The sequence below is a fragment of the Peromyscus californicus genome, unplaced genomic scaffold (genome assembly GCF_007827085.1).
Source record: "Peromyscus californicus insignis strain IS unplaced genomic scaffold, ASM782708v3 Scaffold_4__1_contigs__length_199733344, whole genome shotgun sequence".
Lineage (NCBI taxonomy): Eukaryota > Metazoa > Chordata > Mammalia > Rodentia > Cricetidae > Peromyscus > Peromyscus californicus.
In genome coordinates this window covers 197,630,447-197,760,512 of record NW_026294562.1, presented here as the reverse complement: position 1 = coordinate 197,760,512, position 130,066 = coordinate 197,630,447, and the positions used below count along the sequence as shown (strand labels likewise).

Sequence of the window (130,066 nt, the reverse complement as noted above, 5' to 3'; positions counted from 1 at the left end):
TGCCTATTCTCCTCTTTGCTTGAATTAGTCACTTTTTTTTATTTATTTAAATTTTTATTGGTTTTTCTTGTGGATTTCATAGAATGCATCTCAATCCCACTCTTTCCCCATTCCTTTATATCTAACCTCTGACCTTGAAACCCCTCAAGATATAACAAAATTAAATTTTGAGAGAAAAGAAAATCTCATAATGGAAGCTGTAGTGTGACACAGTGAATCACACAATATACCCTTTAGTTTGTATGACTTAATTGCAAATTTTAATTAAAATGAGTCATTGGTCTGGTTTGGGGCCTCTGGTTTCTGATACAGTATTGATTCTGCGCCTTCACTGAGACTCTTTTTGTATATCCTGTTATTGTCCTGTGCCATGGATTTCCTGCAACTTTAGGTCTGCCTAACTTCCCCCTTTGAGTGCTCTGGCAGATCATAGATGGGGTGGATGTTGTGATGGGTCAACTCATAGCTCTTGTTCTGGACCTGGATGTTTGCTGGGTTGTTCAGCCCACCATCTCTCCCTCATCCTCAATACCAGGTTGAGTTCTCCAGCACATCCCCAACAAGTTCACCATATGCAGAAAGCAGCAATGGGTGGGGCTGGTTCTTCTTCTCTAATACCTTCCCTTGGAGCTCAGCCATACCTATACCACTAGGGTCAGTTCTATCATTTTGCCAAGGGGAGGTACAAGGCCTACTCCCCTGAGTGCTGCCATCAGTGAGGTACTTGGCCAGCTTACCAGTTCTCCTTATATCAGGGTCAGCTCTCATTACCTGTCAGGGGTGGTGGGGGAAGGACAGGGGAGGGCATCTCCCTTTCATTCAGGCCACCATATGACAGATGAGGAGCAGGGTCAATTCTCCCTAGTGCTGTAGCCAGTGAGGGGCAGGGCCAACTCAGTGCAGACCTATCCTCTCTGCCTTTGGTGATAACAGAAGCCACTGACATCAACACAGACTATAGCTAAGTCAAGGCCCTGGGTGCCGATATGGCCCTTGGAAGGAGCCCAGGCCCAGAGATCACCAGAGGTGGCAAGCATGCCATCCATCTCAACCCACTCCTCACTGACTTCACCTCTTTGGATCTGTCTTTCTCCACATGACATGAATCATTTTGTTTCTCTCTCTTCCATACTCCACCCTATATTTGCTCACCTTAATAGACCGTGATGGTGCCAGGTAGGTCAGTGGTGTCTCCATCAGGACCAGGGCAGAGAACCCCAGGCAGGCATGTAGGTCTTTGTCTCCCACACAGTCTTCATGGCACTGGGCAGGCTCCCCTTCTTTACTCTCAGCCTACGGTGGAAAGCCCTGGGCAGGTATCTAATTTTTGAAATTTTAAAGTGGTTTATAATATAATTTTATCTTGTCCTTTAATCCATTAAGGTAAACACTTCAAGAGATATATTTATAGATATTAATTTTATTATATATTCACTTTTCAATACACAAGATTTGCACATGAATATCAACTGGTTTATAAAGCCCTCAAGATATTTTACTAAGTTATCATTTTTCATTTGTAGTAATGTACTTGTAGAATCTGAGTGTTCACATCTTTAAAAGTAGCAGGAACACAAGACAGACAATTGAAAATACACAGTGCTGTTAATATCAAATGCCTTCCCAGTGCTTTCTCCAGGAAGGACGCCCTATCCAATCCTCCCTAAACAGCAGGAACTAGTGAGCAACAAGTGTTCAAATTCCTGAGGCAATGGGGGATATTTCACATTCAAATCAACACATCTTCCATATAACAAACAGTGACCATGCACAGAACCATTTTCTATATTTGTAACTTATTAAAGTAAATTATTTAAATTCAGAGAGTTCTGGCAACTGAAGGCCCACAGGTGAATCAGAAAGGAAGTTGTCTTGTGAGGACTTTACAGTTCTCATATCTCTGTTGTTCTTAAACACTCAAAGAAGGATTTTTCCTAGCCAGAAGGCAAATGTTAAGCCTCTAACTTCTCTTTTTCTTCACTAATTGCAAAATATTAATGTTCCTAATTTTTCATCAAAATTGATGGTGTATTGTTCTAGTTGCACCAGGTGACTGTATATTGAAATTGTAGCCTTGTATTATGTACTATTTAAAGAACCCAGTTGATTTCATTTCTGGAAAACAGTTCCATGTAAATTCTTTGATAAGTGGGCTGTGCTTAGTGTTTCTGTCATTGCTATGGTGATATTTATAGTTTTTCCTAGCATATTTCCTTATCATAATTCCATTTAATTTATAAGTGTATTTATAAAGATTGCAAGATTGCAATCATTTTTGTTCAGATTATGACATTGTGTTTTTCATAATACAGACACTTGAGTGTACATCCCTGGATTTCTGTCTATTATTGGGCAAGTGTGATTGCATTGGGCAACATTGAAATCTGATCATAGATAATCAACTTCACTTTGTGGATAAGAATACAGAGAAGGATGGAGGGGAGTAAGACACACAAATCTCTTTGCAACATTCCCACACATGAGACCTTCATATTCTCTGGGTCCTGCTGTGGGATGGTCTGTATGTCAAGTGTGTTGCTGATTGGTCAATAAATAAATTACTGATTGGCCAGTGGCCAGGCAGGAAGGATAGGCGGGACAAGGAGGAGACTAAAGCTGGGAAGTGGAAGGCTGAGTCAGAGACACTGCCAGCCGCCATGATGACAAGCAGCATGTGAAGATGTCGGTAAGCCAAGAGACACATGGCAAGGTATAGATTTATAGAAATGGATTAATTTAAGCTGTAAGAACAGTTAGCAAGAAGCCTGCCACGGCCATACAGTTTGTAAGCAATATAAGTCTCTATGTTTACTTGGTTGGGTCTGAGCGGCTGTGGGACTGGCAGGTGAGAGAGATTTGTCCTGACTGTGGGCCAGGCAGGAAAACTCTAGCTACAGGGTCCTCTGTTGCTATTGTCCTTCAGGGATCATGAGAATTTTAAGAGCCTCTCCAAACACTGTCTCTTTAGAGACACTGAAAAGAATTTCATGATCAGCTGTGGTATTTACCTATCAAATAAAGTTTGTGAAAAATTGTTGACTCCCAAAGCAAGACCTGTCATTGCCTCTGTAGGTGAAATGAAAACTGCAGTTCAGAAGGGACATGAGGTCACAGGCACAGACTTTATTTCGCAGTTAAGATGCTTCCCTCTCCTTGATGCTGAATTTCAGAAATTTCAAGGTTGTTATGAAGTGTACGTTGACCAAAAATCTCTGCTCAGAGAATCAGACAGGTGAGTAGTTTGCATTTAGTCTGGAGAACAAATACAGCTGCTAAGGAAAATGTTGTGAAGTGATTATATCTGGAAAGTTGATTCAGAAATGGGTAATACATGCAGTGCAATTTTAGACTTTAGATTCTATGGCTATCTTGTAGTTAAGTGTGTTTCCAAAATCTTAATTTATTACCATATGTTTGACTTAAGGGATTAGTAAATATAAACATTCAAATATTAATTAATTATAATTTAATTTCTTCTCTGTGTATGAGTGCATTTGTATCAGCATGTGGATAGGGATACATGTGTTCAGGAGCATATTGTGTATGTGTCTGTCCGTGTGTGTGTCTGTGTCTGTGTGTGAATATGTTCAGAAAACAACCTCAGTTTTTCTTCTTCTGACACATTTTGTATTTTAAATATATCATTATAATATTCTTAAACAACAGGCTTTAACTGGACTACAACACTCTGAATGTTTTAACCTGGATGGTCAGTGAGCCCCAATGATCTTCATCATTTTCCATTCCAGTAAGTGGGTGACAGATGTGTACTATCACAACTATATTTTTATTGATGTGTGGAGCCTGAACTCAGGCCCTCACATATCCAAGGCAAAGAGTTACTTTATTGAACCATCTCCCTAATCAAGAAATAACTTAACCTTTAGGCTACTCTATTCCATGTAATATTAGTTCTCCAGTATAATATATAAGAATCAATGTATTATCTAAGAGTTAATGCCAGGAATCCAGAGTCTGAGGCAAGAGGATTGCAGAAAGATATAGTCAAACCACATTATAAAATGAGAGCCTGTGTGAAGTCAGTTACCAAAGAAATAGAAATACAGCATTTCCAATATGCTTTGTCACAACCCTACATCATGTCACTGATAATGCTGTCCTGTTGTGTTACTTTTCCATGCTGGATTATGGGACATATCCTATCAATGTTAAGCTATAAGAGACAGGATCAGTCTTGATGTGTTTTGCTTTTCCTAAATATATTTGTAAGTTATGAACTTTTGCTCTTTCTTTGTATTTGTTTCTTGTAAATTTCTTCATCTTTCTTTTACACTGCTTCAGAGCACAGAATCATCTGAGTATCAGCTGAGGCTGTGTACTATTAGAGGACATGTGGGTAAGTCTAACATTCAAAGCTGAAATATACTTCATAATTGTGACTTTGGCAAAATCCCAAGAATGGAATGACTGATGTGAAGTTTTATATTCCTTCTATTGTACCCAACTTCTCAGATTCCATAATGCTTTCTTCAATGTGAACACCTATTTTCTGTGTGGGAGATGAATGCTGTATTGATTATCTCAAAGAAGGAAGGAGGAGGATAACTGACCTAATCATCATGGCCCAATTAATTAAAACAAGCAATTAATTAAAGCAACTCTTTTTTATTTGTGTATTTAGACTACCTCATCCTGAGACATGATTAGGCAATATTGGAGACTTGCCCAGACTTATACACATTTATGGGTTGGGTCATTATTGTAAAATTACCTATGTAACTTTCTAAGTATTAACCATGTGTTATAAGATTTAAGTCAAATTTTTTTACAGATTTTACATATTTTAACTCTGTATGATAAACTTATAAATTCTGACGTACAGAAACCTCATATAATAGCCTTATAAATTTTGGGATGAGGTTTACATCTAAGGACAATTTAGGCAGATAAATAAAACCAATATTCTAGTTCTTAGCTGCTCTGCTTTCCTTGTTTTCTGCCACAAAGTCAGGTGGCTATAAAAACCTGTCTTTCTCACATTCAAAGGTGAACTCTCAAAACCCAACTAATGGGGAGGCAGCCTGTATGCATGAAACAAAATCTTGGTTTATTTAATTGCTTGCTTTCATAAATTTGGCCATGATGATTTGGACCAGTGGTCCTTCTCTTTTCATCTTTGAGATTAGATGTATACCAAAACATGGGGAGAGCTGGTGTTTCCTAAATGTCCATAACCTCACAATGACACCAGACATTGTCTCTTATTAACAAAATTGGACATTCTTCAACTGTTAATTCCTGATCATTTTCTTCCTGATTTCCATTAAAGTGATTCAATTACTTTCATTCTGTTGTCCACTTAAAAGTTTGCCACACAATATTTCCTGGGTCTCTTTACTCCACAGTTCCTTATCTGTGCAAAAAGTATGCCTGTCTATGTCTGTGTCTGTTTTTATAAAACTTGATGATACATAGCTCTTTGCATAATTGTGTTTTCATTGTATAATAAACATTCTATTATGTAAGAATAAAAATATCCTCATTGTTATGGAGATACATATTCATTTTATGTTTAAATTTCAGATGAGATGTGCATGGGTTTCCTTCATGCTGTTGCAAGAGTGGTTAAAGTCATTTTGTCTTCAGTATGACTTGTAATTAGAAGTTCCTTTTAAAATTTAGACCCAAACATCCCTTCCATATGTACTCACTGGTCATTGTTTCTGCAACAGCAACTTGGAATTACTGTTAATATTGACATTAGCAAAGTTCTGCAATTTCTTTCAATAAATATGTACAATTAAAGACAACAGCAGTTTAACTGAAAAAAAATATTTTTTTTACAAATATTGTTGACAAAATCGTTTTGTGAGTCATAGTTCTGTTTTGTTGCCCACAATAGCTTTACAATGTTGAAAACATACGATTTTCCCACACCAACAACCACGTCTAAAAATTTCAAGCCACCATTTTGCTCAGAGAAGTGATTTTTGGAACTGTTTAAGGAAAAAGTTTTAAATGACAGAATGGACCACAAGGATTTGACAATAGGAATAGTGTTCTTACTTCAGAGTTCAGTTGGAATTGTTGGGAATTTCTCTATTCTTTCCTGCTACCTCATCCATTACTATACTGAACAGGCATTAAAGACCACAAATTTGATTCTTACACACATGCTCACTGCCAACTCCTTGATCATTCTCTCTAAAGGATTACTCTATATAATGAGAGCTTTTGGGATGGAAGGGTTCATCAATGATTTTGGTTGCAACTTACTTTTGTATATTGAAAGACTAGGCAGGGGCATGTCCATAGTGACAACCTGCTTCTTGAGTGTTTTCCAGGCCATCACCATCAGCAGTGGGAACTCCTTTTGGCTGGTTCTCAAAAATCAAAGCTTCAAAGCATATAGGTCTCTTCACTTCCCTCTGCTGGATTCACTTCATGTCAGTAAATATGGTTTTCCCTGTGTATATGTATACCAAGGGGAATAGCAATAATCTGACACATAGAAGTAGCATGAAATACTGCTCCACATCAGGTCATGATGACCTTGCAAGCTCATTATATACAGCATTTTTTGTTCTTCCTGAAATTTTATTTTCTTTCATCATTGTTTGGTCCAGCACCTCCATGATTATCATTCTGTATAGGCACAAACAACAAGTTCAGCATATCCACAGCACCAGTGTTTCCTCCAGAACATCCCCTGAGTCCAAAGCCACCTACCGCATAATTGCCCTGGTGTCCACATTTATATGTTTTTATGCCCTCTCTTCCATCTTGCAAGGTTTCATTGCTCTCATATATACCCCTGGTTGGTGGCTGATGAACGTTAATGCAATCATTTCAATGCGTTTTCCTACTTTGGGGCCTTTTGTTATGAGCTGTGACTCCACAGTGCCAAGGTTGTGCTTTTCCTGAGAAAGGAATTCCAAAACCCATAATCTCACCACAGATATAAATATTATATGGTCTCTTTCCAAAAACATATAAACTTTAAGATTCACTTTTTATATAAAACATCAACATACAACTAATATTATACCCTCTTGTCTTTCTAAGGGAAACTGTACTCTGAGTTTGGGTTTTAATCTTGTTGAAACTTGGACCTGTAATATCATAGCAGAGGTGAATGAAACAGGTTGTTCTTTTGTGAGAAAACAGTACTGTTTTCAGAAATATTTCTTCATATAATATTCATTTTATTCCACAAGTTACAAATTTTGTACCTTTTCTCATTCAAATTTATTTCATGTGCACTAAAACAGAAATATGTCTGAATTTATTGACAATTGACACATAAGGTTCAACTTTTATAGATTCGTCTATAGATATATTTCATAAACTGAAGAAGGAAATGATTAACTTACTGACAATCTCTTCTTCACCCTCACCAAGTCTAGTTTATTCCCATCCTAATTCCAAAGAAAAGTAACCTGACCATTCTACACTGATAGTAGTGGACAAAGCATTATGGCCCATCTGAGGAACTACGAGAAAAGTACAGGGAATTCCCTGCACCTGGTGTTTAAGATTTCCATAAAATAGACTCAGGAATGGCTGCAAAGAAGATGTGTGACCTAAACTACATCATAAAACTCAGATGGGTTCCTGGGTAAAGGCCTCTGTCTACACAAAATCTGAGCCTTTGTCTACCTACTGTGTTTCCAGCCAGCAAGTATTGACAATGGCTAAGTAAGGTTCCTTGGCTGATTAACTCAACCCAACTGCATGATTAGACCTCTCACTGCTGAGCCATGATAGAAGCAGTTAGGTTCCATATTGTTAATTCTTTATGCATTAGAAATATGATGATCACTAATTCTAAATTTCCGTATTTTTAGATAAAAAGAAACAGCAAATGATCCAACAATCAACAACCTATTACAAATTATGACTCTAATTATATTATAACTATATTCATTAAATTTATGTTTTATTTTTAATCTATTTTTATTATTAATTGATTCATTTTTTTCTATCCTGATCATAGTCTCTGAAAGGTTTACAACAGGCCCCCATGGTCAGGTGTGTTCGCATATGCCCGACAGACACTTCCACCTAGCCAGTTCCAGGTCAGGATAGCCATTTCCGGGTCAGGGCATCTCGCGTGACCAAGATCCATGACATTCCATTGGCTACGTAGGCGCGCAATGTGACCATGTGATCTATGTGCTTGCGTGTAGTAGTGACGTTGATCTGTCCACACCCAGCCTTTAAAATCCGGCGCCATGTTCCCAGTTCCTTCTTCTTCTTCTTCTTCCTTCTTCTCCACACACGTGCTTCCCACAGGCCTGTTCACTCTCTGTCCCTTTATCTTTAATAAAACTCTTATTAGCGGATTCTGTCGTGTTTCATGACATTTCCGTGCAGGGTAAGAACACAGCACAGCCGAAAAACTAACAATCTCCACATCCACCATCCTCTTCTTCCAGTCCCTCTCCCTAACTTCCCATCTTCCCACACCTCGAATCAACTCCTTCTCCTTTCTCTTTATAGTAGGGCAGCCTTCACAAGTATTACAGCCAGTCATGCTATAGCAAGTTGCAGTAAGACCAGGCACCTCCTCTCCTATTGAGGCAGGTGAGACAACCCAGTGCCATGAACATTTGTCTTTCTAAGGGAAACTATACTCTGATTTGGGGTTTTAATCTTGTTGAAATTAGTACCTGTAAGAGCATAGCAGAGGTGAATACAACAGGTTGTTCTTTTGTGAGAAAAGAGTGCTCCGTTTAGAAAACTTTAGCACACTTTCTTAAATCACATTGAATCAGTTGGACCTCGGGTCTTTAATGTCAGTTTCCAGAGACTATGTTACCATATAATTTACTCAGTGGAGAATATTTCCAGAAGGAAACACAGTGAAGAATAATGTTGAATGTTGCTGTGAGATAATATTTTAAATGAATATGTTTATTACTTTTTCACAATTTTCATGGCTATTGTCTTCATGATTTTTATAAACAAATTCATTAGAAGACTGATTCATTGCTAATTTCTAAAGTGGAGATAAAAATTCTTCTGCAGTTCAATGAAATAAAGCTCACAATTCCCTCTATGACAATGATAGTATGGTAATAATGTTGCTGTTAGTTATCCTTATGAGTTTGATATTTTTTGAAGATCCTCAAGTGAAGGGTAATCTCAATTCCTTATACCCATTACAAAGATTAAAAATAGTGATGAACAAAATAGTCACCATCAGAGTGCATATGTTTCTGGGATTTCCCTGAGTAGTAAACACCTTTATTTATCTTGCAAGCATTTTATGCTCCCAGCTCATGTATGCTGATGACTTGAGGAATAATCTCAAAAGTTCCATGGACTTTGAAAATAATTACAGCTATTATTCATTAAAAGGTCAGTAGATAAATCTCTATATCTCTAAAAAGTTGAAGTTAATACTCTCTAGGTCCCAGTCAGTTCAGTGTTTAGTCTAGGCTGTCATCAAGAGAAAATAAGTTCATGTGTATCACCATGTAGAATGTTCTAGTTATTTGGAGAACTGAAATTCTGACAGGTTAAGTATTTTGGTTATTGGCATAAACTTCTGTGAAATTTAGCATGTAAAGGAGGTATAGTTGGTATTTTAAAGGAAAATATTCATGTGTTGAATCTTGAAAATCCTATGCTGTTTTATAAACAGTAGATTTTTAAACAAAGAATCTTTTCTTTAACTTAGATGTTAACATAGATATAAAAAAGAATAGCCCTTGTGGTTGGAAGGTTTTTTCAATCCAGCCCAGCCACACAATCCTGCAACTGCTTATAAAATAACCACTCAGAGGCTTAATATTATTTACAAACTGTATGGTCTATAGCAGGCCTCTTGCTGGCTAGCTCTTATAACTTAAATTAACCCATTTCTATTAATCTATGTTTTGCCACATGTTTTGTGGCTTTACTGGTCTGCTGGCACCTTGCTTCTCCTTTGGTGGGGGCTGGCATCTCTTTAGACTCTGCCTTTTTCCTTTTTTTTTTTTTGAAAAACTTTTTATTCATTTTACATACCAATCAAAGATCCCCCTCTTCCATACTCCCTCCCCTCCAACCTACTCCTCCCAACCCACACCCCATTACCTCCTACAAGAACGTCAGGCCTCTCATGGGGAGGTATATTTAGTAGAGGCAGGTTCAAGCCTCTCCCCCTGCCTCAAGGCTGTGGAAGGTGTCCCATCACAAGTAGTGGGCCTCCAAAAACTAATGCCCCAGGGATGGATTCTGATCCTACTGCCAGGGGCCCCTTAAGAAGACCACAGCTTAGACTACTAGCAATAGTGGAGAGGGTGCCTGATATGGCTTACCCCAGTATTCAAATGAGTGAATACCCTGTCATCATAGAGCCTTTCTCCAATAACTAATGGAAGCAGATGAAGAGATTCACAGCCAAGCCGAGCTCCAGGAGTCCAGTCGAAGAGAGAGGAGAGGGATTAGATGAGCAAAGGTGTGGTGGTATTGTGTTCCCCAAAATATTGTGCACCCTAATAAACTTATCTGGGGTCAGAGACAGAACAGCCACTAGATACAAAGGCTAGAAAATGGTGGCACTCACACCTTTAATCCTAGCACTCCAGAGGTAGAAATCCCTCTGGATCTCTGTGAGTTCAAGGCCACATTGGAAATGGCCAGGCATGGTGACACACACCTTTAATCCCAGGGAGTGGTGGTAGAAAGCCAAAAGGTTTATAAGGCGTGAGGACCAGAAACTAGCAGCATTTGGCTGGTTAAGCTTTCAGGCTTTCTAGCAGCAGTTCAGCTGAGTTTCATTCTGGATGAGGACTCAAAGGCTTCCAGTCTGAGGAAACAGGATCAGCTGAGGAACTGGCAAGGTGAGGTAGCTGTGGCCCGTTTTTGTCTCTCTAATCTTCCAGCTTCACCCCAATACTTGGCTCTGGGTTTGTTTTATTAATAAGACTCTCTAAGATTCCTGCTACACAAGGGCATCAAGATCATGATGGGGAAACCTACAGAGACAACCAAACCAAACTAGGGGGAACTCATATTTAGATCAACAACTGTGGAGCCTGTATGAGACTGAACTAGGCCCTCTGCATAGCAAAACAGTTGTGTAGCTTAACTCTGCCTTTTTCTCTTCTATCTCTCTCCTTGGATTTTCTATCTGCCTCCAAGCTGCCTTGCCATAGGCCAAAGCAGCTTATTTATTAGCCAGTCAGAGCAATATATATTTATAGCATACAGAAAGATATCCCACAGCACTTCCCCTTTTCTGTCTAATCAAAAAGGAAGGCTTTAACTTTAACATAGTAAAATTACATATAATAGAACAGTTATCAAGCAATAGTTGCTGTTACAATATCTAGTCTATTTGTATCTGGTAAAATTAAAGAAAATATTTTATCATGTATCCTATATTTGTGAGTCTAAAGTTTCATATTTAATTTATCTTTTATCATAACCCAGGATAATTATACCTATAACTATTCAGTCTTCAACCACATCAAAGACCCCAGAAGGATATATTACCTAAGTAAACAGGAAGTGTAAGCAACTTACAAAAGTCTAGAATGACAGAGACAGCTGCCTGCCTGGACAGTCATCCAAATTTCCTCTGCAATGTTGGGGGATCCATCTTCAGCCTATAGGCCTAGAGTCTCTCAGTTGCTTTTCCCTGTGTCCTGCAGAATGTCTGGCAGTCTCCTCTGCAAAGCAGGAAACTGAAAGATCATCACTCTTTGTTTTGGCAAATTTAGTGGTCATTTATTCATGGGTCCTGCATGTCCAGTCAATACAACTTTTTGTCAAGCAGTTCAGGCAAGAACAGTTTCTTGCCCAAATGGCTAACTTCTGCCATGAGGAAAGTAAACTCCATAGGGAGTTTTTTTCAATTCCCATCATCTTTTCTGAAGTAGATTGGTGCTGCCAGGAGCAGACATGTCTCAATGTCCAGAAAAGTCAAAGTTCTCAAAACCTCTATTAAATGTCATAAGTTGTAGGTCTTTGAAGTGTTTGAAGATTACCTACCTAATCGAAATATATCTATATATACATTGAAAACTTAACTAACAGGATTATAAATTTGATTATCATGGATGACTAATTATTAATTTGTATTTCTTAATTATACATTATAATTTCAAATGAGCTGCACAAACATAATACCTTAAACAAGAGTAGAAATATACATACATTATAACATTATTAACTTTAAATTTGTATCAATAAATTAACATCAATAGCAATGTAAACATTTTAAACAAGTTCTTGTTGCTCTTTAAAAGTAGATTCAATCATCTACCCTTCTATCCTGTTATATCTATAAGCCCTAGCATGAGTGAAGTGATCAAAGTGGTCACATGGGGATAAAATGTCTGTTTTATAAACAATGGATTTTTAAACAAAGAGTCTTCTCTATGATGACAACATAGATATGAAAAAGAGGAGCACTTGCATGAGTAAAGTGATCAAAGTAGTACATAGGGATAAAATTTCTATAATTTCACAGTGGGAAAGAATTCAGCATACCCTTCTCATCAATTTAGAATATGAACACAGTGCATGCGTGAAACTGAGGGTGCAGAGAGACCATGCATGTACTATGTTTATACCTGCGCACAAATAAGTAGCTTTTAGAAAGTGTGTAAGTTAGCCATGTAAGAGATTAACACAGGCAACTGGTGACAGTACAGAAGGATGATGACATACAGAAACAAAGGTTATGGAAGTATAAACTACATCTAGAATTTTGCATTCAGCAGAAGATATCCACAGGCAGCAGGCCACATCCCCAATATGGCTCTGATGTGGTCTCAGGTCTATATGGCTGTGCACTGACTTCCTATATCTGGACCCATTATTAGGATCTGGCTAGAGACCAAAGACATCCTCCACCTGAGCAATCAATGGAAGCTACATCCACAAGCAAGCTGTGACATTTTATATTAACCAATCCCACCCCAAGTCGTCTGCTATAAGATGCCAGAAGCAAGCATTTCAAATGGAAACTGCAGAAAATCAACCCCTTAGCAGGCACTAAAAGACTCAAAATTGTTGGCAATACTACCAAAGCCATCATTCTGGGAGGCAGGAGAAAATAATTTTCATGTTCTCTGTTCTTCCCATAACTTGGTTTGTGCAAATGATGATATTAACAATATCTGAAGACAATCCCTGACAATCATTGTACAATTAGATGTTCACAGCCATAACACAGGGTAGCTGGGGGAGGTCAGAGTGACAATTCAGCTCAGGGAGTCAGGGAAGAGGAGGCTTGAGGTGATGTGCAGTGTCTGAACCATAAGTTAAAAGTGGTCAAATGAAAAGAGAAAATGATATGAAGGGGGAAGCATTTTACATGTTCTCAAGGAGTTCAACATGACACACGTTTAAACGGGGAACATAGTGAAGAACTGGAAAAATGGTAATAAAAAGAGTCACAGACACAAGGGTGATAATGTCCTGCCCCTCAGTTGAGTTTTCAAAGTGAGTGAAGTGTTAGGGTGAGGGATAAATTTTTTGATGTAGTGTAAAGGAATCCAGAAATGCAGAAAGAAATCAAATGAGTCAACTCACTCTCAGGATTTAATGGAAGTTTCTATAAAGCTAAACGAGGTTAATGTTCTTAAGAGACCTTTATGGTAAGCAAATGTTTGTCTCTAGCCTTTCTTTCACTAACCTAAGCTTCTGAGGAGTAAGACCCTTGGACTGACAGCTGTCAAGCAGTTGTCTTATTCCACACAGTTCTGAGGTGCTGTCATCAACAGAATCCCTGTCTATAGGAGGGACTGTCATTGTGGGTACTGTGTGCTTCACAGTATCCACAATTAAATCCACAGTATTAAATATGGGGCCTGTTCCCCATATTTAATCTCTCCTGTTTTACCTCTCTCTACCAAATTTCCACAGACTCTCTACATAATGCCACCAACTGGGAACAAATGGTTAAAAAAAAAAAGTGAGTCAGTTTGGGATTATTTCATCTCCAAATTGTATCAGGAAAAAATGAGAGTTATTCAGAAATGATAGATGTAGAAAAGGATGGTAAGTGCTCACAGAAAGATAAAATGAACAGAGAGACTAATGAACATAGGTGGGCTAAAGGGCCCCGTGTGAAAATCTGTGACTACTGAGTCATGAGATGTGGGTAAGTATTCACAGGCTAGTCGGCAGAGGCACTCATTATTTCCACAAAGGTTTTGAAAATGCCTGAAAATTCAGCATCATGGCTTTTGAGGTTGTTGGTCATTTTAAATCTATAGGACTGTTAAAAGCCATGATAATTTATTTTGGGATAGCTGCAGGGCAAGGAGAAGGGAAACACAGTTGATGGTTGATAACGTTTGTAGAAGTAACTGAACATGAGAAGGGTGCAGACTGAAGCCCTTGAGATAAAGAAAATGAATGCACACCTCAGAAGATTGAGAGGTAGGTGAGTACAACACACACTAGAAGGGTTGGATTTCAGTCAAGAAAGATGGGTTCATTTTAAACATAATAATCATGTGACTCGGGAGATAGAAGATGTGTTCAATTGAATGCTTCTCTCCTCCTGAACCTGTACTCCACAGTACAAGACACACACCCAGGGTGCTGATGTGGATTTGGTTGGTGTAGAACCTAATGGGATGCTATCTGGGCTGGTGATCTGACAAACATATGCTTGGGGTTATGCACCACTGGCCTTGCAAACTGTGCTTCTCATCTTTTCACAGCTGTCCTTTGCACGGTCCTGGAGACATAAAAGAACCTCTGTGACATTCCAAAAGTATTTGAAAAACAAAAATACAGCAGAGGGAAACCACAGCTATGAAGTGTGTTTCATTCCCCCATATTTAAAGGCAAATCGAGGAGAGCATCACTAAAAGCATGGAATAAAAATCTACAGTGTGGTAAAAGACATTCAGATAGAATAACAAAAGAACAGAGGAAAGCAAATGGCTCTAGGGTGTTGGGAGCAGATTTGACACCTTTGAATAAGATTAGAAACATTTGTGTCGTTTTGATAATTTCATGATCAATCTTTAGTGCTTAGTTTTTCTTCAACTAAGCTGCTGGGAAATTTAACTGTTTAATTGTATTCTATCAGATTGTTTCCTTATGACCTTCCTCACTGACAAGCTGTCACAAAAAAAGAAAGAGAAATAAACAAGAAAAATAAAAAAATCCAGACCTTTGTATACTATAGGGACAGTCATTGTGGTATTATTGATACCTTAAGGATTTCACAAAAATCCTGAAGAACTTCAGTCCAGCTTCAAAGCACATTGCCATTATATCTGCTGGTGAAGCCACAGAATTTCCCTTCAGGAGGCCTTGATCTGGGCATAACTGTCCTGGCCAGAGGAACTGTGAGAAACTTCCCTACAGTCATACCTTCTAATAACACATCTTGCTGCTGCTCTTGCAAACTTTAACAGCTTCTATGCATCTTGTCATAGCTGTCCTGTATATTATCTATGTGAAAGAAGTTTTGATCAACAATAGATAGACCTTTATTAGTGTCATGATGAGTTTTTATGTAAAGATTGTAATTGGGCCATGAATAAGATTTGGAAGCCATGTGTATTCAGGTATACAGTTGGAGAAACATAATTTGTGTGTACCAATCTATATCTTAATGCCAGATAAACAGGCTGTTCCCCATGGTTTGGGGCTAATCTGAAACCCTTCTCTACTATGTCTGATGAGTCTCATCTTACCATTTTGAAAGAGAGTTTTCCTGTGTTAAAGGCCAGGATCTACCTTCAAGGACACACTCCTGACCCATATCCCATTACTTCAAGTTAGCTCCCACCTCAGAAGTTCCTAAAATCTCCACACAAAGTGGCATCAACTTTGTACCCAGAGTCAAAAACTTGAGCCTATGGAGGGGACATTTGACCTTTAAACTGTATTAGTAAAGTTATAAGTCTTGTTGGGATATTTAGAAATAGAGAGAAAGAAGAAAAAAAGAGAACAGGAAAATGACGGGCAGTAGGGAGAACAAGAAGTAGAAGAAGATTAAAAGAGGCTGGGGAAATATCAGGAACTCTAGAGCCATGCATAAGGAGTCACGGACTGGGTCTCAGGCAAGCATTAAAGTCATGTGCAATTGAAAATGCCTGAAAGTTGAGCACGGTTATATCCTAGGTTTTCAATCCAAGAAGACACAGTGGGTGGGATAAGATATTTAGGCTGAGAGCAGATACAGAGCAAGGAGAAGCCAATTAAAATTGGCAATGACGGAATTAATGGGAGGGACTGAACAAGATGCATCCCAGAAGGACAACATGATGGAAGGTGCATCATAGACTTGAAAGTCTGTGTGGAAGTCACAGCTGTTGAGGTTTCTGAATTTCATTTTGTTGTTGTTGTTTGTTTTTCGAGACAGGTAGCCTTGGAGCCTATCCTGGATCTCACTCTGTAGACCAGGCTGGCCTCAAACTCAGAGAGATCCACCTGTCTCTGCCTCTTGAGTGCTAGGGCTAAAGGCATGCACCGCCACCACTCGGCTGGGGTGTCTGAATTTCTAAAGGTCACAGGACTTGGGTGATGGAGGATAAGGAAGGTTTCTCTAATCATAATGTCTACATCAGGTCTATGAACCCCAAACTGACCTGGCTGCATAACTGTTCTGGACATGGTCATCAGCAAGAACCCATTACACTAGGTTGTGCAACATCTCCTGAGATTCAAGCCTGGCATCTGCTTTCTACAGATGGAGTACTGAGTGGTGAAATCTCAGGGTTTTTATTTTACTGGATACCTGTTTGTTGAGGTTGTGACAAGAAAGGCTCAGCTTGCTGCTAGAAACAGTCCATTCAGTACAGCACAAAATAGCACATCCATTATTTCAAGTCAACATAATTTAATAAAAATGCTCAAAATCATCATAATTTTGTCAAATCCCTCATTTGTAATCATGTTGCAAGACATTCTGGAAGGAATGGAGAGATGAAGGAAGTCAAGATATATTGTATACATGTAGGAAATTTTCTAAGAATAAATAAAAATATTATTTTTAAAAGTTCAACAATCAAGTTCACAACTAATCATATAGGACACAGAATGTTTCAAATGGCCAATGTAGTTTGACAGCAAGTAGCTGTGGTTGACATATAGGTTACTTGATTCATCCTTGGGAAGTCCAAAGGGACCACTGCAGTTCATCAAGCTGCTTGGTAGATAATTCAGAAGCCAGTCTGGAAAGAAATAAGAGATTCAAATTACCCCAGTCTGTAACATCTCATAATAATAGCTCACAATAACAGCTTATTATTAATATATATTGCAGGTGGGCCATATAAAGAAGTATTTTTAAAATGTCTAATCTTACCACAGTACCCTATGGCTTTGTGGACCTCTTCTAATATTCAGTAATCTGAAGGAAGCCATACTTCTGGGTGCCCTTAACACTATGCACCCAGTGTAGAGGCTACATCCCACACCACAGACTGCACCCCATGCTTAATCTATAATACTGGATGCACTCAGTGAAAGCCAGTAAACAGAGTTTGCCATCTTCCCTTTCAAAGCTAGCTAGAGCCACACCACAGGGAAGATGTTGTAGCTCTTGGTAGTAAATAGCTGGATCTGATGTCTAACATACTCATGTAAGGTTAAAGAATTCCTGGGAGAATTCCTGCTAACACCTTCAGAAATTATGGTCAAGGGTTAGCCACAGGCTTGAATTAGAACAATGACAGTCATCCTGGTTCATTTTTTCAGTTGTCCAACTAAGCAATAGGCTGCATGTTTCTAAAGTTATGCCTCAAAAGTCCTGGGAGACTTCAGTGATGATGGGGTCTCCTTGAAGCACTCTATTTCATTAATTTGCTATGGCCTGCAGTGCTGATAGTATTTAAGTTATCCTTCTGTGTCATTTTCAGTACATGCAGCCATGGTGGCATAGGATGTGGCAGTCGGAGATGCAGTTGACAATTAAGGCTTAAAAGCAGTCAGGCAATGTATCTTGTTTACATATAGTTTATTCTAAATGGATGGGGGTGATGATGTGTGGAAAGTGGAACATCTGTTTATGGATAGTGGCCAAGAAAACTTGTATAAATGTTGTAGGAATCAATTTGGAGGGTCCTCAAACATCTGAAAGTTGATTAATCATAAGACCAAGCTATATCACTCTTGGCCGTATAACCAAAGCATCCTACATCTTACTATAGATATTTTTTCTATGCTAAACAATGTCAAAGGAAAAAAACACTCACATTTCAGACAATTTTCAATATTCCATGAAAGCCCTATAAGCACCTACCTATGAACATAAAACTTTCAATTTTTCTGGGGCCTTTGAAGCCACAAAGGACTCCTGTGATACGCTGATTCCCTCTGTCTTTGTTCATTCATCTTCCCTTGAATGCCAATCATCCTCTCTTAGGGCCCATTTCTTAAACTTACACAGAATGAAAATTCCCCAAAACACAAACGTCTAAAACGTTGGAGTGTCACTGTCTTAGGATGCAACGGAAACATCAGAGAGTAGGATGTAATCAGAAGAAGTGGATCATGGCTGACTCCTGGCAGGTGAGACTCTAGGTTCCTAACTCCTATCAGAATTCTGGAACTTTCAAAGTAACTCTTGAATAGTATCAACTCTTTGCCATGTCTTCTGCCAATGTCTCAAGACCCTGTTGTTCACGGTCACTCCTTATCTTCATCCACCTTCAGGCAACTACTGGTGTTACCACTGACATGGTTGAAACTCTGGAATGATGCTGGAAACTCCACATACGTGTCTACTCTTTTGTTTTGTTTTGTTTTGTTTTGTTTTTTGAGACAGGGTTTCTCTGTGTAGCTTTGCACCTTTCCTGGAACTCGCTTTGGAGACCAGGCTGGCCTCGAACTCACAGAGATCCACCTGCCTCTGCCTCCCAAGTGCTGGGATTAAAGGCGTGCGCCACCACGCCGGGCACGTGTCTACTCTTTATGCAACCAGTTCAGCCTTTTCTGCCCATAATAAAGACCAAAAGGAGGAAGAATCTTCCACTGAATCAAATGTCACACCATTGCAGGTGGAGGAACATAGGAGAAAAGCATTCCTAATTCACCAAAAAAAAAAAAACTGTTGAGTACATTGCTGCATACATAGAAGAAAAGCATGACTGGCTTGCACTGTTATTCTAAATCTCCAATAACAGCTCTGTGACAGTGTCTTTACTCTTCCTCAACCATATGTTTTTACTTAGTCCCAAGAAAGGTGCGATTCCAACTTTCATATAGGGTAGATTGTAACTCCAACCAGGCTCAGGGTAGACTGTGGCTTGTACCTCTGAAGCAACTTCAGGCAAAGTGATCAGGAGCTTATCCATAAAAGGAGTTTGGGCCACTGAGGTGCTGGAACAGATGTGAACTGAGCAAGGCATTCTGTGTTGAAAGTTCATGGCTTAAATAGTAGCTGTAATTGTAGAGTCTTGTGGCTATAGAATTTAGCTTCCGTAGAATATATATTAAGAGAGCATCCCAGATATTTTGTATCAGTCTACCTGATGACAAAAGTAAGGATAATTTCTTGAAAACCTATTAAGCATACTCCTCAAGGCAGTCTGGACTAAAGAAAGGTTGTGAAATGTGTCCAATAAAAGGGAAAAAAAGGCTTGGGTTCCAAGAGTTTTCCTAGAATTGGATGAAGTTCTGCCAGCAAAAGAAACCTGAATAATCCTTAAGGTTTACATTATACAGACAAATGTCTTCCTCAAAGAATTTTTTTGTATTGTTTCATTTTTCAAAATTTGGATTCTGAAAAAGCGTGCAATTTAAATAGTTATAATAACATTAGAGGATGCTGTATATTTTATCCAAAGAAAGCAGAGTCTAAAGAGAGGGGAGGATTGACTCATAAGTACAAAGGGGCTCAAAGAGGGAAAGCAGAAAGTTGTAATGATTGTGATATTCATCAGCCACCAATTTTGAGAATATAATAGATCATTGCAACAATGTGAGATGGTAGAGATGGTATAAAAGGCCAGAAAGGTGAACAGTAAGACAAGGACGTTCTTAGTGGCTCTTGCCTCAGGGGAGCTGCCATGGAAATCATGAGTACTGCGGATGTGTTGAAGTAGCTGTTTGTACCTATGCAAAATGACAGTCATTGAGCTGCTAGAACAGATGATTAGGGCAGAAAATAAAAGTTCAGGAAGCACAAAGAAAGCTATATATAAGTAGACTGTGATTTTGTCATGACCTACAACTGCATACTGTTGAAAATCTGTCTCTTTTGTTATGTTTTTCCCTCATAATTTTATGGACATGTACAAAGGGAAAAGAACATTTAGCATGACATACAAGAACCAGCAGAGAGAAATGTAGACACCAATGTCGTTGAGAGATTTGACTCTAAGATTCTTCCAAAAGGAGTTCCTAGGGCTGATCATGACGGCCTGGAAGACACTCAAGAGACAGATGGTGGCAATGGACATGATCCTGAAAACCCTTAGAACATACATAAAAAGTTGGTAGCTCCAATCATTGAAGAAAAGTTTCAACACAAAAATGATCATTGCGTTGCCCATTCCTTTAGAGAGAATGATCAAACAGTTAACCATGACCAGATGTATGAGAATTAAATCCAAGGGCTTTACTTTGTGTTTTTTGTAATAAATAACTAGGTAGTAGGAAAGAAGAGAAACATTTCCAAGAATTCCAACTGTATTTTCTATCAAGAATATTATTCCTATCCCAAAATTCCTGGAGTCCATTTTGTTACAAAGCAAAATTTACTTCAAAATATGCCAATAGTCACTTCTCAGTGAAAAATTTTGTAGTTTTATATCTAAGATGGTCCTTTGGACCTGATGTCACAAATGCACAAGAATCACATTAGCTGAAGACTGAAAATCCAAGGAGGTCAGCACAACACGATCCTATCCACACCATCTCTCACAGTTATTTTAACACCAAAGACAACAATCAGTAAGAACTGCTGAAGTCTCCAAATATACATGTTTATGGAGCAAATTCCCATTATATTTCTCACAAAACTCAGCACTAAGAATAGGGCAAAATTATCCTGGTAGAAGCAATGACCAGTGAGTTCAAAATGAAAGTATGTTCAATTTTACAAGTCCTCCCATATGGAGAAAAAGTTTTCTTTTGTACTCTTCTCCAAGGAAGAAATCCATTGTGAATGCCTTTCTTATATCAATATTAACATTAAAATTGAAAATATTACAACAGGAGCGAGAATGTTTTTCTATTCATTGGTAATTATGTTTATTACATAGCATGTGCCATTAGGTGAAAATGATGAATTAAATAATGTTACATTAAGAGATAACTTCTTAAATTCCACCCCCACATACACACATGTAAGAATGGTGGTGCAAAGTTAAGATGAGAAGAGAGAGGAGAAGAGACACATTCTGCATAAAGAATTGTTATCTGATACACTGGAGATAAAACAGGGGAATGATTCCAACAGAAATTAGTTAGAAGGAAGCAGTACTCTATAAATAATATATATGGGAAGAATGTCTAGTGTTCCTATCTGATCTATTATCTGATGCTTCACTCTGCAGTAGAAATATGAAGCAGAAGTCATAGAAAACTTAGTCTTGGTAAGCATGTGGATGAAACAAGAATCCTGGCTATGGTGTTCATGTTACTTCACACAATTTCCCAAATGAGAGACTGAGAGTATGCATAACAGATGTACACCTTCATGTAGAAAACCTAGCTTTTACAGACTAAATGAGCCTTAATAGGTAATGCTCAAAACCTAGATCCAATGATTGTCTTGAAGGCAAATAAATTCAAACCTGTACTTTAGCAGTAAAGTGATTCACTGATGTTTATGCAATGCCATCCTATGCAACAATGTAAATGCAATCAGGGGTGCATTGACAGCACTCACATGCACTGAAATCCACTTCAAAAATGTAGGCGATCTTGCTCTAAAACTCAAATTATGCAAAGAGCAAGACACAAAAGCAGTGTTCTAGTCTTTTGAAGCTTAGCAAAGACATGAACTTACCTCTAATAATTTCCATTCCTGCCATAACCCAATAGATCTCTAGTTTTGATATGATGACTGAAATCCAAAGGAAACTAGTTAATGAAATCTTTTTCCATTTGGTTGCATGTGTTTTCAGATAGGGTCTTCTTCAGTAATGGAGGCTGTCCTAAAATGTACAATAATCCTCCTGCTTCAATTCAGGGATTCCTGGGATTAACATCAAACCAATGTTCAGTTTCTTGATCTGTGTGTGACATAATGAGGTGCCTTTCATTTGTGATCTGTGAAGATATGAACAAATACACAAATCAAGGACTTATCAGTTTTAACACAAGAGATGCCAACATCTTGAAGACACCTTGAAGACAATGTGCAGCAGTGGAATGCACCCTGCATATGAGAATCTTATGTAAAGTCAGAACCCCCAGTCACTGAAGAGAAAGAAGAGATGATGCCAAGAAGGAAGAAAACATCCAGGATTTCATCTTCCCCATAAGACCGGAAGTGGTCAATGGAGATAGTTAAGCCGTTACAGTCCTTGATTTAGTAGAATGAGGACCTGAGTTCAGTCTCCAAAATTCACATAAAAATCTGGAAGTAGGTGCCTTCATTTACAAATCACACAGCAGAGAAGGGGCAGAGTCAGTTATATCTCTGCATTTGGCTGACAAGAAAGCATAATATTCCCTGAGAATTTCAGGTGAGTGAGGCCCTGATTCAAAAAGAACAAGATTTTAAAAAAAAGTCTGAGGAAATACAACTGAAGTGTTACTATGACTCCACACTCTCACATTAGTTTATGGCCACCTGAACACAGGAGAGGTCCTGCACACAGACACAGGGACATATGAACACAGAAAGACATTATTAGATAATAACTAATTTCTTTTAAAACCTTTATTTACTAATGCCTTTGTCAAGTCAAATTATTAGTAATGAATCAAGACTTATGAGCAACTTCTAAACAAAAACATAAACAGATAAAATTTGTAAAATACGAAATCTTATGAACTGCATAAATAGAAGGCCAAGGGGTAAATATAGTCTGGGCTGTGGATGTAACCTAAATTTAAACTCTTGCCTGATATGAATGAGGCTCTAACTGCTGGACTCTTCAGCAATGAAAGGGGGAACCTTTCCTGAGATTGCAGTGTCCTCAGAATATCACTATATAAGGGGAAATGCCAGAAACTCTATGTGTGCTAGACCAGAATTTTGCAAGACTCACACTAACCTTGCCACCTTTGCTTTATTTACCACAGTGTTTCCAAATTCAAGACAATATGCCTATCGGGGCAAGGATATTTTCTGCATAAAGCACAAATTATTTTCCATGATTCTTGGGTATATGCTACTACTCAACTCATTTTGAGAATTATCCTTTTCCTATATTAATCATAGCAGTTTTCTGTGTTCCTGACTTATTTCTGTGACTTACTGAAGCACAGACAGATCTACAAACAAAAGGCTTTCAGGTGGTCTGGTGTGGATTTTATCTCTATCATTTCTTGGTTGGCCTAAAGTCCTCAAAGAGAGACGGTTAGTGGACAGATGGTAAATTTGCAACTTTTAATTTTTATGTTCCTTCATTAATTGATGAAAAAGGAATACTCCATTTTTCAGTAAAATAAAATTAACTGTAGCTTTCTCTGGTTTCTATTCAGTGGTTTTAGGAGAAGGTAGCATTGAGTCATATGACGTGTAATGGATATTAAAGGTTATATCATTTTTGAGGAATGATTAAATATATAGATTCCAGTAGTATAGTACTCTGTTCAGACTTCTAGTCACTGCTGGGCTTATAACTGCAACATTTCCCAGCATATTTACATATCAATATTTATAGTTAATTTGCCCTCAGTTTGTAAAGAAAGAAAAAAGTAGACAAGATTTCTAGTGTGGATTACAATGTCATATGTTTAAATTTACTAGTGCTTCAGTAGAAATCCAAGAACACATGACTGACTGCATTCCAAGGGATGCTCTAAAAGGTGGCAGTGCTGGGATCCAAGTTAAGAACTGTTTATATATAGAAACTAGAATAGATCAGCCCCATTCAAGGAGACACACAATCCTCCTTGCTATGCTCTCACACAAGAAACTTTGTTATTCCCTGCACCTCCCTCCTAGTCTGCCATCAGGGATCATGAAAATATAAGAGCCTCTCCAAACACGTTGTCCCATTGGAGACACTCACAAGAAACTCATCAATGTCTTTAGTAATCAGAAGTGGTAAAGGTTTCAGAAAAGTTCTTTGCTCTCAAAGCAAGTGTTATCATCGCCCCTGTGAGATGAAGATTGCAGTTCTGAAGGGAGTTGAGGTCACAGATCTATGAACATTTACCTCACGGTTGGGCAGCATCCCACTTCAATAGTGTTGGCGGTCATGTCAGGTGCTGCACACCGAGCTGAAGGTTCTGCAAAGAGAAGGATTCGTGTAAGTATTTCTTTTTCACTCTTGAAGGCAGAGAAAGCAAAACAGAGAGTTCTGGTAAGTGCCCTACATCTGGAAAGGTGATTCTGGGTAGAAACAGTACAGTGGGGATTCAGTCGAGGGCTAGGAAGACTTTCTGAGTTGTAAGGAGAATTGCTAAGAAGAACAGTGCCCCCAACCTTTTACTAATTCTTGATGCAGCGAAACATATCAAAATCTTCTCTGAGCCTGCCTATCAAACGCTGTGACTCTTAATGAAATCTGATGTTGCAGTTTCATCAGGAATGTAGTATTTATGCCATTTAGATTTCTATTCCTTATCATTTACATGAAACATCAACTAATTTTATAGTACAACAACCATAGAATCTGCTATAAAGGCTCAATGTTTATGATAAATATTATAACATAACTATGAAAATAATTTAATCATGGGAGAGGAAAATACTAGGTTATGAACCTGCTTCTGAAGTAGAACACATTCTTAGGTAGCATTACATGTGTGACTGGAGTAGGAACAAGTCTGTCCTAAAAAGTCAACAGTGCCCACTGTTGAGACTATTTTTCCTGTTTAACATGGGTACATGATGTTCAAGTGGAAATGACATTGTTATTGTTAGTTTTAAACAATCCTGGTCTAGGACAAATCTATCTTCTGTCATTTCTCTTTGCTTAGTGATATTCTGATCTCGCTAAAATCTCAAGATGGGTTTTCCAATTTCCATTGCTGATGTTGTTGGAACATAGAGCCTTGTGCATGTCAGGCAGGTGCATAAACTTTAGGGTGCATTTACAGCCCATATTTACCGTTTTACATTCAATATACACAATTTGTTGAATTCCATCTTCTTCAGATTCAATGTATATGTTTTAAGTGTCATTCATAAGTCTTGATTTATTACTAAGTTTGTCTTGACCTAATAAATAATATACAAAACTTCTAAGCTGAAATTAGTTATACTCTAGCATCTTTTCTATGTACCTGTGCTCCTGTGTTTGCATGCAGGCTTTCCCTCCTGTTTGGGTAGATATGAACTTGCATCAGAAATCTTCATTTGTAGTTCCGAAGACACATTTTATCTTCTTTTTTGAGACAGGGCCTTTTACTTATCTGGGATTCTAAGGGTATGATAAGCTTTCTAGCCAACCTGCCCCTGGTGTCTTACACTGCCTTCCATCATTCCCATGTTATAATCATGTATAAGTTTGGCCAAGGTTTTTATGTGAATTCTGGAGACTGAACTCAGCTCCTCCTGTTGATAAGGAATGAACAGTAAGAGCTTAACCATCTCTTTGATTTTTAATACTGTAATTTCTAGGCCGAGCAATTTTTATATATTAACTTTCATGTCTTATAGCAGAGAGTAAAAGTAACATTCATCAATAACTCATTTGATAGATAGCACCATATTTTATCTCCTGGAATAATAAAAATATAACTGATGAAAATACATATTGTGTCTCTATTATACTCACCAAATACAAGTGGGACAAAGGAAGTTTTTGTAAGATTATATCACAGTTTGGGGACAGACCTGTATATATCACCAGCAGTTGAGAATACATGGGTAAGTTACGAAAAGTAACAGATTATAGGTTGAGCATTGAATAATATGACTGACATAGCATGGCTTAGTACAAAGTTTCTTTTCAGGCTTGCCATGTTCTATTTCTCGAGTTTCCACATTGCCCATAATGGCCTTATAAACTGATTTTTTTTTTACATGTGCTCTGAAACCTTGTGATTGAAATTAAGAGAATTTCATTTTCTACATCAAACTGTTTTTCATTCCGTGGGAAGCACAAAATGAACAGCACTATAACAGTGATTCACAGAATGTCATCTCTATGCAGTTTTCAATTTAACTGTGGAAAGCTCTTAACATAATTAAAACTTAAGAACTTATCTCTTACAACTTGATATGGTACAACTAGCCCTACTGTGTGTTCTTGCGAATAGTCCCTTGGCTCTGAGGACAAATATCAATCACTGGAAAGCAGTACAATGCCCCTAGGGATGACAGACCAGAAGTGGTTGACAGGTCTCACAGTAAAGGTGAAATCATCACCTCTTTTTTTTTCTTCACTGAGGGTTCAGGTCCTTATGTCTGATTCTCAAACACTGGGTGTCTTCAACTGCTCCACATTGTCTTCAAAGTGGCTCAAAGGCCTTGCCACTGCTTATGTTAAATCAAATATCCATGAATTTGAGCATTTCTTTCTATATTCACAGATTTTTAATGAAAATTATCTCACAATGTATCTCATAGATCAAGAAACAGAAGAGTGGCTTGTTGTGGCAGTTACAGGAATCCTAGTACTGAGGCAGGAGGATTTCAGATTGTGCCAGGCCAACCTGAATTACAGCGAAAGATTCTGAACACTGCTGCCCTCCCAATAGAAAAAAGATCTAGCCAACTAACTTTCTTTCAATTTAAAGTCATCACATCAGTAATGGAGTATTATTGGGTTACTTGCAGGAGTAAAATTGGTTAGACATATGTTCATATTTATACAGACCTTTAAGAGGCCAACGCACTGCTTCATATGAGGTTGTTTTCACTAATTGAATCTTAAGTCAGAAATCATATACTTTCCAGGTGTTTTGCAGTGAATCTGAGATTTATGAACAAACTGATAGTTTCATTTATATTAATGCATAGAATGGCATTGTATTGACATATGTCAATAACTACTGCTAAAGTCATGTATATGTGCATGTCTTTGCTTTCAAACTGTTACTTGTGTGTAAATTCTGAGCAGTGCCTATGAAGATTCATTTAAAAATGTGAGTTTATCAACCTGAAATGATATACCTATTCCACCTACACACAGACTTTCATTTGGTAACTGTATGAAGCAATGTGAACACCATCACTAGTACCTGAAATTCTAGGTTATCCCTATCCTTACCAAGAGCGTTTCTATTTCATACAATTTTTACTTTATATTCAACTGATTGATGATACCAGACATTGCATTTAAAAATAACAGTGGACATTTTTTCCTAATTATTTTTTTATTGAATACAGTCTTTAATAAATTTCTGTTGTGCCGGGCGGTGGTGGCGCACGCCTTTAATCCCAGCACTCGGGAGGCAGAGCCAGGCGGATCTCTGTGAGTTCGAGGCCAGCCTGGTCTACAGAGTGAGATCCAGGAAAGGCGCAAAGCTACACAGAGAAACCCTGTCTCGAAAAACCAAAAAATAAATAAATAAATAAATAAATAAATAAATAAATAAATAAATAAATAAATAAATTTCTGTTGCAATGTTTGAAACACTTCCATTCAATTTGGGCATTGTTATCAATCTCTACAGAGGACTCATCATTTCCCCACATTCTCTAAATCCTAACTCTGTGTGAGCACTCAGATGTGTGTGAGAATATGTGTGTTTGTGAAGTGTGAAGAGACTTCCTTCTTAATATAACATCTAACCTATAATTTGCTAACTACTATTTAATCAATGTTCTTATGTATGATATAGAAACATTCTTTTTCTGGTTGTACCATTATTATTTTTTGTTTAAAATTGACACAAAAATGCATTCACAGTGGATTTCTTCTATGGAGAAGATGGGGACAGAATACTATTTTTCTTTAATATTGGTGGACGTGTAGAATTGAGTGTTCTTTCCATTGGTAACTCACTGGTCATTCCTTCTCCCAGGATAACTTTGCCCTATTCTTAATGCTGACTTTTATAAGAAGTATAATGGTGCCGGGCAGTGGTGGCTCACGCCTTTAATCCCAGCACTCGGGAGGCAGAGCCAGGCAGATCTCTGTGAGTTCGAGGCCAGTCTGGTCTACAGAGTGAGATCCAGGAAAGGCACAAAGCTACACAGAGAAACCCTGTCTCGAAAAAAAAAAAAAAAAGTATAATGGCAATCTTTTCCATAATGACATGCATTTGAAGACATCAGCAGTTACATTGGAAATTGTCATTCATTTCAAAATAACTTTGAGTTGGACTATGGAAGGGTCTTGCTTGGCAGCCCACACTAAGTTTCTGGTATTGAGCAATTCTGACAACCTTGACTTGGTGTACACCACTACCCAATGTGCAAAAAAAGCCTACTATTTTACTCTGATAAGTGATTGTTGGCATAATTTGAAGTAAAAGTTGTTCAATAACAAAATGAACTCCGGGAATTTGACAATAGGATTATTATTCTTATCAGAGAGTACAATGGGAATATTGGGAAACTTTTCTCTTCTTTTTAACTATCTGGTCTTTTACCAAAAGAAGAAGAAGTTAAAGCCCATGGATTTGATTCTCATGCACCTAATCATGGTCAACTCCTTAATCATTCTCTTTAAAGGATTGCCCAACACAGTGGCAGCTTTTGGTTTGAAACAGTTCTTCAATTATTGGAACTATCAGTTTTTTCTGTATGTTCTTAGAGTTTTCAGGAGCATGTCCATTGTTACCACCTGCCTCTTGAGTGTCTTCCAGGCCATCACCATCAGCCCTAGAAACTCCTGCTGGAAGAACCTTAAAGTCAAGTCTTCAAGGGACATTGGTCTCTACATTTCTGTTTGCTGGGTCTTTTACATCATGGTAAATGTCATTTTCCCAGTGTATGTATCCATAAAATTTAATAGGAAAAACCTAACAAAAGAGACAGAATTTGAACACCATATTTCTGTAGGTCATGACAAAGTCACAGTCTCCTCTTATATAACTTTCTTCGTGTTTCCAGAACTTCTGTTTTCTGTCCTTATCACTTGGTCCAGCAGCTCAATGATTGTCAATCTGTACAGCCACAAGCAGCGAGTACAATACATCCACAGCACTCATGTTTCCCACAGAAGATCCATGGAGTCCAGAGCAACCCAGAGCATCCTGGCCCTAGTGTCTACCTTTCTGGTTTTTTATGCCTTCTCTGCAATCTTGCATGGCTGTACTGCTCTATTATATAGTAACAATTCATGGTTGGTGAACATCACAGCAATCATAACTCTGTGTTTTCCCACATTGAGCCCCTTCATTCTTAAGAGTCAGGACTCTACTGTGTCCAGGCCCTGCTTTATCTGGATAAAGGATGCAAAATTCCCAATTTCATTATAACTATGTAAAATGCAGACTTTTTCACAAAATCAAATTTTGAAAATAACACAGAATGCTTTGAGGGTGAAGTCACTTGTCTTTCTAAGGTAAATATTAAAAGATTTTCAGAGAGCTTCAAATGCCAAAATGTGCATTCAACAATACCTAAACTGTTGGGATCTAGACTTTTGATCCTTTATTTCCCACTTTTCTGAGCCTTTTTGTGACATGAAGTCTTGAGGAAAAGTCGCTCAATATTTTGTCATCAAAATATGCCCTCTTTTGGCATCATGTGGACTGATACATAATATCCTGTGCATTGCATCCTGTACATATACATCCTCTATATGTATGGAATATTACAGTTGATGTAGATATTTCATAGACATCCTAAGGAAGTTATACTCCACAGGCATAAAACTCCGCAATCACAGCTGCTGGTGAAGCCATAACCTTTCACACAGGAAGCCTTGCTTAGCTCATCCATGCTCCTGGACACCAATGCCCCAACTCAGTTTCTTTCATAAAGTCCTAATCACTTTGCCTGTAGCCGTTCCAAAGCTACCAGACCCAGTCAGTTCTGAGCCTGGACATAGCTACACTCAACAAGGAATGAAAGAAGGAAAAACTCCTCTCACATATATTCAGTGAAACACATGATTGAGAAAGAGTAAGCGTATCTAAACAAGGCATATGTTTACAGATTTACAATCTGAATATAAGCATACCATACCCCTCTTCTAGGTATGAAAAAATCTATCCAGTACTCTTTTTCAGTGAGTCAGAAAAACTTTTTTCCTGTATTCCTCCATCATCAATGATGTAACATTCCACTAAGCAGAAGATGCTGCCTCTTTTTGTTCTTTATTACGGAAAGAGAAGGCTGAGCTGGTAGCAAGAAGAACAGTCAAGTCCGTGGAGCTTCCATCAGCATCCATATCCCCAGCAGTGTTTCTGACAACAGAAGCAAAATCCTGAAGTTGGCAGAAGATAAGTGTGAAAATGTATGGCAGATACTTGGGGTCTGGAAATATAAGACACTGCAAAGAACCAAAACGGTATTCACAGGTTACTGTAAGAGTTCAGAGATCTGACAAGAGTTAGGAGCCAAGAATCTAACCTGAAAGGATCAGAACAGGACCCACTTTTTTTTAACTCTTTCACAACTGAGACTTTATTGGTTGAGTACACAGACATTTCAGTTCTTAAAACATGAACCCAAACTCTAAGAGTCATACACTGTGTTCACATACCCAAAAGAGCCACGTGTTGTTTCTCTATGAACTTACTCCAGTGATGTTCCATCCTAAGCTTGTCAAATTTTCCCTAAGACTTCACATAACAATTAAATGCTCACAATCCTTAATTCCACTGACTCACAATTTTATGCCACATACAGTACATATTCAAAATTTCAATCTTTCACAGCACATTATCACAATTGTTAGGAAAATGGACTGCCATGACCAGAGACAGTTCTGACAGGGCAAGGACCGAGGAGTGGTTTTTTAGGATACAGTTCTACTAGAAACATGAGACCAGAAATAACTGAAAATAGTCCAGACACAAATGCACAAGACTCCAATTACCATGTTTTGTGTTGTAGGATATAAAAATAGCCCCCTCTATGGAATGTTGGGGTGACCACCGAGAAAGTCACAGCCTCTCCTGATTCAGTATCGTGCTATTTTCTGGTTGTACCAAAAAAATAAACAACCAGCAAGTGATTTAACCTCTTAAAAAAATCATTTACACTTAAAAAATGGGATGAGGTGGGACTTCCTCCCACCTTTTAAAAACGTTTCTAGAGCTACTAAAAAACTCGCATTTACAAAATAGTTGATAAAAATATTCCTCTGGATTGTGTAAGAAGGGAGGCGGGACACCGACAGACACTATGGATGGTTAGTTCGACTTGGCTTCTTTCTCTTCTACTTCAGAGGCTGGACTCTGGTTTTCAGTCTCTCCATTTTCTGCAGGCACATCTGTAGTTTGCTGGTCAGCCATGTCAGCCTGTTTGCCCTTTGCTCCACTCTTCCCTTTTGTTAGCACTTTTTTGTCTGATGATTTATCCTTTCCATGGCCTTCTTCCACTTCGCATCCACCTTGGCAGGGGTGGGCTTGGCCGACAGCCTCCGGGAGCATAGCTTGGGCTCCGCCTTAACCTTCCTCTTGGGCATCGTATTGGCACTGGATGGGAGGCACATGCAATACTGAACCTGTCACAGAGCTATACTCCATGACCCACTTCTAATTGCATCTTTCTTCTTTATGTTTCTATTACATACTAAAATATTGTCATCTCAACATTCAAGATGTTTCTTTTGGAGAATAATCATATGCAAACCACATCATTCAAAGAAGAGAGTCTATGAGAAGATGGTGGACAAGTAATTTAAGAATAGTAAACACAAAAAGACTGAATCAGGGTAGGACAGAGGGACTGAGTGTGTGAAACGGAAGACATCTTGGGCCACAGGTAGATATTTATGTTGGTTTTATTGCAGATTTCAAATGTCTGAAAACTTATGAAAGCACCATTATATTTCATCCATGTCTTTCTTTCTTTCTTTCTGCTCTGCATCTATACATATGTAATATAAGTGTTTTTGCTCAGTTCCTCTTTTCTCTATGCCTAGCATCCTCTAAATACAAGTCATAAAGCCTATGCAAAAACCTACTATTATTGGTCTGATAAATGTACATACTGTTAAATTGACTAAAGATTAATTATTATTATACTCATGAATTAGTGCATTTCTCAGTTCTCAACAGAGAATCTTCGTTTTACAGTAGATAGCAATTAACACACAGACTCGTCAACAGTCAAGGCACACAGAATAAGAGACTAAGAATATGTAGCCCTAAATGCTACATCTACATCATAGCCTCTACTACCAATGCTCAGAGCGTATTTGCAAAGATGGCAGAGAAAGTATATTAGAGCCAGAGGTGGTAAATTACTATCACAAATCAACATTTACCAGATACAGAAGGGCAGTTGCATACATGAACTCACAAATGTTGTGACATCATACAAAAAAAAAACATGCAATCTCAAGCCACACAAAATTCTAGAATGGAATGTGGTGGTAGGCATGGCACCTCATGCCTATGTCAGAAGATATTGGTAATTTATAACTTCTGGGAGAGGGAGGGTACATTCTCATTAATATTGTAGCCCCTGGTAGGTTGCCAACACTATAGTTGAAAGTCACACATTCAAGAATATATGGGTATCACAAAAAAGAGAGGAGAAAATATAATTAAAATTCACTTAATTAGATTATCAAAAATTAGCAAAATTATCCAAAACTATTCAGATCATGCAAAAGAAAAATAAAGCTACAGGGTAAGAATATTGAGGAATGAACAGACTGATATGATGTCAGTAACACTTATTGGGCTCTGGAATCATCTTTCATCCAGGAACCTGACTATTGCACATATCATCACAAAGTCTACAGTAGTGAAATCCCAATGTCTACAAACTATTCCAATAGCATTCCAAGTATGAGTCCATATACTGATGAGAATGTGCTGCCAATATCACCAGGGATATGGATCCAAAATCTCTGTGACATAACACCTGTGTTTATCGAAGCACATAGCCATTTAAAAATGCCCACCAACAGAAAATCCCATTATATCACACAATGCATGTATTCCAACAAAATTGTTTGAAGCTGAGTGATGTATACTGGCTATATCTCTGTTTCTGGGTAAAAATGTGAGATAATGCATATGAACACAAGATATGTAGCCATACTGCTTTTGATCCTGTGCTGTTATCTCAGTCTCACACTGCCCATCTATAGAACCCTTAGCTGCATGTGCTGGGGCTTGATGCAGGAGGGTGACTTAAACACTATCAGAACAAGAGGCAATAATAACACGATGAATATAGATTGCTGGAAGAAGATACAATCATTGTTGAGATCTCCCTAAATCTACCCAAGTATAAAATTAGGAAGCCACAACTGTTCAGTTGGGAATTTGAAAAATGATAACCCAGGCAAGACACCATTTTCCCATCTCAACCTTTTGGCCAACCCTGTGACAGTACCTTCTGAAGACACTAGCAATGTCTCTGTACCTGTAGCTTCTGTTTCTCACAATTTGTTAGGTCTCAGATACAGTTAGTTATCAGCTACCAAGAACTATAATATTTCTTTCCTGAAGCCCAACTCTTTCTGCCTTTGAAGGGGAAGATGTCCATCCATGTTATACTACAAATACTACAAATTTTCACTAGTATCTTGAATTAAAGATGAAGCTTGGAGTACAGGCAAGTGTGTGAGAAACATGGTCTGCTCTGGGTGTGCAGGGATAAATATATCAACAAATGTGGATTCCTTGAGAGGTTCTGGGAAAGACTAGAAGGATTCTCCTCTTAATGGGGTACTGTAACAAGTGTCAGGCATGTGGAAGTACTGCTCAATGTATTCTACAAACTGTTAATGTCATGCATAAACGTTTATTGTAAGCTCTTCCTCTAAATAAGGTAATATCTTGCAGACTGGGTTGATTTGACTCTATTTTCTCCACTGACTGTGGTTAGATTAAGCAGCCTGATAGTTAAGCAGCCTGATAAACTACACTGGCCATTTTGAACATAAAACAAATGTCTTACGTAAGCTACACCGGTGCGTGCTGTCAAGACTGCATTGGACATTTTAAACATCCCAGATACTATGTACTATTCATATTTGTGAACTAACCAAGATCTGGCATCATCTAGGAAATAAGCCTTCCAGCATCCCTGTGAGAGGTTTTCTTTGTAGCCTCTGATTGTGCCTGTGAAATATTACATTGGTTATACAAATTAAGTAGAAAATCCAATCCCATAAATTATTAAGATACAGTGTTGAACTTTTAAAAACAATATTTTTATTTATTATTTGAAAATTTCATATATGTGTATAATGCATTTTGGGCATATATTTACCTCCCACTCTTCGCAAAAGGTCCCACAATCCATCTCCTTCCTAATTTCATTTTCATTTCTGTTTGTTTATGACCAATCTTTTAAACTCACTGAATCCAATAGATGATGCCCATATAATTATGAATATGGGATCATCCACTGTGGCTTAAGTAACCAATTAGCATCACCAAGTAGAAATAATAGTGACTGTCCCTATCAGAGAAGTCACTATCTTCCCATTTTTCCTCAGCTAGGCATGAGGTCTTGGGAGACTGTTACCCATTCATGTTTGAATTGTTAAGTAACTTGATATTATCCAAGTTTTATGCAATAACCACAGATGCTATGCATTCATTTGCTCAACAGTCATTTGACCAGCAGACAACATTTCACAGAGTTCTTTCCCATCCCCTAGTTCTTTCAGTTTTTCTACATCTTCTATGACATGTAGATGTAACCAACCATCTTATTAAATAAGAAACACAGAACCAATGCAAAGAAGAAAGCCAAGAGGTCAGAGCTAAGAGCTAAAACCTTACCCTTCCTCCTGCAGTGGTCCTACCTCTCCAAGCAGAGCTACTTCCTGTGTTAAAGTCTTTATATAGAGTTTCTGTTCTGCCTTCTCATTGGTTGTAAACCCAACCACATGACCGCCTCGTCACGGCCTGTCTGTATAGACCTCCAGGTCTTCTATGATTGGTATTGAGATTAAAGGCATGTGTATCCAATACTGGCTGTATCCCTGAACACACAGAGATCTACCTAGCTCTGCGTACCAAGTGCTGGGATTACAAGCATACGCCACCACTGCCCTGCTTTCCTATGGCTTGCTAATAGCTCTGACCCCCCGGGCAACTTTATTTATTAACATACAAATAGCATTTTAATACAAACAAAATATCACCATAATGACATTCCCTGAGGCTTGAAAAGCAGAGGGGAGAGCACTCATAATGCTCCCAATGGCCATTAATTCTCAGCATGTTGAACAGTCTCTGTCCTAATCACTGCCCACTACATTAACAATCTTCAAAGTTTAGCACAGCACAAATCTCTGGATAGAGATTTAGAAGTTTTTGGCAAGCTATTAGAGTCATGAAAATTCATGAAAGGCCCTTGGGGTTGAACTGAATACTATTTCTCCCTCTGGTGGCTGTTTTCACTTTCAGGCCTCTTGGAAAGTGATGGTTTTCAAGTAGGACACATATCACTGGTTAAGGAGTTTGGAGTAGGGAAAGTTAAAATGATTCAAGACTTACTCATAGCTCTGAGGAATGAACTGAAAACTTTGAGTTTTAGTATAGGGCTTCCTGACATCCAACAAAGGCTGACAACCCAGGCTGAGACATCACACAAATATGAGGTATACCCCTCCACAGTATTTTAATGAACTGTGATTTAAGTTACTTGTGCTCTACCTGTGGTTTGGTAGACAATTTAATGGGCAAAAACCACTTTCACATTAATTTTGATTGGTACGTTATTTTACCTGCCCTATTGAATTATTAGTTACTATTATTCTCTTACTGCTGTGGGATGGTCTGTATGTCACGTGTGTTGCTGATTGGTCAATAAATAAATCACTGATTGGCCAGTGGCCAGGCAGGAAGTATAGGCGGGACAAGGAGGAGAATAAAGCTGGGAAGTGGAAGGCTGAGTGAGAGACACTGCCAGCCACCACCAGGACAAGCAGCATGTGAAGATGCTGGTAAGCCATGAGCCACATGGGAAGGTATAGATTTATAGAAATGGATTAATTTAAGCTATAAGAACAGTTAGCAAGAAGCCTGCCACGGCCATACAGTTTGTAACCAATATAAGTCTCTGTGTTTACTTGGTTGGGTCTGAGCGGCTGTGGGACTGGCAGGTGAGAGAGATTTGTCCTGACTGTGGGCAAGGCAGGAAAACTCTAGCTACATCTTACCTGATATGTAAATTAAAATCTAATAAGGGTGTAGCTATATATGTCTAAAAAAATATAGTATGAATAGAGTTTGGTATTATCTGTGATATCACATGTATATTGGGGTCCTGAAACATTCTCCTGGGAGGAGGATGGCCTCTTCAATTATACTTCCCCACAGTCCATAACTGATTCCTACTTTGCAAGGCTAAATAGAATGTTGTCATATTCTCTGAGTTCCTTGCCCATCCTCCCTTTTCAATTACCATTACTTTTTCACATAAAAAATATACCCCTAGAAAAATTTATTTGTTTCATATACAACCCAGGCATTAGCTGAGCCTATTTACACCTTTGGAAATAATTCTTTGACTACTGTATCAGTTACTTTTTCATCACAGTGACAAATACCTCACAAAACAGCTTTAGAGGAGAACAGATTCATTTTCTTTCATTTTTAATTTTTGAGAACTTAATTACAACAGTTCTCCTTTTAATTCACTCCAAGACCTCCCATATACCCCTCCTTACTCTGTTTCAAATTCATGGCCTTTTTAATAATTAATTGTTATTACACACACATATATATATGTTCTTAAATATGACTTATGACCTGCTCAGCCAGTGTGCAATGTTTATACACACAATATATATATATGCATACATATATATGTACATTCTGTATCTTAAAATATAGATATAGATATAGATATGTGCACACAGATGTTCTCGCAACATGTGTGGTGGTTAGAGGAAAACAAGAATTGATTCTCTCCTTCCACCATATAGGCACCAAAAATCAAACTCAAGTCATCAGACTTGGAGCAACTGCCTTTACATACTGACTCATCTCAATGGCCCATGTTCTCTTTTTGCTTTAGGAGAGAAACTCAGCCTAGGATATCTAGTCAGTCATATTTAAGGTCAGTCTTGCATCCTCAGCTAAACCTCTCTGGCTGCACCCTCACAGACATATGCATATTTGTGTCTCCTGTTAATTCTGAATCCTGTCAAGTTGATAGTCAAGACTAATGAACAAAAGCCCATCCTTGGGCCAGTAAGACGACCCAGCAGGCAAAGGCACTTGCTGCTGAGTCTGACAACTTGAGTTTGGATCCTCAAACCCACATGATAGAAGGAGAGAATCACTATTTCAGGTTTTCCATTGACCTCAACATGAATGCCATACCACTCACTCCCCTCCTCATATATATATATAAACAAACACATATGCAAACATGCACGCACACACACATACACACTCAACTCATGCACATGTTTGCTCACACAGATATACAATAAGTAAATGTAAAACTAATTAAAGTCTTTCCTTTCTCAACTTGACATGCAAATATACTCATTTTATGTATAACAATACATCAAGGTCCTCAGGGACTCGTGAGCATATCATAATGAAAAACAAATTTTGTTCACCTGGAACAGTCTCAAATCTTTAAGTTCTAGCATTGTTTAAAATAACAAACTCCAAAGTCTCTTCTGAAAGTGGAGGCAACATCTCAACTGAGAGCTATTATTAGGTGAAAATCTAGTTACACATTTCCAGTATACAATGGAACACAGTGAACTTTCCTGTTCCAAAAGGTAGGAGTAGAGGCTAACAAGGGTCACTTGGAAGAACCAGACTAAAATTCCTCAGAGCAGACAACAACTTCTGCAACATCTAGAGTTCTTTGTGGCATCATTTGGCCTCAAATACCTTTGTGTAACATCTGCTGCAGTTTTGTCTTGGAGAACAGAAAACTTCTCACCTGGGTTGGCTCCTCTTCAAGGCTATAGATTTCTTTCATGACTATCCCAGGACCTTGGCATTGCCCATACACCAACGTCTCTATTTCAAAAGAGATTTCGTCTCCAGAGTTTCAAACAATGGACTCTTAAGATTTTGTTTCAACATATATGATCCTGTACTTGTTGCCTGGTTTTGTCAGACTTTTAAAACCTTGATGTCAGCCAGTGTGACCCTATATGCACATTGGAAGTCTTCAAAACCAGAACCATGAAAATGATATGCCCAAGTTGTGCTGATACATCAATATGTGCTCTGCCCTCTTCTGCCACAGTTACAGTGGTCTCTGAGAGCTAAAACAACTGAAGCTGAAAAATAATTTCCTACACAGTTGTTTTTCAGCAGGAAACTACTTCAGCATCATTTTCAACTCAGGGGCTTCCTTTAAATAAAATTATATTTTCAAAAATTGGAGGATTGAGGTAGTAGACTCTTGCATAAGTATATCTGCCCCATTGTCCAGAGCAGAATATGGTGCTTCTCTTTAATGGAACTAATCTCTTCAACCTCAACCTGTGTTCTCTGTGCTCATGTGGTCTACATCTTCAAACACATATCCCTTTACTCACCAAACTGCACATTTTTTCTGTACTTATTCTCTTATCTGTAAAGCTGACTTTCAACACTTCAAAACAAAATCATTCATTTTCTTTGAAGAAACACTAAGCAAGGTATTTGTTAACAAAACATCATAACTATGGGTAAGAACACACAGCTTTATTGACTTCTATTCTCACATAGTCAAGACATTCAACTAAGTGAAGAATTATGTACCAAATAAGGTACACACAAAAGAAGTTTGGACTTAGAATGACAGATAATATCCTCCATAAATCTGTATTGATATGTTGAAAGCAAAGAATAATTAAAAGTTAGATACTATGTAAAACCACATAAGTTACATACTTCTGGTAAGTTTAGGGAACTTGGTTATTCTTTCTTTTGCATTCTAGACAAAGCAGGACCAGAACACAGAGGAGCTATGAGGCATAGGGACAAGGGAGTACATGGTGGGAAAACACATAAAGGTTAAAGCGGTGATGTTCATCAGCCACCAGTTTGAATTAACAAAATGAGCAATATAGGCATCCAAGAATGTGAAGATGGTATAAAATGCTAGAAAGCTGGATATTAGGCCCAGGATGCTCTGGGTGGCTCTAGACTCATGGAAGATTCTTGTGAAAATGAGTTCTGTGGATGTGTTGAACCTGCTTCTTGTGCCTGTATAGAGTGACAGCCATGGAGATGCTAGAACACGGAGAACAGAGAATAAAACTTCAGAGAACACCAATAATACTGTTTACACTGACTGTATGATTTTACCATGGTGTATAGTGGAGCAGATTATAAAAATCTATCTTGTGCCAGGTGGTGGTGGTGCACACCTTTAATCCCAGCACTCGGGAGGCAGAGGCAGACAGATCTCTGTGAGTTTGAGGCCAGCCTGGTCTCCAAAGCGAGTTCCAGGAAAGGCACAAAGCTACACAGAGAAACCCTGTCTCAAAAAAACAAACAAAAAAATCTATCTTGTATGTCATGGTTTTGCTTTCCCACATATTATAGTTATAAACAAAGAAAAATACATTTATCTTTATATATAAGACCCAAAAGGTGGACCTGGAAAGGCCAATGTATTTTGTAGCTTTAACTTTAAGATTGTTTCAACAAAAGCCACTTGGGCTGATGGTGATGGCCTTGAAGACACTCAAGAGGCAAGTGGTACTGATGGACATACTCTTGCCAACTCTCCTAAAATACAAAATAAGTCTGCATTCAAAGTCATTGAAGAACCCTTTCAACCCAAAGGCTGCCATTATCTGGAGTACTATTTAGAGAGTTGGCCATGATCAGATGTGTGAAAATCAAGTCTGTGTTCTTTAATGTGCATTCGCTGTAGTAAATGAGAAGATAATAGGAAAGGAGACAGTCATTTCCCACAATTCAAACTCCAGCCTGTGTAAAGAGCACTGTTCCTATTGCCAGTTCCCAGTAGTCCAGTCTAACAACTAACCACATTTCCTTTCATATTATAGTTGTGATCATTCCTCTTATAAAAGTAAAACATTCATTTTGTCTCTATGTGGTTCACCTAAAATTGTAGAAGCTGTTTGTTAAACTAAAAGCTTAGGGTTTCTTTTTAAAATGTATTTTTGGCAGTTTTGAAGTGGAGAATTCCAAAATGTGTCATTAGAAAGGTATCATTAAGGAATAGCTAATGATGGTTTGGTAGAAACAGAGAAAGTGAGAGTAAAGTCAACTGAAGCACCATCTAACATTCATAGGTCAAACTGACCTTAGCTCATCATGTGGAGAAAGGGACAAACTCACCACCCAGAGATAACCAATATAGTTCTCAGTGGATCTATCAATCACAAGATCTAATATTTAAAGACAAGCAATGAACACATTTAATAACAAATATGTGTCTATTATCTTAAAATGCTTTGTTTTCTTTTTATTGTATGAGAATTTCATGCATGCAAATAATACATTTTGGTCAACTACATCTGCATCTCCTCCCTTACACTTTACTAAAAATATTCTTTAACTCTAAATTTCAGAGTCTTTCTGCTCCTCCTTTAGACTAAAATCCCTGAACCTTTTAGAGGAAATGTGATGATCTACCATTTAGAGCTAAGTATGTCACACTCTTTCATTATCTACATATTGGGAGGTTTCAGGTCTGTATATAAATCATATACTGTCAAAAAAAAAGCTTCTCTGCTGAGGGTTGAGAAATACAATAATCTATGGTTATAAATATAGTAATTCATGAGGTAATTAATAGCACATTCATTTAATATAATTACAGTACTAGCTTATCCTTGGAGCCTATGACCTAGCCTACCACAAGCTTTTATTCCAGTTAAAGGTACTAGGCATGAGTTCCACCTTTGGGGATAGGACTTAAATCCAAACAGAAAGTCATTGTTTATTCCTATAATATTCATAGCACTGCTGTATCAGTGAGTATACCTCATCAGGCCAGGTATTATTATATCTTAAGGGATTCATTTTTTGAGTAATGTTGGTGGATTCTTCTTTTTTATTGAAGTGCATCACACCTTCCAGAACTATGGAAGTGAATGAGAAGGGACAAAGTTTCCAAACAGGGACCAGTTTTATATTCCCCTATCATTGACTGCATTATGTAGTCTCTTGAGAAGGAGAACCTTAACTTTATGCTTTGAAAGGAAACCAAGAGCAACAGCAATAGACTAAGAGCTGTCAAGAACTTTTGTACACTTTTAAAAGAGCTAAATAAGAAGTAGGCATAAACTTTGAGATCTTTGGCAGCAGTTAGCTCTGCAGCTCACACACAATTGAACCTGTATGATAATGAGTATTCAGAGATGGGTAATGCCTGAGGGGCGCTCACCAACCTAAGACAGAGTGCCTGTGTGGCCTGGGCAGGCATCTCCATGATGGGTAAGATGACGTGCTGTGGGATGGTCTGTATGTCAAGTGTGTTGCTGATTGGTCAATAAATGAATCACTGATTGGCCAGTGGCCAGGCAGGAAGTATAGGCAGAACAAGGAGGAGAATAAAGCTGGGAAGTGGAAGGCTGAGTCATAGACACTGCCAGCCGCCACAATGAGAAACAGCATGTGAAGATGCTGGTAAGCCACGAGCCATGTGGCAAGGTATAGATTTATAGAAATGGATTAATTTAAGCTGTAAGAAAAGCTGGCAAGAAGCCTGCCATGGTCATACAGTTTGTAACCAATATAAGTCTCTGTGTTTACTTGGTCGGGTCTGAACGGCTGTGGGACTGGCAGGTGAGAGAGATTTGTCCTGACTGTGGGCCAGGCAGGAAAACTCTAGCTACAGTAGCCATGCCTGGATATACTCATTTGTAGTAATTCTAGGTTCATTTTTTAGTAAAAGGGGGACCTGTAGGATCCTGGCCCCTGTTTTGGGTAACTGTTGCCTTGATTGCTGCCCTTGACCTTGATATCCTCCCTATGCTAATTCCCTGCCAGGTTCGACCCTCCTGAATGCTTAAGGGAAGTTCCTTGTCTGTGTATCCTGCATAATGGGTGTTAACAGCTCAGATGCAAGACTGTAAAACATTGGTAGCGAACTTCTGCCCTTTGGGGTTCTCCCATTGTGCTGTAAGCCTGTATTTAATACCTCCTCCCTCCTTCAATTAAAAAAAAAAGAATTTGTCATTTTCTAAATAATGACACTGGTAGAAAATTTAAGGAAGTAATAAAATTGTAGGGGATGTGTTAAAAAATAAAAAAGAAGTAGGCATAAGTACCTACTTAAGAACTTCACTTATGGGCCAAGGTCTACACTCAGGGAATTGAAGTAGAAGACAATGTGAAATAGAAAATGACCAGCATTCCATCATAATGTGAGCCATGTGGGCTGTTCTTTAATCCAAGTCCTTAAGAGTCACTCTGCCAGGTTCTGATAAGCAACAATTGTTCTATCCAGGAACACGACATATGGCTTGTCACATAACTGAAATCCAAAGTTCTTGCAAGTATAGTCATAACAGAATCCACAGAGTAAACTGTGAAATCTGTGAGTCATAATGAGAGGTTGTGAATCAGTGTTATTAGTGTCTTCTTTGATTTTCATGACAAACGTGGAAAGTCGAGTTATCTTTATTATGAAGGTAGATAATACAAATACATAGAACGACTGTCTGAATTCATAACACAGAGACAGGGTGAAAAGATAGGAACCTGGATAGATCTAGTTTGGTGCAAAAGCCATCACCTAACCTCTGTGATCTTCAAAGCATTCAGTCTAATGATGCGACACTCCACACACAGGCTGCCTATTTTCATAAGTCATTATTACATTACTAGCATTTTACTGAATAGTTTTTACTGTAAGTGGTTCTCATTTTAATGTTTAAATTTCTGAACCCACTGTCAAATACAAATTGAAACTTAAAGCAAGAAACATGATAATAGAGTCTGTTGAAATGAAATCTTATGCATTATATAAGTTTAAAAACAAGTGGGAAATGAGTCTGCAACTTTATCTCATGGTGGGGTCCTCTCTCACAATTCTCTGGGCTGTAGGTTAGACTAACACCACCAAGAACTAATTAGGAAAGTCATGACATCAGATTGAGTCTAGCATTAGAATATTGCTAACCAAAACAAACCACACAAATTAGATTTGGTTATGATCATCATTGTCCAGTATTCCTATTACACTTCCACTTCAACCAAGTTTGAAAGGAGAATGAGAGGACCCACAATTAATACACCAGTGACTGTTAAGCCACACTCACTTTCTGTCTCCATATCTGTACCACAATGTAGCATTACATAAGAACAATTTTATTACAGATGCCGAATTGCACATCCAGGATGATATGATTCATATCATTCAATTCCTAAGACTCTTGCTGACATTAATCCTTGAAATACACACACACTAATACTGATGAAATCAGTCTACATTTCATGTTAAAAGTAACATGAGCATCAAATTGATTGATTACTTAAAACTTTGACCTCATTTAATTGGGATCATTCACCCAGAGTCATTATCAATTAATTATATTATGTTGGGGCCTACAAAGATTTGTATAAGGTCAATGATACCTTTATAATGCATTCAGCTCTTGGCCAAGGATTTGATTTTCTCCCTCATCTCCCTTTTACCTCAGTTACTTCTCATCCCAGAGTAATTCTTCCAGATCTAAGACATCTCTTCTTACTTTCTCTGCCTTTGAGACTAAGGTCCCAAATCCTCACCTGACTCAATCTGTAGGATGGTAGGCTTAGTGTGCAGATCAGACATCATGACAGCCAGCACTATGGCACAGGGATTCAGTACAATCCTGAGGTAAAAGTTCATGGCTCTGTGACCTCATCTCTCTTCTGAATTGCAATTTTCAATTCATCTTCAGGGACAATGACAACACTGACTTTGGGAGTCAAGAACTTTTCCAAAACTTTTTCAGTTACTAATCAGCAAAGCCACTTATGAGTTTCCTGTGAGTGTCTCCAACAGACAAAGTTGTTACTGTGGTTTCTTAACTTTTTATTATTGACCAGCAGGGATAAAACATGCAAAGAATTCTGAGATCTGTTTCAGGAGAGAATTGTAACAGGTTGTGTGTTCCACTGGTTTGCAGATCTCACTGAATTCTTCTATGTCAAATGAAGTTGAGATGTGGAGGACTGATGAGGAATTATGGATTGGGAAGCCCATCAAGTTACTATTTGACAAAGGAAGGTGGAGTCAATTGTTAGATGCCTCACTAGAGATGTCCAGAAACAGATACTGGATTAAATATATCTTGAAGTCTTGAAGGACACTCTGCACAGAGAGGAAATGGACAGCAGGATAATTTTTCATGGAATGACCTAATGACACTATGTGGAAAGAACCAGAAGAGTTTCAGGGACCTAGCCATGAGACACTCCACTTTCAAAGACATCAGTGAGTTTTTACCATAAGCTTTGTGCTTTCCTGTCTTTTAAACAATACAAAACAGCCACTGAAATTCTCTCATAGGGGCCATTCCCTACAACCCAAGGGGAAAAAACACATAGGTTCTTTAAGATGAAATTTGGAACTCCAGACAAAAGAGAGAAAGAAAGAGACAGACAGAGACAGAGACACAGAGAAAGACACAGAGAGAGGGGAGAAAAATCAATGAAATGGTTCCTAATTATATCCTGCTATACTCTTAGATTTGTGCTTTGTCCAGTAATTAGCAGATAGGCTTCCTCCATCAGCAAATGAAGCAGATGTAGAGTCCCACATGTAGCCATTATACAGAGAGAGTTTACATTGGAGGTCTCTATCAGTTCCCTTCCCTCAGAACTTAAGGAACACTGAGGAAGAGGGGCAGAAAAATTGTAGGAATCACAACTCACTTCAAAATTGATCAAAGGTCATAAACTGCCTGTATTCCATTACAAATTTGATTTTGGGAAGATCTGGGCATTAGAAAGCACCCATGGGTCTTGGCAGAAAGTGTTAAGTTTGGCATTGGGATAAATAGAGCCAGGAGTCAGTTAAATGCTGCATTTCTTCCAACAACCTGTCAGGGGTTGACCATGGTCAAAGTTGTAGACTATGGGGTCAAACATTTAGGATAGAAAGCTGTAAGGAATGTTACTTTTAAATCATCCACATTTTTCACAGAAGGATCTCTGGTTCTCTATTGAGTTTTTTCAAAGAAAGAAATGAAGTAAGTTACTAGAGTGTACTAGGGACCTGTGTTTGGAAATACATTGGCCACAGAGCTTACAAGGAGACCATTAGAAGTCATTGTGTGAAGCAGTGAAGGTGAGGGCTGAGTCGCATTGGAGACCCAAGAAAGTGGATATTGCCAGAGCCCTGAGACATCTGCAGAGAAAAGTTGCCTACAGGGTTTGAAATGAATTGGAAAGGATATGTATGTTTCAGGCACAGAACTGGATTGGTTGTGACATGTAAGCCCATAAAATGAAGCCCCAGTTAGCAGACATGGAGCTCTATAGTATATGATATTGAGCCTGCTGGCTTTCTATCTCCATTTGGTCCAGTGTTTCTTCACTATTTGGGGATGGATATGTATATTCTGTACCATTTCATACTAGATATAACTAATTTATATTTTGATTCTTCGAAGGCTCAAAGCTAAGGGAGTACCTTGAAGCTTAGAAGAGATTGTGGACATTTGACTTTGCAACAGTGTACACACTGTTAAATATCATGAGGAATTTTTAAGTTGGCCTAAATGGATTTTACACCATGAAATGTGCATAAATTGCCAAAACAGAAGCAAAATGTTGTTATGTATATGAAAAATGTCATCTAGAATATCTTGGTATTTGTCTCCTGCTTTTTTGCACTCCTTGGGGCTATTAAAGATCTCTTAGTTGGTTGAGATTTCCTTGATGGATGAAATACATCACTGCAGACAGGCCTTGTGAATTATATAGCCTCGTCCTAATAACCTCTATTTTTATGCTTCCTGTGTGTTGATTTAAATGTGATCAGCTGGCTTTCTGCTCCTGCCTCCTTGCTTTTCCTAACTCTCACAGCAACTCCCCAGTGATGATGGATTCTTTCCCTCTGAAACCATACTCTGAAATAAGTGCTTACCCTTCTGTCGCTTTCCATGATAATATTCTATAACAGTGAAGCAATAACTAATACAACATCCTATTGCAAGTCCTTACTGCATCTGTGCCAGAGCAGAGGACTGACTGCAGTCTCAGTAGCTTCTACACAGGGTAACTTCACAAGTGCATCATTGGTGAGTATGGAGTCAGGCTCCAGTCTGGGAGAAGGACACAGACCTCCATATGGTCAACCTCTCTAGATGTAAACTGTTAAAAGTTCCAATACTCACATCATGCATGACTTTCATGTAGCCCTTCTAGTTTTCTCTGCACCCTCTATTCTGTCACCTTTCTGGGGAAGTTATCTCTATTCCAAACACATCAGTCTTACCGCTCTTTATCTTCAGCCACTCCTGTAAGCACCACCAACCAACATCTGTCTGCCTTCTTCTTGACGTATACCAAGCCCCAATGTTAGGCCATTCCTTGTATGATCTTGGCCTAACAAACTTGAATGTCACAGTACACAACTTCTAGTCATCACTTAACTCTGAGTGAACATAATGCACACCTCTGACCCCAACTCATATTCCATATCTATATAGTCATTGACATTTCCCATAGTCCCCATTAATTCACTCTTCCTTATAGTCATCCTTGACTCCTTAAATTATCTCTGCTCACATTTCTTCAGTCCCCATTTCAATCTCTCAAATGTGTTTGTTTATTCTTATTGTAGTTGGTCTTAATGTCAACTTGCCCCAAATTAGATCATTTGAGCAGAAAGTTGCAACTCAAGAATTGTCTTGATTGCTTTAGTTGATGTGTGAAGACCCAGCAGGAGTGTGGGCAACAGCTTCTCTTAGAAGCCTAGATATAAGAAGCAGAGCAGATGGAAGATTAATTACTTGGCCTTTTCCTTTGACAGCAAGTGATATACCTTGATACTGGTGCTGACAGTCCCTTCACTGGTATCCTATCCTTTTCCCAGGCTTCCACCATGGTCCAAAGACCAGAAATTCCCCAGGGTTTTCCAGGGTTTGGGAACCAAACTGGGGAAGATAAGGAACACAGATCAAAGAATTGAACAACTACCATGATGTTGACCTCTGCAAGGTGAGACAAGCATTGTGGTATTATTCCAACTGCAGAGACACCCAACATCAGGCATCAGTGTGTCGGCAGTAATTAAATTTTAGCATAAACTGATTTAATAAATTATTTAATATTTATAAGGTACATATAGGCATTCATCATATTGGTCCTATTCTTCAGGAGAACGCTGAAAACTATAATTACGAAGAAAATGAAAGAAAACATAAATCCTTTCATGGCACCATTATCCTGTCTACAACTATTCCAGTCTCAGTTATGCAGGGACTGGAGCAGAAACATACATTTGAGTCCATCTTTTAACTGAAAATATGTGAGGAAAATAAGTCTTACAAAAATTACTAGCAAAATTGCCAAAATAATAGGTTGCTTTCCACAAACTAACAGCAAGACATCATTGCTGAAGACAACACCCACCACACTCTGAACATGAAGAGGTAGAGCTGTTGCTGCATAGAACCTTCACCCCTATGTCCAAGTATTTTTGTTATGAGAAGGGACCCTGCTGGCTACCAAAACAGAAATGTAAACACCAGCCAGAGACTAGACAGCCCATAGACCTAGGACAAAACCAAACACTACCTGTCTAAAAAAAAAAAAGGAAAAAAAATTGCTCCTAGTGATATTCTACCACACTCTTATATACTTATTGAGCCATCATCAGAGAAGCTTCCTCCAGAAGCTTACGGAAACAGAGACCCATAGCCAGACATTACACAGCAAGAGAAACCTTGGAACACATAGCTCTAAATGGGATGTCTCCATCAAATCCCTCCCCTCAGAGATCAGGGAACCCTGAGGTAAAAAGGTGGAAAGAGTAAAGAGCCAGAGGGGCTAGAAGACACCAAGAGCACAAGACCCTTTAAATCAACAGAGCAAAGTTCATATGAAATCACAGAGACAACAAGCATAGGGCCAACATGGATCTGCACCTGAGCCTCTGCATATATATTATCGTTTAAGTTTAGTATTTTTATGGGAATCTTGAGTGTGTGAGTGAGTGGGTCTCTGATTCTTATGGCTTCTCTTGGGATTCTTTGTCTTCTGTTGTTTTTTTCTTTTCCAAATTCAATGGGATAGTTTTTGTTTTATTTTATTATATTTTATTTTATTACATTTTGTTGTCTCTTAGAAGCCCATTCTTTTCTAATTAAAGATAGGAAGGAAGTGTAACCATATAGGAAAGGAGGTGGAGAGGAACTTGGAGGAGTAGAGGGAAGGTAAACTGTGATCAAGGTATATTTTATGAGAAAAAAAAATGTATGTTTAATAAAAGAGAAAATTAAGAGGGTATCTCAAATACTGATGATAGTGGACATTCTGCTGTAATATTTTGTAAAATAAGAATCTTGTGTAACTGGATTACACAAAAGCCTACACATCAATCATGCACTTATGTCTTTGCATTCAAAGACAAAGTTCCGAATTTGTATGGAAGTGATAGATTCAAACCAATGACCACTACCATTATGTGCCTACTAACATCACACTGACTCAATTCACATTCACACAGCATCGTCCTGGGCAGCAGTGTTAACAAAACTAGCAATACATCACAAAATCAAAGTCACTGAAAAACACCAGGAAGTGATCCAGTCCCTTAAAGGTTAATACACAGAGAAAACTAGGTCCTAAAACCGCCAATCCCACCAAAAACTAAATAGAACTCTGTTATTGGTGAAATGACTTAGAATTATCACAGCGCTAGTTAAAAATTCTCATTTTGAGGGGTTATTTCAGTCAAGAGATCACTCTGCAATCCAGGCTGATCAGGAACATTCAGTAATCCTCCTGCTTCATATTCTGGTTCCCTGGGACTGTTATATCCAGCCAATATGTTGCTTCTTGATATTCTATACAAATTTCAGTAATTTTACCAGCTGAGCTGTGGGCCCACAACTTCAAAATGTTTATTTCATTGAAACTTATATATCACAAAACAGACTGTGAGTTCTTGAAATGGTTCATTGAAAGTGTTTGAGCTATTGCTGGTTAATTGTAGGAACACCTGAACACATGTGAATATTAATGAGAATGCATACTGAGAGCTCTTTATGAGGTTCTTTAGGAAACTGACTTGAATATTTGTTTTATGGGACACTTGTGAATCACATACAGAGAAACACTAACATCTATCAGGGTATACATGATAAAACTGAGAACCCCCTGCACTCAGAATTTTTTACAGTTTATCCCACCTGGAGTTCTATGTTGACTGAGATGGCTTGACATACTCAAAGCAATGAGCAATCATGTTAATAAAAACAACTGGCCATAGCTAGGATAAAAAAAATACATTAGTAATTTCTTCAACCTAAGAATGGATAAGATCCAAGAGACACCCTCAGATATGATGGCTAAGAAGTGGAATGCACTTCGTGTTACAAAATTGAGGGTAATGGTTTCATCCATCCTTCATTTTAGACAAGAAACTGATGAATCAAAGGAGAGAGAAAACACCCAAATTCCTGCAGCACACAGAGATGTGTGAACCACTCCAATTTCTCAATCTGGAAGTCACTTTGAAAACTTCCATTGACTGACATTTTTCTTCTGAATGGCATGATTCTGCACAGGAGCACACAGTTTGGCTGCACTTACCACATCAACCATACTGTACTTTCACTGATGCATATGTACAGTTCCATCATGTTAAGAAGCTTTGTAAAACTAAATTGAAAACTGCAAACCAATGTGACAGTCTAAGAATTGTTGTTATAATCCTGCTATAACCCTGTTCTTGTACCTTCTGTAACTTGTATAAATGTTTGATGTAGACAATGGCATTCTGTTCATTGCCAAGAAAAGACCTTAGGGAACTTTTGGAAAATGACTGTTCAGGTTTAAAAGGCTTTTGTGGGCAGTTAAGAGACTTGAAACATATGAACATCAGGCTGTGTGCAAAGACAGTCACCTACATTTGAGCTTAAAAATGCTGTCAGCCACAATGTTAAACACTCAACTTCCATTCAGGTTTTCTCATAAAATGGCATGGTATACCAATTTAACATCATAATGTAAAAAGGCAATGTTAAAATATTTGTCTCATCCCACAGGCAAGTGTCCCAGTACAAGGTCAGTTTGAATCAAATATATTTATTTGTTATGATTCCAGGAAAGGAAACACAGCCATAACTATGAAATTACTTAGTATCCTTTGACCTTCATATATACAAAATGAAAACTAATTTGTAGTGAGATAGTATGGCATAGAAACTAAGTCACTGCTGGGTTGATGGGTGCCTGCATAAGAAAGCTGTGAACTAAGAATGGGGCAGAGTGCACAAAGTTCTCACAAGGTATACTTTTAGAAAAAAAAATTACATGAACTATGGTAAGTGGATGGAGTTTAAATCAAGAACTTAAAGGGAATGCCCTGACATGTCCATATTTTCTCTGTGGGAAATGTGGAAACCAGGGAGGAATATTCTTGGCTCTTTCTCACAACCAAAGATAATAAGACAACACCAGGTGTATTCCCTCACTGCACTTGTTTTGTTTAGGCTAAATGTAATATCACTTCCTTGAGTAAAAGACAGTCAGCTGGTTCCTTCCTCTGAGACTCATCTACAGAACATCACTGTACCACAGGCAGCACTTGGAGGAAGGGTGAAACCTGGGACAAAGGTCTGTGGCTCTGTGATTTCAGGTCCCTTCAGAAAAGCAATTTTGCTTTCACTTGCCATGGCAGTGTCTCCACTGGCATTAGTAGCTGAAAAGTTTTCTGAAACTTTGACTGATAATTACCAAAAGCAATTATGAGTTTCTTCTGAGAGTCTCCACAAAAACAATATGCTTAACAAAGCTCTTACTGTTTCATTATCCCCAGAGGCTGACAACATCTCGTATGGAAGTTGTAGAAAGTATCAGTCTGTCATATGAGAGACTTGTGTAGGAGTCTGTGTGTCTCACTAGACTCCAGTCCTCACGAAGTTTTTCTACTAAACAATTAAGTTAATAACTTTCTCACATCTAAGTTTTGGCACTTTAACACACCCAGCAGAAGAGCAGAATCCCATTTGGGGAATTATTAGATATCCAATGAAGTATCAGTAAAAGGAAAAGCACAATGTCATAATCTGCACTAGAAATCATTGCATTCTTTATATAACAAAATACCATATAACTAGAAGTGCTGATATGGAAACATGCTATATATTATAGTAATTGTACCTGCAATGACAGAAAGTCTGAACAGAGCCCACTTCTATAATAATCCATTTATTTATATATGTGTGTGTCATTTCTTAAAAACTAAGCCAACATTTAGTGTCACACAACCTAGTGCTACCTTCTCAGTCTAAAAGTCCAGAATGTATAAAATCAAATTCCATAATTAAATTTAATGAGGAAAATGAAGATTATTCATTGTTCAGCAATTAATGAAGAAGCATAAAAATTACAGGTTTAGCATTTGCCTTCTGTCCACAAAGTATCCACCTTAGGGAGGTTTAGACAAACAGAAAAGTGTGAAGTACCATCACTTCTGACACACCTATAAGTCATTGGTTCTCAGACTTCTCTGAAAGCCAATAATTCATTAGAATAAGTTGGAAACACAGAGAGCTATTGAGTTTGGGTCATGGCTCATTATAAGGAAAGGATAGTGGTTAAACTCAGCCAAGGGATAAAGTAGATGGGTCAAGAAGCAGAAAATGTTCTGGCTCTAATTAGTATGTACTCAGCCACTGATTCACACTTCAGCTAAAACCACTGAATATGAACACATAACATACTGATTCATTGGGAGAGTGAATTTAAAACCTCTTCAGTAATTATGGAAGCATGCCAGGAAGGGACCACACATAGTTGCTCCTGCAAGAAACAGAACCATGGAGAGCAGCTTGTGGAAGGCAAGCCATGTCCTCCATGACCAAAAACCTTGAAACCAGTGGTTGTTTCAGGCGTGTTCAACTTCTTGCAAAACTAATAAATATATAACACATATAGCCCCCTACCTCTGACCCTTGATGCATGCCTCATGACCCTATAGTAACTGCCTTTTACCCTGATCATCTTAGACCATTGACTGGTCTGACTTGAGGCCCAAGCCACGAGAAAGGAGCCCATGCCCAACACTGCTTGCATGGCATGGATCCAGAGGCTGCTAGAGTAGAACCAAACAGATTGACAAGGGGGGAAAAAAGTAAAGGAAATGATTTCTAATGATATTCTGCTATACTCATAGACCAGTGCCTAGCCAATCATCATCAGAGAGGCTTTTTCCAGCAGCTAATAGGAGCAGATACAGAGACCCAGAGCAAAATATTAGTCAGAGCTCGAGGAACCCCACAGAAGAGGGGCAGGAAGGAGTCTAAGAGGCAGAGAGGTCAAGACGGTAGGAGAACACAGCCCACAGAATTAACTAAACAGGGCTCATATGGGCTCGGAGAGACTTAAGTGGCAACCAGAAAGCCTGCAGGGGTCTGTGCTAGCCCCTCTGCATACATGCTGTGCTTGTTCATCTTGAGGTTTTTCGTGAACTCCTAACAATAGGAGTGGTGGTGTCTCTGACTTCTCCTCCAACTGGGTTGCCTGGTCCAGTCTTGATATGAAGGTTTATGCATAGTCTTGTTGCATCTTTTTATGACATGTTCAGTTGATATCACTGGGAGGCCAGCCTTTTTCTGAATGGAAATGGAGGAGCAGGGGATCTGTGGGAAAGAGACGGTGAGAGGAGGACTAAGAGGAGGGAAGGGAGGAGAGGTTGCGTTCAAGGTGTTTTATATGCAAGAAGAATAAAGAAAAAGAAGAAAAATGAATATCGACTCTGTCTTATACTCATCAATTCAAAATTAAACATGAACACTTACATGTACATTCACAGTAAACATAGATTACATTTTTCTATGATGACAGCAATTTAGAACACAAATTTTCATGGCAAGCAATGAAATAAACTGTAAATACTTTGAATGTTTAAAAATGTGGCCTTCAGAGCACTGTTGAGCACAAACTGATGAAGGTCTCTTTACTCCTAGCTCTAAGAAGTTAACATTTCTCAAGTCTCCACATTCCAATAATGGCCTTCCAAATTCAGATAGCCATTTACCATAACATTCAGCGCTCTCTTGTCACTGAGTTCTTTAAAAGTGATACAACGCAAGAAGGTGCTAGGAAAACTGGACTGTAGCAGTGACTCATCAATGGAAACCTGTCTTTACACTTTCCAATGTTCTCCAGGAAGTCGCTGAACATAATGAAACATTAAGTAAGTAATCATCAGTGTAAATACTGGATTTCAGTAGATGTGACAAATGCAGCCACTTAAGTGTTCTGTGCAATAACGTGTTAGTCTGAAAATGAATGTCATTCACCAGGGAAAGGCAGAGGGACTCTGGCAACTGAGTATGAGGGGTGGTCCATGATCCTAGTGTGAAGATAGAATCCAGGCTGTTTTCTGTCACATTTGCATCATTTCGTGCTTCTCTATACTGAATGAGGGCTGGGGTACTTATACTGTTTCCTCAAACACAGGGTACACTTCCTAGTCACTATCTTTCTTTTTTTTTTTTTTTTTTTTTTTTTGGTTTTTCGAGACAGGGTTTCTCTGTGTAGCTTTGCACCTTTCCTGGAACTCACTTGGTAGCCCAGGCTGGCCTTGAACTCACAGAGATCCGCCTGGCTCTGCCTCCTGAGTGCTGGGATTAAAGGCGTGTGCCACCACCGCCCAGCCTTTTCCTCATTCTTAAATAATTGGTGTGTCTTATGATCTTTCTTTTATATTTATGCTACTGGAGGATGACACCAAACAATAGATCTAATAAGAACACTAGACTTTTTTTCTTATTTATTCCTCAACCTTTTGTTGATTTGATTTACCATTTTCATCCTATTGTAATTAGGTAAGAGCTGAACACATGGAATATATTCACTGTGGCTCTCTCCCACACCCTTACTCCAAATGAGTAGGCTTGCATGTAATTATGAGATTTTTGTGAAATTTGATGACAGCTAGTTCTCAGTGTAACATGTCCTAATTTTTAACTTAACTTTATGGTTAGAGTCTTTTGCCATGAACAATAAACATTTTCACTAAGAATACATACTCACACTATTATGTAATGTGTTCACTTTTTAATGCTTCACTATGACATGAGGACTGTATGGATTTCTCTCATGTTGAAAATAGTGATTTTAAGTCTCTTTTCTCCTAATGTGACTTGTAAAGAGCAGTTCATTCTGGACCTTAGAAGTGAGCATTCTTTTCACTTGAACTAACTAGCTATTGATTCTCCCAGGGTGGCCTGCACTTTTTCCTAGTGCTTATATTTCTAAGAAGTGTACTGGGAGTTCTACCCATAAATATGTGCATTTATCAATTTCTAAAGTTTCACTGAAAGTTTTCATTTGTTTTGTTTTTGGGGTTTTTTGTTTGTCTGTTTGTTTGTTTTTGGGTTTTTTTTGAGACATGTTTTGATTTTTGTCTTTTTGAGACATGGTTTCTCTGTATAATAGCCCTGGCTACCCTAGAACTTGTTTTGTAGACCAGGCTGGCCTCAAATCCACAGATATTTGCCTGCCTCTTCCTCTGTAATACTAGGATTAGAGGCGTGAGTTACCATGTGTAGTCCACTGAACGTTATAATGATAATAAAACATTTGTTTTGAAACATAGTCTTGCTATGTTGCATACTGTAGCTTTGTAATCTTGAGCTCAAGTGATTTTTTTTCTCACCAACACATTGAAGCCTAGAAATGCTCAATGAATTATTTGACTCTGAGATGTGTTTGTTGTGATAATTTAAGGGAAAATTGCTGAATGACAGAATGGAGTCCAAGAACTGGGCAATAGGAATCACTGCTGTTCAATCTGCAGCCAAAAGATCTCAGTTACCCTGGTGCACATACACAAATAATCTATCTCCTGGTTGCATTAATCTCAGCATACATGTCCCCTACATGTTGTGAGACACAGAGTAGCATCTCAGTTTGTCACTCCTGCCAGAATTCTTGATGACAAAAAGGCTGTACCCTTTGAAGGTTTGCAATTGGTTCCTATGTGAGGCTTATGATTGAGTTACAAAGAAGTTTTTGGAACCATGTATATGGCTGGAAATTACTGGTGTAATTACAATCTCTATATTGAGGGTAATATTTTTTGTGGAAATGTAAACTGGGTCTTCACTTTGTTCTTTTATTAATATGAAAGACTACCATTCTGTTTACTGTCCTCACTCATCTTATTTTGTAGCATTAGTCTCAATAAATGTTTACCACCAGTGATGTCTTCTTACTCATGCTGTTCTTCATGGGTATGACAGACTGAGTATGTTGCTTGTGTAGGTTGTAATAAAGTGGAGATTCCAACTACAGCACTAGTCACGCACTTGAAAGAGTTACTAGAAAGAGCCATACAACTGAGACTGGAAAACACAACAAAAACCCAAGTCAAGATCCCAGAACACTGGAAGAGCTCAATCTAGGTGCCAGGGGTTAAGAGGCAAAGTTCTTAGCACACAGTCTTTTCTAGGAATAACATGCTTCTTCTAGGTAGATCCTAGCTCCCAAAACTTCAAGAACTTTCTTAAACGGTGCCATCAGTTTTGAACCATGGATTCAAACACTGATTGAATGACTTTTATTCCAACCATGTCAGTAAAATCAACTGGGCTAAGAAGAGTTAAGCAGGGGGTGAAGGCAATGAACACAGAAAAATAAAGGGATTTGAGGAGAACAGCAGCATGTCAGCATGAGAATGGGGCAGTTACTTTTTGTTGCTGTGCTAAATTACCATGGAGAAGCTGACTTATGGAAGGTATTGTTTATTCAGGCTAATGGTTCCAGGGGGAACATGCATAAAAGAGGGAGAAGATAAAGGAGAGAGAAGCATGACAACAGATAACCAAAACAGGAGGCCAAGAGATCTCATTTGTACCCACACAGGAAGCAAAGAAAGGAATATAAATGAGGTGATGCTATAAACTCTCACTCCCTCCATCAAGGACACACCATCTGTATATTTCATAAATTCTCCTTAGAGCACCACCAATGAGGAACCAAGGATACACACTGTTACGCTATTGCACTCAGGGGAACCTGGCAAGCCAGGGTATCCCACAAGTGAGGGAAAACATGCTGGCATGCTGGGCAGATGAAGCAGAGGGTGACAGGCAAGACACACTATGTGGGCTTGGTAGGGGCTGGACATTCATTCACAACCCAGGTGCTACATCCTCGTGGAAATGAGTTTATTACAATGGGAGAAAAAGAGAAAGATATGGAAAGAGGTGGGCAGGAAGAAAGAGAAGAGAGGGAAAGCAGAGGTGTACACACCTCATGGTGGGGTAGGGAGAAAAGATGGAAGAGAGAGAGGAAGGGGAGGAATTTTTCCTTAAAATGAGGCTTTTACATCAGGAGGCAGGTCAGCGCCGATGGGCAGCATTTCAAGGGGCAGGTCAGAAGCCTATGTCTGGCATTTATCAAACAACCAGACATGTTTTCCTGTTCTCCATAGATCCATGGACATCTTATGCCACAAACTGTATTCTGTACAACTTTAGAAGTCTCAACTCAAGGCAATTTTTTAATCATGAACCCATATAATAGCCCCACCAAAACCACCTCATAATAATTCTTCCAAAACTGACTGATAGAGAATATGCATTTCAATCCCAACAACAAGGAATGGGGCATGGTGAGGAAATACTGTTTCAAATCAAGAAAGAAGCTTAGCAGACATATCACCAAAGCCTATAGCTCCAAAATCAGTTTGGGGAATTTAGGATCAAGAGACTTAGAATACTACATGCCTCCAATTTTGTTTCCCATAACATACAACCTTCTCTATGGTTGCTGTTAAAATTCCCTCATTCACAAGGGGCACCAAGATCAGGATGAGGAAACCTACAGAGACAATGGAAACAAGCTAGTGGGAACTCATGAACTTTAGACCAACAGTTGTGGAGCCTGAATGGGACTGGACTAGGCCCTCTGTATAAGTGAAACAGTTGTGTAGCTTGGTCTGCTTAAGGGGCCTTTGGCAGTGAGATCAGAATCTATCCCTGGTGCATGAGCTGGCTTTTTGGAACCCATTACCTATGGTGGGACACTTTGCACAGCCTTGATGCAGGAGTAGGGGCTTGGTCCTTCCTCAACTGAATATACCAGGCTTTGCTGACTCCCCATGGAAGGCCTTACCTTTTCGAAAGAGGAAATGGGCGTGCGGATTGGGAGGCAAGGCTCAGAGGGACAGAGGGAGGAAAGAGAGAGGGGGATCTGTGGTTGGTATGTAAAATGAATAAAAATAATTCTTAATAAAGAAAAAAAAGCCCTCATTCCCTCTGAAACCTCTTGAGGCAGCCCTTAAAGCCCACTTTGCTCTCAGTCCTATGTGAAGGGGTCCCAAAATAGCTTGACCACACAGCAGCCATGACAGGCTTAGGGGCCTAGACTCAGCTTCTGTGACAGGCTTACTGGCAGGCAACACCCAGATCCAGGAAAATCCTTAAGTTGACACTACCCAGGGATCCACCCAGGGATGAGGAAGGACCTGACATCCCAAACATTCCAAACATTAGATAAGGTGGCCAGATGCCCTTGAGTCTAGCACACCCCTATTTTTGCTTTACAGATACCCCTAGACAACTGTCAGCCAATCAGGGTCCTGAACTCTGGAAATCCCCTTACCCCAACCTCTGCTATGATAAAAACTGTTCCCCACCTGAGCTCAGGGCTCTCTGTTCTCACTGCTGCGTTGGACAATAAAGGTTCCTTGCTTTTACATGCTGGATTCATTTTCCATAGTGGTCTTTTGGGCATCCCCGAGATCTGGGCCTAACACCCTACAGTTCTCCAGGTTCCAAGTAGAATGGACCGTGGCACGCTGCTCACAGCACTCGGCTACTTTTCCTTTTCTTTTTTTCTTTGTCTTTTATTTTACATACCAAGCACAGTTTCCTCTACCTCTTCTCCTCCCATTGCCTCACCTCCTACCTCTTTTCTATCCCTCCCCCCAACCACTCCTCAGAAAGGATAAGGCCTCCATGGAGAGTCAACAAAGCCTGGCTTATCAAATTGAGGTAGGACCAAGCCCCCTACCCCCCACTCCCCACCCACCACCACCACCACCCCAGGCCTCAAAACTGCTTTCCTAATCCAAAATTCCAAGCTCTTCCACTTTCCTCCAACAACCAACACAGTCAGATGTTCCACAGCAACATTCCACTATCTGGTAACAATTTACATATTAGTTGCTTTTCTGTTGCTATGGCGACACCATAACTAAAACAACTTACAGAAGGAAACGTTTATGGGCATTTGTATGCATATGACTGCTCCTCATAACAGGGAGACACAGCAACAAGCAGCAGGCAAGGCAGCAGGAGCGGGATGCAGAGTAATCACACCCTCAAAGCAACAGGAATCAGAGAGCCAACTGGAAGTGCACAAGGATTTTAATATCAAAGTCCTCTGAAGTGAAGCATTTTCTCCCCTAAAGATTGCACCATCCAATCCTCTACAAAAGGTATAAAGAGCAGGGCACCAAGTGTTCAAATTCCTGAGGCAGTACAGGACACTTCTCATTCAAACCAGCAGTTTTCTATCTTAATAAACCTTGACCTTGAGCAGAACAGTTTTCTCGGTTTATACTTTATTGAAGTGAATTACTGAAACTCAGAGAGTTCTGGGAACTGCAGGCTTACTTGTCAGTCAGAAGAAATGATGTCTTCTGTGTACTGTATAGATCTGTATCTCTGCTCTCCTAAAATCCTCAAAGAAGGACACTTACTGGCCAGACAGCAAATGGTAAGCCTCTACTTTTTCTGTTTCTTGCTAATTACAAAAGATTAATGCTCCACATTTTTCAAATAAGCAAAATAATGGTGGATATTCCAGTTTCCACTCAATGTCATTTTTTATAATTAAACCTGTTTTTAATTAATTTTTTTCATTTATTTTACGTACCAACCACAGTTTCCCCTTCCTCCTCTCCTCCCATTCCTTCCCCCCACCTCCCATCTACCCCATTCCCCATCTGCTCCTCCTCAGTTACCATTCTGAAAGGGGCAGGCCTCCAATAGGCTTGAACAAAGTAAGGCACATCAAATTGAAGCAGGGCCAAGCTCCTCCCCCTTGCATCAAGGCCATGCAAGGTAATCCAGCACAGGGAGCAGGTTCCCAAAAGCTAGCTAAGCACAATAGGGACAGGTCATGATCTCACTGCTAGGAGCCTCACAGACAGTCCAAGCTACACACTGTCACACACATGCAGAAGGCCAAAGTCAGTCCCATGCAGGCCCCTATACTGCAAAGATAACCTCAGCTGGTGGAATATTTAATGAACACATTGATTTCATTTGTGAAAGATAATTGGATATAAATTCTTTAATGAATAGGGCTGTTTAGAGTTCATGAAATAGTGGGGTAATATTTGTAAATCTTTGTAGCATATTTCCATATCATCATTCCAGTTAATTTGTGAGCAGTATGACATAGATTGCAAAGATTTCTAGAGCAGATGATGACATTGTGTTTTTCTTTTCTTTTTATGGTTTTTCGAGACAGGGTTTCTCTGTGTAGCTTTGGAGCCTGTCCTGGAACTCATTCTGTAGCCCAGGCTGGCCTCGAACTCACAGAGATCTGCCTGCCTCTGCCTCCCGAGTGCTGGGATTAAAGGCGTGCGCCACCACCACCCAGCTGACATTGTGTTTTTCTTCCTACAGACACTTCAGTAGATATCTCTGAAGTCCCGGTTGACTGTGTTCTGCACAATGTGTGAACACTGGCAGCATCTGATAATTTATAATCAACTTCACCTTTTGTAGAAGAATCCAGATTTACTGGAGCCCAATGAGACACATATACCCCTCTGCAAGACTCCAGCACATAAGAACTTGATATTCTCTGGATCCTGGGTCACTGTCATTTTTTAGAGATCATGAGAATGTAAGAGCCTCTCCAAACACTGTCTCTTTGGAGACACTCACAGGAAACTCACAAACAGCTTTGGCAATTAGCTGTGAAAAAAAGTTCTGAAAGAGTTCTTGACTCCCAAAGCGAGAACTGTCATTGTCACTGCAGAAGTAAAAGCTGCAGTTCAGAAGGGAGGTGAGGTCACAGCCACAGACCTTTATCACACGGTGGATAATGCCTCCATCATAATGGTGCTGGATTTCAGGATGCCACGAAGTGCACACTGAACAGAGGTTTCTGCACTGAGGAATCAGGTGAGCAGTTTGTATTTAGTCTGGGGAAAAAAAGAACAAATAAGAAAGGAAGTCTGTGTACATGCCCATATCTGGAAAAGGGATTCAGAAGTTGGAAAAACACAAACTGCAAAGGTAATCTTCAGATTCTATGAATATCTTGTAGTTTAGTTTCTTTCCAAAATCTTGATCTATTACGAATTGTTTGACTTAAGGGATTAATAAATGTAAGCATTTAAATATAAATTGGTAATAATAATAATTTAGTTTCTTCTCTGTGTATGTGTGCACATGTGTGTGTCCATGGGCAAGTATGCATGAGTTCAGGAGCAGGTTCACAGTGTGTGTGTGTGTGTGTGTGTGTGTGTGTGTGTGTGTGTGTATAGTCAGAGGACAAGCTTAGTTGTTCTTCTTCAGGCACTTTTTACATTTACACATTTTCATTATACTATTTTTTTTTAGACAAAGTCTCCATCTGGGCTGTAATTCTCTGAATATTCTAGGCTGGCTAGTCAGTAAGCCCTATGGATCTTCCTGACACCTCCACTCCAGTGCTTGGATGACGGGTATGTGCTACTACACACAGCTTTTTTTTAATGACTTGTGGAGACTCAACTTAGGCCCTCCCATATACAAAGCAAGGACTTTACCAACTGAGCCATTTCCCTAACCTAGTAATAACTTTTCAGGCTACACTGTTGTATCAAATATTATTTTTCCTGTGTAATATCTGAGAATCAATGTAATATCTAACACTCCATCCCAAGAATCCAGAGGCTAACACAGGAGGATTGCAGAAATTTCCAGTCCAGCTTGCATTACAAAGTGAGACCCTTTGTGAAATCCTTCACCAAAGATATAGAAATATGAAATTACCAATTAGCTTTATAAAATCCTACATCATGTCACTGGTAAGAATGTCCTGCTAGGTTTTTGGTGAGGGGAGGGATTATGGCTTATAGACACATGTTAACCTATAAGAGACTGGAAAGCTGTTGATCTGTGTTGTGCTTTGCCTAAGTGGCATCATAATGTATGAACTTTTCCTTTCCATTTGTTTTGTGTGAATACCTTGGTTTTTTACTTACATTGCTGCAGAGTACAGCACCATGTGAAAATCAGCTGTGTATGCAAACTCTTAAAGGACATGTGGCAGGTCTAAAGTTAAAAGGCATAATCTACATATCTATGGATTGTGAACTTTGAAGGCCAGGTCACAAGTGTGGGATGACTGACACGTGGTTTTGTGTATCTCTTGTTATACATAATTTCTCACATTCCAAAATGTTTGTTTCAATGTGATCACAATATCTGTGCGTGAGATGCTTGCTGTATCTACATCCATACAAAGAGCTGGCGTTTTCTACAGTTTTTACTTTACATATCTGCTACTGCACTAGGACATTAGACAGTGAATCTTGTAAGAAAATCAGTCATTCATCATTTGTTTGTTCCTTATTAAGAGTGCTCATTTTTCAGAGATTTCTGTTGAAACGATTCATGTACTGTCCTTCTGTTGTCTACTTAGTAAGAGTTTTCCACGTAGAATACTTCCTGAGTGAGTTTCTGTTCTCCCCAGTTACTTCCCTGTGTGAACAAGCATGCATGCCTACACCTGCATCTTTCTACGAAATTTGATGAGACCTAGTTCTTTGGGTAAAGTCTCAAGTGTCACTTTATGATTAGTGACTACATGATTAGTTTGTTTTCACTGCATAATAAACATTATATTATGTAAGAATAGAGAAATGTTCACATTGTTGTGGGGAAATGTTTTCATTATTTAGGTTTAAATTTCAGATGAGAAATTTATGGGTTTCTTTCACATTGAAGAGTTTTATTAAAGTCTCTTTATTCCCCATTATGACTTCTAAATAGCAACTCTCTATGGAATTTAGAAGTGAGTATCCTTTCCATTTCTACTCACTGGTTGTTGCTTCTCCCAGGGCAATTTGGCCCTACTCTTTATTATCATTATCATTATTATTATTATTATTATTATTATTATTATTATTATTCTCTCGTGTATTACATCCTGACTGCAGTTTTCCCTGTCTCCTTCTCCCAGTCTCTCCATCCCATCTCCCCTCTTGCCCAGATCCATGCCCACTCTGTCTCCCCTCAGAAAAGAGTAGACCTCCCAGGGACATCAACCAAATACAGCATAATATGCTACACTAAGACCAGATAAATACAATCACATCAAGGCTGGGAGAGGCAATTCAGTAGGAGAAAAAGGGTCCCATAATTAGGCAGAAACGTCAGCGACCACTCCCTGCTCCCATTGTTAGGAATCCCACAAGAACACCAAGCTACTCAACCATAACATATATGCAGAGGATCTAGGTCAGGCCCCTACCAGTCATACTCTTAATTCTGACATTCTAGGAAAAGTTTCTGAAAGACTTCAGCAGTAACAGTAACAAAATATTTTTGTCAAGATATTTCTGAGGCAGGATCTTGCTATGTTACCCACAATAGCCTTGTACTCTTGAACATATGTAATTCTTTCCCACCAACAAAAAAAAGCTACAAATGTTCAAGTCATCATTTTGATCAGAGAATTTATTGTTTGCCATAATTTAGGTGGAAAAGTGCTAAATAACAAAATGGATCTCAAGGATTTGACAATAGGAATAGTGTTCTTACTTCAGAGCACAGTTGGAATTCTGGGAAATTTCTCTCTTCTTTCCTGCTACCTCATCCGTTACTACACTGAACATACATTAAAGAACACAGATTTGATTCTCACACACCTGTTCATAGCCAACTCCTTGATTGTTGCTTCTAAAGGAACACTAGAGACAACAGGGGCTTTGGAGATGAAAGGGTTCTTCAATGATTTTGGCTGCAAACTTCTTTTGTATGTTCAAAGACTTGGCAGGAGCATGTCCATTGGTACCACCTGTCTCGTGAGTGTCTTCCAGGCCATCACCATCAGCCGGAGTGACTCCTGTTGGAACGGTCTTAAAGTCAAAGTTCTAAAGCGTATCGGCCTCTTCACTTCCTTCTGCTGGATTCTCTACATGTCAGTAAATATGATTTTCCCTGTGTATACATATACCAAGGGGAATAGCAAAAATCTGACACCTAAGAGTGATATGAAATACTGCTCCACTGTAGGTCATGATGATTTCACAGGCTTATTGTATACAGCTTTTTTTGTTTTTCCTGAAGTTTTGCTTTCTCTCCTCATTATCTGGTCCAGCGGCTCCATGGTTGTCATTTTGTACAGGCACAAACAGCAGGTTCAACATATCCGTAGTACCCATGTTTCCTCCAGAACATCCCCCGAGTCCAGAGCCACCCAGAGCATCCTGGTCCTGGTGTTCACCTTTCTAGGTTTTTATGCCCTCTCCTCCATCTTACAAGGTTGCATTGCTCTCATGTATAATCCTGATTGGATGCTGGTGAACATCACAGCCATCATTTCAATGTGTTTTCCTACTGTGGGCCCCTTTGTTATGAGCCATGATACCACTGTGCCAAAATTGTGCTATTCCCGAGTAAGGAATCCAAAGATCCCATAATTGTATCATAGGTATGAAAATTGTATGGTCTCTTACTCACAGTAACTTAAAATTTTATGTTCTCCATGTCTTTCAAAACATCAACATACAACTAACTCCATAGCCACTTGTCTTTCTAAAGGACTCTATACTATGCACTTGGATTTCCATCTTGTTGAAACTAATACCCGAAGTAGCATTGCAGAAGTGAACGCAGCAGGTCATTTTACTGTGAGTAAATAGTGCTCTGTTGGTGGAAATCTTAAGTACTGTTGCTTAAGGCAAATTAAATGAGTTGAGCTTTAATTCTTTAGTCTGTTTCCAGAGAGTAGGTGACCAAGCGTACACATATTGGAGAACTTTTCCAGGAGGAAGCACAACAAAGAACAGTAATGGACATTGTTAGGTGTAGCTGAAATTTTCCTGTGTTCTGCCTGGCCCCGAGGTCAGGACAAATCTCTCTCACTTGCTGGTCCGTAGCCACTCAGACCCAAATAAACACACAGGCTTATATTATTTACAAACTGTATGCCATTAGCGCAAGATTATTACTGACTAGCTCTTACACTTAAATTAACCCATAATTCTTATTTATGTTTAGCCATGTGGCTTGGTACCTTTTTCTCAGTTCTGCCTTCACATCTTGCTTCCTCTGTGTCTGGCTGGCAACTCCTGACCCAGCCTTCTTCTTCCCAGAATTCTCTTCTCTGCTTACCTTGCCTATACTTCCTGCCTGGCTACTGGCCAATCAGCTTTATTTATCAACCAATCAGAGCAACACATTCACAACATACAGAGTGACATCACCCATTAGTTGGGAGATAACTTTTTAAATGAATCCATCATGCATGTTTATCACTTTTACAGATTCTCCTTACTATTGTCTTTATTATAGATATAAAAACAAGTTTGTTAGAAAACTAGTTCAATGTCATTTCTGAAGTGTGAAACAAAATTCTTCTGCTGTTCAATTAAACAGGGCTCACATTTCTCTCTAAGGAAATGGTTGTGATAATTTGCTAGCACTTATCTTTGTAAAATCGTACACTTCACCTGAAGCTCACCAATAAAAACCACTCATTTGCACGTACCTACCACCAACATTGGAAATAGTGAGGAAACAAACAGTCGCCATAAGAGTGTTTGTGTTGCCAGGTATTCCCTGAGTAGTAAACACATTTGTTTCTCTCAAAAACATTTTATGCATACAGCCAATATATGATGAAGATTTCCAGAATGATCTCAAACTTTCATGGAGTTTGAAAATAATTACAGTTGTTATTCAGAATCCTCAGATCTCTAAAAAATGGGAGTTAACACTCTGCAGGCCAGAGTCGGTGTAGGTCCTTAGGCTAGGCTGTCTTCTTTAGAGAACAAGCTAATCTGTATCACAATCCAGAATGTTCAGTTATTTAGAGAATTGGGATGCTGACAGGTTAAATGACTTGGTGATGGGCATTAAATTCTGTGAAATTTAACATGTAAAGGATGTGAAGTTGGTATAGTAATAGAAATATCTTCAATTATTGAATCTTGACAAGCCTATGCTGTTTTACATAGAGTATAGGACTTTCTTTTTAGACTTTTTAAAATTTATTCTTTGTGAATTTCACTTCATGCATCCCGATCCCCTTTATCTCCCCATCCCATCATAGCTGTCCTCTGTCCTTGCAACTACCCTCACCCCCCAAAAAAAATTAATTTAATTTAATTTTTTAAAAAAAGTAACCAAAAAACAAAAACTAACATACAAAAACAGAACAACAAAAAAGTCTCAGCATGGAAGCCATGGTGTGACAAAGTGAATCAAAGAGTATACCATTTATTCCTTATGTATATACTTGTAAGTGTTCTTTTTCTTTTCTTTTCTCTTTTTTTTTTCGTTTTGGATTTTTTGTTTGTTTGTTTGCTTTGTTTTGTTCTGTTTTTTGAGACAGGGTTTCACTCTGTAGTTTTGGTGCCTGTCCTGGATCTTGCTCTGTAGACCAGGCTGGCCTTGAACTCATAGCGATACGCCTGGCTCTGGCCCCCACAGTACAAAAGGGCAGTGACAATAGAGTCATGAGACATGGTTCAGGTGTCTGAATTTAAGGGACCAGGTCATTCATTATTTTCACAAGTTCTTGAAGTACATGGAAGTTAAAAACCAAGGCTTTCGAGGTTGCTTGTCATAGAGGACATAATATAGAAAATAAGCCATGTAAAGATGAATATTACACAGAGAATCTGGATTGTGTTGTCTTTGGGATTCTTAACTGCAGAGAGAGAGACACTGCCAGCTGCCACGATGACAAACAGCATGTGAAGAGAAGATGCTGATAAGCCACGAGCCATGTGGCAAGGTATAGATTAATAGAAATGGATTAATTTAAGCTGTAAGAACAGTTAGCAAGAAGCCTGCCACGGCCATACAGTTTGTAACCAATATAAGTCTCTGTGTTTACTTGGTTGGGTCTGAGCTGCTGTGGGACTGGCAGGTGAGAGAGATTTGTCCTGACTGTGGGCCAGGCAGGAAAACTCTAGCTACAAGGACACATGGCCTATTATGAATTGAGATGTTTGAATTGGAGGCAGATACTGGGTAAGAAGAAGAAGACAGAAACAGTGATTTCTGGACTTTGTGAGAGAAAGTAAAGATAGTGGGGGTCAAGACTGAAATCTTTGGGATAGAAAAAATGAAAAATTACCTCAGAGAGATGATAGCATGGAGGGGGCAGCACAGATGTGAAATAGTGGAAGTATTTGGGTTTCTGAAAGTCACGTGGTAATGAGATGGAGGATGGGGTGGGTTGAACCATTTGTTCAATAGGAGCCTGATTCCGCTGCACAGAGCACGTGCTAGGTTGCAGCCGTGAAGTTATCTGGTGAAACAGCTTATGGGATTCCAGCCGGATCACTCCATCTCTGACACAGATACATGAGGGCCCGGCAATAACTGTACTGATTTCTATCACTTATTAGGTTGTTATGGGTAGTGACACAAGATTTTAATCTTCTTGAGGCAAAAGGTCAGTTAAGATCAGTGCTCCACAATGACATATTTTACTTCACAGTGTTACTACACTGTAATAAAAATGTCAACACCATTTAGTTTCATGTATTGGCAGTATCTCCTTTCACAAACTTCAGGAATAGGAAAGCCAATAGAAAAAGTAACATTAGATAGCCGTGAATCATTCACTGATACGTGTTTCAGATTGTGACATGCAGAACTGCATGACCTCACACTGGCACTGAAGACTCTCAGAACTTTGGAATGAGTGACTATATCAGTTCATTCTCATAGATATCTTAAAGAAGCACATATGCCCAGCTCTGAGCTCTCCTAGGCTACTACTAAAATGCTCCATTCACTTCTGCTTATAGCGCTCAACCAAATTACCAGTCTTCTAATCTCACCACAATCATCATTTTTTCCACAACAACCACTCCATTTTTGGTATTAACTTCCTTATTAATTACTTTTCTATTTTTGTAATAAAATACTATGACCAAAGGCAGATAATGTAGGTAATTTTGTGTGTCCAGGTCTATAGAGATCAGAGTCCATCATGACTGGGAAGGTAGGCAACAAGCTGCAGGAAACCAACAGGACCAGAAAGCTGAGAGACAACCTCTCGAGCCACATGTTCTAGACAGAGTAAAAAAATAAAGTAAAATAAGCAAAACTGGAATTGGGGTGAGACTATGAACCCTCAAAAACTTACCCTGAGTGACAAACTTCCTTCAGCAAGGTTGCATTTCCCAAGATTTTCCAAACAACACAACCACCTGGGTATCAAATGTTCAAATGCCCAACCCTATGGGTGACATTTCTTAGTCAAACCAACACACGTACTTTGAAACTTTAACACTGAGAAAGCCTCCTGGCATGTGTGGTATTTAAACAAAAGGGTCTGGAGAGGTGAGATAGCAGTTTAGAGTGATGCTCTTCCATAAGACCAGAGTTGAATTGTAACATGAATCTTAAATGGTCTTATTAATAAAAACAAACCAGAGCCAGATATAGGGGTGAATGCTGGAAGATCAGAGAAGCATAACAAGCCACAGCTTCCTCACCTTGCCAATTCCTCAGCTGATCCTGTTTCCTCAGACTGGAAACCTCTGAGTCCTCATCCAAATGGATCTCAGCTGAACTGCTGCTCAAAAGCCTAAAAGCTTAACCAGCCAAAAGCTTCTAGTTCCTGGTTTTCATGCCTTGTATGCCTTTCTGCTTTCTGCCATCACTTCCTGGGATTAAAGGCATGTCACCATACCTGGCTGTTTCCAGTGTGGCTTTGAAGTCACAGAGATCCAGACAGACCTTTGGAATGCTAGGATTAAAGGTGTGAGTGCCACCATTTTCTGGTCTCTATATCTAGTGGTTGTTCTGTTCTCTGACCCCAGATAAGTTTATTAGGATGTACAATATTTTGGGGAACACAATATCACCACATTGAATTCTCAGAAATCACATGAGACCCTAAACTACCTGTAAACACCATTCCAGGAGATTTGACACCCTTTTCTGGCCCCCTCAGCACCAGCACAGATGGGGTACACACTTAAGCAGACTTGTGCACACACATAAATCAAAATCAAAATAAATGTGAAAAAAACAAACAAAAGGACAGGTGCTTTAATTAATGAGGAATGGTTATGAATCTGTCTTCTAGAAACAAGGATCTGTTCTGAATTCTATCCATGACTGAGCTAATATTTATAACTTTTCCCAGAATATTTGCATATAACTATCAATTAACTTGCATTCAGTTGTATAAGTGAGCACAGTCATGTCTAGTGTAGATTGCATCATGTTTTCCCTTTTACTCATACTTCAGTAGATGTCTGTTGAGACTTGTTTTGTATCTGTTTAAGTGGCAAATTTTGGGAAAAGTTCCATGAGGTGCTCATAAGAATCTATATTCTCTTTTTGTTTGGATGAAATATTCTGTAAATACGTATTAGGTCCCTTGGTTTATAACATCAGTTTAGTTCCAGAATTTCTCTGTTTTGTTTTCGTCTGGATGACCTGTATATTAGAGAGAGTGGGATATTGATATCTCCCCATCTCAGTGATGGGGGAAAGTGGGGTGTGATATAGTGTGTGAGAACTTTGGAGAATTAAAGAGCTTGAAAGAAAAAAGGGGGGGGGGGAGGAGAATGATAGATGATAGAATGACATGTGACCAAGGGGTGAAGTTCCACATTCAACATTAAAAAAAGATCAAATGGGAAAGGAAGTAACAAAGGTGAGTACTATATCTATGTAGGTTGTCAAGGCAGGGAAGCACAGCACAAAGACAATATTGCACACACACACACACACACACACACACACACACACACACTCAAAGGAGAAAGTGTATAAAGGATCTTTCAAAACAAGGGATAAATTCTATGGTGTAGTGTAAAGAGTTCCAGGTGAAATAGACACAGATTGTAAATTGTCAAGTCTCCCAATGGTGTTTAATCAGGCAATGAGTACTTTGAACACTTTAGAAGCCTAAATTTCCCTCCGCTGATGAATGGATAATAAAAGTGAGATACTGTGTAATACCGTTCAGCCATATAGAGAAATCATGAAATTTACAGGAGCATCTCTAGCTGTCTCATTTGTCACTCTCTGCTGCTACAGATCAAATGGCAAGTGCATTTCTTATGGGAGGGTGGTTACAGAATCATATACCCATATCTCAGAGTCCAGTTAAGCCCTCCAACACACAGAATGCTGTCATGGTCCTGACATTCACTCTGAACCCACCATGAAGGAAATGGGCTGAAATCAGTTGGTGTCATCAGAGTCCATCATAGGTTTGGATAATTGCTCATGCTGAAAAGTGTGTGTGTGTGTGTGTGTGTGTGTGTGTGTGTGTGTGTTTTCTGGATTTAAACTTGTTTCAGGGCTCCAGCTACACAAGCAACAGAAGGGTGTAGATGTATCCAACCTTCCCATCAAACAATAAACACAGAACCAATGCAAAGAAGAAAGCCAAGAGGTCAGAGCCAAGAGCCAAAACCTTACCCTTCCTCCTGCAGTGGTCCTACCTCTCCGAACCAGAGCTACCCCTCTGTTAAAGTCTTTATATAGAGTTCCTGTCCTGCCTTCTCATTGGTTGTAAACCCAACCACATGACCGCCTCCTCACAGCCTGTCTGTATAGGCCTCCAGGTTTTCCATGATTGGTATTAAGATTAAAGGCATGTGTATCCAATACTGGCTGTATCCCTGAACACACAGAGACTTACCCAGCTCTGCCTACTAAGTGCTGGAATTACAAGCGTACGCTACCACTGCCCTGCTTTCCTATGGCTTGCTAATAGCTCTGACCCCCGGGCAACTTTATTTATTAACATACAAACAACATTTTAATACAAATAAAATATCACCATATTTCCCCTTTTCTATTTTAATAAAAAGGAAAAAAAAGAAAAAGCTTATAACTAATATAAGAAAAACTATATACAAAAGGACAATAACTATATACAATATATACAAGTAATAAATACCTAAACAATGTCTAGTCCATTTGTATTTGACAAATTCAGAGAAAATAATTTCATTATCTATCCTATTTTTGTAAGTCCAAAATGTATCCTAATTAATCTTCAACTATAACTAACTAACCTTCAACTATAACTAACTAATCTTCAACTCCCTCAGAGACCCAAGAAGGAAATAATATTAGCTAACAAAAATAAAAACAGGAAGTGCACATAAGCAACCTCCAAAAAATTTGTGAGTTGACAGAAACAGACAGCTGTCTGGACAGTCACCTGAGGTTTCTCCAAAGTGCTGGGGCATCATCTTCAGCCTATAGGCCCAGCATATCCGACAGACTCATTTGTGAAGCAGGATGTACACAAGGTCAACAGTTCAACCTCACATTGAGTGAGAGTAGTCCATGTACCAGAAACACCTGAATTCCACCAGTGTCATGTCATGATTCAGGATTTCAAATTCTGGAAATTGATGATGGTTTTCCAACTCAGCTGTCCATTCTTCCTGGCTGTGTATATATGGCTTCATCTCAGCATCCCATTCTTCTCCATATCCCTCCATCAAATGCCAGTCTACTATTGAGAGGCGTGAGCTTAGTTACTCTTCAAGAATAACTGTTTCAGCTGCTGTTCCATTGCACATCAGAGGCCATCGGCCCACTGCCTGTTCAGCTGCCTTCGAAGAAAAGGGCACTGTACCTTTTTCGAATTGCGAAGGCCACTTCAGGGATGGTGCCATATTGTCCTGGCCTCTGAAGATGCCTTTTGATAAAGCCATAACCACACTTGTTTTGGCAAGAATCAGTAATCCTTTGTTTTATGTCCTGTTTGTCCATTTTGTCCTGTTGATTCGAGGATACTTTGTTGTCCAGTGGCTAACTTTTGCCACAATGAAAGTTAACTCCATATGCAGTTTCTTCAATGCCCATATTTTCTTTTTTTTTTTTTTTTTTTTGGTTTTTCGAGACAGGGTTTCTCTGTGTAGCTTTGCGCCTTTCCTGGAACTCACTTGGTAGTCCAGGCTGGCCTCGAACTCACAGAGATCCGCCTGGCTCTGCCTCCCGAGTGCTGGGATTAAAGGCGTGCGCCACCACCGCCCGGCCAATGCCCATATTTTCTCTGAAGTAGATTGGTACTGCCAGGAGCCGACATGTCTCATAGTCATAACAAAAAAGAAAAATTTTCTAAGTTATTAAAACATTTTAAATGCCATATTCTGTAGATCTCTGAAGGGTTTGAAGATAACCTGTCTATCTAAAATATATCTACTCAATCTTGAAAACATACCTAATATAACTACAAGTTCTATTATAATATCTAACTACTAACTTTCATTTCTTTATATCCTAATAGTTGGTAATAACATTCAAGGATCAGAAAATTGCATTACATTGTTAGATGAACGGTACAATTAGAAAAATATATATAACATTTTCTAACAATATCAATTTCAATATATATAATTTGTATACAATATAAAACAATCCAATCCAATGTAAAGTATTTACATTTTTCTTTTCTTTCTTTCTTTTTTTTTTTAATAAGAACCTTAAATCTAATCTCCTTTGCTTAGCCTTTTTCCTAACCCTTGACAACAACTTGTAACCAACCCCCCTAATCAATGAAAATTATCCCAGACCCAAAACCCATTAAAAGACCAAAAAAACCAACCGCCCCACACCACCTCTTTGGGAATGTGGGCGTCGTATTCTTGAAATTGCTTCCTGCTGGGTATGGGCGAAGGTATCTTTATCCTGAAAGAAAAATTTTAGGTTAATTGTCAAATTCTAGGAAAGGTAACTATATCCTTCGTTATCCAGTCTGTGTATAATGCCAAAATTCAGGGTTTATCTCAAATCCTTATTCAAGTAGTCTTTGAGACTGGATCATCTCAGCTAGCTCTTCTCAAAATTGCTCTGAGCACTTTGTAGTTCAAAGCTGATCTGTAGATGATGTTTGTCAGCTTAGTGATGTTATTATTGTCCACGTGGAATTGTTGTTGTTGTGGGGCCCCATCTTCTTCCTGGAGACTTCAGTTGATGTTAGGCCTAACCGTGATTTCCTGCAAAAAACTGATAAGAGACTCGAACACAAAGACTATATATGCGACTTTTTAGAATTAGTTAGTACTCTATATGACCATTTATATCTTAACAAAGTTTAAAATGTATATATATCTATATATATTGATCTTGTAAATTTTGATATAAAATTCATACTTTAAGAAAAGTTTAAAGAATCAGAATAGAATCAAAGAGTTGAGATTCGTAATAGAATAGTCCCTTAATTAATTTGGCTTTTCTCCTGTCCCATAGCAGAAGATGGCTCTTTTCCTCTGGCATGATACAGGGAGTTTGCATTTTCCTTTTAACAACATGCTTGAGTTTAAAGAAGGAGAGAGCCATTCTCCAACTCCAAAGTCAGCTTTAAATTTTAATTGAACTGGGACTATTAGAAGTTAAATAGTGTTAAATCTTTAAAGAAAAGCAGAAACAAACATTTAGGAAGACATAAAATTTTTTTAGATAACATACCCATACGCCATTTCACTCTGTTTCTTAGGATAGATGATTTGTTCCTTTTCTTCAGTTGTCTCATTTGTCCAGTGTTCTTCAAATTCGTTAACCTTCATTCTCCTAAAAGACAAAAACAAAAACCTTTCCCCAAGGTTTTTTGGGGATGTTCCTTTTTGACAAGTTATCTGATTAAATGAAAAGGCATGTGTTACTGGTGTAAGTTAGTTTAAATTGGATGTTTACGATAGTTGATGAACTATCACCTCCTCTAATTAAGAGGTCTCTCTTGTTCAAATCGAACCTTTATCAATTTTGATGGTACCCACAGCTTATCTTCTCCTGTAGAAATAAAAGCAAAACCTCGTCCCCAATGTAACACATACCCTGGTTTCCATTCTGAGGTCAGCACATCCTTAAAGTATATAGGTTGATTTAATTCTGTAGTTTTTTCTATTATCCAATGTCTCTCTGCAGCTGTTGTTCCTTTCTCATTGGCATTGAGAAAATTCAAAGTTAATAGAGCATTATGTAGTCTATTTCTGGGGGTTTTTGTTAGTCCTTTTTGTTTATTTAGCATATCCTTTAGAGTTCTGTTTGATCTTTCTATAACTGCTTGACCTGTAGGATTATGTGGTATACCTGTAACATGGTTTATATTATAATAAGCAAAAAACTGTTTCATTTTAACAGAGACATATGATGGAGCATTATCAGTTTTGATTTGTGCAGGTATACCCATAATGGCCATAACTTCTAGCAAATGAGTGATTACAGAATCAGCTTTTTCAGAACTCAAAGCAGTTGCCCATTGAAATCCTGAATAAGTATCGATAGTGTGGTGTACATATTTCAGTTTTCCAAATTCTGCAAAGTGAAACACGTCCATCTGCCAGATTTCATTCCTCTGAGTACCCTTTGGGTTACATCCTGCTGGTAATGGTGTTTGATTGTAGAAGGAACAAGTAGGACATTTCTTTACTATTTCTTTGGCTTGTTGCCAGGTTATGGAAAAATCCTTTTTTAAACCTTTACTATTTACATGATGTTTTTTATGAAATTCTGAGGCCTCCAGCACATTTCCTATCAATAATTTATCAATCTCATCATTGCCTTGTGCTAGAGGGCCTGGCAGACCAGTATGGGATCGGATGTGAGTTATATATAAAGGATGACTCCGTTTTCTGATTGTATCTTGTAATTGAATAAATAATGAAGTTAATTCTGAAGCATCGTGGATAAATTCTGCAGTCTCAATATGTAATACTACTCTTTCAGCATACTGAGAGTCAGTTACTATATTGAGAGGTTCTGAAAAATCCATTAATACCAACAGAATAGCATACAATTCTGATTTTTGAACTGAATTATAAGGACTTTGAACCACTTTACTTAAATTTTCTGATTTGTAACCTGCCTTTCCTTGTTTGTTGGCATCTGTATAAAATGTACGAACTCCAGATATGGGTTTTTTCCTCACAATTTGAGGTAAGATCCAATCAGCTCTCTTTATAAGATCAATTCTATTGCTTTTGGGATATTTGCTGTTAATTTCTCCCAAAAAATTACTACAAGCTTTTTGCCAAGCTTCATTTTCTATCCATAATTTTTCAATGTCCTCCTTAGTTAAAGGTACGACAATTTCTGCTGGGTCTATTCCTGCTAATTGACGAAGTCTCAATTTTCCTTTCCAAATCAAGTCAGAGATTTTTTCCACATAAGTTTTTAATTTTTTATTTGGTTTATTTGGTAAAAATATCCATTCCAATATAATATCTTCCCTTTGCATTAATATTCCTGTTGGGGAATGCCTAGAAGGTAAAATAACCAAAATGCAATCCAGCTTTGGATCAATACGATCTACGTGCCCTTCATGTACTTTCTTTTCTACCAAGGCCAATTCTTTCTCAGCTTCAGGTGATAATTCTCTTGGACTATTTAAGTCCTTGTCACCTTCTAAGGTTTTAAACAAATTATGCAGTTCATCATTTTTTACCCCAACAATAGTTCTTAGATGAGAAATGTCTCCAAATAATCTTTGAAAGTCATTAAGAGTCTGTAGTCGATCTCTCCTAATTTGCACTTTTTGAGGTCTAATTTTTTGAAGTTCTATTTTATATCCTAAATAATTAATAGAATCTCCTCTTTGTACCTTTTCTAAAGCAATTTGTAATCCCCAGCAAGGCAAAATTTTCTTTACTTTTTCAAACATTCTTTCTAAAGTATCTGCATTTGAATCAGCTAATAAAATGTCATCCATATAATGATAAATTATAGATTTAGGAAATTTTTTACGTACCACTTCTAATGGCTGTTTTACAAAATATTGGCACAAAGTTGGGCTATTCAACATTCCCTGTGGGAGAACCCTCCATTGAAATCTTTTAACCGGTTGAGAATTATTATAAGTAGGCACTGTGAAAGCAAATCTTTCTCTGTCTTTTTCTTGTAAGGGTATTGAAAAGAAACAGTCTTTTAAATCAATAACTATGAGAGGCCAGCCTTTTGGTAACAGAGTAGGTAAAGGAATTCCAGATTGTAAAGAGCCCATTGGCTGAATTACTTTGTTAATTGCTCTAAGGTCTGTTACCATTCTCCATTTACCAGATTTTTTTTTTATAACAAATACAGGAGAATTCCAAGGGCTGGTTGATTCTTCAATATGATGAGCATTTAACTGTTCTTCCACCAGCTCTTCTAAAGCCTGGAGTTTCTCTGTTGTTAAAGGCCATTGCTGAACCCATACAGGCTTGTCTGTTGACCATTTTAAAGGTAGAGCTGTTAATGTTTTTGGAAGATTATCAGTTGTTGTGCCCTGTTCTTGTATGACATGGATGGCTGGTGAGCACTCATTAGAATAATATCTTTTAATATTTCTCTCAGAAACATGTACTAATTTATGATTTGTTTCTGAGATTGGAGGGATATTAATCTGAGTATTCCACTGTTGTAACAAGTCTCGACCCCACAGGTTCATAGCTATGTTAGCCATATATGGTTTTAATTTTCCTTTCTGTCCTTCTGGACCTATACATTCAAGCCATCTTACACTTTGTTTCACTCTAGATAATGTCCCAATTCCTAAGAGTTGAATGTTTACCTCCTGAAGAGGCCAAGTTGGATGCCAAAATTCTGGTGCAATTATGGTAATGTCAGCACCTGTGTCTACCAGACCAGACAACAAAACACCATTTATTTTTATTGTTAGTTTTGGTCTTTGTTCATTAATAGAAGTTTGCCAAAAAATTTTCTTTATGTTTTTTCCTGTATTTCCTATTTTCTCTGTTTCATCATCTCGACTAACATGATTTATTCCAATAGACATTTGGTTATTTAGTTGCTTTGAGTAGGGGTTTCCTCTACAACTGCAGGAAAGGTTTGAACTGGATTTACTGTGGGGGCCTGCCTGAGGCCCCTCTGGGAGTTTCCCGAAGCTCGAGGCAGAGGGTTACCCTGTCTGTCCCTTGTTGATCTACATTCGTTGGTCCAGTGTTTTCCCTTACCACACCTTCTACATACTCCAGAAGGAAGGGGCATTCTGTTGCCAGTGTTCCTTGAATAAACATTATTTCTAGGAATGACCTGTTTACAATCCCTTTTCAAATGTCCTTGCTTTCCACATCCAAAACATCTAACATTGCTCAAACCTTTTGAAATTGCTTTTCCTACCCACATATCATCATGGTCATAAGCCTCTACATTAACTGTATCTCTAATCCAATCTTCCAAAGGTGCAGATCTTGCCTTTAACGGCCTAATTATTCTTTTGCACGCTGCATTTGCATTCTCAAAGGCTAAAGATTCAATTATTATCTGACTAGCCTGTGAATTCGGGACCATTTTTTGTACTGCTGAAGTCAATCTTTGTAAGAAGTCTGTGAAAGATTCTTTGGGGCCCTGTATAACCTTTGTAAATGACTCAGTATTTTTTCCTGGTTCTTCAACTCTGTCCCATGCATTCAAAGCTGCCGTTTTACATAGAAGTAGGGTTTGGACATCATATGAACATTGTGTTTGTACTGAAGCATATTGGCCTTCGCCAATAAGCTGATCCTGGCAGACTTGTATTCCGCTATCCCTCCATTGTCTTTCTATATTTTTAGCCTCATTACTGAACCACATTTTCCACTGGAGATTTTGTCCGGGTTCAAGAACAGCCTGTGCCAATTCCCGCCAGTCCTTTGGTATAATCCTATTACAAGTTGACCAGGTGTTTAACATTTGCTTTACATATGGGGAGTGCATGCCATAAGATGCTATTGCCTCCTTAAATCTTCGTAAGTCTAACATTTCAACTGGAACCCAAGTATTTTGTTCATTCTCTTCATCAGGTAGCTGCTGTACGGCTACTGGATAAATTAAGGGTGATTGTGTGAAAACTGGCTTTCTTTCTGTAACCTTACGATCCAATTTTGAAACAACTTCACTATTTATTTCTTCTGTCTGAATTTGAATTTCTCTATAATTCATTTTTACCGGTTTAACAAGTTTTTCTAAGACTGTTATCCTGGCACTTAAGTTGACGATCTTTTTAAATAGTAAAATGAGGATAAGAAAAGTAATAAACTGAATAATTCGATCAATATTAATCTTTTCATATAGTTGTTCCATTGTCAGAGTGCCTAAAATTTCAAACAAAGCCCAATTTTCTTCCAATGTACACATAAAGCCCATTTTTTTTTTTTTTTAATGTAGAAAAAAATTCTCTTTTAAATAGATATGTTAATTGACTTACCAAGTCTGGGTAGAACAGTAGAATCCCAGGGAATTTCACAGCCACCTGGTGTTCGAGGTGTGAATCCAGCGAGAGAGAGAGAGAGAGAGAGAGAGAGAGAGAGAGAGAGAGAGAGAGAAAAAGAGAAAGTGTAGCCGCTTGAGCCGAGTCAAGCCTTGGCTTTACAGGCAGGGGCCCTGTTCAGCGGGGCAGGTCTGAGTTGTTTGTAGCAGTTCCAGCTGCGGGTCAGTCAGGCCTGGGCCCAAGCTAGGCAGCCGGGCCGCCCAGGCTGGAAACCGGACCTGCCGCCAAGCCAAGCCAATCGGTTTTTAATGAATTCTTGTCACGTTGGGCGCCAAATGTAGATGTATCCAACCTTCCCATCAAACAATAAACACAGAACCAATGCAAAGAAGAAAGCCAAGAGGTCAGAGCCAAGAGCCAAAACCTTACCCTTCCTCCTGCAGTGGTCCTACCTCTCCGAACCAGAGCTACCCCTCTGTTAAAGTCTTTATATAGAGTTCCTGTCCTGCCTTCTCATTGGTTGTAAACCCAACCACATGACCGCCTCCTCACAGCCTGTCTGTATAGGCCTCCAGGTTTTCCATGATTGGTATTAAGATTAAAGGCATGTGTATCCAATAATGGCTGTATCCCTGAACACACAGAGACTTACCCAGCTCTGCCTACTAAGTGCTGGAATTACAAGCGTACGCTACCACTGCCCTGCTTTCCTATGGCTTGCTAATAGCTCTGACCCCCGGGCAACTTTATTTATTAACATACAAATAACATTTTAATACAAATAAAATATCACCATAGAAGGGACTGCTGCAGGGGTGACCTGAGAAACAGAGGTAGGTTTCTACACCCCACACTGACCCCTGATTTAAAAGGCAGGGTCTGCAATGACAGTGGCACTTTCTGTCTAATTTATCTCCTATTTGGTGTACCTACACAGATTACAGTTGTAATGGTGAGGGCTGCAGAAGGAAGTCTAAAGTACTTCCATGCTTGGCATAAGGGAAGAAAGGCTCTACAGACAGCCCCTAGTCCTGTGCAGAATTTGTGCGCCTCTGTGCAGTCTTTTGTGTCTTCTAACTTTAGTGGATCACATATATAGTGGAGTCACTGTTTCATCATTGATTTTGGAGAGATTGGTCCCTCTCAGCATCCAGAAAACAGTCAGCAAGGACAGAATACAGAATAACTATGTGGTTCAAGGGTTAGCTGTCAGGCTCAGGGCATCTGCTGATATTTTCCTGCTTTAAAATATAAATCTGAGCCGGGCGGTGGTGGCACATGCCTTTAATCCCAGCACTCAGGAGGCAGAGCCAGGTGGATCTCTATGAGTTTGAGGCCAACCTGGTCTACAGAGTGAGATCCAGGACAGGCATCAAAACTACACAGAGAAACCCTGTCTCAAAAAACAAACAAGGCCTGGAGAGATGGCTCAGTGGTTAAGAGCACTGGCTGCTCTTCCAGAGGACCAGAGTTCAATTCCCAGCACCCACATGGTGGTTTACAACCATCTATAGTAAGACCTGGTGCCCTCTTGTGGAGTGCAGGAACACATGCAGGCAGAACACTGCATACATAATAAATAAATAAATCTTTAAAAAACCAAAAACAAACAATATGTATATAATTCTGAGCTGAATGGTCACAGCATATGGAAAGCTGAGGCAGAAGGGCTCAAGAATTCCAGACCATCCTTGGCTACATAGTGAGTTCAAGTCCAGCTGGGTTACACAAGATTGTGTCACAATTTGCCTGCCAATCACACACACACACTTCAAATCCAATAACATGTTTTAATATAAAATCCTCCCAATTTTTGTTTTCATATGTGCCCTTCACTTTGATTTCTTTCAAAAATTGTGCTTTATTTAAGCCAAAATTTTGGTTAAGTAAAGCACTAATAGATACAGATATCGGTAACTGAGACCTGGCAGGATGGCCACTGGGACCGTGGCAGTAGGAGTGGTCTTGTTACCACAATCTGCATTCAGAATCATGGAGAACCTCTGTCTCCTCTGTAGCAGGAGTCTCAAAAGTTCTTATTAATAAAATCAAACCTGAGGCCAGTTATTGGGGTGAATGCTGGAAGATCAGAGAGACAGAACAAGCCACAGCTACCTCACCTTGCCAGTTCCTCAGCTGGTCTTGTTTCCTCAGACTGGAAGCCTCTGAATCCTCATCCAGAATGAATCGCAGCTAAACTGCTGCTAGAAGCCTGAAAGCTTAACCAGCCAAATGCTTCTAGTTTCTGGTCCTCACGCCTTATATATCTTTCTGCTTTCTACCACCACTATCTGGGATTAAAGGCTTGGTTTCTGGGATTAAAGGCGTGAGTCACCATGCTTGGCTGTATCCTTGAACACATGGATTTCTGCCTCTGGAGTGCTAGGATTAAAGGCGTGTGCTACCACTGCCTATCCTCTATGTTTAATACTGTGGCTGTTCTGTCTCTGACCCCAGATAAGTTTATTAGGGTGCACAATATTTCAGGGAACACAATACCACCTCACTCCTCCATCATTAATTACTTCTTCCCATGTTCCACTGGGTACAAGTTGAAGAATACAGATCTGGCTGTACAGTATCTCCACCATCATTTATTTCTAAAGGAATCACTCATACAGTGGCATTACTTGGATGGCAACTTGTCATCAGGGATTTTGTATACAGATTCCCTTTATATTTTCACATTGTGGAGAGAGGTGTCCATCAGTAGTAGCACCTGTCCGTTGATTGTCTGCCAGGCCATCGACATCAGCCCCAGAGATTCAGGTGGACACAGCTTAAAGTGATCACTCCCAGAGACTTGGGCATGCTGTGGGATGGTCTGTATGTCAAATGTGTTGCTGATTGGTCAATGAATAAATCACTGATTGGCAGTGGCCAGGCAGGAAGTATAGGCGGGACTAACAGAGGAAAACTGAGAGAACAGGAAGCTGCGGGGGGAGACACTGCCAGCCGCCATCAGGATAAGGAAGATGTAAAGTACCGGTAAGCCACAAGCCACGTGGCAAGGTATAGATTAATAGAAATGGATTGATTTAAGCTGTAAGAACAGTTAGCAAGAAGCCTGCCATGGCCATACAGTTTGTAACCAATATAAGTCTCTGTGTTTACTTGATCGGGTTTGAACGGCTTGGGACTGGCGGGTGAGAGAGATTTGCCCTGACTGTGGGCCAGGCAGAAAAACTCTAGCTACATGGGCATCTCTCTCTTTCTGCTGGATTCTACAAATGCTATGTAGTGTAATTTTCTCTATGTATGTTTCTGGGAAACTGAGCAAGAAAGCATCACAAATATCAAAGATTTTGGAGACTGCTCTGGTGTTCATCATGACAAAACTATGGGCATACCACATACAATGTTGCTGTTATTGCCAGATGCTACCTGTGTGGGAATCATGCTGTGGCTCAGTGGCTACATGGTTTACTTACCATAGAGACAAAACAGAGCAGACGAATATATGCAAGACCAAGGTATCCTCCAGATTCTCCCCTGAATCCAGAGCTATGAAAATGATCCTTCTCCTGGCTGGCACATTTGTCTGCTTTGACACACTCTGCTATATTGTTCAAGCTTATGTGTCTCTTCTTTATAATCCCAGCTGGATTATGGTGAACATATCTCCAGTAATGTCCCTGTGATCATGATTGCTATCAATCAGTAATTCTGGGAAATTGTTTCAAAATATTTAATTTTTTTTAAAGTTCTACTTACATTGATGCTTTGCCTGGCATTATTTTGTTCTTTTCATTAAGCTTATTAAAAATGTGGAATTATTTTTATTAATCTAGTTGTGATTTATATTTTAGCTACATCTATTGAAAAATCCAAATGAATACAATAAAGCACTATTTGACTCTTTAAATTTGTAATGATTATGAGGCTGAAGATGGCTCAGGGGTTAAGAATACCGGCTGCTCTTCCAGAAGATCCAGGTTCAGTTCTTAGCACCCACATGGCAGCTCACAACTGTCTGTAACTCTTGTTACAGGTGACCTGGCAACCTTTTTCTGTCCTCCTTAGACACCATACACACAAACAGTGCACAGATACACTTGCAGGCAAAACACTCATGTGCACGAAGTAAAAATAAATGGATATTTTAAAATGTTAATGATTGAACAGAGTTGTATTTACTATCCTACTCTGTAGTTTTTCTGGTACCTATTTGTTTTCTATTTTGATTTATTTAAACCATCCTGGTTCATACATATTCTCCACACACTGTGTGTTTAGAAGTGCATTGGTTGCAACTTAGAAACTGTCTTCCAAACTTAATCGTGTATAAAGTTATGGAACGGCCCTGTCCTTTATACAGGCAACCTAAGGATCTCAGAATTTAGTTATATTCTGCAACTTACTTTTTAGTGTGTGTGTGTGTGTGTGTGTGTATGCCTACGTGTGCCAAAGTCATGAGTGAATTGCTTGCAGAAATTTTATGAACTGGACACACTTTTGCATGCAAATTGTATGTCAAAAATCAGAATACTGCCACCTACACAGATTCTTCTGTTCCCCTGCTGTCACTACCCCTGTGCCATGGCAGAGCACTGGTGATCAGAAAGAAGCTGTGTACATACAATGGTAATTAATTTAGTCTTTCCACCCTCAGATGCTTAGGTGAGTGGTTTCCAGCTCAGTCCTAGCCTTAGCAGGGCTACTCATGCCACAGTAGTATTTGGTAGTATTCTGTTGGGAGTGTATGTGTGCAGAGATGGAACTGGAGGGTCGCAACATTTCTTGAATCGAGTCAGAAAGTTGTCTTAATCCTAATCCAGTGTCATTTGCACTGTCATCCACTTTAAAATTAATATTAATTTTTGTCTTTTAAAACGCTTTTCCCTGCAATAAAATGGAACTTATTTTCTTTTAAATACTATTTTGTGGCTTGCAAATGTACCTCAGCAGTCCATTCATTTGTCCACAGTGGGATGTGCTTTATTTTACTTTCAGAGACCTGTGTGTATATTCCCATGTGTTCTGAAGCCGGCACCCATGGGTTTGCATATACTTGTCACCTGTCATGTGTCAGCCACATCAACATTATCTTATTCCCAGGTCCTGTGGATCCACGTCTCACTGTTATCCCATTCTTCTTCTGGCTCTCTGGATTTTTGATATGCTCCATGGCTTGGGGCTGGGGTGGGGGTGACCTGTTCTTATGCATAACTGCTTTTCTCCAGAGGTAGTTTTGTGGGTTTGGTGATAAAATAGACTCTGATGGGTTTTGCAAAGTCAGATTTTGCTACTTTTTATTAACTGTGCATTAGTTTTTGCTGATTTATTGCGTGGACCACACAGAGACCATTGCTGTTGGCATTCTGGCCCACCCCTTGGGGACCCGTCCTGCGTCCTGACATAAAGTCCCCTTTAAAAAGAAAACTCCTCCTCTATCTCTCTTCTTTCTCCTTCCCTCCACTCCCTCTCCCCTTCCCTCAAAATAAACTTCCTTGTTGAGGCCGTGCCTGGGGTGTAACTTTCCACTGTGCTATGCCGCCCGACCACCGATGAGTCTGCATGGCCTGTCTCCTTCATTCATCAGGGCACCTTGGACCAACCCGCCAAGGCCTTCCATGCAAATTGCTGCTTGACAAAGTTCCAGCATTTCAACATTGCAGGCCACACTTCTCCAGCACCTTTTTAATTTCATTTTTAATGATTCTTAATATTAATGCCTTTTCCTTTGGGAAATTTTGTGTGCGCTTTGTTAAAGGATAAAAATGTGTACAATGGTAGCCTCTCTAAACAAAATAATTTAGAAAAAAAAATCCTCAACACCATGGAACTAGTAATCCCATTTTGCCCTCCTATTTCACCAAGAACAGGTAAGTTAGAGATTTACTAGACACACCTGATACCAAGGATGAAATGCCTATAATTCAGATTAAGAGGCTGAAGCCATTAAGGGCAAGAGTTCAGTTAATAAATATAGGGAAATCATAATGGTACGGTATAATGGGAAAAGAGTAAAACATCAGGACCTTCCCTTTTGGGAGCATTATGAGGGAACAGGCCCAAATAGTAAGACTAAGAAACTGTAGTACAGTGTCTGGTCTCCAGAAGTCCTTTCCCCAAGGACAGGCATTTAGATAAGGGTCTCCATTTCCTGGGGGTTTAAAGAAAGTTCCTGCTTGCTAAAGCCGTCAGTCTTCTTATCCTCTGGCAGGAGGAACTTGTGGTCCTTTCATTAACATATGACTGGTGCCTATTGTCAAGGTCAATGCTAGATTCCTCTACTCCTGATCCCACACCCCAGTTCACATGGTCCCTTTTCTCCTGTGCAACTATAGAGTACAAAAGGTGTATTCTTTGCTCAGCGCTGCTGGCAGCCATCCTGATTCACCCTCAGATCACGTCCATCTCCTCTTCCTCCACGACTCCACACATCCTCTTTGAGCCCAGATCCTTTGGCGGTTCATTGTAAGTTTTGGTTCTAATGACACAGTGGTATGAGTTTCCTCCCCAACATAGTTTCCCACACCAAGATAGGTGTTGTTGTGCCCAGGTCGCAATACCCCCAAGCAAGACCACCATAGAGCCAATATCCGATGCAAGCACACAGAGGTTTTTAATAACAAAACAAGCAAGTTTGGTCTGCTTCCAACATCTGACACAGCAGGTGGAGGAGAACACCCTGAGCATTCGCTTTAAGGGGTTTATATAGGAAAGGTTTACATGCAGCTTGGGATTGGATGAGGGGGCTAGGGGTGAGGCAGTTCTTTGAAGTTACTGGCTGAACTATAAGCATGAGGCTACTGATGACTAACAGGATTCAGGGTATCTACAGAGACATAAATTTTTACTCCCTATGTTTGTGGAGGGGCCCCCAAACAGCTTGATCACACAGCAGCCATGACAGGCTTAGAGGCCCAGACATAGCTTCTGTGACAGGCTTACTGGAGGGCAACATCCAGATCCAGGAAAAGCCTTAAGCTGATACCACCCAGGGGTGAGGAAGTACCTGACATCTCAAACATTCCAACCATTAGATAAGGTGGCCAGATGTCCTTGAGTCTAGCACACATCTATTTTTTGTTTTACAGAAACCCCTAGACAATTGCCAGCCAACCAGGGTCCTGAACCCTGGAAGTCCCCTCACCCCAACCTCTGCTATGATAAAAACTCTGCCCCACCTGAGTTCAGGGCTCTCTGCTCTCACTGCTGTGTAGGACAGACAGAGGGACCAAGCTTGGAGCTTGAAATAAAGGCTCTTTGCTTTTACATGCGGGATTCGGTCTCCGTGGTGGTCTTTTGAGGGTCTCCGAGATCTGAGCCTAACAATGTCCTGCTTTTGCTAAACCCAGGATATATACATTCAGATTTATTGTTTCAGTCCTACTCTCCTCTGAGGTCAGTTGAGCCCATTACTCCCCAAGTCCACAATACATAGATCTATTGTCCCAGCCTCTTAAGTTCAACTTCTGGTCACTTCTAAAACTGCTGGTCAGCAAATACCTTTAGAGGAGGGGAGGGGAAGCGTCCCTCAAGATGACTACTGATTTTTTTCCTTTCAGTGTCATCTCAAGAAAGCTGCAATCTTGGAGATTCTGCGCAGCTTCTACGCAGCTCCACAGGTCAGAATGTCTGACCTGAGTTGGTCTGGTCAGAGTCAACTCCCGCCAGCAGCTGTTCGATGTTTCTCTAACCCTGAGGAGAGGCAGCTTACACCTTGTCAAGTTTGTTTACTTCCTGAGTCTCCGAGGAAATGTTTCAACTCAGAGCAAATTGCTACACAAGTCTCTCAAATGCAGAGTGACTTACTGTTCCTAAATCTCATTACACAGTATCCTCTGACACTTACATAGTATCTGTAACTGTGTAGGACAGGACACATGGCACAGGAATAGCCTATGGTCTAGGGAATTAACACCATGTAGCCATTAGCAAATCCTCATAACCAACACTTCCTTCTGCATCTCCTGCCACTTGCTGAGACACAATGAAGGCTGCTGTCATCATTCCACTCAGCCGATCAACTAGGTAACTGGAGAACAGTCCCAGGTTCTCATATGTCTACATACACTCTTCCCTGGTTTTTTTTTTTTTAATAATCATTTTCAATTTTACATGAATACGAAAATATACATGGTAGACTTAGTTCTCTGGTAATGAATAACATCACCTCCCCTCTCAAGATAAAACAAAAATAAAAATCAAAATGAACAGAAAAAAAATAGTAAGACAAAAAATGCCAAACCAAGCTAGAAAGCACACAAAAACACGTCTGCTTTGTGTTGGTCAGCCACTCCTGGGCATGAGTCCTACCTTGGAGTATAGTGTAGTTGATAAACTCAGTAATACTCCATCAGAGAAAACTGATTTTCCCCTTCCCAGCAGGTAGCAGATGCAAATAGCTCTTTAGCTAGGGGGTGGGACTTTGTGTCACTTCCCCTTCTCAGTACTGTGCCTTTGCATGGCTTGAACCTGTGTAGGTCTTGTGCATACTGTCACAGTCTCTGTGAGTTCATATGTGCATCAGCCCTGTTGTGTCTGGAAGACACTGTTTCCTTAGAGTTAACCACCACCTGTGGCTCTTACAATCTTTCTGCCTTATCTGGTTCCTTTTCCACATAGATCCCTGAGCCTTGATGGGAGGAGTTTGATAAAGACATCCATTAGAACTGAGTGCTCCAAAGTCTCTCACTCTCAGCATGTGGTCCAGTTATGGGTTTCTGTGTTAATTGCCACTTACTGCAAGAAACTTCTCTGATGAAGGTTGAGTAGTATGTAATCTGAGTCCCAGGGACTGGCAGAGGCATTTTGAGGACAGTTGTAGAAAATGACATCCTCCTATTAGGAGGAAAGTACAGGATAACCAACCTACAGTTCACATCCCCAGAGAGGCCAGACAACAAAGAGGGCCCAAAGAGAGATGCATGGATTTCACTAAGAAGGCAAAATAGAGATCTCCTGGGTAAACTGGGGGTGAGGGTGGGGATGGAGGGAAGGGAATTTGAGGGATCAAGTTGGATGGGCTGGGTGCAGGAGGCGGGTTGGGGGTGGAATGGAGGGGGAGAGTAACAAAAGAGACATCTTGATGGGAGGGGGCATTTGGGGATTAGGGAGAATGGGGTCAGGGAAAATCCCAGGAATCCACAAGGATGACCCCAGCTAAGACTCCTAGCAATGCTGGAGAGGGTATCTATCTGAAATGGCCATCTACAGTAATTGGACTGGTGACTACCCTAATTGTCATCAGGGAGCCTTTATCCAGTAACTGATGGAAGGAGATGCAGAGATTCACAGTCAAGCACTGGGCTGAGCCTCAGGAGTCCTGCTGAAGAAAGGGAGGAGGGATTGTATGAGCTGGGGGTGGGAGGTGGGGGGGTGGTCAAGGTCACGATGGGGAAACTCACAGAGACAGTTGACTTGAGGGAGCTCATGGACTCTGGACCAAAAGTTAGGGAGCCTGCATGGGACCTGCTGCTGTGGGATGTTCTGTATGGCAAATGTGTTGCTGATTAGTCAATAAATAAAACACTGATTGGCCATTGGCTAGGCAGGAAGTGTAGGCGGGACAAGGAGGAGAATAAAGCTGGGAAGTGGAAGGCTGAGTCAGAGAGACACTGCCAGCCGCCACGATGAGAAACAGCATATGAAGATGCCGGTAAGCCATGAGCCATGTGGCAAGGTATAGATTAATGGAAATGGATTAATTTAAGCTGTAAGGACAGTTAGCAAGAAGCCTGCCACGGCCATACAGTTTGTAACCAGTATAAGTCTCTGTGTTTACTTGGTCGGGTCTGAGCGGTTGTGGGACTGGCAGGTGAGAGAGATTTGTACTGACTGTGGGCCAGGCAGGAAAACTCCAGCTACAACCTGCAAAGGCCCTCTGCATGTGTGTGACAATTGTGTAGCTTGGTCTGTTTGTGGGGCTCCGAGCAGTAATATCAGGACCCATCCCTGGGGCTTAGCTAGCTTTTGGGAACCTGTTCCCCATGCTGGATTACTTTGCTCAGGCTTGATGCAGGGGGATGAAGTGGGTCCTACCGCATCTTGATGTGCCATGCTTTGTTCAAGCCCAAGGGAGGCCTGCCTCTTTCAGAATGGAGATGAGGAGGAGGAGTGGATGGGGAGGGGGTAGATAGAAGTAGGGGGAGGGAATGAGAGGAGAGGAGGGAGGGGAACCTGTAGTCGGTATGTAAAAATAAATGAAAAAAAATGTTAAGTAAAATTAAAAAGAAATTAAGTGTCTAGGAATAAACCTAAAAAAAAATAAAATAAAAAAGAAAGAAAATTATATCCTCAGGCACTGTGGATATGGGGTGCCACAGAAGAAAACAAGTTACTCCTGGAGAGCTCAAGCGGAACAAGCAGGATATTCTCTTCCTACCCCACCCCACTTACAGGATCTCACGTAGGCCAGATTGCTTTTTGACCAGTACTGAATAAATTGGGTACGGTGATGCACACATGTAATCTCAGTGCTGTAGATGTAGAGGTAGGGGGGATCAGGAGTTCAAGTCCAGCCTTGACTATAGTGAGTTTGAGCCAGGCTGGGATACATGAAACCTGTCTTCGAGAGAAACTGGCATAAAAACAAACAAAAGAAACAGATCCAGCTTGAGTTCAGCCATGAGCCCTTAGTATCCTTGGAGAGACCCGCCAGTTCTCTCATATTTGAGGAGCCCTCCTTGCCGAACTGCTTTATGGAACAGCTAGAAGAGGCTGCATTCCAGAGGAGAGTCCCAGGTTTGCATCACAGTGACAAAACAGTGCAGAGAGTTCTTCTGGTAGGAGGGACAGGAAAAAAGAGGGGAGCCCTCTTCCACATCCTACTGTCTACAAGTCCCACTATCCACCCCAGGGAAACTCAAGCCCTATGTTCTCGACACCTTCAATGTTCTCCTCCATCCTCTCATCACATCAAATCACATACCTGAAACTCGACTTCATGTGGAACTACTCTGCACTGTCTGGAGAATGATCCGTGATAGCTGTGCTTTCAATGTTGAATGTGTGAGAGTGCTCTGTATGTGGTAAGCAAAGTGAAAGAATAAATAGTGGGGCTGGAGCAATTGCTCAGTGGTTAAGATCACGTGATGCTCTTACAGAGGACCAGAGTTCAGTTTCCAGCAAATCAAGCCACTCACAGCTACCTGTGAGTAGCTCCAGGGGATGTGACGCCCTCTTATGGGAACCTGCACACATGTAACATATACATACACATAGATACACACGTACACAAGAATAAAGATTAAAAAATAAATCTTTGCCTGTACATATTAAGTTAAACATTCTTTTTTTCCACCTTACCCTTTTCTTTCTTGTACTGAGGGTTGAAACTAGAGCGTTGTGCATCCTAGGCAAGCATTCTACCACTGAGCTACATCCCTAGCCCTCAAGTGGGACTTTTCTTTGTTTTGTTTTGGTTTTTTTTTTTTGGTTTTTCGAGACAGGGTTTCTCCGTGTAGTTTTGGTGCCTGTCCTGGATCTCACTCTGCAGACCACGCTGACCTCGAACTCAGAGATCCACCTGGCTCTGCTTCCCCAGTGCTGGGATTAAAGGCATGCGCCACCACCGCCCAGCGAAGTGGGACTTTTCTTAAGGACAGAAAAACCATAAACACATAGCTGGGTGTGGTAGTACATGCCTTTGGTCCTAGCACTTGGGAGGCATATTTCTAGGAGTTCAAGTTAAACCTTATTTACATAGTGAGTTCCAGGTCAACAAGAGTACACTGTGAGATCCTGTCTCAAAAACAAAACAAAACATCAACACGTTAGGCTAAAACTGGTAGGTTGATTAATAATTCTACTGACCACCTGAAACTACTAATCATATGCTTTTTACCTAATTTCCTAATATACAGAACCTTCAATTATATAACATACATTTCTATTATATATTGTATATAATTGTGTTAGGTTCAGATAGTCTGTAATTCCTTTCTCAAGCATAACCCCTGACCAAGTTGTGGTCTCCTGACTGAAAAAATGCAGGCACAAGATAAAGCCTAAGAGGAAAGTTCACTGGGACAAAAGAAGCCAAGGGCAGGAAAATGTAAAAGAAGAATTCGGGTAATACAGCCAAAGAGACTGTTTCTCAAACTCTGCTTGCAATCTCCAGGTGCTAGTTAAACAACATATAAACAGCAATGGGAAAAATAACAATTGTTCACTCTCAAAGTGAACCTTGAGTCTTGTGTCTCTGTCTTCCATTATACTTCTTTCCAGGTCCCTGTGATGCCCAGATGTGTTGGCCATGGCATAACTGTTTAACAAGTAACGTTTCTAAATGTAATAATATCCTAAAATACAATCATAAAATTATGTATTTATGATAAATATGTCCCCAAATTCAGATATATCACTAAAAATTACAGATTTTCAGCATAAGAGATAAGGAGTACAAATATAAAATCAAAATACTGCTAAGTGAAAAGTCTGAGCTTTTATTTGAATTCTCATAATTTATATAAATTGATTAGAAGTGCCAATAAGAACTCAAAACTTGTAAAAACGCATACTCACACTAACCCCTGAAGAGCCCAGTACCAATTATAATCTTCTAGTAACAAACACAACTTACCCCTATCTTGTGATTGTTAATGAATCCAGTATTTCCTAAATTGTCTAACCCAGCACAGTTCAAGATGAGACTGGAAATCATTGTTATGTATGAAAGGAGATGAACAGGAAAGGGGCAGATTTCTATAGAGATCGTTCAAATTAGGAGGGACAGCACTTCAAGAAGGCACTGTTAGGACCATAAGTCTCCTCTGAGAGTCCCAATTCTTGTGTCTCCACTCAGGGCCAGAGCCACAATTTAGATACAAATGCACATCATTGATTATAAATGCTCACTCTCTGCGAGGGTATTTTCTTCTTTAATTGTCTCTCTGGTCTGAGAGAGAGGGAGGGAAGGGAGAGAAGAGAAAACAAGTATAAAAATAGCCATGCGTTGCTAAGAGAAGTCTTTCCTGAATAAGGCTTCGACCAACCCTGCTACCTCCACCTTCCTCCCTTTCATACGTTCATTTTTCAACCTCAAGGAGAAATGACTGTGATTCTTTACAGGATGGACCCGTCTCACGAAGAGATTGGGTTGGGCGCCAATTGATTGCTAACTAGCTCCTTGGAAGCTCCTCAGCCAGATAAGGGCTCTAGTTCCTAGGACTGATCCAGAGTAGGAGGGCAGGTGGGCCTAGGCCACCAGCCCCAGGCCCGCGGTCGTAGGAAGCGAGCAAGGAAAGTCTCCCTTCTTCACAGCGGACGGTGTAACGCCGCGGAGGTACAACTCGACCCACCTGTCCTTCATTACGTCACGCACCGCTCCCAGCACCCAGGTTTAAGCCTTCTGGGAGCCTCCCGACATAGCCACTTTCGCCACCTCCCACTCTCGATTCTCATTGGCTCAAAGCCCTGCTCGTTCCTGCGGTTGCTAGCGGCGACGTGGGCGGGAACAACCTTGGTCGCTAAGATACTCCACTTCCGCTTCCGATCCTCCAGCGGAAAGCCAATCTGGTTCGTCTGACCAATGGTGAATGGGAAGTAGGCGGGACTTGGTTGGTTCGGACCAAACAGACGCGACCTTGTGCGGAGAATGGCGGCGGGACAGCCCCTGTAGCCTGGCTCGGGCGCCCCCACGCCCTCTTTGCGTCCTTCCCCCGGCACCGCCCCGCCCGATCCTGGATTCCGCCCGGCGCTGGCCGCAGCCTGATACAGACGCCAGGGAGCCAAGATGGCAGCTGCCGACGGCGACGACTCACTTTACCCCATTGCGGTGCTCATCGATGAACTCCGCAATGAAGACGTTCAGGTGTGGGGAGCCTTCCGTTAAAGTGTGTGGGGGAGATCGGGGACGGGGATGTTCGCGGAATGCGGGAGAGATGGCTCCGGGTTCTCCGGGAGTGGCGGAAGGCAGCGGCGGCCAATCAGAATCGAGGTCTCATCTTCCGTGGTGGCAAGATTCGATGAGATGGCGCCCCTGATTGGGTCTTGTCCCCGGCGGAGGGCAAGCCTCGAGGGTCCCTTCCGAGTGCGCGCGGCCGCCCGGGATCTGTGCCTGGGTGGCCCGAGATGGGCTGGGGAGCCTGCGGCCGCCTGCTAGTCGAGTGATTGGCGGCGGACTCAGAATGGCCCCCTGGGGGAGATGGACGGGGGCGCGTGACCAGCAGAGTAGGGGAAGCCCTCATGGGTGCCGAGGACCAGGGTACATTTCCCGTTGCTTTTAGTGTTTTCTTTACCTGGGCCGAGGGGAGACTGGTACCAGGGCATCCATCCATTCCTCTAGGCCTGCACCTCGTATTTTGGGGTAGCTCTCCTGAAGGAGGACGTAGGACGTGGAAGTATTCTCTCCTGAGATTTAGCTAGCCTAATTCAGGGATAGGTCACGTGTACAGACCCACCGCTCCCCAACCTCGTCCCAGGCCGGACTGCCAAGCGAGTTAACTGGTTCGTGGGAGAAGAGTGATCCAGGGCCTTTTGAGTCGGTCGGCTGTGGTTTTGAAAAAAAGATCAGACCCCAAGGCCGTATCCTCTCTCCTGAGGATGACTTTGTGTGCACATTATTTCATCGCCCCTGGCTTCCGTTTTCCACAAAATACTGGCTAATAATAGTGCTGGCTTACCCCGGTGGCTGAGGAAATGTAGTAAAATAGAACTGGCTGCTTTTAAAGGCCCCATAAATGTTAGCTGTTATTTGGGGGAGTGGCTATTGTGCTACCATGCTCTATGGAGCCTCTGTTTCTCCTACTGTATGGAATTGTTTGTGGTGCACTGAGTAACCTGAGGCTGGGCCCAGCCTCTAAGTCTTAATGTATATGATTCTGGTTCCGATGCCTGACAGGCAGGAGTTTGTATTCCTGGGCCTTGCACTTCTTGCTGTTTGACACCGGCAATCAGTGTTTCTCTTCTTAAATGGGAATAACAGCCTGGTTTAAGGGATACTCTGAATTTATGTGTTTAGTAAACACATGCAGTGTTATTAGGAATGTTGTTGGGAATATAACGGAGACCAGAGCCAGGTATGGTGGTGCGTGTGTAATCTCAGCATTCAGGAGGCAGAGGCAGGTTCAAGACTAGCCTAGTCTACATAGTGACACTCTTATCAACAAAGAAACAGGCTAGTTGCTGTTCAGGAGCTAGGTGTGAAGCAGGTAAACAGAAGAAAATAGACTACCACCTGTAAGAAGTGATGAGACCTGTCAGTGTTGAGATAATGAATCAGCAATTGTTTGTTGGGCCTGTGTTCTTTTTTTTTTTCTTTTTTTTTTTTTTTTTTTTTTGGTTTTTCGAGACAGGGTTTCTCTGTGTAGCTTTGCGCCTTTCCTGGAACTCGCTTTGGAGACCAGGCTGGCCTCGAACTCACAGAGATCCGCCTGGCTCTGCCTCCCGAGTGCTGGGATTAAAGGCGTGCGCCACCACCGCCCGGCATGGGCCTGTGTTCTGAGCAGTGCTCTAGATGCTTGGTTACAGCTGGGAGAAAAAGGACAAAAACTGGCCTTGGGAGAATTTACCTTGTAGTGAGGGGTGACAGAAAAGTACATATTGGGTTGACCATGAAAAATAGTAGGGAGAAAAATAAAGAATGTAGGGTACAGTATTAGAGTAAGTATGGGGGAAGTCTTGTTGAAAAGTTGAAATTGGAGCCAATACCTGCAAAGGGGAGAGCTGTGAGATTCTGGGCAGAGTGCGTAACAACTAAACAGTTGGGTGAGGAATTGGGCCAGTCAAGAGATTCCAGGATGCAATGTTTGAGAAATTGGGAGAAAGGCTTATAGAAAGAGGGACTATATCTATGCAGTGACTGCAGTTTCCATCTTGAAGCGATTTTTGCCACCAGGGATGTTGAGCATTGTCTAGGGATGTTTTGGTTGTCATTTGTCATAACTGGGAGATTGTTGCTGCTTTTAGTGAGAAGTCAGGAATGCTGTTATACATGGTTCCGGTTGGGGGTGGGGAAGTATTTAAGACATTAGTGCTCAGATTGAGGGAAGCTGTTGGATGAAATGTGCATGCAGAGACAATAAGGAACTTGATTAGCTTAGATCAGTGTGTCAGTTTTGTTAGGCTTTTGTAACACATTCCATAAACTTAACAGTATAAAACAACATATAGTTTTATTTATGGTTCTGGAGATCAGAAGTCTGTCATAAGTCTCACTGGATGAAGATGACCTAAGATCTTGCTGATTGATAACAGCATAGCTTTGAATTCAGGCCACATGGTTACACAGCTTTCTGCCTCTTTTCTCTAGCATTCACAGTGCCATCTTCCTAAAGAAAACAATGGACATTGTTAACAATCAAAATTAGAGTGGAGGAACAGCTGCCCGCAACTGGGGAGGAAGCTTGATACTCAGGATCCCAACTCTTATTTCTGCAGTGACAGGATGGATAGTCAGAATGCTTAGGTTCTTCTGGTTGGGGATTCATTGCTTTCCATAAAGTGCCTGCTTCTTTGCATCATCATCCTTGCCTTTTAAAATGGTGTTTCCAGAACAAGACCTCAAAGCACAATGCCGACTTTGTTAATAAACTGGCTGAGCATACAGGAAGCAATCTATAGATGTTCTGTGCTCTTATACTAACATTAAGATTATGAATGTGATTGCGGTTGCTCCTTGATACCATCCGTTGCTCTTAGGGCTGCTGCTCACCAGTTGTGGCCCTGGTCCATGCGTTTCCCATAGTCCGTCTGGAAGAGGAGCACAAACATCTGTCTACCTTAAACACAAAGGGGAAAGGAAGCAGGCTGCTATGACAGCCATTCCTGTAGAATTTCATTTTTAAAAATTGAGGCAAGAATGTTGTAATCAAAACTAGTTCACAGGTCAGTAAAAATACAGGCTTTGGACCATATCCAGCCACTGCCAGCTTTTGCAGGTGAAGTTTTGCTGGAATGTAAGCCATGCCAGTTTGTTTACGTAATGTCTCTTTCCTGTGGCTGCCATTGTCCTGTGAGTACAAGTTGAGTGATTCAGAGACAGTGACTGTGAGGCCAGGAACGTTTACTGGTAATTTAAAGAATAGTTTTGCTAGGTACTCAGCAGTGCACTGAGCACCTGCAGACTTACTGCCAGCATCTAGGGATTGTTAGTGTTTGCAATATTTGGTTTTTTTAACCTTTCCATAGATCTCTGCACATTTTTTTTCGAGACAGGGTTTCTCTGTGTAGTTTTGGTGCGTGTCCTGGATCTCGCTCTGTAGACCAGGCTGGCCTTGAACTCACAGAGATTCACCTGGCTCTGCCTCCCGAGTGCTGGGATTAAAGGCGTGCGCCGCCGCCGCCGCCGCCGCCGCCGCCGCCGCCGCCGCCGCCGCCGCCGCCGCCACCCGGCAGATCTCTGCACATTTTATAGTTTGGCTGGAAATAAGTTTTTTGGGTTTATAGTACTTCATCTTTTTACTACTGAAATGAGATTTGGGGCCTCCTTTGTTCCTTCATTCCTCCAAAAGCCCTGGTGACATTGAATGAAAAGTTTGGGGTTTTTTTTGTTTTTGTTTTTGAGGTAAAGTATTGTTTTGTAGACCAGGCTAACCTGGAACACATGATGTTCCTGCCATAGCCTCCCAAGTGCTGGGGATACAGGCTTGTACTGCTGTGCTCAGGTACAGTTTTCATCATAGCACTTTATCAGATTCTCAGTCTGTGCGCCCAGAGACCCCCTCAGTCCCCTTATTTGAGAACCATACTTGTCCAGGATCACAGTTATTTGTAGATGTCCTTCCAGTTGTCTGGGGCCTGAAAAGAGAACAGCTGGAGAGTACCCACACTTCAGCTCTCCCTCAGTCTCCTCTGTTCTCTTTCCCCTGTGTGATAATGGTTTGTGTCCCTCAAACATTGTCTTCTTCACATTATCTTATTACATTCTTGGGACAGTTATGGACCTGGGTAGAATAAAAGCACTGTGTGGAGAGGAAGAAACAGACAGGGAAGTTGTTATAGTCAGTTTTCAGGGCTAGTCTAGGCAGGTGTTTCCTTATCTGAGCCTCAAGTTTCTGTGAAGTGGAGAGGCATAGTCACACATGTTCTTCCCTAGTGGGAAAGTGAGAACCTAGCATGTAAATGCTTCAAGACAGTCATTTGTTAAGACTGATGGAGTAAATCACCACAAACAGGGTGGGTTAAAACAACAAATGTATCCTCTAAAAGTCCTGAAAGCCAAAAATCTGAAATCAAATTGTCAGCAGTTCTTCAGAGGTTCCAAGGGAAGTCTGCCTCGCATCTCTTCTAACTTCAGGGAGCCATTGACAATTCTTAGTGTTCTTGGGTTTGTGCATATGCCACCTGAACATCTTCCTCCATTTTTACATGACCCTGTCTTCTGCAAATATGTCTTCTCCATTTCTGTTTCTTATAAGGATACTCAGAGGGTCTAGGACCAACTCTGAATAGCGGATGGTTTCATCTTAAGATGAAACATACTACTAGCAAAGATGCTCTTTCACATTCTCAAGTACAAGAGCTTAGGACTGATTTGTGTCTCCCATATGCTGTGCATTGGAAGAACAAAGCTGCTTGCTTTTCCTGGGCTCTCACACAACAGTCAAAAGAGTTCCGTGATCCTAAATGGTGCATGATTTCCCTGATAACAACCAAGCATTCCATTCTGCAGCAGCACCCACCAGCCAGTGTTCTGTAACCTAGTTCAGTTGGGATGCTGTCTCACTTGGTGAGTGTCAGATCTCACAGTTGAGGCCTCATCCCTAAGACTGTCTCCCGACCTTCAGATGCCAGTTGTAAGCCCCAGGTCTTTTACCTGTGCCTCTTTATCAGCTAGCTGTAAATCAGGGTTCCCACATACCCTATTTGGTAATGGACTGGATAAGGAAAACCTAGAAAGGTTTCAGCATTCTTCTTGGCCTCTGCAGCATTCCTCCTTCTAGGGTATAGGATGGGACCCCTTCTGAAATGGTATTTATAGTTGGTGGTCAGGATAAACCCTTTATGGCTACTGTAGTACAGGAAGGCAGGGGAAGATGAGCCTTTCTGTGACTAGCTTTGGGCAAGAGACATTCTTCTGGCTGTTATGACCTATGTGAGAGGGAAGCTACAAGCCAAAAACAATAAGCAAAAACACATGCTTACATAGAGACAAGAAATAAACCTTCATATTGTGGGTCAGCCCCACTGAACTAGAGGGATTAGCACTGTTAATGCTAATCTTGCTTTTTGTTGTTGTTGTTTTTTTAGCATATATTAATTCTACATAATAGTGGTTTCATTATGATATTCTCCTGCATCTACATGATGCATTTTGATCATAATCCTCTCTGTACCCTGCCATTCCCACTGATCCCCTTTTTCCCATAGTCCTCCTACATACAGTCATTTTAATTAGGGTGGCTTATAGGAGCTCTAGTAAGGCATTGTTGCAGCTGAGGCTGGCCTGGAACTTGGTATGTAGTTAAGGGTGACCTTGAACTTCTGATTCTCCTGCTTCCTCCTGCTACCACCTCCCAAGTAATGGTTCTCTGCAGTAATGGTAGGGGAGTGGAGTTCATTTTAGACTAAAATTGGAAAGACCCAGGGGAGGTGCTGGCTTCCATTGCTGTATTTTTTTCAGGAACACGGAGTTGCTTGGTTGTATTTTGCTGTTACCTTCTGTGGATCATTGAGCATCTTCATGAATAGCATGAAGTCTGGGTATTGACCTAATGGTTTCAGAACTGTGGAAGTCCTATGGGTCCAAAATTCCTAAAGGTTCTCCTGTCCTTTGCTTGTCCTTTCATTAGCTTCGCCTCAATAGTATCAAGAAGCTCTCCACCATCGCCTTGGCCCTTGGGGTTGAACGGACCAGAAGTGAGCTCCTGCCCTTCCTTACAGGTAAGGATTTCTGGGGCCCAAATGCAGTGAGGACAGTTGGGTGGTTCTTGCTATTGAGTGAGAAGTCTCACTGTAGATTTATAAATTAATAAGTCTTCCCTATGCCACTGTGGTAGCATGGGGCAGTACTCCAGAGGAGCCTAAATGCAGTCCTCTGAGAAAAAATCATCTGGATTGATGGAGCAATAGAACCTAGTTTATATAAATCACAGCTTCAACAGTAACATTGACTTTAGATAAGTTTCTTAGATTTTTTTCCATATCTAAAATGAAAATAATCTTCTCCACATTCTATAGTTGATGTGAGTATTAAAGAGCAATAATCATTAACATTTATTACATAGTTGTCACATGCCAGCTTGCCCCTCAGGTCTTGTTTTGTGATACTGAGTTAGCTCTTAGTTCACACAGTGTTTTTAATGGTGCCTATACTCCTAAATGTCTATCTCCATTGCCATTCATCTCAGTCTCATAGCAACACCTTAAAGCAAGGAGCGCTACTGTTGCTGATTTATACATGAAGAAACTAAGGCACGGAAAGATGAAGTAACTCATTTCCCTGGGATTTTTCTATCTGGAGATGACCAAAGGGAGTTTATATTTAGACTCCATAGTGAGCAATGTTAGCTAATTGTAAAGAACGGTGATCTGATTTCCCATCGGCCTGCATCAGAGGGTTCATGGGTAAGATAGGCACGATGCTGTAACAGGTCCAGGCGTTTGGCAAGTGGGGCTCTCTTAACTTTTAGCAAGTCCACTGTCTTCAGGTACATATCAAATACTCAGTACAATGGCTGGCACAGTGTGGGCCACCATACTAAATCCCTGCTCGTTATTGTCATTTCACCCCTACTACAGTCACCTCTAGTCAGAATTGGAACTAAAGGTGTTCAGTGCCCTGTTACTGACAGAGTGATTTGTATTGGACCATCTGTGGATGACCTGGGAGAAGTAGAAGGCCAAGCGCCTTGGCTCTCCCCTGTTTGGTACATGGGCAGCTGAGGCCTGTTGAGGAGATGGTCCCAAACCAGGGTCTTCCTTTGACAAACTATCCGAGATACCCTAAGGTTTTAGGATGCGGAGATAGAGGCAGCTTATGGGGCAGCAGGATGACATGAAGAACAGTTACATGAATAAATAGTACAGGAGAAAAGCCAATGATCCCTGGGTTTTGCAACAAGCTGCTGTGGCTTTACCCTGCCGAGAACCTGGGAATGCCCTCCAGCTTGGGCTCAGCTCCTTAGTTGAAAGGCTGTTCTATAAGAACTGTGGAGTAAGTGCTGTATGTAGGCGATTCTTTGAGGAGGGAGCTGTGCAGTTAATGAGAATGACCAGTGTTAGTGACTAGTGAATGGAAGTGGGATGACAGTGCCATCAGGATTAGGGGCACCCAGAGAGTCACATAGGTTATAATGGGTTGCCTTTTCCTGGCCTTCTGTACCATATGGAACCCCTGAGGTTTAATTCTGTAGATGGGCAAGGTGCCATTGTGGCTAGCTACTGGAGTACAAAGGGAGTGAGATTTAGGATCATCGTGTGGATACATAGAAGGGGTGTGAGGGGAGGCACAGAGGCAGCAAGCCTGCCAGCAAGGTAATATCTGAGAGCAGAGGCTCTGTAGTCAGATGGCCCGGGTTCGGGCCTGCCTTGCTGTTGTCCTTCCTCGCAGTGTCACAAGTCACATAATGGGACAGTGACAATTCACTAAATGTGGAAAATAACTACTCAGATGTATTATTTGAAAATTGCATGTGGCATTTAATAATCCAGATGGGAAAAACTGTGGGAGCCGGAAAGTGCGGGAGTCCAAAGATTGAAAAGGAACTGTGATTCAGACAGCTTTATTTTTGAGCTGTTGGAAATCTAAGTAATGTCAGATTTCTTCTGCTCTGGGCTCTGAAAGTGTTCAGAACAGCAAGCAGCAGACACATGTGCAGGACAGTGATAGTGTTTTAGAGAGCACAAGCTAAAGGTCTCTAATCTCATTATTGACAGAACGTTCAGCTCTTTTTTTTTTGAGGGAAAATCACTGAATTCTATTAGTTTACTAGGGACAAAGGCCTCAGACTGGGCATCTTCAACAGCTGTGTTTCTGTAGTTCTAGAATCTGGAACTGTGAGGTCAAGGTATCAGTAGTGTTGGCCTAGGTTTCTCCTGAGCTACTCTGCTTGGCTTCCTCATGGCAAGTCCAAAGTGGAGAATGTTAAAATGCTGGTCATTGTGGGAACAGCCAGCATTTCCCTCAGGAGAGGCAGAACCTGAGAGAGGCCCTTGAGTTGGGCAGAGCAGGCAGTTTCCCTGTCGCTTGGTCACTCATTTTTTAACAGACTGATTTAAGCACATGCTACTCCAGCTGTGGCGGGAACTGGAGCACGTGAAAGCAAGTCCTGGCTGCATAGAGCAAGTGACCATAGCTCATGACAGGGTACTTGGTAAAGGTGCAAGTAGGGGGAGAGAATGAGTTCAGGAAAGGATCTGACTTAGTCTAGGGGCTTCTTGGAAAATCTGCAAGCAGCAGTGGCTAAACCAACCCTGAAAAGGTAGAAAAAAATTTCCTGGCTGAAGTTTTTTTGTCACAATTTTTTTGGAAGCTGCTTGCATGTACTTCCTGTTTTTATTTTTTATTAGGTAATATTATTTCCTTCTTGGATCTCTGAGGGAGTTGAAGATTAGTTAGTTATAGTTGAAGATTAATTAGGATAGAAAGTGAATTAGGTACATTTTGGACTTACCAAAATAAGATAGATAATGGAATTATTTTCTCTGAATTTGTCAAATACAAATGGACTAGACATTGTTTAGGTATTTATTACTTGTATATATTGTATATAGTTATTGTACTTTTGTATATAGTTTTTCTTACGTTAGTTATAACCTAACTAACTTTTCAGGAGTTCCTGAAAGTAGTGCTGTGTGTTTAAGCTGGACGCAGCCAGCAGTTCAATTGAACATCCTGTGCTGCGTAAACATGGTTGTGTTTGCCCCCATTGAGAGGGAGCCAAACCTGGGGCTTAGAGTGGTGGTGCCACTCAGTTGCCGCTCCCCGTCTAATCTAGCACAGAAAGGGTGGTTGTGGGACTGGGGCTCACTCTGCTCTCCAGGTAGAGGATGATGAGGAAGGTGGGTAGGGAGATAGGGGTGCTGACAGTGAGGAAGCAGAGGGCTCTTCGCTTGTTTGAAGCTGGGGTTACTAGTTTGGCTTGAGTCTTTGATGGACTTGGTGTTTGTCCCACAGACACTATCTATGATGAAGACGAGGTCCTCTTGGCCTTGGCCGAACAACTGGGAACCTTCACCACTTTGGTGGGAGGACCCGAGTATGTGCACTGCCTGCTGGTGAGTGAAAGCTGGGAGGTCCCCTAATCCTCTTTTTTACCTTGGGGTCAAAACTATGGTTCTGCCCTTGGGGACCAAGAAGGAGAGGAATTAGGAAGGCTGGAGATCACCTCGGAATGGATGGGCTTTGGGTGTCACTTATGTCTAGTCATTAGTGGCATTTAATCTACAGTTACCATGCATTCTATATACTTACCCGTACTAGGCCAGCTGGCACCCCACTCGTAGGGTTGTGGGTTGGGGGTCAGGCAGGGTTCTACAACTTATTGATAAGACTTTCAAGAGTGCTAACCTTTGTCTGCCTCTGTAAATTGAAGCCACTGAAGCCCACCCTGCTAACTGACTTAGAGTCCCTCACACAGCATTTGCGTGTAGTAAGTACTCACGGTTAGATGCTGTGGTTGTCGTGGTTGGGTAGGAAGGTATATCTGATACATGAGTCACCTAGAGTGCCAGGAGGGACTTGTACCACCTACTAAGTAGCAGAGCTAGGTTTTCAAGATTGTTTGCTTGATCATTCCAGGCCATACCATACCATACCATACCATACCATACGTCTGTGTATCTCTGTTGGATGATGGCCGAGAGCACAGAGAGGACCCAGTACTGACAGGATCTGTTACGTATGGAAGGAGAGCCAAATGGTCTTTCAGATCTTGGCTTATAGCTGTTAGCAGCTTAGGCAAATTACATAGCCTGTGTACTTCAGATTCCTGCTCTTTGATTAATGAGGACAGTATCCAGACTGTTTCACAGGACTCATAAAGGAGTGACAAATATGTGAGCAATACAGTTGTGTTGCCTACATCCTGGTACAGGGATTTTGAAGCCAGCATCAACAGTGATTATTGTACATTGAGAGCTACACACATGGGCCTCCTGGAGAACTGATTGGTTCGTGGACCCAGTGAGGGTCTTTCAGGGATCCTCATGGGATGCTTGTGATGAAGATGGGGTGGGGAGATCAGGCCATGAGGTGGGGTACCAAAGCTGACAGTAGGGAAAACACTGTTTTCTAACCTGTGTTCTCATCACAGCCACCCCTGGAGTCACTGGCCACAGTGGAAGAGACAGTGGTGCGAGACAAGGCGGTAGAATCCTTACGGGCCATCTCACACGAGCACTCACCTTCCGACCTAGAGGCTCATTTTGTGCCTCTGGTGAAGCGGCTGGCGGGTGGAGACTGGTTCACCTCCCGCACCTCGGCCTGCGGCCTCTTCTCGGTCTGCTACCCCCGAGTATCCAGTGCTGTGAAGGCAGAACTTCGACAGTGAGTCCTCACTTGCCCTTGGCAACCTGCACCCTGTCACCTCTTCTAACGGTCCTCGAAGCCTCAGGCCCCTCTAGGTCTTCCCAGAACCTGATGTTGCTGAGTTCTCCTTACTCCCTCCTCAGCTTTCCTCAGAGGCTTGTCCTTGACGGTGGCCTCTGGACACCACAGGAGTGAATTTGCCTGGCCTGCCTTCATGGAAATTCATTCCTGCCATTGGTTACACATGGCCTGCTTGGAACAGAATCTAGAACACCACATAACAAATGGTGTCTGGTGTTACCTCCAGCCTGCGCCTGGTCTAGACCCCTCAGTAGATGTTCTGGCAATTGCACTGCCTTGTTGCTCAGACTCGTGAAGCCCAGGTCCTGATCTGTCACTTCGTAGTACTGGGTTACAGCCATGTGCACATACTGCAATGTCTCCATTAGTCCCTATGTGTCTCTGACTGAGGCTCCTGACAAGGAAGACCTGTTAGTGGCATTTTAAACAGTTTTATGGCCATGGCCAGTCGTTAGTACTATTTTGTACTCTTTCACTGAGACCTCAAGTCAGTTGTGCGGGGACATTCCATTCTTGTTTGTCCCATTTGTAGGACTGGGAAGACAGAGTTCATGAGTTGTACAAGTCACCATTGTGGGCAGCAGAGTTTCTAGCAGAACCAGCAGTGCTCTGTGCTGGGCTGGGCTGCCGGCTGCTAGGGTTTCCCAGGATCCTAAGCCCAGGCCTCCATCTATCCCAGGTACTTCCGGAACCTGTGCTCAGACGACACCCCCATGGTGCGGCGGGCCGCAGCCTCCAAGCTGGGGGAGTTTGCCAAGGTGCTGGAGCTGGACAATGTCAAGAGTGAGATCATTCCCATGTTCTCTAACCTGGCCTCTGACGAGCAGGTGAGTCAGTCCCTGGCTGTCACCATGCCCTTACTTGCTCAGGCAAGGGACCCTCAGAGCTCAGTGGACCTCTGCTTCCCCACCCTACCCCCTGTTCTCCCCAGGACTCGGTGCGGCTGCTGGCAGTGGAGGCATGTGTGAACATTGCTCAGCTTCTGCCCCAGGAGGACCTGGAGGCCTTAGTGATGCCCACCTTGCGCCAGGCTGCTGAGGATAAGTCTTGGCGTGTCCGCTATATGGTGGCTGACAAGTTCACAGAGGTAAGTTGGTATGAGGTTCTCTGAGGGGAGGAGTGAGACACATGTGGGAGCTGGCATGTTTTATTAAAGCAGTCACAGTCCTCAGTCTTAATAAGCATTCCATTGATCTTGAAGAGCCAGCCCTGGATACATGATTGGCACCTGAGTGTGCTAAGATAAGAATGATTGTGAAGCCAAGTTCCAACTCCATGAAAGCATGTTCCCTGACCTCACAGCTTCCTTAAGAAAAACACAGTCTAAGAGCTAGTTGTCAGAGCCATGCCATAAGATAGACAGAGCAGGGACAAGATCAAAATTTCCTTACCTGACAGCATGACCCTAACCCCACCCCGGTGCTGAGAGTTGATCCCAAGGCTTGACCCATTTGACCCATGCTAGGCAGACGCTCTACTGCTGTGCTATGTTCCCAGGCCCATAGTTATTAACAGTGCCTTTGGTGGAGGTACTGCAGTCAGTGAATTACACACATACCTTGCCTTCAAGGAGCAGGCTAAAGGTCAGCCTCAATAGAAAGTACTGATGGAGTGTGCTATTCTCTGTGCCTCATGGCATTGAAAGGAGGAGGTCGTGCTCCAGCTGGTTGTGAGGATGAGGAAGTGGCATCTAGATAGGAACTGTGTCCCAACAAGAAGACAGCCTGTGCAGAGGATGTAGGAGGTGAGAAACAGAATGAGAAGTGGGATCCTGGGATTTATTGAGAGAAGGGGCAGAAGTGATGGACAGGAGCACCCCCTTGTGATGATAATTACTGCGGTCTGCTGGAAGGCTCAGCCCTAAGGGCTTGTTTCGTGGGCATATGAAGTTGACACTTGGCCATGCTGAAGTCTATGTGCCTGAAGGGCTTAGAACCACTGTAAAGGCAAGAGAGTCAGTCTCCTGCTCCTTCTGTCTCAGCGGGAAGTAGGCTTACACTAGGTCTTGGAAGACAGGACCCTTGGGTTATGGAAGTAACAATCTGCCCACAGCAGACCACAAACATGTTCTTAAATAAAAGGTAATGTGCGCCCAAGATAATGTGAGGCCCTGCAAGATTTTTACTTATTTATTCTCTTAGTAGTAGAGAGTCATCCTGCTTCTAGCTGGTCTTCCAAGCAGGTTAAAGCAGACCCACATACCTTCTTCTCCTGGATCCTTGAGACTGGCAGGGCTCATATGTCTTCCTCTTTACTCATTTCATTTGTAATTACAAAAATGATACCTCTTCTTGTAGCCAATTAAATAAAATATAAATACGCTTATATTTTCATGTCAAATGAAAGTGGGAGCCACTTACTATGTTTAGGTAATGGAATCCAACCCCAAGTAACCTGAACAGTAAATGGAAAACATACTATGTTAGATGTCCTAGAGCCTTCCTTCTGTTTCTGAGGAAGCAAGAGTTCAGCAAGGTGACGACTTCACTGGGGATTGTGTTGTGGTCCTGGGATGAGGTTCCTGGTGCTGTGTCTTACCTTCATTCTGGTGCCTTCACCTCAATTTTTGCCTCATTAGCACTGAGTGGCTGCCAGCCTCTCAGCCCTGCCCATCTTCTTTTTGTGTACAGCTCCAGAAAGCAGTGGGGCCTGAGATCACCAAGACAGATCTGGTACCCGCATTCCAGAACCTGATGAAGGACTGTGAGGCCGAGGTGAGGGCCGCAGCCTCCCACAAGGTCAAAGGTTGGTGCTGGTGACCAGAACACAGCTAGGTGGGTGGATGTCTGCGAGGCAGAAATGGGACCCAGCTATCAAGTCTCAACAGCACCTTCCTGTCTTTGCCCACAGAGTTCTGTGAAAATCTCTCAGCTGACTGCCGGGAGAATGTGATCATGACCCAGATCTTGCCCTGCATCAAGGTAATGGAGTGCTTGGTTGTAGGATTTGAGACTGTCACCGAGGGGTGAAGATTTGGTTTTGAGTACCATCAGATCCAAGCTAGGTTTGGGTCCTTTTGGGACACATAGTAACTGGGTTTAACAGTCATGGATTTGTAGGCAAAATCTGAGGGTTACAGCTGACCCTAAGATTCTAAGGGATGTGTTTACCCCTCAGAGGCCACTGAGTCCCCTCACCCACGGAGCTTGGGGAATGGGGCAGTGGCTGCTGGAAGCAGGGCTCACATAATAAACAAGGGAGGGCTTGTTTAATATAAGTGCAGTTCATGCCTGAGCTGCTCTATGTTAGGAGAGTGTGATCTCCTTAGGCATCAGGGCTGAGGTCTCTGTAGCCACTTGCCAATAAAGGGTTTTTTCTGACCCTTTCATCTCCTCCCCAGGAGCTCGTGTCAGATGCCAACCAACACGTCAAGTCAGCACTGGCTTCAGTCATCATGGGCCTCTCTCCCATTCTGGGCAAAGACAACACCATTGAACACCTCTTGCCACTCTTCTTGGCTCAGCTAAAGGATGAGGTAAGAGCACCAGGAAGGTTTTCAGCTCTTTGCAGAGATGATGGACTACAGTTCACCCGATTATCTAAGAATGCTTTAGAATCATGGCACCACATACTACACCCCACACTCCCTGCTTGATGACAGGCCTAAGTGTCTGTGTCTATTCACTCACTCTTGTTAGACATTGCTTCATGTGCCCTTAACTTTGCACTCATCCATTCTCTAGTGTTGAGGATATGAACAAAGACCAAGACAGTGGTGATCCTTAGGGATCCACAGAGTGTGCCAGTGGAGAGGAACAGGTGGTAACCTGTCCCATAGTTCCATTCAGATACTGTAGATACTAGAGAGGTACGCCATGATTTTTAAGTTCATGTTCCATAGAGACCCTAATACAGTAGCATAAATAAGTTGTGATTATTCCTCTCACATCATTCCAACTGTTGCTTTCTTGAGGGGTTAGTTTTGCTGGCCTGGCTTTCTTGGTCTGGGGTCACAACTATGATTTTATCTCTTGGCCCATTGAAGGGTTTGGCTCTAGCTTGTGTCTTCTACATGTTCCAGTGACCATAGCCAGTCAGGTTACCATACCTAACTGTGCAGGTAGCCTAGACCACAGAGGACAAAAGATGTCACTGTGGTAACAGAGGACCAGAGGTCTTGGAAAGCAAGCCTGGAGTGCTGCTGTCCATTCAAATTCTTTAATGGAGAACTTTCATGGAGTACCCAGTGGCTGATTCTTTTTTTTTTTTTTTTGCTTTTTTGTGACAGGGTTTCTCTGTGTAGTTTTGGTGCCTGTCCTAGATCTCACTCTGTAGACCAGGCTGGCCTCGAACTCACAGAGATCCACCTGGCTCTGCCTCCCAAGTGCTGGGATTAAAGGCGTGCACCACCACTGCCCGGCCAGTGGCTGATTCTATAATGATGAACCAGGCAGGGACAAAGATTCTTCATAGGCTGTTCCTGCTCTGGAAGTCTTTCTTTAGAGGTGTGTGAAGTCAGCTGAAAGGTCTAACATTCACAGCTCTGGGTTCACTTTCTATCACCACAAAAAACCAAAAAAACAAACAGACAAAAAAAAAACCCAAACAAACAAACAAAAAAACTCTTCCTGGATCTGGGTTTTGGGTTTTCCAGAGGACTTGCTTTTCGTGGCCTCTGTGGAGCCAGTCCATGTATTTGTTCCTGTAGATGTCTCTGCTCTATGGAATGAGTGTGGATGGATATGGACTGCCATGCTTAGAGTCAGGCACTTCAGAGACTTGTCACATGTGCTCCCTGGTCTGTCGTTAGCAAGTTGAAGTGATGAGAATGATAGAGAATGAGTCCTACACATTCACTCCTTGGTATTCCAGACACTAGATACTTCAACCTGTCTGGGGGCTCCCATTTCACTTTGAAGAGCCTCAGCTACCCTTGAGACTAGATGGATATTTGGTTATTTCATGTTACAGGATGATACCCAGAAAGGAGCGCTTTCCTGCTCCTATCACCTTTCTAGGGCTGCTGTATGCAGTGTGTTATCTTAATCCTCTTATCCTTTTCCCAAGTGTCCTGAAGTGCGGCTGAACATCATCTCCAACCTGGACTGCGTGAATGAGGTGATTGGCATCCGGCAGCTCTCTCAGTCTCTGCTCCCTGCCATTGTGGAGCTGGCTGAGGATGCCAAGTGGCGAGTGCGGCTGGCCATCATTGAGTACATGCCTCTGCTGGCTGGACAGCTGGTGAGTAAGGAGCCAGCTTTTGTTGGTCCGGAGTTGATAGATTTCATATAGATTTCTGGTCTGACCATAGCCCTGGTGCCACGGCTGTGGTGCTGTAACTAGGGTCTTGGAGCCTCAGTGTAGGCAGTGACAGCTGCCCGTGATGGGAGGACTGGACTCAGGAACTGGGTCCTTAGCAGATGCGTGGAGTTTAGTCAGAGGAAGAAGACTGGCAACTCTGATGTGGTTCAGAATTGCCTGATTCTCTGGGACCCCTCCCTCCCTCCCTCCCTTTCTCTTACCCCCTCAAGCCTTACCAATCATTTTTTCCTGCAGGGTGTGGAATTTTTTGATGAGAAACTCAACTCTTTGTGTATGGCCTGGCTGGTGGATCATGGTAAGTGTACTAAGCCACACAGCAGGACAGGTTAGTAGCCACAAGGACAAACAGATGAGCTGGCACGTTTCCTTACTGTCAGCACTCACCTGTACCCACTCTGTTGCTGTTAAAAAAAACCTAGAGAAGTGTAGATTAGGGGTGGGGTGGGATGGGGTGTCTGGAGTGGAGTTGGAGAGCCACCAAGAAGAAATACATGGGTTTGAATCTTTCACTTTGTCTGATGAACCATAAGCAAGTCCCTTCCCATCTTGCTGCTTTACACTCCTACTGAAACATGAAGACTTCCCACTGTGGTCTCATGGGCCCTTGTAAGACTTGTTCCTTGTTTTTATTAAGTGGTTAAAAAAAAATTAAAGTTACTGTTTTTGTTTGTTTGTTTGTTTTCTGTCAGGCAGTTTTAACTAGTATGCATTAAATAACTTGAGATATAATCTGCACAAGCAGACTCTCAGTTAGCATTTCTGAATAATGAGGCAAATAGCATCTGTCTCTGGGTGGCCAGAAGGTACTGTATGAGAAGAAATTCAATAAAGCGTAGCTAGTGCTGTTTTCTGTTTTGGCTGAATTGACCACATCAGGGCCTCCAACTAGGCAGGAGCAGTCGTGGCTGTTAACCCCTCCTGGTCAGTCTTTCACCTTGAATCACCTCACCTGCCCTTTTCCTACTACAGTCTATGCTATCCGTGAGGCTGCCACCAGCAACCTCAAGAAGCTAGTGGAGAAGTTCGGGAAGGAGTGGGCTCATGCCACTATCATCCCCAAGGTCTTAGCTATGTCTGGAGACCCTAACTACCTGCACCGCATGACTACACTCTTCTGCATCAATGTGAGCACCCCAATTGCCTGTGAAGCCCAGGGAATGGGAGTGCCCCTGAGATGAAGGTAGAGGAGGGCCATATCTACCCAGGTGTTTTGCTTAGAAATGGAAACCTGACTTGGAGCCAGGGATGGGTGTCTGAGGACTGCAGGCCCGAGCTTGAGTCTGCAGTGTCCCATCAAGCCTCGGGGGCTGAGGATTGCATGGTGAAAGATGCAAGATCGGGAGGCTGTAGTGTGGGAGCAGCAGAGCACATGTGTTCATACTGCAGCACCTTCTGCTTGCTGAGCAGGAGAGCAACTCTGTGGCTCTGGAGTTAATCCAGTTCAATTCAGCTGTGCCACACATCAAAGGTTTGTTTTGCTCACCTTTGGGGATTTATGTTGGTGCTCACTAGGCTGTGAAGAGTAATGTAATAGACACAGAGGGCATAGAACAGCTCTGATTCTGTGTCAGAGTATACTTACTAATATTCATTAGCGTTATACTGACCTGTACTGCTTTAAGGACATGTAGGTCCTCCCTAAACTAGAAGCTAAAGGATGGGTTGGAAATGACTAAGTATTCTGCTCGTTTCCTCCATACTACAATTTGGAGACTCCTGTATTAAGGAGGGATTTCAGGGGTTAGGAATCAAAACCCCTTAAACCCTGAGGATGAAGGAAATACAAACATAGAGCCCAGAACATCCCCAAATGAAGACTGTGTTAGGGAGTTTGGAGCTACAAGAGGGAACCTCTCCCCCAGGGTGATGCCTCTGGATCCAGTTCCTCCCGTGTTCCTCAGGAACCTGATGATGACCCAGGTAGCCTGGTCAGATGGGGAGACATGGGGACTTAGCAGTGAGCCTTGCATAATCGTGCTTCTGCCATTCACTGGTCTTCAGGTGCTGTCTGAGGTCTGTGGGCAGGATATCACCACCAAGCACATGTTGCCCACAGTTCTTCGTATGGCTGGAGACCCAGTCGCCAATGTCCGCTTCAATGTAGCCAAATCCCTACAGAAGATAGGACCCATTCTTGACAACAGGTGAGGTTTGGGGCTTGTTCTAAACATCTTAGATATTGGAAGATTTAGCCCAGGGTTTGAAGACTTCTTGCTTGTGACCCTAGCCGCCTTTTTCCTCCCCAAAGCCTGTTTTCCCTATTTTGGAATGAGAATTCATTCCCACAGAATAGAGTGAAAGAAAAGAGAGGGTGGTAGTTGCAGGCTTACACTGCAACGAATTACTACAAAATGAAATTAGCCTGTATTTATTTATGTACCATGTTTATCTATGTAGTAATTAGGCTTGTATCTAAAATTTATACTTGTACCACAAATATCAAATAACCAAAAATACATTCAATGAAATACATTTAACATTTCTAGTGAAGCTATTAAACTGTCCTGGAAAGCTTGGGAAACATGTACATACATAATTAAGAAACAGCATGATGGACATTCATGTCTCACTGGAACATTTTCTAGAGCACACAGAACACTCCCATGTGTGGAACAGTGGGTACCATTGTAGTTAGATGGAGAAATGTCCATTTTTAAAAATAATTGGATCACTTGGATGCTCATGTAAAATAAATGGAATTCCTGCGTCTGCATAAACAAATTAATTTGAAGTTAGTTTTCAAACCAGAACCAGGATGATGACTGAAACTTGTAGAAAATATGGAAAAATGTCTTCATGACTTGGGTGGGACATAGACCAGGGAAGTTGTGAAAGGAAGAGATTGATAGGGTGGCCTTTATGCAAATGAAAGGCTGTGTATCAGAAGGTAAACCCCTGACAGGGTGGAAATATTTCACAAAAATGCGCGCGCGCGCGCGCTCGCACACACACACACACACACACACACACACACACACACACACACACACGCGCGTAAATAAACAATTTGGGGGAAAAAGTAACAGCCAGGGTGCTGGGCGGTGGTGGTGCACGCCTTTAATTCCAGCACTCAGGAGGCAGAGGCAGGCAGCTCTCTATGAGTTCGAGGCCAGCCTGGGCTTCATAGTGAGTTCCAAGACAGGCTCCAAAGCTACACAGAGAAACCCTGTCTTGGAAAACAAAAAACAAAAAAAAAGGAAAAAAAAAAGTAACCACCAGGCATGATGCACAGCTTCCTGTAGTCCCAGCACTCTCAGGGTTGAGGCAAGAGGGTCATGAGTTGTAGACCAGCTTGGTCTACATAGTTTGAGGTCACATGTAGTTATATAGTAAGGCCTGCCTCTCTAAAACAAACAAAGGAGCAGGCAAACAACAGAAGCAAAGCAACTCTAGGTGTTAGAAATGCTGGCGGTGATTGTATGGAGGGAGGAGGAGCTGCCTGCCAACTGAAGGGGACGTCTGATGCCTGTATGTCCCGCCTCTGCTCCAGGGCCTTTGACCTTTGTCTCTGAGGTGGGCCCTCATGTCTCACAACTTGCTTACAGGACATGCAGACTCGCCCGTATAAATGCCGCTTCTAGGCCCCTTGAAATCAACAAGCCTTTGATCTTCCTGCCATACCTATTATTGTCCCTGTCTTCTGGTCTGGGCTCATTCGGACAAGAATCTAGAGGGATGTGCCTTTGTATTCATACCAGACACACAGTTCCTTGGTGAATATGTTTGCTCAGCTCTTAACACCTGTGGGCTCTGCTTTCTAGACCTTGGTCACATCCTGTGCTAGCCCCAGAGCCGTCCTTGTTTAACTGATTCCAAGCCTAGGGATCAGGATTTCTCATTTGTATACTTGTGTGTGTCCTTGTGTATACTCTGCCAGTGATTTGGTGTGTCTCTGTCTTGATGCTTACCTGCACAGGAACCTTCTTCCTGCCTGTGACCCCCCTGTCCCAGCCTAACCCGGCTCACCACACTTCTTTTCTCCTCCCTTTCCAGCACACTACAGAGTGAAGTCAAGCCCATCCTGGAGAAGCTGACCCAAGACCAGGATGTGGATGTCAAGTACTTTGCCCAGGAGGCTCTGACTGGTAAGGGCCTGAGAGTATTGAGCCCCTGGAAGAAAGGTGGGGGGTCCTGGGAAGGGGGCAGCGCTTAGCAGTGTAGGTAGAGAATGTGGTTTGGTTCTGAGGTCTGATTGTTCCTTGTTTCCCCAGTTCTGTCTCTTGCCTGATGCTGGAAGAAGAACCATTGCCGGCCTCTGGTGTCTACCCTCCAACCCCCACCAAGTACCTCCCTTAGGGAGGTGGTGGAGGCCAATGACTGTCACTCCCTGTGCATGGTCTGACCCCAGGCCCCTCCCCCAGCACGGTTCCTCCTCTCTGTAGCCTGGGAAGACTTCTCTGTCCACCTCCCAAGGGGCTGGGGCAGTGCAAGTTGGGGCAGGGCAGCAGCCTGAAAGGAAGAGCTGGCTGTTCCTGCCCATATTGGGAGAGATGGAGCATCCTAGGTCACTGGCTCCTGCTGCTGTAATAGGGACCCCTCACCCATCTACTTACCACCACTACCCTTTCTCCGACCCCGCAACCATGTGGTTTTTTTGTGTGTGTCAACTGTGCCATTTTTATTTTATTCCTTTCCCTACTCTTTACACAGAGAAATAAAGGTGTAGAAATAGTTGGTCGTCTAGTCTTGGTCATCTGAAGGGAGGAAAGAGCACTGCCTGGGGCTTGTTTTCTGCTCTCCTCCTGAGGAGACTGTCCTGCAGCTATCACTCCTGCTGTCCTGAGAGGAAGAAGGACTTGGGTCAGCAAGAGACACAGGGCAGAGGGCCCAGAGGCTGCTTGGCGGTTCAGGTTTTCAGGCACTGTTGGCAGGATCTTCAGGTTTGTGTATTGCTGATTGTGTTAGTACCTGTGATAGTCACAGGGCCAGTGTGAGCCCTCACTGGGAGAGCACTCACAAGCTCCGTGGGCCACTTGCTATGCAGTCAGGTTGGCCGGTGAATCCATGTGTAAGTCTGCAGGCTAAACCTTCCTACGTGGAGATTTGGTTAGGGCTCTGTGAGGAGACTCAGGTCGTGGCTTCACAGTGCTTTGTCGGAACTGTGTATGAAGACAAAACCATTTGTTCTCAATATCTCCCCTGCCTTTATTATTTGTGAAGATTGATTTTTTTTTTCTCTCTTACATTAGTGTGTGTAGCCATGTGTGTGCAGGTACCCCTAGAGTCCAGAAGAGGGTTAGGAATAAAGGCAGTTGTGAACCTTCTGTCATGGGTTTTGGGAACCAAACTTGAGTCCTCTGAAAGAGCAACACTCTTAACCACTGAGTCATATCTCCAGCTTCTGCTCTCCCCTTAATATGGAAGTGATAATTTCTAGCTGTCTATATAACTTCTTTGGTTCAAAGCATTTTCTCCTGTAGTGTCTAGTGGTGTGACTAAATTCTGGCCAAAATGACATGGAAAGAAATATTACTCACAAGATACCACAGGAAAGGTATGATCCTCCTTTCTGTTCTCTGGAATGTAGACCAGATGTCTGGAGTAGGGGCAGTCATCTCAGGCCAGGGAACTCTTATTGTAAGCTAGGCAGGGCAGAAGAGTAAAACAGAGCCTGAATCCCTCACACAGAAGAACCAACTGTTACTGTTAACTGTGGAACTGTTAAATGACTAGCGTCTTCTCTTGAAGGTCACCCCAGTTTTGACCAAAGCAAAAGAGTAGGAGGCCAAAAGCCCGTGAAAAAGGAACAAGGGACTTACAGATAAATTGTCTACCAGGAAGGGTCTCACAATACGTAACACTTGAGTGATACATGACTCACCTGGATAGGAAGTAACTGGCATTGGGTGACTGATTTTTATCATTTCTGACCTCATTTATTAGACCATGTTGGCTGTGGGGGCAAAGGCAAAGAAGACGAGCAGGATCCTCAGGCCGTGCTGTGTGCCCCAGAATGGACGTTTTCTCGGGTGAGAACTGGGCACACACACAGTCTGACATTAATCCAGTCCTTTCCTTTTTTACAGACTGATGCACAGAACTTGGAATCTTGTTACTTAGCACTGTCGGCAGGCAAGTTAGAAATGCAGGAGCGCTGGCCCTGGCCTGCATCTTTTTTTTGTTTGTTTTTGGTTTTTCGAGACAGGGTTTCTCTGTGTAGCTTTGCGCCTTTCTTGGAACTCATTCTGTAGCCCAAGCTGGCCTCAAACTCACAGAGATCCGCTTGGCTCTGCCTCCCAAGTGCTGGGATTAAAGGCGTGCACCACCACCTCCTGGCTCCTACATTTTAATCTCCCTATTTTAATAAGGTCTCCAGGGACCTACCTCTTCAGTAACATTTGTGTGACTCTGCCTTAAACACTATACCCCCCCCCCTTTTCCTTTCTTGATAGTGATTTTAAAGGCAAGGAACATTCCACTCAGAGAAGTATCCACTTGGGTGAACATGTACACAGGGCTACAGGATTTGGTGGTGTTAAGATGGGGATCAAGACTGAAGTCCAGGTGTGGCTGATCCCCAGGATGGGCTGGCTGAGGAGGTCACCCTGGTCATGAGATGGGGACATTGAAATCCTAGCAGGGGATCACAGGTTACCAGGAGTGCTTTGGTGTCTGGTTGCATAGTTTAGAAGCAGCCAGAGACTACTGGACGGCCTAGCACTTGAGTGTTGTCAGAAGGGGCAGGAGTAGCAGCTTCCATGTCCCTAAGAGATGCCTTCTAATCAAGGCAGTGTTGGACGTGGGTGAAGCTTTGCTTGTTCAGTGATCTTGTTCCTGGGACCTTGACCTAGAGCTGGTTCAGGGTACAGACACTATGTGGAGCTAAGATGAGCTTAAACACCCCACTTTCACCTGTGAGGCTCAGTCTACAGAGCTACAGTTGTCTTCTGGTCTCATTCGTAGGACACATGCACAGGTTTTGTCTTCTTTCTGTGTAAGTCCAATAATCTGACTCTTAGACATATTTTGCTGGCATCTTTTTTACTCAGCCCTTCTGCTTTGACCCAAGAAGCCCAGATGCAGGCGAGGGTGTGGCCTTTGACTAATGAGTAGGGTTCCGGTGTAGACAAATCGTTAAACAGTCTTATTAATAAAATACTTGGAGTCAGAAATGGGGGTTAAAGCCTGAGAGAGATCAGAGGAATAGGAAAAGCCACAGCTAACCTTACCTCACTAATTCCACAGCTTCTAAAGCAAGCTACTTCCTGTCTACCCACACCTATATGGCTTTCTGTTCTCTCATTTGCTCTCTCAGCCCAGTTACATCACTTCCTCTTCCTGCCCAGCTCTGTCACTTCCTGTCTGTGTACAGACCTCCAGACCTTTATTGTTAACTAGTGTTGGAATTAAAGGTATGTACAACTGGCTCTGTTCCTAATGTGGCCTTGAACTCACAGAGATCCAGACAAATCCCTGCCTCCCAAGTGATAGGATTAAAGGTGTGCTACCATTGCCCAACTTCTATGTTAATATAGTGGCTGGCTTTTTCCTCTGATCCTCAGGTAAATTTTATTGGGAAACAGTATGTTGGGGGACACAATACATCACCACATTTGGGAGTAGTGCTAAGGTTATAGTATTTTCAACTCCCACACAAGATCTACCTGTGGGGTATGAGCTGCAGGTGGTGCTGGGGAGAATTACCATGGCTCTCCCACTGGATGAAGACACGTGGCACGTGTTCACACACAAGAACCGTGTCCTGCTTCTCATGAAGATGGATGTAAGACATCAGGTCTCTGTCCAAAATGGCAACAACAGGTCAGAAAAACAGTCTCCATCAGGCTTTGCATGTGCCTGCAGTAGAGCATGGTGCATACCTCTGCAGGATACTCCTGTGTGGTATGGATCCTCACCGGATAAGGTCTAGGTCAGTTTGTGTCTGGGAGTTTAGCTGAGGATGAGGAAATTTGTGCTCATTTTCATCTTACTGACAGATTTCTCTCCTTTGTTCGCTTCTGCTCACTCTACTCCAGCCTTACTCTCCCATTTCTCCTGTGGCAGCCTACAGTTGCACCACAGACATCAGCACATTAATGTGGGGTTCTTTTGCTTTGTTGAAGCCATGAAGCCAGGTACCGTCTAATCTTTGCCAGCAGGATGTCTAGGCAGGTGGATCTGAATTATAGTTCAGCTAAGACTGCATGGTGAGACCCGGTCTCAAAAACCTTTTCTGCCTGGGTCTATGTGGGAAGTATAATGCGTCTGACCTGCTGGAACAAGAAGCTGTGTCAGACAGGATAATGCTTCCTCAGCCAGTGCTTCCCTCTATAACATGTTTTCATGGCTTCCATATTCTCCAGATCAGCATACTATCTATCATGTGTAGGGTAAAAAGAAACACCCTACCCGTGACTTGACCCCAGGACCAGGACTTAAAATCCCAGCAATCCCTGAGCTTGCCCCAGAATCTATAAAGCTATAAAAACCCACCAATCCCAAACCACCCTGGAAAGCTCCCTCCCCCGCCAACCCACCTCAAGAAACCCTATGTAAGCTCTGTACTCTTCAGTTTTCTGCTGCTCTTTACCCTAGAGGCAGCCACCCTCCTAGATTTTTCCTACCCAATAAATCTCTTGAGTGAGGTTTATTGTGAGGTGTTACACTTTTCGCTGGAGCCCAGCTGTAACAACTTTTCCTGGAGCTTAGCAAAACTGTAACACTTTCTCTGGGGAAATGTTCCCCTACAGGAGCAGAGTTGTTACACTTAGGAGGAGTGAGCAGAGCTGCTGCTGAGCTTACAGTGACAGTGATATTCCTTGGCACCTGACTGGCAGGATACCCTTATGTCAGAGCTGCATCTAGGTTTGCTGCAGAATGTAAACTTTACAGCCCAGTTGGAAAGGTATCTTGACAGTCGGGAGCCAAGGAATACTACAAAGTCACAAGTGTTGCAGCTCTGAGGGGAAAGGTTTTCCCAACAGAAGTGTTTCTGCTCCGTGTGTGTGTGTGTGTGTGTGTGTGTGTGTGTGTGTGTGTGTGTGTGTGTGTGTGTCAGGGGTGGGTGTGTGGATGTGGTGGTGAGGGGATGGTTGGGGAGGCATTCCCCAACAAAAGTGTTACAGCTCTGCTCTGCTCTGCTGAGCTTCACTATGCTCTGCTTGGCTGGGTGGAAAAGTGTTACAACTTAGTCTGATGAAAGTGTCACACCACACCACACAAATCTCACACATGAGATTTATTGGAAGAGAAAAAAACCCAAGAGGGTGGCTGCCTCTACTTGGGCAAGATGCAGCAGCCAGCTGATCAGAATACAGGGCTTTTATAGGGTTTCTTGGATGGGGGTGATTGGTGGGATTTTAAGTCCTGAGCTTGGGGCAAGCTCAGAGATTGGTTAGTTTTCAAGTCCTTAGGTTGGTGAGATCTTGTGGTCAGACTCTGGGGCAAACTCAGTGATTGGTGGAATTTTGTGCTAAGGAGTTGGTTGGATTACATGCTCAAGGATTGATGGGATTTCAAGTCCTTGGCCCTGGTCATGTGTAGGGTGTTTTTCCTTGGCCCTGGTGCCAGGGCCAGGGTGTTCTTTCCCTGGCCCTTTTACCTTACAGAGAAGCCTTTATTCCTAAAGGGAGTTTTTCTTCTTAGTCTAGTCTGGAGCCAAGGAATCATTGTCAGGAGGATCTACCACACACAGATTGAGAGCGTTGGACAGAACCTATCTCTTTCTTTCTGTCTTCAGACATGATGTTTTAGTGTCTCCTGAGATCCACCATCTATCTCTTGTCTGTAGCGATAACGCCCACGCTAGCCCATGCTACCACCACCCGTTCACCATGTCTGAGTGAGGGGCTGTGGATCGAAAAACAGAGACAAAAGACAGCAGGTCATTCGCCTCAGCAGAATGCCAAATGCCAAATGCTGCTTATTGAAAAAGGGAGGAATCTTAAATACAGGCTTACAGCATAATGGGAGAACCCCAGAGGGCAGAAGTTTGCCACTGATGTTTACAATCTTGCATCTAAACTGTTCATGCCCAATATGCAGGATACACAAACAAGGAACTTCACTTAAGCATTCAGGAGGGTGGATACAGGCAGGGAATTAGCATAGGGAGGACATCTGGTCAAGATTGGCAAACAGGCAACAGCCTACTCAATGGGAAGGCCAGGGCCTTACACTTGTCAACATAGTAGATCCTGTGTAACAGGAAGGACAACAGGCAAGTGTTTCTGTGCTTTGCTTACCTGATTTATGTCTCTGAATGTTTAATATTGATGAAAATAAATTTATCTCTGTGGTAGAGAAACAGAAACCCCAAACCATACATTAAATAGGAAATATCCTTGTTGTCACTTAGATGGAGTACTGCCTTGTCTGATAGACTCTTGTCTCAAGCAGTCTGATATGAGATGCCTAGTCACTTTGGAATTCTTTGTCACCATAGAACAGTGGAACAGCCCTGTAGTCCTAGATGATTCTTAACAGTAGGAAGAATACAAGAAAGAGAAAGTGAACCTGTAGATGTAACCAACTGTCTTATTAAATAAGAAACACAGAGCCAATTCAGAGAAGAAAGCCAAGAGGTCAGAGCTAAGAACCTTACCCTTCCTGCTTCAGGGATCCTCTTCAGCCAAGAGAGCTCTCCGAAAGGGACCTACTTCCTGTGTGTATGTCTTTATATAGTCTAGCTGTTCTGCCTTCTCATTGGTTGTAAACCCAAACACATGACTGCTTCGTCACTGCCTGTCTGTAGAGACTTCCAGGTCTTCTATGGTTGGTATTGAGATTAAAGGCGTGTGTCTCCAATGCTGGCTATATCCTTGAACACACAGAGATCTACCTAGCTCTGTCTGCCAAGTGCTGGGATTAAAGGCGTGCGCCACCACCGCCACGCTCTTGCTATGGCTCTAATAGCTCTGACCCCCGGGCAACTTTATTTATTAACATACAATTAAAATCACATTTCAGTACAAGTAAAATACCACCACATGAACCCTCCGACCTACCATCTTATTTTACTTGATACTCCAGTCTACTCCATTGCTGGCTCTCCTTGTTTTCTAATCCAACCCCTTCATCATATTTTATGAAAACTTCAGAGCAACTCCCTTGCTATTCCACATAAATCAACTGTTTCTGTCTTTAGAAAGTTTGACTCTCAACACACCCCACTAAAAGTCACAGGCTTAACAGTCTAACATCTTCCCAGGAATCTTTGCAAATCCCCAGATCATATTCTTAGGGCTAAACACTGCACTCACTGTAGGCTTCTTGCAAAATTTCTTTATTCATGTCAACTTCTACACTTAAGACTCAGGGATCATTGCGGAAGAAGGGTGTAAAGTTTGTAAGTACCAATGGGACAGGAAGTTTGCTATGAGATTATGTCTTCTAGAAATGTCAGAGAGGCTACACCCATGAGGTCTCATCAACGTGACTGCCTAAACAAGCCCTAAACAACAATGGCACCAATGGATGATAACATGGAAAGGAGAAAGCTTATGAGGTCTCAACCCTAGAGAAAGTACTATGAACTGGTGAATGCTGAGAAAGGAGAAATGGTCTTCACAAGGGACAAGCACACCAATTTTTTATTCAATATAAAGTGGTCAGTGCTGAGATCATATACATAGACATAACACTATATGGACTAAGGAGGTTGTATTTATATATTTGGAATAATGGATAGATATATAGGTAGATAGGTAGATAGATGATATAAAACAATAATGAAAGGAAAAGAGGCCATGAATTTGAGAGAGCAAGCAGATGTATGAAAGTGGTGGAGGGAGAAAAGGGAAGGGGGAAATGATGTAATATAATTTTTAAAAGTATAGAAAAATGTGTGTGTCCATGTATGTGTGTTATGTATGTTTGTGGATGCCAGAGGTAAACATTGTCTCCTACAGTTATGTTTCACCTTATTTGAAAAGTTTTATTTTTATTTTACATATATGTATGTATGAGTGCCTACATGTATGTATGTGCACCATTTTCAAGCTTGGAAACTACAGAAGCCAGAAGTAGATGTACAGGAATTTGGAAACCTCCCTGTGTGCCTGTTGCCCATGAAGGCCAGAATAATTTGCTGGATCCTCTGGAACTGGTTGTGAGCCACCATGTGAGTCTGGGAGCCAACTCATGTCCTCTGCAAGAGCAGCCACTGTCTTAACTGCCTAGTCATCTCTCCAGTCCCAAGAATATTGAGACATTTTAAAGAAAGTTTCCAAGAGAAAAAAATGTATCAGGAGCTTGCTTCATGACAAGCTATGGATACTGGAACACCTTATCTTGAGAGTAACCTATGATTCACTAGGATCTACATTGTACACAAGAGTTCTAGTAGACCTATCATATGAGTCAGTTCAAGAATCATGTGTTCTACCAAAATCTCAGCACAGCTATTACTCTCACCTGGTAAAACAGTTCAGGGAAGAAGTAAAAGTTTTACTGATTTGATTTCATATGATGCACTGAAGTGATAAGGGATGTTTGAATTGAGTAAAACAGATTTTGATTGATATTATAACAGACATGAGCAAACTGGTAAATGTATTACATGAACACTGAAATAATTGAAATACATGTCAGGCTTTCATTAGGTCGTATACAATTAACACAATTTATTATTTAGAGCAATTATAGGTTCATAGTGAAACTGAACAGACCATATAGTTCCCACGTGCCCATGTACACTTTCAGACTCTTGTTAAATTTCTTTAACACAGTGCTCTATTTTAGACAATATGGAGAATTCCATGAACAAGTAGAAATAGCTGATACTTCTGAAGGGTCTTGTTAGGAAATCAGGATTGCCAGGCATGGTGTCATATGCCTTTAGTCCCAGCACTCAGGAAAAAGAGGCAGGTAGATCTACATACTGAGCTCCAGGTCAGTGAGAGCTGCAAAAAAATGTCAGGCTGATGATGGTAACTTTTAATAGCTGGTATTAACTGAATGAGCTTCATCATAATCAGACAGTGACATTTTCAGGATGGATTCTGTTTATCTCTGTACTCAGCACACCCTGACCAGAGTGAGAGTAGCCATTCTCCTTGAGCAGTATCCATTTCTGTACAGACTAAGTAGATCCTGTTGGTTCATCCTCTTCGCAAGCCTGGGAGCTTACAGGCATGGCTTTGGGAAACTTGAAAATCAGGGCTTGGATTGTGGGTTGGAGGCAACAGCAGCAGGCTGATATCAATGCAGCCATAACCGCCTTCAGCATCAGCTCTCATTTTCAAGTAGATTTAATCCCAGCAAGAACTGTCATGGAGGAGTATATTAAAAGAGAAAACATCTGGGTTTGGGATGGATCTAGGACCCCACTGCTCTTGCTACCTAATCCCATTCCTCCCCAGTTTCTCTACTTCCTGTGTGACTTTGTGATTCAGTTGCTTTTAATCCAGCATCTTATTTTCTCATATAAACCCTTACCCAGATTCTAGACACAGGTTTCCTCTGTGAACTTGCCTCTCAGACTGCAGCTGGAAATACTCACCCTGCTATTGGTCTTTGCTGAAATGGAGATTTCAGTGTCATGGTCTTTATGCTCTGTCACCTGGAGAAGGCATTTCCTGACATGTATCTTAAATTCATGAAGGAAGTCTGTCTTGCCATTATAATCAGAGTACAGAAGTGTTAGATTATAATCATTCATTAACTATGAGAATAACATTTTCACAAACATTTTTCATTCCACAAATGTCTTCACATTCTTCGTTTCTACACAGTATGAGGGAATTCTTGTGATTTCATCCTATTCTTTCTCAAAAGCCCAAAGTCAAGGTAAACATACTGGTTGACAGTAATCCTGAGGATTTATCTTGTGAGATGTAGAAATTGACAATATGACTGCTTTATGGTGTGGTTAACTGGAAGGTTTTATAGTACATAGATGATAGATAGATAGATAGATAGATAGATAGATAGATAGATAGATAGATAGATAGACAGAGAAACAGCCAGAGGCATCTGGCAGAGTCTACGGGAGTCCAGAGCAGAGAGAGAAAGTAGTAAACAGACCACCTGGCAATGAGAGAAGCAGGAGTGCTGGGGGAGTAGGGGATGTGGGGTGGGGGTGGGGTTAGGAAGAGCAGAGAAAGGAGGAGGAGGGAGACAGGAAGGAAGACAGCATAGCTGAAATAGCAGGTTTATAAGAAGGATGAGAGTAACTGCAGGGAGAGAAGCCTGTGAGCTGGGGGAAGTTGAGGGTAGGGGAGGAGGTGAGAAGAGCTAGGATGCACATGAACTATGTGTAACAGGTATGTGTTACACTGAAGAAGCCTGGAGGCCAGCATATGCTTTGGTATGCTGATACGCACCACAGATAACCATTTGTCCCTTCTGCCTTTTAGAATTTAGGGAAATGGAGTTTCCTTTGGACCTGACATGATGTTTGTAAGGTTACATGAACAACAGACATATCTCTCTACTCAAGTCATGTAAAGCCTTCCTTGCCCATAACTTGCATGGTTCAGCTGTGCCCATCTCCAGAGATCCTTTCATTAAGCTGACTTAACAGCCCAGCTTACAGAGACCCTACACGGGATTTCTATCCCTAGAGTCCATTTTCCAAATGTCAGCACTAACCCAAACTGTCTTTCTTTCATCCCCTCCCTTGTTTGCCTCACAGACTGCAGTAAAAACATTCCCCTAACAGCTTCCCCTTTCAGGACTGTGGGATAGGTTCTAAGGTCACAACAGCCAGTGTGTTTGGGGAAAGCAGCCAGGTCCTGAGGTACAGGTTTCCCATTCTGTGACCTCTCCCCCAAGAGCCAAAATTAACTTTTCATCTATTAGTGGCAATGGCATTTCAGGCTTGGAACCCAGGAAATGTTTTTGACAAAAGATTTATCCCAGTTGCTAATTACCACTCACTCCTAAGAGTTTTATCTCCTAAGAGACCTCTGAAGTGTTTAGAAGTGGATTTTACTTTTTGCTTTCCATAAATGCTGATATAGGGAAATGTGGAGTTCAGATTCTCAAGAAAAGGGGAACACAAACGTCTTTGTAGATACCCTGCTTTTCTGACATTTTATTAAAATTAAGAGTATGTCATTTTCAATGTGCCAATCAAACATTTCTGATGATAAAACAGAAGTAAACTTTATTTAAACCACATCTTTGAGATATATATATATGTATATATATATATATGTATATATATAATCTCTTTGGCTATTGTAACTTTATGTGGAACTTTGTTTTTATTTATTTTAATTAAAATCAAATTATATACCTTTTCCCCTTTCCTTCAACCTATATCATCTTAAAGACTAAGATAAAAAACCAAATTTGCATACTAAGGAGATAGATGTGATTATTTTACATTGCTAATTACATTATGGCCAGTTGTTTGGTACTCAATAACATGGGAAACGTTAGTGTATTTTAAAATAAATTCATGATGTTATATGCTGGGGGCTATGATTCAACATGTGGGTTATGGACATAAGCAATTCTGCACTAAGAGAATGTGTATTTATGCTAGAATGTCAAAATGCATGTGTGAAATTTTCCATGATATGAGGCAAAGACTGGAAAAAGAGCATACACTGATACTGTGTAAGGCAAATGCTTTCTCAAGGTCAGATGCTGGCTACTTTCATCTTAAGTTTTGTATTTTCAGGGCTAGAAAAATGCCCCAGTGGTTAAGAGCACAAGCTGCTCTTGTATAGGGCTTGGGTCTCAGCAAACACATAGCTGCTAACAGCCATCTGTGACACGATTTTGAGGGTATCTAGTACCTTGTGGCACCCATAGGCCTTGTACACGTAGTGAATATGCATACACGCAAGCAAAACTTTCATATACAAAGTAAAACAAGCAAATCCAAATTTTTTTTTCATGTTTCAGTTTTTCTCGTAGTGGTCTTTCAGCCTCCTCAGTCAGCATGTTTTGTGTTTTATTATTTTCATATCTGCTGTGAGAGAGATTCTGGTTTATGTTTATTTGTTTTTGTTTCTGTGAGTTACCTCAAATATTTTTCAGGAAATGTCTGCTATGGACAGTATTCGTTTTGTCAGTCATAGATTCATGGTCATTTACCTACTTGGCCTTTGAATGGAACATATTTTTCCTCTTGAAATACACTTATTTGATTGAAAATTTGACATTTGAATAGAATCCTATAGAGTAAAATCTGCCCCCCCCCCATAGATAGTAGAACACAGGATAGATATAAAGAGGGAATAATGGGAAGGCAGGTTTCAATGGGGAGAGGTATTGGAGTGTAGGGCAGAGGATGGGGGAGAGGGAAAGATGACATTCAAAATGTTTGAAAAGGCATTTAGAAACCTATTTTATCTGCTTCCTGTGTGTGTGTGTGTATTTAGATACAAGTGTTTAACTGAGGTTTCCCTACACAGAGGAATTATGTTCCTCCCAGAAGCCTAACAAATAGAAAGCACAGTGCCAGGAGTGGAATACTTTCTCTTAAGTTGTCAGTCAGAAAACGTCTTGGAGACCCTCTCAAACAATACAGGCTATTGAAATTGTGCTTGGTTACCCACCAGGACTTGATGTTTAGACTGGATTCCTGAAGATACTATGAACATTGGTTACAGATCATGGAGAAATCAAGTTGGTAGTGGCCAAGAAGTTAGTTTTTTTGTTTTTTTGTTTTTTTTGTTTTTCTTTTCCTGATGACTAGCTTTCATTGTACTGGAAGATGCTATTCGGGCTGCTGGAGGACAAAAGTCATCAACAGTCTTACCCAGATATGACCCCTGTGGACTACAAGAGTAACTAGTGTGGCAAGATATGACCATGGGTGCAGTAGCGGCACAAATGTTACAGGGCTAACCAGTTCTTGGGTATAAGGCCTACTTCACAGGGAGAAATGCATGCCTGGTTCCTGAAGTTGACCAAGAACCTATTCTGGGGAAACCCACAGGCCCCAGAGGTGAAATTGCTGTTACTATCCTGCTAATGTATATAGTATGAAACTGCCCTTTAAAGTCATATCTCTCTACCCATAGATTAGTGCAGCTCTCAGACCATATCAAAGAAGTTTCTTTGACTTGATATGCCATGTTTTCTTGATATCCATGGAAAACCTGTCCTTTCCTGAACAGAAACTGAGGAGGAGTGGATTGGGAGATTAGGAGATTGGGAGATTGGAACAGAGGAGGAGTAGGGGGAGGTACTGGGAGGAGAGGAGGGAGGGGAAACTGCAGCTGAGGTGTATGTGGTGGGGGGTGGGGGGAAAGGGGGGGAGAGAGAGAGAGAGAGAGAGAGAGAGAGGAAGTTTCTTTGAACAGTGGATGACAATTAATGCAGAAATACCTAGCTTATCCACGGGCAGAGAATACGTGTCAGCAGAGTGCTCAGACACAAATAAGGTATCTATACTACCTTTTCCCAGGTCTTAGGGACTATTGAGGAAGAAGGAGTAGAAAAATTGTTTGAGGCAGATGGTGAGGGGAATCCAAATGAAATGTGTCTTCTGGATATGACAGGACCCTGAGTGAACACATGACAGCTCTGTCTTCCTGCACAAGACTCACATAAGATCAAGCCAGCCAGCATTCTAGTATGGAGGTCCCCTCACTGAGGAACTGTTGACAGTTGGTGGCTTCCAGGGGAAGGAGAGTTGCTGTTTTTTAAGGGGTGAACACTGACAGAGTCCTTATGCACCTGTGGATGATTCCACATCTGTGAGTGTATGGCCAGCACAAGTTGGACTCAGTAGTTTTTAGAAATAAAGGGATAACAGAAACAGGGAGTAGAACTAGGGGAATCTAGAGGAGTAGTAGTGGGTGAATATGACCAAAATTGATTGAATGAAATTCTCAAACTAACAAAAATATTAATGATTTACCTTTTCCTTGTCTTTTCTTGGGATTTTATTACTTCCATTTTTTAAAAAAATCATTTTATGTGATCATTCTACACCTATGGGGATCAATTTTAGGTGTAAACTTGGAAGTCTTCCTTTTTTTGTCTGAGACTGCTTTTCCTTCAGCATGCACAGTAACATTCTAAATACCAGTATATATGCTCCCAATTTTTAATATACTAGACTTTAAATGATTGCCTCTTAAAAATGGGAAGGACAGAAAACAAGGAGGGAGTGATGCAAAAATAAACACTGCCCTTTACAACTGAGAGAGACTAGTAAGGAAGGGTAAAAAGACGGGGTGATGGATGGTAATGGGGAGGAAAAGACTAGGACAGTGTGGTGGCTCTGCTCAAGAATCAGAACCTCTACTTTGGTGAGTAAGGCAGGAACACTGATCAAGCAAAAATTGCCCATGGGGATGATATGAGTTTCCATGTGATATCATAACAAGGACAGTACATAAACTCCCCTTACTTATACCTAAAATGATATATAACTTTGAGATATAGTGTTCCTCACTCATTCCTAAATCTATACTGTATACCCCCCAATATATCTACCTTCTATCTTTCTTTACAGAAGGAAATTATTTAATTTTTATTTATTTATGTGTATTAATGTTTTTGCCTGCATGAATGTAAGTACACTGTATGCATTCAGTACCCAAGAAGACCAGAAAAGGGCATTGGATCCTATGGAACTGAAGTTACGGATGGTTGTGAGCTGCCATGTGAGTGCTGGAAACCAAACCTGGATCCTCTGCAACAACAGCCACTGCTCTTAACTACCAAGTCATCTCTCCAGCCCTGACATTCTTTAACTTTGAATCATTATAAGCTACAGACTTTATAGTCCTTGAGCAATGTTAAAGAATGGAGTGGGGCTTTCTTAGCAATCTTTAGTGATACAAAATGAAAGTCACTCAAACTTCTCACACACACACACACACACACACACACACACACACACACACACACACACACACGCTGCACAGTAAAAACAAAAAATGAATTGTCCCCTGTAGCTAGAGTTTTCCTGCCTGGCCCACAGTCAGGACAAATCTCTCTCACCTGCCAGTCCCACAGCTGCTCAGACCCAACTAAGTAAACACAGAGACTTATATTGGTTACAAACTGTATGGCCATGGCAGGCTTCTTGCTAACTGTTCTTATATCTTAAACTAATCCATTTCGATAAATCTATACCTTGCCACATGGCTCGTGGCTTACCGGCATCTTCACATGCTGCTTGTCCTGGCGGAGGCTGGCAGTGACTCCCTTTCCCTTCCTATTCCCTTAATTCTCCTCTCTGTTAGTCCCGCCTATACTTCCTGCCTGACCACTGACCAATCAGTGTTTTATTTATTGACCAATCAGAGCAATTTGACATACAGACCATCCCACAGCACTCCCTCTCCCTTGAGAAGTACACACCCATCCTATATGATATGAGTTTCCTCTCACACTAAATTCCTTTCTTTCTGGTTTTACCAAATCACACTTTGCTTCATACTGGCATGCCCTGAAATTAGTTTCATCATCAAAGCCTAAAATCCTATTTTTACTTGGAGATCTCTGAAAAGAGCTGCTCAGACATCTACATGTGGTACTCTTTACTCAGAATACCAACCTTTGGACATGGCCTGTCACTGTGCAAAGGAGAAGAATAATGACCTCCTACATCTGGGTCAACACATATAAGACTACATGCATCAGAAATCAGAATCAACTCAGGATCGGACATGCAGAGCTCATACATCTTCGTTGGATTTATACAAGGTGTAGATCTTCTTCTCTAGAAGACTATACATAACCACATGTTTTGAGGGGTGAAGTCAGAGCTCATTTGTTGCCACTGTGTTGCAAACACTGGCATTTATCTAGTAAACTTTTCCTAGATGTTGGAAGCAGCACTCCAGGGATCCAGACCTCATCCATCAGATATAATCTAGAGCATATTTGTTGTCTGTGGGGCTACAGACCTTGATGTTTTCTTGGCCTCACAATGCTACCACACCCCTCTCGTACTGATTTTTTTGACCACATGTGGACCCTCAGCTATGAAGGGCTGGGCATTGATAATATTGTGAGAGACAAGAAGGGCTAGCGTGAGTGGTGCACATAGCATGAATGCCAGATAAAAGGACACATGAGGTTAGCCAGGGTGAAGAAATAGGTAGCAGGAGAACTCAAGACAATATGCTCAACTCTAAATGAGAAATCTGTAATCACACACATCCTCCAAAAGCTCAAGGATCATTGCAGAAGAGGGCAAAGAAAGAATATAAGAGCCTGAGATGATGGATGACTACAAGGAAAGTTTTCTGGACACAGCAGGGCAGTTGTGCATACGAGCTCACAACAGCATGGCAGCATACACAAGTCTTGTGCAATCTCAAACTACACCAAAACCCAGTATGGAGAGCAGAGGTGGCCATGATGTCTCATTCAGACGAGAAGCTATTGACAATTGATAGCTGGTAAGAGGAGAGTCACTTCCTTTTAAGGGTGTTGCTGATAGTGAGTTAAGCATGCACCAGTGGAAAGCCACGCATCCAAGAGTATGTGGGCAGCACAAATGAGACTTGATGGGTTTAAGAGAGAAAAAAACAAAAAAAAGAGGATGCAAAGTTCACCAGGTAGGGAGGGCAGAAATGGGAGCTGGTAAATATGATCAAAATACAAACATGAAATTCTCAAAGAACTAATAAAAATGAGAAAAAAATTCTTTAGATCATGTTGAATACTGGGGCTACAACTTGAGGTCTTGGTGGTGTCTAGGAGCCATGCTGCCACCAGAGCTATCCTGAGCTGAGTGGCTAGTGCTTCCACCCAGAGCCAGGATGCTGTCAGGGCCCAAGCTGTTGCCAAGGGCCATATCTGGGTATGAGATCCTGTTGAAGCAGGGGTCTGTGTTAATGTCTGTGGCCCGTGTCACCTCATGGGGCCATAGGAACCTTGTGTGATGAAATCAGAGGGCCATGCTAAGCAGGTCCCACCCTTCCCTGGTCCTGGGAAAGCTGGACACTGCAGTAAGAGAGCTGGCCCTTGCACTTGGGAGAGATGGCCCTATGCTTTGCCATAGTAGAGGAAGAACCAACCCTGATGGTGTGTACATAGTGGGGCTAGCTCCGTCCCTCCTCCTACCTGAGGGGGGTGGACCCAGTGGCCCGGACTGACCAGCTCAGCTATCATCCAGGCCGACAGCTGGAACTTGAGTTGGCTCACCCTAACATCTACCCCATTTAGGACCTGCTGGAGCTTGTGAAGGGACTGGTTCTGTGGAACAATATCTTTTTTTAATAAATATTTTTATTTTATAATTAATTTAACTTTACAGATCAGTCACAGATTCCCTTGTCCTCCCTCCTCCCACCCCAGCCTTCCCCCCCTATCCATCCCCCATTTCCACCTCATTCAAGGCAAGGTCTCCCTTGGGGATTCAGCCCAGCCTGGTAGATTCAGTAGAGCCAGGTCCAGTCCCCTCCTCCCTGCACTAAGGCTGAGCAAAGTGTCTCAGCATAGGCCCTAGTTCCAAAAAGCCAGTTCATGCACCAAGGACAGGTCCCAGTCCCACTGCCTGGGGGCCTCCTAAACACTTCAAGCTCATCAACTGTCTCACTTCTCCAGAGGGCCTGGTCCAATTCCATGGGGGCTCCTCAGCTATTGGTTCACAGTTCATGTGTTTCCGTTAGTTTGGCTATTTGTCCCTGTGCTTTTTCCAGTCATGGTCTCCATATCTCTTGCTCATATAATCCCTTCTCTCACTCGCCGGTTGGACTCCTGGAGCTATACCTGGGGGTTAAGGGGGGGCGGGTAATGGAGGACAAGGGTCAGGGGAAAGAGAGATTAGGGGAGCAGGAGGTCCCAGCTGGATCAGGAACAGAGTGGGAGAACAAGGAAAGAGACACCATGATAAATGAAGACCCCATGGGAATAGGAAGAAGCAGAGTACTAGAGAGGTCCCCAGAAATCCACAACGATACCTCCACTGTAGACTACTGGCCAATGGTCAAGAGAGTGCCTGAGCTGACCTGCTCTGGTGATCGGATGGCTGAATACTCTAACTGTCATGATAGAACTCTCACCCAGTGATTGGTGGAAGCAGATGCAGAGATCCATGACCAAACCCCTGTGGAACAATATCTGCAGGATCTCCATGGCTCAGGGCAGTCTCAGGATATCCCAGAGGAGTTTGGTTGTATGTGATACACCATCAGGGATGATGGTGTACACCATCAGGGATGATGGTGTACACCATCAGGGATGATGGTGTACACCATCAGGGATGATGGTGTACACCATCAGGGATGATGGTGTATCAGAAACCATAGGTTTTGAACCAGACCAATAGCTCATTGCAATAAACATTTGCAAGTAAAGCTGATTGGACAAAGGGGTGTACTGTGTACTGTGCGACACCCCACTGATCCCAATGCCACCAGGACTAATGAAGAATTTTAGAGAGGTAGGAAAGAAGAAGCAAATAAGTTTTTCTGTTTTTGACTTTTGCTTTTTTTTGTTTTGTTATTATTTTTGTTTGCTTGCTTGCTTTGTCTTGGTTTGCGTCTTTAAAATGTTCTTTTTGGAGAGCACTGCAGGAATGAGGGGAGGATATGAGGGTACTGGGAGGCGAGCAGAACTAGGATGCATGATGTGACATTCCCAAAGAATGAATAAAGAAATTATGTTAAAAAAAGAAAAAAGTAACTAATAAACCATTTAACCCCCCAAAGCAATACATTGTCCACTTGAAAGTTGAACTTAAGACATTACCAACATATATTACAAACTCATTCTGAATACAACACTTATATAAATTTGAAAGGTATACGTTGATGTGTTAGAAGGAAGTGAAGGAGAATCTCTTATAACAGGAAAGGATGTTCAATAAATCAATAGTTGACTGTACAGCAGAACATGTCCTATGACATTTTGTTAAAACAAGAGTATTTCCATGCTAGAAATCCATGGTGTTCTCTCTCAGGGCTGTTTGGCTCTACATCTGAAATCCAGAAAAATCCGTGATCCTTTAAGTGCAGCCACACTTACATG

At 41.3% G+C, this 130,066-nt stretch overlaps 3 protein-coding genes, 1 long non-coding RNA gene and 3 pseudogenes across 4 annotated transcripts; 4 read left to right on the top strand and 3 right to left on the bottom strand.

Moving 5' to 3' along the window:
- Positions 1 to 5,987: 5,987 nt before the first annotated feature.
- LOC128125290 (vomeronasal type-1 receptor 4-like) lies at positions 5,988 to 6,885 on the top strand (annotated as a pseudogene).
- Positions 6,886 to 19,670: 12,785 nt separating this feature from the next.
- LOC128124339 (vomeronasal type-1 receptor 4-like) lies at positions 19,671 to 20,657 on the bottom strand (annotated as a pseudogene).
- Positions 20,658 to 28,437: 7,780 nt separating this feature from the next.
- On the top strand, positions 28,438 to 29,373 carry LOC128124338 (vomeronasal type-1 receptor 4-like). Its single transcript, XM_052760479.1, has one exon. The coding sequence runs from the start codon at positions 28,441 to 28,443 to the stop codon at positions 29,371 to 29,373; it is 933 nt and encodes a 310-aa protein (XP_052616439.1). The 5' UTR covers positions 28,438 to 28,440.
- Positions 29,374 to 31,159: 1,786 nt separating this feature from the next.
- On the bottom strand, positions 31,160 to 31,611 carry LOC128124632 (non-histone chromosomal protein HMG-14-like; annotated as a pseudogene).
- An 18,694-nt stretch (positions 31,612 to 50,305) lies between these two features.
- On the bottom strand, positions 50,306 to 90,987 carry LOC128125359 (uncharacterized). Its single transcript, XR_008223144.1, has 3 exons — positions 90,774 to 90,987; positions 60,207 to 60,325; positions 50,306 to 52,790 (listed from the first exon to the last, which is right to left on the bottom strand). It is a non-coding gene; the product is annotated as an uncharacterized LOC128125359 (long non-coding RNA).
- Positions 62,763 to 65,743, top strand: LOC128125358 (vomeronasal type-1 receptor 4-like). The gene has a single exon (XM_052762705.1). The coding sequence runs from the start codon at positions 62,894 to 62,896 to the stop codon at positions 63,812 to 63,814; it is 921 nt and encodes a 306-aa protein (XP_052618665.1). The 5' UTR covers positions 62,763 to 62,893; the 3' UTR covers positions 63,815 to 65,743.
- Positions 90,988 to 91,116: 129 nt separating the features above from the next.
- On the top strand, positions 91,117 to 111,898 carry Ppp2r1a (protein phosphatase 2 scaffold subunit Aalpha). The gene is made up of 15 exons (XM_052762704.1): positions 91,117 to 91,285; positions 97,206 to 97,296; positions 100,532 to 100,632; positions 101,670 to 101,902; positions 102,645 to 102,792; positions 102,897 to 103,052; positions 104,596 to 104,710; positions 104,816 to 104,886; positions 105,306 to 105,440; positions 106,973 to 107,146; positions 107,462 to 107,522; positions 108,197 to 108,351; positions 109,229 to 109,371; positions 111,221 to 111,312; positions 111,439 to 111,898. The coding sequence occupies exons 1-15, from the start codon at positions 91,208 to 91,210 to the stop codon at positions 111,453 to 111,455; spliced, it is 1,770 nt and encodes a 589-aa protein (XP_052618664.1). The 5' UTR covers positions 91,117 to 91,207; the 3' UTR covers positions 111,456 to 111,898.
- The last annotated feature ends 18,168 nt before the right edge of the window (positions 111,899 to 130,066 follow it).

Coding starts and splice junctions, on each gene's coding strand:
- LOC128124338 (XM_052760479.1), top strand. CDS start 28,441: ATGAACTCCGGGAATTTGACAATAGGATTATTATTCTTATCAGAGAGT.
- Ppp2r1a (XM_052762704.1), top strand. CDS start 91,208: ATGGCAGCTGCCGACGGCGACGACTCACTTTACCCCATTGCGGTGCTC. Junction 97,297..100,531: donor GCTCCTGCCCTTCCTTACAG/GTAAGGATTTCT, acceptor TTTGTCCCACAG/ACACTATCTATGATGAAGAC. Junction 109,372..111,220: donor GGACCCATTCTTGACAACAG/GTGAGGTTTGGG, acceptor CTCCCTTTCCAG/CACACTACAGAGTGAAGTCA.
- LOC128125358 (XM_052762705.1), top strand. CDS start 62,894: ATGGATCTCAAGGATTTGACAATAGGAATAGTGTTCTTACTTCAGAGC.